The following is a 126198-nucleotide window of genomic DNA, read 5'->3' as shown; positions in this document are numbered from 1 at the left end:
TGCAGGCAGCGCTGGCGGAGGGGCTCCACAGGGCTGGGGGGACACACATTCTTCTGGACTTCCTGTCACACACTTGTCAGCCTCACCTAGCCCAAAATGGCTACTTCTAGGCGCCCGTGGACCAGATGCAAGGTGTCTTCAGGTGTTCTAAGTTGTTTCCAAAAAAGCTGCGTGAGGCCCGTCTACACGTAACCGTTATCACGCAAGAGACGTTCAAACAAACCAATTTGCGCGATAATTGCTCAGTGTGAATGCGGAAAAAAATTTTTTTTAATCACTCACTTGTCGTTTTCAGTCTGTTAAAAAACTCGCTGACCCGCTGGCTTTTCGTCCAGTGTGATGCTCAGCGCTTCCCGTAGGAGGAGGAGCCCGCCAGCCGGTGGCAAGTCTATCTGTGTAAACGCTCTGCACGAGCGCGGACGACCTTAGCAGTGACATTAGCCTTCGTGCAGTCGTTTACCCGAACGTCAGCCCGTGTAAAAGGGCCTTTACCCCAGGAAGCTGAAAGTATTGTCACCTTTTCACATAATCCTCTTGCTTGTACACATTTTCACAACTTTGACGCTATGATTACATGGCCGCTGCGATCACGTGTTTTGGGGTTTGGTTTGCCCCACTGATGCGAGGGCAGCGCGACTAGAAAACGTGACCGTAGAAAGTGGCCTTCATTGTTGAAAAAGGTCACAAGTTACTAGGTGCAAGGTCAGGTGAGGAGCCACTGCAGAGTTGTCATGACGACCCCTGATGAAGGGCCGCCGATGAGCAGCAGCGTTGTCTTCATGGCCTTGCGGCAACCGCCTGGAGGAGACCTTCCACAGCTTCAGATGGAAATACTGACTTTACAGACAACCTCTTCCACAGTCAATTAGTGGTCCTCCGTCCTGACACACAGTTGTCAGCCTCTACCTAGCCAAATGGCTACTAATAAGCGCCCATAGATGAACTACAAGGTGTATTCAAGTTCTAAGGTTTCATAAGTTTTCGCAAAAAAAAAACTGCTTACCCCCAAAAAGCTCAAAGTTTTGCCACTTTTCCACATAGTTCTCTTGTTCGCACACATTTTCACAACTTTGACGCTATGATTACATGCCCGCCGCGAACACGAGTTTTGCGGTCTAGTTTTTCCCACTGATGGGAGAGCAGCATGACTAGAAAACATGTGACCATAGAAAGCGGCCATCATTGTTGGCAAAGGCCAAAAGTTGCCGTATGCAAGGTCAGGTGAGAAGGGAGTGTGAGGAACCACTGCAGAGTTGTCATGGTGACCCTGATGAAGGGCCGCCCAATGAGCACCAGCATTGTTTTCATGGACTTGCGGCAACCACCTGGAGGGAACGTTCCACATCTTCAAATGGAAATGCTGACTTTACAGACAGCCTCTTCCACAGTCAGTCGGTGGTCCTTCACAACCACTTGAGCTGCTTGCGTAGTCATCTTGTTGGCGGAGGCTCCTTTGGTTGGTTCTCACACAATGCTAGGTCTTGTTTGGACAAGGCCATGACACCGTCACCGCACGTCTCACTCCACTGACCATGAATGTCGATGGGTGTCATTCCATGAAACTGAAGAACATGGATGATTACACGCTGTTCTTGGAACGTCTTTTTAGATATTGAAGAGACTTCTAACCCCAGCCGCTGTCATGTGGGCTCTGTGGACGATGCCACCATCTGTCACTCATTCCTAAAATGTGCCCCATGTTTCTATCTGCTCCTATTCCTGATGGAGGAGACCTTAGAACTTGAATGCACCTCATACGTTTGTACAGTTAATCATACTTGTCAGCTTTCTGAGACGGACATCATGAAAGGTCCAAAGATAAGAAGAAAATGCAAGATATTTCTGTATGTCCCACCCATTTACAATATCCTACCAAAAGAATTGTGATGGATGGCTGGTGTGCAGCAGCATAATCCGTATATCCAGTAGCCTACCGTCCCCATCGGACGGCGCGGACACTGACTTGGTTTCCATCCGCTTGCAGATGGTCAATGGGCTCCTAGATAGTGGGAAACCAAGCTGTATGAACAATCCCTCCCAACTGTCCTCTGTCTGTTTCGGTTAATATTGTGGGTTGCCAGGTTTTTGGTTTACGCCTGGTAGTCTCTCGCTCCTCCACCTTGTGGTCACGTAACTCAGTTGATCTGGCGACCTAGGTTTTAGCGGAAATGTCATAAACGGATAGTCCACTAATGTGACAACCAACAATGATACCAGATGTAAACTCTGTAAATTTCCTTGGAACAACACACGTTAAAGGGGTTTCCCCAAGTTCTATAAATGTCATGTAAACAGGCTCTCCATGGGTTATAACAAATCGGTTTATACTCATCTCTCCCAGTTCGGTTCTCCATGCCTAGTGTTTGTTTATAGGCTGCAGTCAGTCTGGATATGGGACATCACAGGCTGCTGTAGCCAATAATAGAGCTTCACAATCGAGCACTGAGCTCTGCCATTGGCTACTGCAGCCTGTGCTGTCCACTAAACACGCCGCTGTAGCCTGTAAACATGACGTCATGGGGGGAGACTCGGAGCAGCAGTACTGGACACAGCAAGGAGCTGATAGAGGTGAGCATAAGCTGAGGTGTTGTTTTAACTCACGGAGAGCCTGGTTATTTTACAATTGTATAACTCTGGACAACCCCTTAAGACGAAACAAAGCAAAACAAACTATGGCTGACACCTCCAAGCGTCTGCATCTTATGTAGCATGGTTTAGGACATGTGACATCCTAATAAGACATGATCCATTTTAATGATAGGGGTGTCCAAATACTTTCGGTAAGATATTCTGGGCAAGAAGTGATTGTTCTCAGTAAAAGAAACAAAGTAATCTTGTAGATGTGATACCTTTTAATGGCCAACGAAAAGAAGCTTTCAAACCTACTTAGGGTTCTTCCTCAGGCATAGTGGAATAGTTCCAAAGAAGTGTATGTGTGTATATATAATATGTAGATATAAAAAATAAATAAAGGCAAGGATGTGGTGTGATTGATTTGCACTTAAAACAATACAAGGGGGTCACCAGGCCTGTGTGTTATCTGTGCTATAGATTTCTCATATTCTCCTGGTTATAACTGATGGCCTGGCTGTAGACAAAGGACTCTTTGATGTGTCTGGGATGGAAACTGTCCCATCTGAGGTATGTGGGCTGTTCAGTTTTTATGGTGATGTCCAAAAAGTTGATTTCTGTATACAAGTAGCTTAGTGTCAGGTTTAGGGTGACTACCCCCTAGCGTTTGCGAATTTGCTGCATTCTTTTTTTCCAGCTGTCTATGGGGCTTTCTAATGTTAAAAACGCATCGTGACAAAATCGCAATTTACAGCGAAATCACAATTATGCCCGATGCGATTTTAACATTAACAAGTCCCATAAACCCCTGGAGAAAAAAAAACGCTGCGAATTTCGCAGTGAAAAAGAACTGTAGTGGGTAGTCACCCTTATGGTGGGGTGAAGTGCATTGAATCCCTCATGAAATTTTATTAGGTCTTGTTCAGAGTTGGTCCAGATGATTATGATGTCATCAATGTAGCAGAAGTAGGCCAATGTTGTGATGGAGCAGGAGGCCAGAAAGTCAGGGCAGGATCATACGGTCCAATGCTGAATGAGGCTAAAACCCTATCTACCCACAGAGGCAGAGGGCCATGTGATTTTTATAGTACAATTATTCAGCCATTGACAACTGTGGGTAGGTTTAGTTTAGACGTGTGCAGCCAACCATATCATATGGCTTCACTCCCAACTTATAGCATTTGAATCACATGTGCTACTCATGACCCCTTCAGCACACACCGAAATAAATAGAAACCATACACCAAAACCACCTTTAAGGGCTCCTGCACACGGGCGGATTTGATTTGTGGAATCCGCTGCCGGCAGCTGTCCCCAGATTCCGCAGCAAATACTGCCCATAGTTCTCTATAGAACCACTGCTTCCTGCACACGAGTGGAAATCAACTGTGATTTCCACTCTCGGCAGAAAAATCGCAGCATGCTTCATATCTGTGCGGTTTCCACTTGGATGGCTTCCATTGATGTCAATGGAAGCCATCCGTCCTGCAGCCCTTCCGCAATCATCATTGCATAAAGTTCGTGGGATCCTCATCATTACCTAGCGACAGCGCAGCATAATCTGAACTGCACATTCGCAACGGCCAGCACTTCTGAAGTACAGATAGAGAAGAACCCAGACAGGTAAGTGAGATTACTGGCCAGGCACAGGGTCGGATCCTGCATGCTGGATTCGACCCTTTCGTGTGCAGGAGGCCTTACAAACCTCAGACCAGATGTTCAGCTCCTCCCTCTCCCTTGTAGTATATAGGTGCTGTTATATACAGCCTCACAAAGAAAATGCCACACCATGAAGAAATGCTCGAAATGAAATGAAACCCAACTCACAGAGTATTAAAGGTGTTCTCCAGGACATTCAAAGAGTTGATCAGCAGGGGTCCGCCGCTCAGGATCCCAGCTGATCCCCAGGTCTGTTGTCAGTGTGGGCAGTGCTGGAAGCAGACAGCACTGTCCATATTGCACTGAATTCAGTGGGAGCTGAGCCTTTAGTACCAAACTAGTGTGATAGACATGATAATTAGTCAGTGTAAAATGTCTATTGATTTGTAATGAACTGGAAGTATTACGCAGCTGTAGTGATTTGACTCTATAGAGGCTAATGACTGCATAATTTCATTATAGTAATTGCTGGACAATGGCATGGTGAAAAGATGTGTGTGTGGTATAATGTTGACTTTGCACACAGTTCCACAGCAGCCTCTTAAAGGGGTTGTCCCGCGGCAGCAAGTGGGTCTATACACTTCTGTATGGCCATAATAATGCACTTTGTAATGTACATTGTGCATTAATTATGAGCCATACAGAAGTTATAAAAAGTTTTATACTTACCTGCTCCGTTGCTAGCGTCCTCGTTCCCATGGAGCCGACTAATTTTCGCCCTCCGATGGCCAAATTAGCCGCGCTTGCGCAGTCCAGGTCTTCTCCTGTTCTCTATGGGGCTCCGTGTAGCTCCGCCCCGTCACGTGCCGATTCCAGCCAATCAGGAGGCTGGAATCGGCAATGGACCGCACAGAAGAGCTGCGGTCCACGGAGGAAGAGGTTCCCGGCGGCCATCTTCACCGGTAAGTATAGAAGTCACCGGAGCGCGGGGATTAAGGTAAGCGCTCCGGTAAGCTTTCTTTAGGTCCCTGCATCGGGGTTGTCTCGCGCCGAACGGGGGGGGGGGGGGTTGAAAAAAAAAAAACCGTTTTGGCGCGGGACAACCCCTTTAAAGAGTTAAGTCACATTCCAATACTGAAGAAGCCCTCTCACCCACTCTCCAGCTTCTCAAACAAAGATGCTTTCAGTTTTGAGCGCATGCATAGAACAAAGGGCTGGCTTACACACAGTGGACTTTGGCGAGGGGTGGGGGATTCTATATGATCCGACAAATGAGAATCCTATATGTTACTGATGTAATCTGTTGCACGCCCATAAAAGGGCAGGTGTCATGTGTTACAATAAAAGCCTGAGGCTCTACACTTTGGAGAGACTCTCCCAGCTTAGACTGGCACTTGTGTCTGATCTGGTCGATGATGTGTGCACACTATACAATTTGCAAGCTACAGAATACCCCGAAACCTGCTGGAGGAAAATATGATCCAGCTCAATTGGCGTCCCTGGGTGGGCCGAGTAGATTTATTTTGATTTCTTTCATTCTGGAACAATACAGAGATCGGCAGATAACACGTAGAACTCAGGGGCCCGAAAATCTACAGAACACGGTAAGATTGCTTTATCTACCTGTGTCAAGCTGATTTCTAACTGTTAATCTGCCTATGTCTAATCCAGAGTGATAAATCAATGGAAGGCAGGTAATATAGTCCTTTCTACTCGGACAAAAAACCCCACCGTTTTATTCTGCCTAGGGGTATTCTGTATGCTGGGTATGCTATGTCTGAGACGGTTAAAGATTGTGTATGCAAGACCAAGAGATAAATTCTGTGAGGGTTAATGTGTCAGAAGGGCGGACTTGGCTGTTTAAGCCTGAGAGCAAGCGCCACAGGGACACTTACTCCTAGGTAACTAGTGTGAGGTCAGGAAAATTTATGATACGCGTATGCACTTGTATGATTGAGCGTGTTATGTGCTCTCATATGTAAAGGGATACGCAGGGTTTAAAAAAGGTGTATTTACCTGTATGATTGAGCGTGTTATGTTCTCATATGTGAAAAGGTATATACGCTGAGAATTATAGCTTCCAGAGCTCTTGGTCATTGAATATAATCATCAGTCTTTGTGTGTTTCAGAGGTCTTGTTTAAACAATGTGCAGTGTTTATTATTTGGGGAGGGTAGAGTGGACTGAAGTTAAGCCACTGAAAACATTTCCCAGATAACCCGTTTGTTCCCTTTGCCTATAGTGTTAATGTGCATTGTGATTTACGAGGGATATAAGAAGAGAAAAGGTGGAATTTGGTAAAGGAGTTTTACTGTGTCCAGAAATTTCAAATAGGATAGAATAAGCAGGCAGAATAGAATACGGGATCAGTGCAGGATGTTTTGGAATATGCAAAACATGTAGAAATGTTTTACAAAGAAAAGGATCAGGAAAAGTTGCAGAAAGAAATGTCGGGTTATGGACAGATAAGCAGAAAGAAAGGTGTATTAGATTGCTAGGAGAAGGTATAATGTAGGAAAGAGATTCAAGATGAGAAAATGTAGTGGGGGATGTGTATTGCCTGTATCGTGCCTTTGTGTTGACTACAGCTCCTCCCTATAATGGCGGCTGCACTTGCAATGTTTAAAACCCCACATAGTGTGCCTCTGCAGCAAGTGTGGTGAGCTCTGCTCCCCACCCTGAAATTACTTCCCCTCCATGTGCTCACTTTCAGGGTGTGTGATGTTACTTCCGGCCATTCCAATCCGGGATAGGACTAAGCCCTGCCCCTTCCTCCTCCAGCAGCCATCTTGCCTCACCTGGGAGATTTATAGCCCTGCCCCTTTCTGCCTCTGGCGGCCATTTTGTTGCACTTGGGAGGCCTACATTCCCCAATGCCACTGTATCCAGTGCTAACATCATGATTGTTTGATGTAAGGTTTTGTTTGACCAGACTTGGATGTGTGATAAGTTCAGGAAAACAAACCTTTGTGAAGATGCAGCTTGGGACATAGTAGATGACTAAGCTGGTTTATAGTGTATGGAAGATTGGAGTTGATGCATGGGGGACAGAGGCCAGGGATCCATGAAAGGGGACGCTCTCTCATGGTGTGTTCCCAGGGGCTCTGTTTTCCACTGCCTGCTTCTCCAATGGATGTTCAGACAGATGATGTTAAGGAAGGCTCCTACAGATGGAATAATTTCCCTATAGTCACCCAGCAAACTTTTTCACGCAATTTGATGAAGTAATTTTAGTTATGTGAGAAAGAGGGACTGAATTGCTCAGAGTAGGATGTCAATTCATCCGTATTCTTTAGTTTTTTCCTTAAGTCTTTTGTATATTCTAGTGTCAGTCTACACTGAAGCTATGATTATATTCCGACAGGAGAGTGAAAGTTAAACATTGACGTTCCTTAAAATACTATTACACTGGGTGATTGTAGATTTTGCTTGTGTTGCGCCCCCTTGTGTTAAAAAATGCTAACTGCGACATGAAGAGGGAAAAAAAAAATCTAAAGGAGATTTTCGCTCAGACTTCGCTGCATACAATGTCACCATGACCTACAAACTGCTTGTTTTTGTGCCTCTTGGTTTCCTTTTTCAACGTTGTACTAGTTTGAATGCGATTACTCTTTTTCCATTGAGTATTCTGGTTCAAAAGGGGGGAGGCATAGGTGATCTGGGTCATAGATGATCTGGGTGTTGTAGATCAGCTATTGGGTTTTTAAAAAATAAATAAATAAATGAAATAAGATAAAAAAGGAAATAAATGATTTTGTGCTACAAGATTCTGAGCCATGTGAAATAGAACATCAACACGATTATTTAGTACTAATACAGTAAGAAACTGCAGGTATGCAAACAGTTACCGGAACCTCTGTTGACGATGCATATGTTGAGCTTTTTGCAGATGGTACCAGGGTGAGGATTGATGACTCCACATCGGATATGCAGTTGTCACACAACAAGATGTCCTAGAAGCAGAAGCTCTGCCTCCGCATGTCTCAGCACAAGAAGCGGAATTGAAGGCCCTCACTGAGGCGAGTAGAGTGGCGAGAGGTAAGACGGCAACCCTTTACACTGACTCCTGGTATGCATTTGGCATAGCTCATGAGTACGGCCCAATATGGAAGGCCAGACGGTTTTTACCTTAGCAGGACAACCAATTGAGAATGGTGCAGCGGTGCAGAGTCTCATGGAGGCCCTACTTCTACCTGACAAAATTGAGAGTTCGCACCAATTCCTACACTGGAGAAGCGAGAGATGACACCCTCGCCAACAGCACAGCAAAGGCAGCGGCCCTCAAGCCGTGGAAGAAAGAAGAAAGATACTGACAGCATGAGTCAGTGGTAAAAACTTTGGACATTGACAAAATTTGGACTTTGATATGCTAAAGACTTTACAGTTACAAGCCAGCAAGGAAGGAAAGAATAAATGGACTAGTATGGGAGCAGCAGAAACAGGACAGCGTATGGTGAACAGTCAACAGCACTTGCCCACCACAGCTCCTGTATCCCATGATGGCCCAGCTGATGGACGGAAAGACCCACCTAGTAAAGCAGCAATGACGACGACGCTTGAAAGAGGACGGGCGACTTCTGGGTTCTCTGTAGCTGCTGCATCATTTGTCCAGTTTAGCATGATCTATGCCATAGGTGAGTCAGGGCAGAAGTAAATTCGCCACATCACACTTGCCGGGACCACTCTACCCATTTCAGGGATTGCAAATTGACTACATTCAGCTCCCACTTGTTGGGAAGTATGAATATGTGCTTGTTGTTGTTGATGTCTTTGCAGGTTGGAGGCCGACCCTGTTACCAAGGCAAACAAATAGGTAACGGCAAAGAAGCTCATGAACGAGGTAAACTGTGAATATGGGGTACCAGAAGTGATTCAGAGTCAGACAGAGGTACAAACTTCGCAGGTGAATGTAACATGTCATGACTGCTCTGGGTGTATCCCAGGCCTTTTACACACTCTACCACCTTTAGAGTAGTGGAAAGGTGGAGAGACTTAGTGGCACGCTAAAATGCAAGATACTCAAAAAAATGACGCCACTTTGGAAAGACTGTCATCCAATAGCCCTATTCAGTGTTAGATATGAGCCCAGGGGGGATCATGCATTATCTCCCTACGAGATTGTTTGGGCTAGCCCCAAGGCTAGGTTGTTACTATCCTCAGTAGTTACAATTACAATCTGATGTGTTGACTAAGTATGTGATTTCCGTTGTTAAAGCACTAACCAAAGCCTATGCATAGGTGTTCTCTTCCAGACTCAGAGGCAGACACTGGGACACATAACTTGCAGCCTGGGAATTAGGTGTGCGTCAAGAAGTTCCTCAGGAAGCACCCTCTTGAGCTCCGATTTGATGGTCCCTACCAGGTGCTTCTGACTACTGCCACAGCTGTGAAACAAGCCGAAAGATTTACATGGATCCACGCTTCATACTGTAAGAAAGCTTCAGATCCGGGAGATCAGTCTTAGTTGTGCCGAGGACATTACTCTGGTTAGGGCTAGTGAGAGAGGAGGGTGGCAACTGGAATCCTTAGTCGGAAGAATATGAGGGTATGGTTACCTTCTGGTATAACTCGTCCAATACTCAAGTAGCCGCATATTCCTTCGACTATTGTACTGTGGTCCCGTGTCTAGGCGCAAGATCCCACCGCGGACAAGATTTAGCCCAGTCCGGCTGGTTATATGACTTATATACCCAGGGAATACAATATGTTTGCGCCACTGATAATGTCTGGGAAGAAGACTGCCGTTATTGGGGATTAGTGGGATGGAACACAGGAACAGACTAGTCCTATAAACCGCGAAGTGCCTTAAAATAAGAAAGATAAGAGCGGGAAATCCCTAATTAGTCGAATAACCCTCCTTGAGAATAATAAGGACAGCAGGTATTGGAAGGCTGAACTTAGTATGTTGCTTGGTTTTAATACGGTTTTACACTAACCATGGGAAATCCAAGCCTGGGGGACCTACAGTCTGGGGACGTACTGGTACGGGAGGACAGATCCCTTAGGGAAGTTTAAAATAAGGGATATGGTAGATGCACCCGAATGGAAGCCTTCACTTAGTCCCGTGCCCATAATTAACCCCTTCCGCCGTAAGGTAAAGACCTTGACGAACATGATGATCATAGCCGACCCTACCTTTGAGGACAACTTGACAGTAGCGACTGGCTACTCTGACCAGAATCTCTGGTTGGAGTTGATGAGGTACAATGCTAACAGGAGCAACAAGTCTAACTGTTGCGTGTGCGGTAGTGCCCGACTACACTCGGGGATGGGCCCCCTAAATCTCCCTGTAGATGCTGAAGAGTGGTTTCTTAGTCTCTTCACGAGCACTTCCACCAATTACACTGTTTGTGAGAAGTGGAAAAAGGAATACTCTATAACTACTGAAGTGTTTTGCACCGGAGAGAGTATTACTGACTACCCTGGAAACTACACCTGCCAGGCAAATAGGCAGGGTGGAGGGAGATTTTTGGGGAACTCACTAACGGGTAATGCTCCTTCTACGGTACGATAGGAGGGGAATGGATGCAGAATCAGGTCCAGTCCTCAGGAGACAGTTACTGGCTTTGTGGAGACATGAGGTAGAGGACCCGCCTTGAGGGTAATTGGACAGGGGAGAGTGCCTTAGTAAAGCCCTTATGCTCCTCCACATCCTGTCAGACAGCATTGAGGATAATGAAATTACCCCCAATAGTTACTTTATCTCGATCCAACTCTGTCTGTGTTCTGTGGTTATCCTGTCATGTTGGTCTATCCTTGTTTTCCGCATAGGTACGGTGGTTCCTTCCAGTCTTGTCACTAGGTAGTGTAGGGTCAGTGTTGGCGGCCTGGACGTGTCCACCTTCAGGGTTATCTCCAGGAGGGACATTGGTGTGGGTAAAGATTAGGGAGTCCCACGCCATGCGTACCTGTGCACACTACTAGTATTGTAACATTATACTAGAGTGAGAAGAGAGACTCCTGGTGGTAGTTTTGATCTACACGTGTACATTGGCATCATAGGACAGCCAAGGGGGGTACCCGACGAGTTTTAAAAATTAGAGACCAAGTTAAAACTAGATTCGAGTCCATTTTCCTGATCATTATGGTAAATAAAACGTTGACTGGATTAATTATGTTTATTATAATTAGCAGCGGTTTATAAATTATACTAGAGACGCCTTATAGGGACTGGTCGACCTACCTCGACTATGACTTTTCAAAATAGAATGGCCTTAGATATGATTTTAGCTAAAAAGGGGAGTGTCTGTAAGATGATAGGGGAGACTTGTTGTACCTACATCCCAGACAACACGTGACCCTCGGGTAAAGACGCAGTTGCCATTAAAGAAGCTGACCGCACTAACTAAAAAGAGCTAGCCTTTGGGACCAGTACTCGCCATGGATGAGCGGGTGGTAAAGGATCCTGGCACAGACGGGCGTCGCTGTTGTATGTGAGCTGATTATCTTTTTCGTTCTAGTCTGCTGTGTTATCCCCTGTGTCAGAGAGAAATGTGAAACGGATGCTGGAAAAGCCGCTCCCACAATGAGTTTGCTGGATGCATCCCCAGAAGGAGTGGACAAGTCCTACACCCCCTTGAAGACCCTAAATCTAACCTTCAACACGCTCCGATTATAGGCTCACGCGCAGAGAACTGTGAAAATTTGACGGGAAGAGTTAGAGGATAGACATTTTAAGGGGGGATTGTGATAGACATGATAATTAGTCAGTGTAAAATGTCTATTGATTTGTAATGAACTGGAAGTATTACGCAGCTGTAGTGATTTGACTCTATAGAGGCTAATGACTGCATAATTTCATTATAGTGATTGCTGGACAATGGCATGGTGAAAAGATGTGTGTGTGGTATAATGTTGACTTTGCACACAGTTGCACAGCAGCCTCTTAAAGAGTTAAGTCACATTCCAATACTGAAGAAGCCCCCTCACCCACTCTCCAGCTTCTCAAACAAAGATGCTTTCAGTTTTGAGCGCATGCATAGAACAAAGGACTGGCTTACACACAGTGGACTTGGGAGAGGGGTGGGGGATTCTATATGATCCGACAAATGAGAATCCTATATGTTACTGATGTAATCTGTTGCATGCCCATAAAAGGGCAGGTGTCATGTGTTACAATAAAAGCCTGAGGCTCTACACTTTGGAGAGACTCTCCCAGCTTAGACCGGCACTTGTGTCAGATCTGGTCGATGATGTGTGCACACTATACAATTTGGAAGCTACAGAATACCCCAAAACCTGCTGGAGGAAAATATGATCCAGCTCACTAGGACATTGTAATGTTGACAGTGGTAGCTTATTCCAGCACTGTCCACACTGACATCAGGTCCAGGAATCAGCTGATTGGCCAGGATCCCAACTGGTAGACTTCCGCCGATCAACTACCGACGACCAAGCTTTAGGATAGATCACTAATAGTAAAAGTCCCCTAGAACCCTTTTAACAGTGTGTTTGAGGCATTGTAACTCTTTATCCAGACACAGAAAACAGTGTCACAAAGCAGCTTCTGTGGGTGTTATAATGTCACCAAAGTTACCTTCACAGAGTAGTATTCATGTTTTATCATGCTTCCAGATTAAATGACTGGCTTGAAACTGCATACATTTGCATAACATTTTTGTTTGAACATACCCTGAAAATTTCATAATGCTGCGGGAAAAATGGCCATGGTGTGGTATTTTCTTTGTTAGGTATTGTATATACACTGAATCGCCACTTTATTAGAGATACCCATTTAGTAGTATGTTAGACCTCCTTTGACCTTCAGAACCACAGCATTTCATCATGGTATCCACTGTTAAAATAATGTAATTTAAACATATATTTTCTTTATTACTCTATCAGTACTTCTATTCTATAACTGTGCATCATTCTGATCAAATACTGTATTCTTAAAAACTATTGTATTGTGTAGAATGATAGTGACCTTCTCATTCTTGACTCCTGGTGGAGTTCCCAGATAATGGAAGCATGTGTTGAATATATGTTATTCAGCCACATATTGACTATATATTTTGTCGTTTTGATTAAAATATAATGTTGGTGAAATTCCCAGATATGGGCAAACTAGGCACCTGCTGATTATTTGCAAAAGCTGTAAAAAATGTTAATATATGGCTACGATAAACAAAGCTCTCAGATATTCCTGTGTATTATTTCTTATTAAAAGACAGGTGTTTCTGTAATTATTCATATACTTCTTGTTTTTTATTTTTATATAAATTATTTTCATTTATTAATTCTGGAAGCAATAAGCTCAGAAAAAAACATATCTGATGTTTTGACAGATTTATGTAAATGATGATGCAAGACCACAAAGCTATTTTGGAAAACACAGGTGTCATGTTTTTGAAAGCTCTAATTAACTACATATTGTTTATTTCTGACCTCTTGGCCACAACGCTAATTAAAAACTTGCAGATGTGAATCACGTGATATGGGAAATTTCAATGTTATGTAAAATCTTATAAATATGTTATGATACCTGTCAATAAACCAGAGCATGCTTAACGTCACTCCCTGTCTGTGTGAGGATATTCACCCCTCAGGGGGAAGCACTGCTTCACAGGCCTCCAGCAGACACGTCATATCACAGGATCAAAAAGTCATCGCTAGAGGTCAACACAGACTGGTGGAGGACCAGGCAAGTCTCTACACAAATACAGGGAAAATACGGAGAAAGAGAGTATACGAGTACATTGTTGTTTTGGTTTTAAATCGATCCACAATTGCAAATTCACAAGCAAAACTGCACCAAAATAGTTGCTGCAGAATTCTCTGCATTTTTAATGGAGAAAATGTGAACAGAATTTCCGCAGCAAATCTGCATTGTGTGGACATACCCTAAAACTTCACTTATCTGGCCATATTAACAGTCTGAGTAGATCAGGAAAATATTTTATTTTCCATAGGGCTTCTGTTATAGTAGATCCTATTAAAAGGAGCGTGTCAGCTTGAACACACTGTCCAAACTGCCGGCATCATGTTCTAGAGCAGGAGGAGCTGAGCAGATTGATATATAGTTTTATGGGGAAAGATTCAGTATAACTTGGATTCATTCATTTGCATCTCTGCACATTCTGAGTTGAACAGTCCCCTTTCCCCATAAAACTATATATCAATCTGCTCAGCTCCTCCTGCTCTATACCAATATGCCGGCAGCTTGGACAGCATGTTCCATCTGACAGATTCCCTTTAAAGGGGTTGTACCATTAAAAGTATTATTTATACTTTTATCCAGTCTATAATGATAAACATTTTTTTGAACATTCAATTTTTATTAAAAGATTTTTCAGATTTTTGGAAAATATGGAAATAAACATTAACATTTTGGTGATGTGATGATCATTGGAGGATTTTGTACATAACACAAAATGCAAAACTTAAACATAGTGAAAAAATAATTAAATAAAGAAGAAAACTTAAGGGTTATGTCATCGAACCAATACAAAAATTTGCATACTTGGAATAGTTAAAGTAGATAAGGATTTTTATGTAACAAAAGTTGCTTTGGATCCAAATTTACCAGTTTTTCATTTATTTCTCCTTCTTATTAGAAGCACAAAATTACACATACTCGAATCAGCTGTTGTTATTCACAGCTTTATTTATATCAGAAATGGAAGGGATAGAATTGCTATTCCAAAATTGTGCAATGGATATCCTGGTAGTTATCAGAATATGTAGCATGGGGTACGTATGTTATATGGAAGTTGGTCAGAATCTATATTTAGAAGAGCCAGTGCTGGATTAGGGTGAATCTGTATGTTTGTGTAAATTGGGCATTAGTCGAATAATCTGAATCCACAAACCTGAGATGTAGGGGCAAGACCATCATAAATGAATCAGTGTTCCGTCTGTTGAGCCACATCACTAGCAACAAATGATAAACATTTTGTGTATTTGCACTTAGTAAGAAAATGTTTCTATGCATAGATGTTCCAGGACTAATAATAGAATAGCGCCACCTACTGTTTCTATTGAAGACTCTTTCTGCGTCCAATCCACCGCCATAAGGATATGTTCAAACAGCAAAATCCGACATGGATTTTTCTGCATGAACTCTAACCACTACACCACAAATTTCTGCTGCATATTTTGCCGCTGATCCACACATGGATTTAGCCCTTGTGAATGGGCAAAATGTGCATGCAGATCTGCATTAAGAACGGACATGTGACTTCTCTTTTTTTCAAATCCTCAATGGAAAAATCTGTATTGTCAAAACAGCAAAGCTGATTCCTATTCAAAAGTAATGTAGATTTGGTTGAGAATTCACTCCAAAATCTGCTGTGTGCACCTAAATGTTCCAAGGTGGACACATCTACTCAGTATCGTTTCTCCGCAGTAACATGTCACACTACTTTACCACTTGCTCAGCATCTCTTCTGACATTAGAGAAAATGTTGCAGCTTCAGAAGCAACTGCTCACCTCACCGGGGATCCCTCCACATACCTAGTGGAGTAGAGAGAAAAGTAAGACTGAGCATGTGTGACCACGTTAGAGTAATTACTTAGGTGGATACAGAATAGAAACAGCAGGTAGCACAACTCTAAATGTTAGTTCTAGAATATCTGGGGATAAAAACTTTTTTAAATAAGTGTAAATACAAACAATGCTTATAACTATGAGCTACATTTCATTAGCAGGGTTGAAATATAAGCCCTACCCTGAAAATAAGCCCTAGCTACACTACATGACAAAAAAAGCAATACACACCTAGCAGGCGCCGTCCAGGTCCTTCCCGCTGGGCTGGAGTGCTCCGGCAGGCTTCCGTGCAGTCCTCAATGCCGACGGAGCATCTCTTGCTGGTGACGTGGCTTGAATACCCCCCCTCCAGCAAGTGATTGCTCTGATTGGTTCATCACAGTTATAGATAATTTAAAAACATTGATTCTTTACTAAACTCTAATTAAAACTAGGGCTAGAAACAACAGACCAACATATAACAAAAACACACGCTCACTCTTAAAATACTCGGTTGTTGGATAGAACCAACCGCAGTATATAGAGTTATCCACTGGCTTGTTTGCTAGACTCTATACGACTCAGTTGAGCCCAGTAGAGAAAACCAACCATCACTGGTCTAAAGCCTGTCACATCAATCAAGATACTTGATATGCCTTAATCAGCAGAATTATAAGAATGTGGACAGGACTTCATTGTGTGAAAGAATAGTGTGGATTAATTCACATCAGTTGGCTGAAAATTATCAAAGAGAAGCAAGCCAGTGGTCAAAAATCACTTTCCGTGATTTGTGGAGGTTAAACTACTGTCTTGGAAGATGCTTACTTCAATAGATAACAAGCGGTATCATTACAATATCAATAGAATAGGAAATTCCCAACTAACCAGACCAAAGTAGTTAAGATAGAATTTCCAACAGATATCATTCCATTAAGGTTCAGATATCATTCCACAAAGGTTCGACGCGTTTCTACGTCTGATGATGACGTTTCATCAGGAACCTAAATACTTTGCATCAGTCTATCAGATTATTGTAAAGTAGGTCTTGCATAGAGTGGCAAAAGGGCTAACTAGTAGAACCCATGACCATCAATAATGGTGGTAATTAATGCTCTAGCATGCCTATCTAAATTAAAATGGTCAGGTTCTTATGTTGAATCAGGGAATGCCCTACAGCGCTAGTGATACTGCATGAACAGCAATAGCGCAGACCCTGGCTTTAGGAAAATTCCCACTAGCCTTATTGATATAGCTAGATGGACTTAGTGTTGTCCCTGCTTTGGCACACAGGCCATCTATAAATCAGTACTGTCCATCAGAGAATACTCCTAGTATACCAATTGTCTCTCAGTAACGGACAGAATTGTCAGCCCTAATGGAGATAAGGTGATGTGCAATATAAAAAAGGTAGCACATCCGGCCTTAACCTACCATCAAGGCCGGAGGCGCTACCTTATCTCTATTAGGGCTGACAATTCTGCCGTTACTGAGAGACTCTTGGTTGGCTGTGGTTGGTTCATCGAGCGCCGGTGCTGATTGGTTCAGGAGAGCGGCTACAGACAATCAGAGCATTGAGGACTGCACGGAAGCCTGCCAGAGTGCCGCAGCATAGCGGAAGGGGCCCGGGCAGCACTTGCTAGGTGAGTATAAGACACCCCCTGAAAATAAGACTCAGTGCCTCTTTTGGGGCAAAAATTAATTTCGAGGAAACACGGTAGGCACAGAGATTAAAGGGTCAAGACTTGCAGTTGCAAGAAAAAGTAAGTGGATGTTTTGGAAATACCTGGATTTCTGCTTTGATTGCTAATAAATTGTTGTTTGATTCTTGTTTAAATTGTGAAAGAAGTTCACTCAGTCTGCCATCTTCTCTTATACTCTATTTTGATCATTAACGCCTTAAGGACCAAGTCTTATTTTTATTTCTCATTAATTTTATTAATTTTCAAAAGAATAATGATACATCCAAAAAATATGTAAATAATGCAGTCAATAATAAATGAGCAGTGGGTTAGCTACAAGTCAAGAAGAACTATGCACGTACAAGACATCCTGCATATGTAATGACCTTGCTAGAAGTAAGATTCTTCTTTTACTCATTAAAAAATATTGTTTATAGAAATACATTTCTAATAATTCGGCTGCAACAACATATAAAGGGGTAGTAGGGTTAAGACACAAAGGGAAAATAGGAAGGGGGGTAAGGTTGAAGTTGGGCATATTCGTCTCCGTATGTCCAAAAGAGTCCCTCTCGTAAGTACACTCAGCCTGCTCCCCTTTAAATAGGGGGAGTCGAGGAGGCGCTGGTCGTCTGACTAAGAGCGACAATTATGATTTTCGGCCATAGGGTTTCATATCCGCATGGTTAGGGAATATTGGCACCAAGTTGCCCAGGTGCAATCGAAAAGTTCCTCCTGGTCTGTTAGAAGGGAAGCCAACTTCTCGTTGATCATGATCCAAGAAAGTTTAACTTTAACAAGGTCAATGCTGACCAATGCCTTCCTCAGGAGCGCGCAATAGCCATGCGAGCAGACAAAAAACACAGGGAGACCCACCGGGATGTATGTTTGGGTATATCAGGTATCTGTCTACCCAGGAGTGCTTCCCATGGGGATTTACGCAAATTTAAATTTGGGATGGAAAATATCAAGTTAAAAACTTGTATCCAGAATCGCTTCTAATCTGGGACAATTCCACCAAATATGTAAGAAAATGCCCTGCCCCCACAGCCTCGGAAACATAAGCCTGATGCCCCTGGGAACATCTTAGAAAGCCTCTGGGGGTTAGGTACCACCTCATAAGGAGCTTATATCCTGTCTCTGTAATACAAGCCTTATTTTTAAAATCTGACATCTGTTACTTTGTGGTAATAACTTTTGAATGCTTTAAAGGGATTGTCCCGCGCCGAAACGTTTTTTTTTTTTTCAACAGCCCCCCCGTTCGGCGCGAGACAACCCCGATGCAGGGTTTAAAAAAGAAAACCGGACAGTGCTTACCTGAATCCCCGCGCTCCGGTGACTTCTTTCTTACCTAGTGAAGATGGCCGCCGGGATCTTCTTCCTCGGTGGACCGCAGGGCTTCTGTGCGGTCCATTGCCGATTCCAGCCTCCTGATTGGCTGGAATCGGCACGTGACGGGGCGGAGCTACCAGGAGCCGCTCTTCGGCACGAGCGGCCCCATTCAGAAGAGAAGACCGGACTGCGCAAGCGCGTCTAATCGGGCGATTAGACGCTGAAAATTAGACGGCACCATGGAGACGAGGACGCTAGCAACGGAACAGGTAAGTGAATAACTTCTGATAACTTCTGTATGGCTCATAATTAATGCACAATGTACATTACAAAGTGCATTAATATGGCCATACAGAAGTGTATACCCCCACTTGCTTTCGCGGGACAACCCCTTTAACTTATCAACGTGATTCTGGGATTGTTTTTTCGTGACATATTGTAGTTTATATTAGTGGTAAATTTTCATTAAAGGGGTTTTGTCACTAGAAAAAAAAAGTCAACACTTACCTATTCCTCCACAGGCAGTCTTCTTACCGCATCTTCTCCTTGGCAATCTTCTTTCTATTTATAATTGACATAAATTATTGATAGTTTAAATATATGAGGTACTTATGAACTTTATATTAATAAAACCTGCTCATTTTCTCCATCAATGACAGTGCCCAATAAATCATACAATTTTCTATAACTTTCCAGCATATTATCCCTCATAGGCAGGAACCGATGTGTGCGCTCTTGTTCCGGGGAGGTCACAATGGAGGGTGCACAGCTCTGCGCTGTGTGAGGTTGTGTCTAAAATGCAGTTGCTGTAGAGAGGACCTATTATAGCAAGTACAGTCTGCACAGAAGTCATGAGCCTCCAATTCAGAACTAGCCAGCTAGAATGGAGTTGCTGTAGGAAGGACCTCCTTATAGCAACTAGAGTTGTAGGTTGAATTAATCACAAGGTAGAATCACACAATTTTATACGCATTTTTAAACATAATTCTCCTCATGGCCCTATTTGGTAATAATGTTTAAACGTGGTCATGAGAGCATTATTACTAAATGGGGCGATGTGGGGCACTAATATTAAATAGAATAATCAGCTTGGTTTGGGTGCTGTGTTCATGTTATGAGCTTGGTTCTGGTGAGGTGTTTATGTTTTAAGCTTGGTTCTGGTGCTGTGTTTATGTCATGAGCTTGGTTCTGGTGAGGTGTTCATGTTATGAGCTTGGTTCTGGTGAGGTGTTCATGTTATGAGCTTGGTTCTGGTGAGGTGTTCATGTTATGAGCTTGGTTCTGGTGAGGTGTTCATGTTATGAGCTTGGTTCTGGTGAGGTGTTCATGTTATGAGCTTGGTTCTGGTGAGGTGTTTATGTTATAAGCTTGGTTCTGGTGCTGTGTTTATGTCATGAGCTTGGTTCTGGTGAGGTGTTCATGTTATGAGCTTGGTTCTGGTGAGGTGTTCATGTTATAAGCTTGGTTCTGGTGAGGTGTTAATGTTATGAGCTTGGTTCTGGTGAGGTGTTCATGTTATGAGCTTGGTTCTGGTGAGGTGTTCATGTTATGAGCTTGGTTCTGGTGAGGTGTTCATGTTATGAGCTTGGTTCTGGTGAAGTGTTCATGTTATGAGCTTGGTTCTGGTGCTGTGTTCATGTTCTGAACTCGGTTCTGGTGCAGTGTTCATGTTCTGAACTTGGTTCTGGTGTTGTGTTCATGTTCTGAACTTGGTTCTGGTGTGGTGTTCATGTCATGAGCTTGGTTCTGGTGCGGTGTTCATGTTATAAGCTTGGTTCTGGTGCAGTTTTCATGTTCTGAACTTGGTTTTGGTGCTGTATTCATTTTATGAATTTGGATCTGGTGCTGTGTTCATGTTCTGAACTTGGTTCTGGTGCGGTGTTCATGTTATGAGCTTGGTTCTGGTGAGGTGTTCATGTTATAAGCTTGGTTCTGGTGAGGTGTTCATGTCATGAGCTTGGTTCTGGTGAGGTGTTCATGTTATGAGCTTGGTTCTGGTAAGGTGTTCATGTTATGAGCTTGGTTCTGGTGAGGTGTTCATGTTATGAGCTTGGTTCTGGTGAGGTGTTCATGTTATGAGCTTAGTTCTGGTGAGTTGTTCATGTTATAAGCTTGGTTCTGGTGAGGTGTTCATGTCATGAGCTTGGTTCTGGTGAGGTGTTCATGTTATGAGCTTGGTTCTGGTGAGGTGTTCATGTTATAAGCTTGGTTCTGGTGAGGTGTTCATGTTATGGGCTTGGTTCTGGTGCTGTGTTCATGTTCTGAACTCGGTTCTGGTGCGGTGTTCATCTTATGAACTTGGTTCTGGTGTTGTGTTCATGTTCTGAACTTTGTTCTGGTGTGGTGTTCATGTTATGAGCTTGGTTCTGGTGAGGTGTTCATGTTATGAGCTTGGTTCTGGTCCGGTGTTCATGTTATAAGCTTGGTTCTGATGCAGTTTTCATGTTCTGAACTTGGTTCTAGTGCTATGTTCATTATATGAATTTGGATCTGGTGCAGTGTTCATGTTCTAAACTTGGTTCTGGTGCTGTGTTCATGTTATGAGCTTGGTTCTGGTGTGGTGTTTGTGTTCTGAACTTGGTTCTGGTGCAGTTTTCATGTTATGAGCTTGGTTCTGGTGTGGTGATCATGTTCTGAACTTGGTTCTGGTGCAGTGTTCATTTTATGAGCTTGATTTTGGTGCTGTGTTCATGTTATGAGCTTGGTTCTGGTGTGGTGTTCATGTTCTCAACATGGTTCTGGTGCTGTGTTCATTTTATGAATTTGGATCTGGTGCTGTTAAGGTTATGAACTTGGTTCTGGTGCAGTGTTCATTTTATGAGCTTGATTTTGGTGCTGTGTTCATGTTATGAGCTTGGTTCTGGTGTGGTGTTCATGTTCTGAACTCGGTTCTGGTGCTGTGTTCATGTTATGAACTTGGTTCTTGTGCTGTATTCATGTTATAAGTTTGGTTCAGCTGCTGTATGGGTTCCCAGGAAGGTTAAGTATATCAAAGCATTATTTCAGTGATACATACATATTGGTATAGCCAAAATTGTAATAATCCATACAATATATTCAACACGTTATTTTAACCTCATAGTAAGTACAGTATAAAAAACAACAGTGGAATACACTGTGGCAGTTTTAGGCCCAATGTCCATGGCAGATTTGATTTGCGGAACCAGGCAGGAGATCCGCAGATCAAGTCGCCCATAGGAATGTGATTAGAATCCGCAAAACAATTTAAAGTATGTGGATGTGATTTTTTTCCCCCTGCGTGCGGACCACACGCGCGGGAGAAAATCGCAGCATGCTCCATTTTCTGCGGATTCACGCACGGACGGCTTCCATTGAAGTCTATGGAAGCCGTCCGATCCGCAGCACACCCACAGCTGACACTGCGGACGTGCCGCGGGTCACCCGGAAAGCAGGAGATTTGGAAAAACAAAAACACGCACTGTGCATGCGTGTCAGCCGGCATTGACGGACGCAGAAGAAAGAAGATCCGGCCGCGACGGAGGAGACCCATGTGGAATTCACCTCTTCTCAATGAGGGGGTGAATTCCACAAAGAATTTTACTATAAAAACCAGCTTCAAAATCCAGGTTTGATGCAGGTTGTCCACTGCTGATCTACAGTGAAATGCCCACTGCGGACATCCTGCTGCAAATCAGCCCCGTGTGGACCCAGACTCAAGGGGGTTTCCAGGACTGAAAAGGAATATACTAGGCAGGCAATGATGTCAAATAAAAAATATGCTGTAGTTACCTCCTTAAATGGCCCCTTGATCCAGCCGAGACCCCTGAGCCCAAACTGTCTGATCCTGTAAAGAGCTGCAGCAGTAATACACTGTTCATTGTGCACATGGAGGCGTGTGTGTCATCAAGGGGCTAAACCAGCATTACCCCGAGCTGGAACCCCAAGGACTGACACCCCAGTTCCACCCGAAACATAACATATTGTACGCCTTCTTTTTCTCAGTTTCATAACAAATTTGTCAAGAACTGAGTAGAATGTGGATTGCATATGCCAATTGTATTCTCCAAGAGTGTTAAAGGCTTCTTCTGACGACCGTGATTTTGCCCCATTTTGCGGCCATGATAATCATGACTGCAAAATGGGACAAAACAGAACCAATAATTTCAATGGTTTTGTTTTGACTAGCAGAATTCGTGCTTGTCGATACTACGCACAAGAAAAGATAGGATTTGCCCTGTCTTTCTTGCACGTAGTTTTTCTACATGTGAGAAAAGATATGGCAGGACCTAGCTCTCCGCTTTTTTTTCTCAAACTTGTATAGAGTTTGAATACTCAAAAAAAAAATTACTGGTTCGTGCGCTAATGCACTCTGTAGCAGCGAGCATATTTACACATGCGCCAGTCCGTTTTAGCCCTTACAGTGTGACTGCATACTGATACTGGCCTGAAACATAACTAAACTAGTAACTTGTATTCTTTGTATTACGAATTGCAGTGAGCTGGGATTTACGCTGAGGACTCATTCACAGACTGTGATTTCGGCACATATAACGGCCTCGATGCACGGCCGTGTGACGAGCGGTGAATGGATTCAATGAAAGGAAATAGACTTTCATTGATCCATTCACAGTAGCGTGTAAGCACTGCGTGTAAATACCCCTGCAGCGTTTTACCGATACAGTCATTTGAATGAGCCCTGGGGTATATGAATCTCAGTTTACACTCCGCTTCTTCTTCAGTGGCTTGTCACAAACTGAGAGAGCTTGGAAACGTGTCTGGAAGAAATAGATACTAAATTAGACTGTGATACAATTCCACAGAGATTGCAACAATTGGGTCCTGAAGGAATACAAGGTATCTTGTCAGCATACTGTTAGAATGCTGGGAGTATGAACTGGTGTTTGGCATGCTTAGCACTGACAATGAGCTGAATATGTTGCAATAGAGTCTCCATGCGCGGGTGCCATACACGGATTCCGTAAATCAAATCTGCCTGTGGACATTGGGCCTACTCACATGCAAAATCTGCTAAGCTCTGGACTGTGTGAGCGCAGACGCATTGCTGGGTACAGGTCACTATCATATACAGAGGAGGTGGTTAGTGCTGAAGTTCAGCAAAAAGACTCGAGTATTAGGGCTTCTTCAGATGAAAGACACGGCCTCAAAATGGTTTCATTTTCACTAGCGGTGTCAGGGTAATATTCTAAGTACAGCACCAATCAGGCCCACCCCACTTGCCCCGCTGCCGGCGATAAGAAGAAAACACCACACGGAGGTCTGGTATAGTTTCTCACACGGGGACATGGCTGCGCTTCGCCGTGCTTTATTACAGATTACATGAGACCTTATACCCTTTGTCTCATCACCAGGAATTGGGTGATGGGCTCATAACCATATATGGGAAGTCTGGATTTCCGGCCTGAGACAGTGAAAACAGTCGTTATCTTGCTACGGCGCCTCTGGCTTATGTACAGAAAATCACGTATTCAATTAACTCCAGTGCAAAGAATCACCCACTCAATTCTAAGAAAACGGCCAAGCATGCATTCTCCATATATGGGAAGTCCGGATTTCCGGCCTGAGACACTGAAAATCATATAACAGTCATTATCTTGATACTGGCGCCTCCGGGAATACAGCCAAGTACACGCGGCCTTCGTGTCTGGTTCGGTATCATCTCTGAATTTCTAGAAACATCTCTCTCAGCCTTGCAAAGCCTTGGAATATCTGATGTTAAGGCGACAGATTAAGTTTTTTCTTATTTGGAATTGAATAGAACTTGCATACAGGTATAAAAGTATAAAGAACATATGGCAATATATATATATATACCCTCACAAACCCCCCTAAAAAACTTAATATGGAGATCAAGCACCAGGCCTTGCACTCTTCCTCGGTCGCCTCTCCCTTGCGTCAGGGTTTCTCCACTTGCCCGTAAGTCCCTACTCCTAAGAGGGGGGAGATCCCTACCTCACCTCAGAAGGAGGCCATGGATTCCCTGGGCTTATTTCCGGGCATCCATACCCTCTATCTGTACGAGTTAACACCCCGCAGGGTGTGCCCTCACCGGAACCTAAGGTCTTCTGCACTATCCCTAGGCAAATGGGAAGTCCACTGACAGTCCATCTTATGAGACCGGGGCAGACACAGTACTAGTACATTTCTCCATTCTTCTGGTAACGTACGTGGTTGGCATTATCGGAACTGGCTCTTCATCTTTTTTCAAACAAGGGAAATGTTGGTGTCACATTGTCCAGTCCCTTACTCATACTCTTTTTGATCAAAGAGATAATACACATACAGGAAATTACATACCCCACCTCTTTCTGCGAAAATCATATCCAGGGCCACTCTAGGGCCATGGATGCAGTGGGCCCTAACTGGTCAGCTAACCCTTGTAAAGCATCTCTAGTGTAGTTTACAAACCTCTGCTGATTGTAATAGATATAATTCATCCAATATACATTATTATTAACAGTGACAATAGCAAATAAGGACTCAAAACCTGCTTTAACCTGATCTCTAGAATTAAATTCATCTGGCTCCCCCCTTGGCACTCCTATTGTATCTATGTATACATGTGGATCAAAGTTACCACCTGGAGCGTCAACTTCTCTCTTAGCACGATGCGGTGTTGGATTCTCACCCTCAGTGTACTCTTATTGATTGCACATTTGATTGTATTAATTTGTTCTGATCTCTGAAACAGGGGGCTAGTGTACAGTAGTCAAAGGTGTGTGTTAGAGAAATTGTACCAAATTATAGCATGTAAAGGATATGCAGGATCATTAGTTTTTTCAGTGCGAAGTGTGGATCCAAGTGGGCTTTCCTTCGAGCTTGACTGCAGTTGGGGTGGTGAACAATATCTGGTAGGGACATTCAAACAGGGTTTTTCGCTCAAACTTTTTCACATAGACCCTGTCACCTGGTTTTAGATTGTGACACTCATCTGTAGGACCTGGGAGAAAAGCAGAGACTACAGAATACATTATTGACAATTCCTTGGAGAGGCCTATGACAAAATTAACAAGAAAATCATTCCCCAAACTTGGCTACTGTGGCATGTACCCTCCGGAGAAAAAGAAAAACTAATAGAAGACACTCAATTCAAGATTTGCCCATTTTCTTCATTGCCTTTTGTATCTACTTTCCCACTACTCCGCGGATGGTAGGGTGTGTGAAAAGCCTGGAATATACCCAAAACAGACATGATGTGTTGCATTATTTCACCTGTAAAGTGTGTACCTTTGTTTGACTCAATCAATTCCGGTACCCCGTATCTGCGGATTACCTCATTCATGAGCTTCTGTGCGGTTACCTGCTTATTTACTTTGGTAACAGAGTAGGTCTCCAACCTGAAAAGAAATCAACAACAACAAGCACATATTCATGCTTCCCAACAAGTAGGAGCTGAGTGTAGCCAATTTGCAATCCCTGAAATGGGTAGAGTGGTCTAGGCAAGTGTTATGTGGCAAATTTACTTCTGCCCTGTTGCTTACGGCAAAGATCATGCAAAATTGGACAAATGATGCAGCAGCTACAGAAAACCCAGGAGCCACCCGTCCTCGTTCAAGCGTCGACATCATTGCTGCTTTGAGAGGTGCGTCTTTCCGTGCATCAGCTGGGCCATCATGGGGCACAGGGACCGTGGTGGGCAAGTGCTGTTGACTGTTCGCCATACGCTGTCCCTTTTTAGTCCATTTTTCCTTTTTCTTCCTTGCTGGCTTGTAACTGTAAAGTCTTTAGCATATCAAAGTCCAAATTTTTATCAAAGTCCAAGTTTTTATCAAAATCCAAATTTTTATCAAAGTCCAAGTTCATATCAAAGTCCAAAGTTATTGTTAAATTCTTCTTTTCTTCCACGGCTTGAGGGCCGCTGCTTTTGCTGTGTGGCCTGTGATGGCATTGCCTCTTGCTTCTTTGGTGTAGGAATTGGTGTGAGCTTTCCACCTTGTCAGGTAGAAGTAGGGTCTCCATGAGACTGCACCGCTGCACCATTCTTAATTGGCTGTCCTGCTGAGGTAAAAAACTGTCTGGCCTTCCATGTTGGGCCGTAATCATGAGCTATGCCAAATGCATACCGGGAGTCAGTGTAAATGTTTGCCGTCTTACCTTCTACCACTCTACACGCCTCAGCGAGGGCTTTTAGTTCCGCTTCTTGTACTGCGACATGCGGAGGCATTCTGCTTTTAGGACATCTTGTTGTGTAACCACTGTATATCCAGTGTGGAGTCGTCAATCACCCTGGTACCATCTATAAAAAACAACTCAAAATATGCATTGTTAGCAAGGGCTTTCAGTAACTTTTTTAAAACTTAAATTTTCTTGTTGCATCAATGCTAGACAATCAGGCTGGTATTATATTTCAAATAGATCAGAATCTTGTTGCAAAAAATTAAAAAAATTTAAAAAATGGCTTTGCAAAAAATTTAAAAAATGGCTGACTTGCAATACCTAGATCACCTATGCCTTCTCCTCCCCCCTTTGAACCAGGGTACTGAATTGGAACAATAGTACCAGGGTTTAAGTTAGTACAACATTGTAAAAAGATTTGATGGATGCAGATAAGGCCTGTAAGATGTTAGCACCAACAACAGACATGAGTTACATCGGGGAAGAATAACCTACAAAACATCTATTAATATTTGAAATGTGATATTCCTTTAAGCAAATTCATTATTAGTCTGTTCCTGCCTGCAATGCCTTATCAAATTTGTGACAGGAGAAAAAACAAAACAAAAACTTTTACTAGCTACTCAAGCTCCTCACCCCCTCCCTTGTCGAGAAGAGGGATGAAACATTACGTACTATTACATCATCTAGCTCCACCCCTTCGATATTGGCTCCGTGCGTCTTTCTTCTCAGCTCATTTCAGCTTAACAGTCTACACGTCCACATCTCAACCAAGCAAAGTCCCATGCATGGGGAGGACTTTTATCCCCAGTCATTACCTGCATCACACATTCCACACAGCCCGAACACGGGTCACTAACTCTCATCCATCCATGCGCTCAAGTCTGCTCCGTCACCCCCTTTGAAGGTGTCCCAGTCCATACAGATGCACAGACAAAAAAGTGTGACAAACATACATACATCAGTTGAAAAACATTGAGGTGAGTGCTTTAATTTTATAGAGTACATGATTCTATTGAGATGAGATTGTGAATGAGCGCTATCTTTGACAAATTATGTGAAAAAGTTTGCTGAGTGACTGAGATATTCTATATTTCTTATTTACTGAAGCTATTATATGCTGTATTAAACGCTGAAGTGTTTTAGTTTCTGTGACCCTGAATTTGGAGTGAATTCTGAAAGCCCCCACCTTTTTAAAACATGTCTTATCTCTCTACAAATATGAAACACAGACTGAATTGTTTTAGCTTAAACTATTGCCTGCATTTGAACTCATAATTAACACATATGCTGGGACCTTGCAACATTCATTTTCAACCCCTGTATAAGTAAGAATATACCTTAGAAATTGCTATATTTCCTGCCTACTAAGACAGTATAATTAATGAAATTCATCTCAAGCCTTCATTCCTTTACAGCAAGCAGAGATATTATCCAGGGTTATTATTGCATTTTCTCTCGCTTTGTTATCTTCTTGACCTTGAAAAGCTTACACAGACTCGCAGCTACATGTAAACAAACCCTTCTCCCCTAAAAGCAAGCTCAGTTAACTATTTGCACATACAGTATATACATATATACACACATATATATCCATATCTATTATCTATCTTGTATTATACACCTTTTCTTCTTTCTCTCTACCAACAAATCACATGCATTGTAACTTTCTTCTCGACTTGATTGTTCCTCATACTTCTCTCCCTACCTAGCTGCCAATATAACCTTTAATAGACACTCTCCTGATGCCCTCTTGATCACTTACTGTACTTTTCAACATTTCACTTACGGATACTTTCTTAAACAAATAATGTGTACATACCTAACTTTCTCTGACTGTCTCTCTGCTTCTAGCAAACCTTGGTCTTTCAAGGCGCCTCTTGGTCCTAAAGACCTCCCTCCCAGACACCATTTTTGTAATCTACCGTTCGGGTCGGTGTCACACATTTTCATAAGTTTTGTTACATTTTACAGATTCATCCACACGGCGGCAGCCCTTGAGGGGCTCTGTCTTCTTTAATAAGATCTTACGCATATTAGAACAACAACAACAATAAAAAATAACACGCTCCATAGAATGCATCCCTCTTAATTTTCAAATTGTCAGCCCCTTATATACCGGCAAAACAACCGAGGGTCCCTTCTCCTATAGAACCAGCCTCATAAAATGCATCTCTCTGAAATCAAATCGTTAGCCCCATATATAAGGCAAAACAACCGAGAGTCCCTTCTCCTATGAAGCCTATCTCACAAAATGCATCCCTCTATATGGGAAGTCCGGATTTCCGGCCTGAGACAGTGAAAACAGTCGTTATCTTGCTACGGCGCCTCTGGCTTATGTACAGAAAATCACGTATTCAATTAACTCCAGTGCAAAGAATCACCCACTCAATTCTAAGAAAACGGCCAAGCATGCATTCTCCATATATGGGAAGTCCGGATTTCCGGCCTGAGACACTGAAAATCATATAACAGTCATTATCTTGATACTGGCGCCTCCGGGAAAACAGCCAAGTACACGCGGCCTTCGTGTCTGGTTCGGTATCGATCTCTGAATTTCTAGAAACATCTCTCTCAGCCTTGCAAAGCCTTGGAATATCTGATGTTAAGGCGACAGATTAAGTTTTTTCTTATTTGGAATTGAATAGAACTTGCATACAGGTATAAAAGTATAAAGAACATATGGCAATATATATATATACCCTCACAGCGGGATTATTGTGCATTAATCCTACAGAAAAACACAGGATTTGCCCTATCTTTCTCAGGTAGTTTTTCTACGTGCAAGAAAGATAGGGCAGAGCCTATTGTCCCGCTTTTTTTTTTTTAACTCGCACGCAATTGTATTGAGTTTGAATAGTGAAAAATCCCAAGCCCTGGTTCATGCGCTAATACGCTCCATAGCAGTGAGAGTGTTCGTGATTGCACCCGTCTGTTTAAGCCCTTATACAGTACTGCGCAAAAGTTTTAGGCAGGTGTGGAAAAAAGCCTGCAAAGTTGAGAGTGATTTCAAAAATAGTAAATTTATTTTTGTCAGTTAATAAAAATTGAAAAATTAATAAAAGAGAATCTAAATCAAGTTAATGTTTGGCGTGACCACCCTTTCTCTTCAAAATGGTATCAGTTTTTCTAGGTACGCTGGCACAGGGTCAGAGATTTGTAGGATTATAGTCAGGCATATGTTCAACCAATTATTCTAAACAAGCTCTTTTGAAGAAGCACAAAGATACGGGCAACGTTAAGGACTGTAGTAGTCGGCCAATGAAACCTAGTGTTGCAGATGAAAGACACATCATGCTTACTTCTCTTCTAAATCAGAAGATGTCCAGCAGTGCCATCAGCCCAAAACTGGCAGAAACCAGTGGGACCCAGGTACACCAACCTACTAAGTCTGGTCAGAAGTGGTCTTCATGGAAGAATTATGGCAAAAAAGCCATACCTTTGATGTAGGAACTCAACTATGCATGAAAATATTGGAACTGGAGTGCTGAAAAGAGGCAGCAGGTTCTCTGGACTGATATACTGTAATTTGAACTATTTGGCTGTAGCAGAAGGCAGCTTATTCCGTGATGTAGCGTATTTTTCGCTGATATGCCACAGCCGCCCGTGTGAATGGCTGATAATACGCTGATTAAGATCGGGACTTGATCGTGGCTATTCTTCATTCATGCAATTTTTTAGCGCGTATGGCCAAACGTAAAAACGTATATGGTCGTGTAAAAGAGGCCTAGGGGTTCTTTCACATGTGCTTACTTTTGACACTCAGATAGCCGCGCTAAAACAGCACGGTTATCTGCGCGTTAAATCGGGTGAACGAAAAACAGTCGCGAACACTTCACAGCTGCTATTAGCGAGTATGCGGCGCCCACTCCTTTTGCCAGCCAGCTCCCATAGGAGTCTATAGTAGCCGCCGACACTGTGCCGTCAAACGATAGGACATGTCCTATCATTTGACGGAGAGAAATCTCGATGTCAAAAAAACATGCTTATTGATGCGCGATTTTTTCGGCGCATCAAAAAATTGTTCACTTGAAAGAACCCATAGGCAACAATAGGTTCTTTTAGATGCAATTTTTTTGACACAACTTCTCAGCGTCAAAACGAAGCTTGTGTGAAAGAGCCCTGAAGAAGAACAAGGAGTCCTGGAAGTAATGATATGGCCCCTCAGAGCCCTGATCCCAGCATCCTTGACTGTCTTCGATTACATGAAGAGACGGAAGGATTTGAGCAAGCTACATACACAGAAGATCTGTGGTTAGTTCTACAAGAGATTCGGAGCAACCTCCCTGCTGATTTCCTTCAAAAACTGTGTGCAAGTGTACTAGAAGAATTGATGCTGTTGTGAAGGCTGCGGGAGGTCACACCAAATACTGCTTTGATTTAGGTCTTCATTTATTCACTTTGCATTTTGTTAATTGGCAGATATAAACTATGAACACTTCTATTTAGGAAAGCATTCTTAGGGCTTATTTAGACGACCGTATATCGGCTCGGTTTTACGCCGAGCCGATATACGGTGTCCTCATCTGCAGGGGGGGGGGGGGGGAGGATGGAAGAGCCAGGAGCAGGAACTGAGCTCTTGCCCTTTTCCCCGCCCCTCGCCACTATTTGCAATGGGAGGGGTGGGACGGGCGGAGCTAAGTGGAGACTAAGCTCCGCCCCTCCTAGTGCAAATAGTGGTAAGGGGCAGAGAGAGGGCGGGAGCTCAGTTCCTGCTCCTGGCTCTTCCAGCCTCCTCCCCCTGCAGATGAGGACACCGTATATCGGCTCGGCGTGAAACCGAGCCGATATACGGTCGTCTGAATCCACCCTGAGGGTGACTACCCACTACAGTTTTTTTTCACTGCGAAATTTGCAGCGTTTTTTTTCTGCAGCGGTCTATGGGACTTGTAGTGTTAAAATCGCGCAAAATCGCAATTTACCGCGAAATCACGATTTTGCGCGATCGCAATTTTAACATTACAAGTCCCATCGACCCCTGCAGAAATAAAAACGCTGCAAATTTCGCAGTGAAAAAAAAACTGTAGTGGGCGGTCACCCTATTACTTTGCAGCATTTTCCACACATGCCTAGAGCCTTTGCACAGTGCTGTACATCATGCTGTCATTTTGAAAAAATGCCACAGACCCCAAAAAACACAACAAAGGTGAGATGAAAAGTAAAAAAAAAAAACGTAATATTTGTAGGGCTTCATATTTTACTTCTGACCTATCGATAACATCTGGACGCATTGTTTTCTGAGAATGGCAGGAGAAGCTGACATGGTTAGTGCGTGGCGACAAATATATTGTGCTACGTGGTCAATTTTAATAAATGTCAGTCAAATTTAAATAAATTTGTATATTGACGCGCACATTTTGAACACGTTCAGGCTTCTTACATACAACTAAATAATACAATCTATTTTCCTCAGTATTTTGCTACACTAAATATATTCAAAGCCCCAATTATCAGCATAACTAAACTGGAGCTCATTCCCACAACAAACATGGCCGCCATGTAGCTGCGCTCTGACGTGCTGCGCATGTGAAGCACTAGAGGTCAAACATACAGGCCGACATGATGTCCCTTCTGTCTGCTCTGCACTCCGCGGCGTCCGCCGTCTGCTGAAGACCAGCTCAGGCTGCTAGTGAGCCTCTGGACTACAGAAACATGTCCGCCGAGCGCGGACCATGCCGTCAGCATTCATGTGAGGACACGAGGCTTCCGGCGGTGTGACCAGTTCCTGTGTGTGAACCGAGCTTAGAGGAGACTGGAGAAGTCTGGAGGCCGGCGGCATGAACGCGATGGCGTGTAATACGTTATTACAGGCGTGCAGACAAGGCAGCCGGAGCTGGTGAGCCGGGTTGACCGCCATGATAATGTGAGGGGACATGAGGCCTGTGTACACTGGCGCCCCCTTGTGTTTTAGGTGGTACTACACATTAGCTCTCCAAGTGTCTTCGTGACAGTTGTGTGTTGGCCAGTAACTGATGCTAGCGGTTGTTATAGCCCAGTACTGGCGCGTTCTTGGAATCCGCAGTGATTGGATAAAGGCCCCATAATAAACTGCCGTATTGTGCGCGTCACGCAGCGCCACAACCGTATCACCAATATTGTGTTGCTTCTAACAGTTTATATATAACGCCCCTCGTACAGGAGTTCGGTGGTCTCACATCAGCGTTGGGGATTGCCCTTTCCTGCGTTGTTCGGGAGTCCCCGTGGCCGAACAGCTCCATCTATAATGGCGTCCGCCCGTTTCCTGCCCAGCTGGGAAGAAAGAAAAAGCACTGATGGATTTTTGTTCTTTAAATCAAACCATTGAAAAGCGGTTTCGTTTTGCGTAGATGAGCGTCACATTCGCGTGCAGCGCACGCCGAGCGATGCTGTGCTGACCTTGTAGAAACTAATGGGTGATGTGTTCCGTGGGAACGCCCCAAAATAGGTCATGCCGCGATTTTTATTTTCCCCACATCGCGGTGGAGGGAAAAAAATAGCTCGTGCGTATGACTATTCAAAAGCATGAGGTTCGTGTTCGTGCGAGACTTGTCCATCTTGTAACGCACAAACCTCACACGAGTTTTTTTTTTTTCAGCTGTGTGAAAGCGGCCTCAGGCGCGATGTGAGAGCGAGTGAAAACGCAGAATTATGAACCCAATGATTTCCAATGATTTCCTTCACATTTGTGATGTGTTCACTCATCAAAGTGTGAGAAAAAATAATGGCGGCACGTCCCATCTTTCTGCGTTTTTGTTTTTATCTCCCATGTTTCCCTATGGAGCCTCCGTTTTATCGCAACGCAACAAATTTGTGATTTTCATGTGATGCATTTCTAACATTAGAAAGTCCTATTGACCTTTGCACTTAAAGGTCGCGGCAAAGTCACGTAAAAATGTGCGAAAAAAAATCACACGTGGCAGCTGTTTTTGCGAGAAAAATAGCACTGACGCTCAAAAATCACGTGAAAAAATATTACAATTTTCTCACGGCGATATCGTGATCCCCAGTGTGAAGGAGCCGTAAGAGTGGTTGTCAGGCGACTTCGGCCGGCCAATCCTCGGCTCGGGGCCGCTGTTTGGATGCCCGACATCAGCGCCACGATATTGTCATCTGTATCCTGCTCTGAAACGGAGCGGGGAATAAAAAAAAAAAAGTCCCACTGCGCATGTCCGGGTCCGTCTGTGAGATACGTGGGCGTGCGCAGTGCCATATAAGGTCGCTGCCAGCAGAGCGTAGGGTTGTAAAATGGATAAAGGACTGTGGGTCTCCCCTTTCGCAGACACCCGCGGGCCGGAGCCCTCAGTTTCCCCTGACCAGACAACCTCCTTTCATGTGTTCGGAGGGTCGGCCACATGCTGTTTGACGAATCCCATTGTGTTTCCGGGTACGTTCACTCCTGGCTGATTTGCGGTGGAGTTTAGGGTGGATCTGCAGCACATTTCACCCTTTCATGCAAATTTCAATTGAAGGGGTGAGATCTACTGCGGACCTGCTCCAAAGTCGGCGCAAATCAGCCACGTGTGAATGTACCCCTCCCTCTTCCATACAGCCGCACTCTATTGGGGGTACGGCCTACAGCGATCCTATGGATGGATATTTCCATCTCCGTTGTGCATCTTTAATGCTCCTTCAGTTATCATTGGTGTCTTTGTTGAGTTTCCGATTCATCCCCCCCCCCCCCCCCCCCCCCCTGCCCGGTCTGTGAGTTTTGGTGTGTGGACCCCTCTTGTCACGCTTGTAGTTGTGCCACATGCTTCCCATTGTGTTATAATGGATGTAATGGAGCTCCGTGGGATGTTCAAAATTTAGGATGTTTTTTATAACCCAACCCTGATCTATATTATCCACAGCCAGAGGCGTAACTTGAAGATTCGAGGCCCCAATGCAAAGTCTGTAACAGGCCCCCAACTATAATGCTCCCTAAATGGAGAGGAGACGCCTTATGGGCCCCCTAAGGCTCCTGGGCCCCAGTGCAACCACATCCCCTGCATCCCCTTTAGTTACGCCCCATCCATAGCTTGGTCTCTCACCTGTTTGTAGAGCTCCTTGGTCTCCATATTACTTGCTAGTGGTGATGCGGCCCCAGGGGCCCTTCAGAACAGGAGTAGTTGTACTGACATCATGTGGCACTTTGCCCACAGGGGACCGTATTCAACTAATTATGTGACTTCTGGAGTTAATTCGTTGGACCAGACATTATTCAGGGGCTTCATCTTAAAGGGGGGTGGATACATATGCACCAATAACTTTTCAGTTTTTATTTCCTTTTTAAACAATTTTTTTTCTCCCCACTGTCAGTTTTGAATATTTTCTTGGGTCCATTATATGAAAACTAAATGAAAATCCATTTTAATCCTAAAATGTAATGCAACAAACAGGAAAGCACTAAGGGGGTGAATACTTTGCAAGCCGCAGTATTTGAATCTTGTTCTGTTTGTTCAAACTTGCTGATTATGGGGAAAATATTGACTGTCGCATCTGTACATGCCCCAAGGGCCGTGCCTGAGCTGCGGAGGGGCTCCCACCTTACCCCATGCTATCTGTTACTAAGCAACAAAGTATCAAATGTGTAAAATCAGTTTATGACTCGGAAAGTGATGCCTTAAACCTATTTTCTTGCAGCCCGCCTTGGATATGGAGGCGTGAAAGTCACTGGCAAACCTCTGTGCTCGGCCTTCGTGCTGCCCTTCCTATGAGGTAAGAGAATGCCCCAGCTCGGGTCACATCGGCATGCTGATGCCTCGGAGGGGATCCCAACAGACCAAGCCATCACACAGAATATGGCTGATTGGTTACTTACCATGGATCTAGTACAAGTGGGACTTGGGGTGAACAGAGGCTTGGATCTTGTGGATTATTAACCCTTAGGTATGGGCGACAAGATCAGACTTACTATTGTAAAAGTGTATTTCCTTACAGCTGTCTTACATGCTTTGTCCACTTTTACCATGTAGAAAGAAAGGGAAAAGTCAGCTCCACGCCGGTAAAATACAGACATCAAAAGGCATGCATTTTCGCATTTTTATTCACACTCGCGGATACCACTTGTGTATTCCGCGAGCAGAAGAAAAATCACAGCACAATGCATTTTGCTGCGGAATCCACGCAGTCTGCCCCCATTGATGTCAATGGATGCCAGCTGACCCGCAGCCCATACCTAATTAACAATGTGTATGAGCTGCGGGTACCCGCGTCATCACTAAGCGATGGCAGGAAATGCAAATTAAAAAAACAAACTGTAGTGCGCATGACTGCCGGTGAGCCGCTGCGGTCATTCGCAATACAGTAATAGCAGGTATGCAGGGTCTCCGGCCAGGCTCACAGACAGAATCTGCTGCGGGCCTCCTGCATGTGGAATCCAGCCCGCCCGTCTGAGCCCGGTCTAAGCTTTATGAAGACATCCAGCACTATGTGCTCTCCAATAAAAGTAATTCTTCAGTTATACTTAAAATCGTACAAGCATTTGTATACAGCATGAGCAGGAAACGTATTTCGGATTACTCCATCATGCCCTGGGTGCGACTTTGGGCATAAACTAAACCAACTATAGGTTGGGATAACTTTAGAGTAGACAGTCTAAAGATTGGACAGATTTATCAACCAACAGAGTCACCGTGATAAACTGGTGCATTTAGAGACTGTCTAGTCTAAAGCCTCTCTTACACGAGACGACAGTCGGGCAAACTATGCCGAACATTTGTCCCTGCATGTACTCACTCCTGTGCTGTTGCACAGGAGCGAGTATCGTTGGTTTGCAGCAGGGCGACTGGAGGAGATTTTTCTCCCTCGACACTCTCCATCCACTTTTACAGCGGTCGTTCAGTACTGAACGGCCGCTGTGTAAAGGGAATGGAGAGGGGCGGGGGAGAGCGAGGAGAGAAATCTCCTCCAGCCGCCTGAGCCCCCTGCTGGCCGCTCTATCAGAGAGACAGCGATACTCGCTCCTGTGCAGCAGCGCAGGAGTGAGAACACACAGGGACGAGTGTTGGGGCATCGTTTGCCTGACATTAGTCCCGTGGAAATAAGACTTAAGTTTGCACTATCTAATTGTTATTAGACAATGTTTGTAAATTTCCCCCAATGTGTGCATGATGTGCTTGTTATTTATGTCGGTGGTGACACTCAGGGCTCCTGCACAGAGGCGGATTTGATTTGCAGAATTCGGCGCCAGCGGCTGCCCCTGGATTCTGCAGCAAATACCGCCTGTAGCTTCATATGGAGACCCGCTGCTTCCTGCGCACAAGCGGAAATTTCCGCTCGTGGAAGAAAAATCTCAGCATGCTCCATTCTTTGTGGTTTTCCGCACCACGACAGCTTCCATTGCAGTCAATGGAAGCTGTCCGTCTCGCGACTCTTCCGCAGTGAGCACTGCAGAAGGGTCGTGGGATCAGCGTCATCGCCATAGTGACGGTTTTATCTGTATTCCTGTACTCCAGATGCGTGTCGACCGGCACTCCCACAATACAGAAATAGAAGAATCGGGACAGGTGAGCGGGGTCACCGTCGGGCACAGGGTCGGATCCTCTGTAGTTGTATGGCTGTGGATCCCCATGCAGATTTAGCTCCTATCAACGGGCAAATCTACAAGCAGATTTTGCAGTGTAGAATCTGTGCCAAGAAGTAACATGTTGCTGGTTTTTTTTTTTTCAGCAATCCGCTTCCAAATTGTATACAGGCTACGGGGCAGATTTCATTAAGGCCACCCAATCCGCATCCACTTCTCTGCTGTGTGAACAGGGCTTAATTGTTACTGCTTTGTATTCCTTTTGCACCTGCTTTAGAGCTGAACCTAGGAAGAAAAAGAAGGTGGATCCCAAGAGGGACCTAATAATAAGGGATCGCTTGAAGAAGAAAATTAAGAGAATGGAGCGTATCGCACCTGAACTTATACCCATTGAGGACTTTACACCATCAGCAAAGTTCTTGGAGGAAAGCAGGTAAACTGACAAATGCTGCTATTATACTGTTTAGCACTTACAGGGAGCCTACATGATCTAAAGAATCAATTCCCAGTGAAGTTCACAGTAAGGCCTCATCTACACATCGGTATTGAATTGGTGGGGGTCTGCTGCTCTGGATCCCTGCTGATCGACTGTTTAAACAGGCAGCGGGGCTCGGGGCTCGGTGCTTTACTGCATACATCTTGTAATGGAGGTGTCTGGTATAGCAGCTCAGTCCTATTCTTTTGAATGGCATAGAGTTGCTGGAAGGCCGCCTCATGAATAAAGTTGATGTCACTGGCCTGTGAAGAGGCAGAAAATTCAAAAAGCTGATCAGCAAGGGATCCTGGGCAGCAGACCCCCAGAAATTTGATATTGATGACAAGCTGAAGATATGTCATCAGCCTCCTACTCCCAGAAAAAAAACCTTTTAACCCCTTTCGGCTCCAGGGCGTAAATTTACATCCTGGCAGGGGGGTGCTTCCCGCAACAGGGCGTAAACTTACGTCCTGGGGATAGCGCAAGATCATAAGTGATCTCGCGCTATCCCGCAGCGGGAGCCGGCCTCCCGCTGCAACAGCAGGGGTTGCATCAGAGATGTGCCCCCCGCTGTTAACCACTTCCCTGCGTGCTCCCTCTGTGATGTCACCGCGCTCTCTCAATATAATCGCAGAGAGCTTGGCTGGTTGCCACGGCAACAGGACGCCAGATACTGGCGTCCTGTATTGCCGTAGCCTGTGATCGCTGTATAAGCGATAAGGCATTGCCCTGCAATGCCTTATCACAGTGATCATCAGTGCTGTACTGTAAGTCCCCCAAAGGGACACAAATAGTGTAAAAAAAAAAATAATAATGAAAATGAACAAAAAAGAAAAATGTAAAAAAAAAGTAGTAAACCCCTTTTTTTAATGCTTTTTCTCATATTGGCATAAAAAAAAGTTTAAAAAAAATTTAAATTCCACATATTTTGTATTGTCGCGTCCGTAACGAAGCGTACAATAAGTTGCACATGCTTTTGACTGTGCACGGAGAAGAGCGTTAAAAAAAAACACACTAAAAAATTTGAGGCAAAATGCTAATTTTTAGCATTCTGCCTCCCTAAAAACGCAATAAAAGTGATCAAAAAAGCCGTATGTAACCCAAAATGGTACCAATCAAAACTACAGCTAGTCTCGCAAAAAATAAGCCCTCATAGAGCTCCGTACATAAAAAAAAATATATAAAAGTTAAAGTACTTTGAATGCAGCCATTTAGAAAAAAAAAATTCCAAAAAAAGGGTTTTGGTATCATTGTAACCGTACCGACCCGCAGAAAAAATGTATTGTCATTTATGCTTAATCATCTATGATTAACGCTGTAAAAAAAAAAAATCTATGGCAGAGTTGATGTGTTTTCTCTCCGTTATTATAAAAAAAAAATAAGTTTTACAATATAGTCTATGTACCCAAAAATAGGACCGATAAAAATTACAGTTTGCCACGCAAAAAACAAGCCCTTATACGGCCGCATCAACGGAAAAGTAAAGAAGTTATGGCTTTTGAAAAATGGAGAAGAAAATCCGCCAAAAATCGTTGTCCTTAAGGCCAAAATAGGCCATGTCCTTAAGGGGTTAAAATGTTTTTAATTGAGGTTCTTGTTGGCACTTAACATCCACGCTGCCAAGGCTGTCGGGACAGTTTTCAAAGTTTTGATGTACATAAATTAAATCTGAATTTTTAAATAAAAAAACAAATCCCATTTTACTGCCATGCCCATTGATGTATTTAGAGTAAACTCTACACATGTGGTGAAAATGTCCCCCATCAGTTTATATTCACAGAGTGCCTGCATGCAATTTTATCAAAAAGTCACATTTTATAACTCAAAGAAAAAAAAATGAGACTAATTCTTGCATATGGTTATAAGTCTGATCTGAGGGGATTAAAGGGAGAAAAAAAGGGCCGGGCGCTGTATAAAAACATTAAAGAAAAAAGTGATCCTCACTTGGTCTCCTGCAGCTCCCGTTCTGACATGCCCGGTGAATTGCAGCACTCCGGCTCATACATCACACTCTTGCCTTTGTCTCTATACACATATCTTCATAAAATCACAACTGAAGGGACCAAAAAAACGTAGCAATTCCGATTCAAGCAAACCTTCCAATCACAATTTTTTGCATGAAAGAAATGCGAATGATGTGAATGATCCCCTTAAAATGAACGGCTTCTATTCACTATGTATTGCATGCGCAAAACACTGCAAATAAATGTGTGTGACACCAGCCTAAAATTAACTATTTCAGCCAAAATAATCATTTACCGGGTGCAGTTATAATGTTGATCATTCGTTTTAGCCAACCAATGGTAGACTGCTATCTTTTGGTCGGCTGCATTTCAAATCAATGGGCTTTTGTAAATATGCAGGAAAGCTGCGCATTTGCTGCATATTTATGCAAGAAACCAATGGTATTTGTTGTGTTTTTTTTAAGCGTATAAATAGAAAAACACCAATAGGCAGAAATATGCAGGGAATTGGCGTATTTCTGTTTGTGAATACGCTTCGTACTCATGGACCGAAATGTACAATACAGCCATGTGAATGAGCCCCTAAACAGAAGGACCTTAGTCAGCACCAGGAGGGAAGGAGGAAGGCTGGGAAGCATGAATATATCAATATTGAGGTTCACCTGACTCCTCTACAGTCCAGCCATTGGAAGTTTCAAAAGTAAGATTTGCAAAACCACTAAACTGATATAAGTGACCGCTGAAGTTGGCATGTCTCACTATATTGTGATGCAGGCCGCCTAGGGTTTTGCATACATAATACGTTGTACCAATCTGCCATAGGCTGCCATGTCACCGCTCAACCTTATTGCGCGAAATACGCATGCAATAAATATCGCAGCATGTTCTATCTTGGTGCCTATTACATGTGCTTACATGCCAAGGTAGTGCGTGGCAATTGTCGGCGGCAAGTATGCAATGTCATTGTTTCTTGCTACACGACTGTCTCTTGCGGGCAGCATGCAGAGAATTGCACTCTTGTGAAGCCACCCTTAGGCTGCTGGAGTTGCTTTACGAAATTGCAAATACGGCCTTTTTCTGTGATTGTCATTCCAGTCGCCTTATGCTGCATTTAGACTGAACAATCATCATTCAAACGAGTGAAACAAGGGTTGATTCTAAGTGCGACCCAACGTCTGAACGAGAATCATTTGCTTCTCATTCGTCGTTCAGCTTCTGCAGCATATAAATCATCGCTGGGTCGTTGACTTATCGTTCGGTTTATTCAGCAGTCGTTCAGTATTCGCTTATACAGGGACTGAACGAGTCTCGTTTAGACAAGCGAATGCATTCTTGGTTTGTTCAAACGAGCTGCATGAGGGCGGACGAGCTGGCGGGCACCTCACTTGTTTGTTCCAATGAGAATCGGCTCGTATCAAATCGCATTAATGTTTGAATACCGCACAACGCATTGCTTACTGAGATAAAGCTACGGATTTGGCAAAGTTTTGAAATTGTGTTTTTTTTGTAGAGTTAGAAAACCCCCACAGCTGTCCGAAGAAGAACGAGAAAGACGGGCTCTACTTTTTAAAAAATGGGCTCGGATTAAACAGCAAGAACACGATGCAGAACAGAGCCGTATTGTGTGCCTCCTGGAATCTCAAAGAAAAGCTCTGGGAGAACTGCGGCTGGAGTCGGAGGAGCTCTACGACTCTGCGATCCGTTGTGATACAAACCTGTTACCTCTAGAAAGTCCTGGACCTTGTAACACCCCCCCTATCTCCCAATACAACGCACCTGAAGGGAAGTACAATGACATAACCAAGGTCTACGTCCAACAGTGAGGGGGGCAGGTGCTGTTTGACTCATTAGGAATGTAGTCACTTTTCTGAGTTGGAAGAACAGAACAATGGACACCAAAATATGTGCTGATTTTAGTGTAAAAGTGTACATGTTAGTTTTACAAATAAAGTCTGCCAAAGTTCCTACGACAACTATGGGTATAATAAAGCTTTATAAGAGACATTCACCTGTATGCAACTACAAGAGTGGATTTTATTTAGGTGGAATGCCCTAACTAGGGGTGCTTTCACATCAGCGCTTGGGGTTCCGCTTGCTCCGTTTGGGAATCCCCATGGCCAAATGGAACCAAACCGTACCGAACAGACCCCATTGGCTTTAATGGGGTTCGCCCGCTTTCCACCCAGCTTGCCTGGTCTTGGGACGGAAGAAAAAGCACTGCATGCAATGCTTTTTCTTCTAGTATTTGCAGCCATATCTGTGATGGAACCTCCGACGCAAATGTGAATCTTTCCTAATGCATTTCCTACTGAAATACGAGATTCCAAGCGATCTGATGTTTTACATTGCTCTATATGTTAATGCGTATGTTATAAATGATGCACTAAATGGCTCAATTGGGACACAGCAGTGCACAAAGAGAAATGTAGCAATCTTCATGGAAGCGCCTCCTGACCGATCGCACAACTGCTTCCCATTTCCAAAAGGCCTTGGAAAAATGAAAGTTGCAATGACTGGATGTTGTGTTCAACTTCTCCACTTTCTTTCTGCACAAACTTCAGTTGGATTTCGTTTTTTCCCAGTGCTTTGTAGAGTTTGCTGGAGCTGATATGTTTTCATGTATTATCTTGGAAAATTACTTACCCTTTTGTAAGTATATATGTTTGGTAAGGGCACAATCACACATGCGCTTGGGCTTTGGTGTCCTTTGTGGTCAGCTTCGTTCTCTGAGCCAAATGAAAGTACCAGAACTGCCTGATCCAGCACATGGCGGATCCGAGCAGCGCCGGAAAGACCCTATTGACTGTAATGGGGTCTGTCCAACTCTTGGCATCCAGGCCAAATTTTGCAGTATGCTGCCAAAGGCTGTAATTGGAGCCTCAGACACAGGTGCCAATGTATCCTTTCTTTAACCAAAAAATGTATTACTCTCAAAAGATGCATAACGGGGATGAAAGAGTGACAAACTACTATCACCAACTGGAAGTACATACAACCGTGTGAGTAGTTAATAGTGATTTTACTATGCTCTGTACAGTCTACAGATCTCACTCTGTTATTTGAGAGTCTTTAGTTTTGCAGTGTTCCCTCATAATGTTACTTCAGGATCCTGGAATGTTAGCCCATTGCTCACAAGTAGTGGATGAGGGGGTCTTGTAACACATTGCACCCAGGTCCTTGGTCATGGCTTCTGCGCCTTGATTGAGTCCTCACATCCAGGTTCTGTGTGGTGGGGCCTCTGGGTCCTGGCTGATGGATGTGTCACAGTGATATCTATGAGTTCTTTCTTACTCTTGGTACCGTCAGCTTCTAGGTGTTGAGTTTAGGTCTTACACTATTTTCGGAGATGGAACAGGAATGGATTCTACCTCAAAGGAGCAAGGTGAAATTCTGAACTTTTTTAAATGTTTCTTTTTTTTTTTTGTATTTGTGATAGCATTGTGTGACAGTATACGGTCTGGTCTTTGGCTTTCTCATAATCCGAGCCAAGGGCATCTGAAACTCTATGTTCTATAGGATAACATGGTGTGGTCTCATATGTTCCCACAATGTTTACTTCCAGGAGAGTCCAACTCCTCAGATGGTGCTGGTTCCCCTACCTGCGGGGGAATTAGTATTGCTGTAATCAGTCTATCCCTGCATTGAGGCTTCATTCAAACATTGTGTACAAACTCTGCACTGACATTCTAAGTACACTTCAGTCTTGGTGATTGGGGTTTTAACCCTTTGCAATCCAATTTTGGATTCCGGGTTTCCTAGGGAGTTTTCTCTTTCTGCCAATATACAATGTCGCCATCTGCTGGCTAGAGGCAGTACTGCAGTATGTGACATGCTGGAGAGGCCCCCGATAACAGAGCGGCCAGTAATATACAGTAAGAATACCCTGCTGGACGTTTTCCGACATCAGAGCTGTACAGCCTTCAATCAGAATGTCTTGAGAAGTCAGACAGTGGATTGGAAAGGGTTAACGGGGGAAGAAAATGCTTTGGATTCAAGGCATTCAAATCTCTATTTCTGGTGGAAATTCATTTCAATGTAATGAAGTCTGTTCTTAAATGATGTACAGATTTCCTTGTGGAGTTTTCCTGTAGATTCATAGCTGGTTTGTTAGGCCGTGTGCAACTAGCCTTCCAATGCTTCGAACAGTAGACAGAAGTTACTGCGGAATGAGGAGTCCCTGGTTTGTTGGGACACCATGTTGGCTCACAGAATCATGCCTGCCGTAAAGTACAAAGCACTTTTACAGGGTTTTCCTGGACTACAAGATTGAAGGCCTTGGCTTGGGAAAAGTCATCAATCTTAGAGCATAGCTCAGTACTGCTGGCAGCGGTTATACCTGGTATGTCAGCTCACTGTAACTCAATCTCCTTCAAGTAAATTGGACCTTACTGCAATACCTGGCATTAATGCAACCCTCTAGTCCTGGATAAAGTTTTTCTGACTATCTGATGCAAGCTGTGCATTAGTATGAATTGGTAGTCTAAGACACTTAAAGCGTTAGTAGGACTCATTAGCCTATCAGGTACTCTGGTTATAGTTTTCCAAATTAAAAGTAGTTTGGTGATGTGAAACATTCAAGTGGGACAAATATGCAAAGACAGATGAAATTGGGAAGGGTGGGAATACTTTTTCACGGCACCGTGTGTTCTCCTTTTACAAGTACAGTCAAACATCTAGTTTCATTGTCTTCTAGTTTAGCTGGCTTCCAGTTTCACTGATTTACCAAGTCAAACTTTTTCCTCTACTTTCACTGGCTGCTTCTAGTTTCATTGGCGGCCAGCGGCCCACGTGGTCTCCTCCTCCTGAGGCTGAAACGCTCCTCACCCTTCTCCAGCACCGCTGTGGGTGCTCGTAAAACAGTACTGTAGTGTAATCTAAGTGGCCATGTTTACCCAGATAACACAGTGATGTCACCCGCAGTCCCATTAACACCACAGATAACACACAGCGATAATGCTGAGGACAGATAATATCACCTGCAGTCCTATGTAGCACCACAGATAACACTGAGGACAGATGATGTATTGTAGTACAGCAGATGTCACCTGCAGTCCTATGTAACAGCACAGAGAACATAGTGATAACGGTTAGGACAAATAATGTAGTAGATGTCACCTGCAGTCCTATGTAACAGCATGGATAACACTGAGGACAGATGATGTACTGTAGTACAGCAGATGTCACCTGCAGTCCTATGTAACAGCACAGAGAACACAGTGATAACACTGAGGACAGATGATGTAGTAGATGTGACCTGCAGTCCTGTTTAACAGCACAGATAAAACACAGTAACATGTTCATTTATTCTTTACAGTGGTCTTTTATATTCATTTGTTTTTGGTATTAAAAACGATATTTATTCTCTATAAAATGTGGTTTGGTGTTTTTTGGAATGTCTAGAACAAATTAATAGGATTTACATTGATTCCTATGGAAATAATTGCCTCGAGTTTCATTGGTTTCAAGTTTGTCCGATTGCTTTCGCACGGATTACCAATGAAACTAGAGGTTTGACTGTATGTCAAAAACAAAAAAAAATGTAATTCTACAGTCAAAGTGCCCTTTTACGACTGGCTTAATACACAGGAGAAACTCCTTTATTGCAAGCAGTTATTGTTTCATGGATTTCCCAACGCATATTTCCAGCCCCAGCCACCTCCCTACTGTGATATACTGTATCCAACCTGTGGGAGGCCGTGAAAGCAGCATAAACCTAGCTTGTCATGGGAACATTTACGTGGGATCACCAAAAGCATATCCCTGCACCAATATATGGTGCAGAATAATTTAAGTATTCTTTGTCCAATTATCTTAATTTCTCTTGGGTCCCTTCGTGCTGGCTCCATTTCTCTATTGAATCTCTAATATTTAATTGCTTGTCTGTGGAGATTTGGAACCTACTAGGATAATTTATAACTGGTTGCTGAGTTTTCCCAAGGCCAATGTGAGGAAAACCCAATAAAACTACACCTTATTAATGTTAAGATACTCATCCAGAGAAAACTCAGTGGGTAGATTTACTATTCAAACTTTTTAGGAGCAAACTGTGCCAGAGATCTTCTATGCTTTGTGCCACATTTACTAAGCCCTACCTGAATTTCGAGGAAGGCTTGAAATATAAGCTCTCCCCAAAAAATAAGCACTAGCTAAACTACATGATAAAAAAACAGCAATACTCATCTAGCTGGCGGCATCTGGGTCCCTCGCGCTTGTCTCCAGCATTGCAGCAGGCTGCAGTGTAATCCTCTGTGCTGACAGCATTCTCTTCCTGGTAATACCCCGCCTCCAACAAGTGAGTGCTGTGACTGAATCACGAACGCCGCTGGCTCAGCCAATCAGAGCAAGCGCTTGATCATTCACAGCCATTCAGTGAATGCCATCACTGAATGGCTTTCATTGGTTCATCGAGCACCAGCTCTGATTGGCTGAGCCAGCGGCGCTCGATCCAATCACAGCACTCGCTTGCTGGAGGCAGGGGAATTTAAAGCCCCGTCACCAGAAAGACTGTGATATGTCAGCGCAGAGGACATGGCAGCCTACCTGAGACCAGCGCGAGGGACTCAGACGCCGAGGGCAGGTGAGTAAGCCCCTCTCCCTTAAAATAGGACACTGTGCTTTTTTGGGGGGGCACAAATTAATATAAGTCTGTCTTATTTTCAGGAAAACATAGTAGTATGTACATGTGCTGTCATGCCACCCTACAGGCTAATGCTGAAGAAAGGATGCACACTACTGGACTGCTATCTATATAAATTACACAGGTCTAATAGCAATAGTTAAATTGCTATTAGACTTGTGCTTTGGGGTGATCTGTCAGTAGTGAAGTTTATTCAAGACATTGGTTTTAAAACTGTTGACTATGCAAAACATATTAAAAGTCGAAGGACATTTCAGAAATTTGTAGCCACCTTGAACTGGAGAAAACTGATGTGGGTCTAAGTCTTGTGCAAATGTTGCATTCACTAGCTGCAGAGACCGCTATAATGGTGCAGTCACATGAACATATATCGGCTCGGTTTTCACGTCAAGCCGATATACGTCATCCTCATCTGCGGGGTGGAGGGGGGATGGATGAGCCAGGAGCAGGAGCAGGAACTGGAACTGAACTCCCGTCCCCTTTCTGCCTCCTCTCCGCACTATTTGCAATGGGGAGAGGTGGGATTGGGGCAGGGCTAATTCTCAAAACTTAGCCCCACCCCCATCCCGCCTTTCATTGCAAATAGTGCAGAGGGGTGGAGAGGAGGCAGAGAGGGGGCGGGAGCTCAGTTCCTGCTCCTGGCTCTTCCATCTCCCCCCCCCCCCCCCCTGCACACGAGGACGACGTATATCGGCTCGGCCTGAAAACCGAGCCGATATACGTTCGTGTGAATGCACCCTTAGTGTGTGTATACATATGGCAGTATATAGTGCCTGCCTTGCCACACCCGCTTTTGATTAACATGTTGATAAATATGTTATATGAACTGTTGGCATGTTTTCTGATGCATTTCCATAACGTATATCGAACGAAGCTCCTGAAAAAGAAACCAGATTCAGAGTGGAGTTTCAATCGCAGTGGAGCAAAGAACGACATTTTTCCCGGTTTTCATGGAAAAAGGTATTTTAGTCTTTCTATACAGAATTTTAAAACAGAATGTAAATAACATAAGCACAAATGGAAATGATGGCGGCGGTCCAAGGTTGTAGGCAGAGGCTCTGAAATAATGTCAGTCCCAGGAGTGTCGCTGCGCAGGTTCATCTGTCCAGAGGGCGATGCCAGTCTGCAGGAGGTTGCTTTCTCATGGTCCACACTGGTCTGCCATTATGTCTCTGGGATTCCCTTACTCTCTCACTCCGTATTAGAGCTTGCTGGAGAGAAGAAAAAGTTTGATCAGAGTATTGTTGGTGGAGCCAAAACTTCTACATCTATCATAGGAGAATTTAGCAATAGCTTTCTAGAGTAAAAGTGTTTCAAATTTTGGCACATGGCGACTGCGCAAAAGATTTGCAACCTTTTTTTGATATTTATGCTCTTCTTACTACTTAAAAAAAAAAAAAAGTGGATGGGGTCAGGCCCTTTGTCAGTCTGACAGATGGACAGTAATTTACCCCAGATAGTGGCTTAAATTATATCAGTTTATAGCTGGTATACATGTTAATTTCTGGCATACAGACAGCCAAAGACGAGCCATATTTATTAAAAGGGGTGCGATGATAGTTCCTACTCTCAAATGTGAGCCTAACCCAAATAAAGATATGAAAAATGCGTTTGCAATCGTGGCGGATGAATTACGACAACGTATGGGTTACAGTAACCATGCGCTACTTATACCTGATCCATACAATGTACTGCAGTGGGCATATATCTATATTACACTCAAGTTCGGCACTAACAACCAATGAGGTTGAATCAGGGAACCCAAACAACCAATCAGGTTGAATCAGACAAGCCAAACAACCAATCAGGTTGCTGGAATTGTGAATTAGAACCAATGAGGTAGCTGGAATTGCTCCATAGTGCCGAACTTGAGTGTAATATAGATATATGCCTACAGTGGTCCCTCAACATACAATGGTCATCCGGGAACTTATTAATATGAAAGTATGTCTCAAACTGGTAAATGGTTCTGAAGTTCCTAAAATGTCGACCAAAGGTAAAACAAAATACAGAAAACTACCACGGAGCAGCTCACCCTGTACAGGTACAGCGCAATATAGGACATGTATGACCGCACTGCACTATAGAGAGGTGCTACTAGATGGCCATTCAGTAATACAGGCCCATACTGATAGACTGGATCTTTCTGCAGAGTCCACATGACACACATCTGAATTGTCTGGGATATTGTATGTTGGATGTGGTTTCAAGTTATATTGGCCGGGGAAAGACCATTGTATGCTGAAAATATTGCGTCGTTGGCCATTGTAGCTTGTAGTTTGTAATTTTACACATTTCAGGAACTATCACCTTGGCAGCTTCACTCTTGCTCTTCTCCCATTGCTTACAGGCCGTGTAGTCTTCCTTCCACTGCTGGCAGACTGGGCTACCACCATGGGTGTAGTAGTAGTGGACGCGGTTCTTAAAGCTCCCGCAGTGCTTCCATTCATCCCAGTAGTCGTTACAATCTCGAGGGGGCTTGGAAAAAGAATAAAATGTATGAAAGTGGAGCATTGCTTCTGTCCAGATGTATTAATATTCCTCTCCTCTTACTCCACTTCTGTACTCCAGCCACACCGTGCTTCAGGTGACGGCCAGCAGGGGGCTTCTGTGCATTCTGCCCCGGGTTTTGTGGCTGATCAGTGGCAGCCGCTTGCTCTTTTTTCTTGCACAGGGATAGAGCACATATTGAACTAATTAAACTAATTGCCCATTTCAATGAATGGGAGCATGACTAAGTGTATTTGGGGGGGATGCGTACAATTTGCACGCTTAAAAAGTACTGTAAAATACACACTTGCGCACACAAATACACAACACCCATTGTGTAAATACGCAGCACAAATGCACACGTAAATGCATTTATACCTGTGTGACACCAGCCTCAGGGCCCTTTTACATGCAACAACTTGTCAGGCGTAGATGTCCGACAGGTCGTCCCAGCGATAATCATTCCTATGCTTTTACATGGGAACAAACATCGTTAGTCAATGGAAGCGGAGCGGAACAGGGACCATTCCAGCCTGCCCGCCTCCATTGATAATAAACAGGGATCATTCCAGCCTGCCCGCCTCCATTGATAATAAACAGGGATCATTCCAGCCTGCCCGCCTCATTGATAATAAACAGGCATCATTCCAGCTTGCCCGCCTCCATTGATAATAAACAGGCATTATTCCAGCCTGCCCGCCTCCATTGATCATAAACAGGCATTATTCCAGCCTGCCCGCCTCCATTGATCATAAACAGGCATTATTCCAGCCTGCCCGCCTCCATTGATAATAAACAGGCATTAATCCAGCCTGCCCGCCTCCATTGATAATAAAGAGGGATCATTCCAGCCTGCCCGCCTCCATGGATAATAAAGAGGGATCATTCCAGCCTGCCCGCCTCCATGGATAATAAAGAGGGATCATTCCAGCCTGCCCGCCTCCATGGATAATAAAGAGGGATCATTCCAGCCTGCCCGCCTCCATGGATAATAAAGAGGGATCATTCCAGCCTGCCCGCCTCCATGGATAATAAAGAGGGATCATTCCAGCCTGCCCGCCTCCATGGATAATAAAGAGGGATCATTCCAGCCTGCCCGCCTCCATGGATAATAAAGAGGGATCATTCCAGCCTGCCCGCCTCCATGGATAATAAAGAGGGATCATTCCAGCCTGCCCGCCTCCATGGATAATAAAGAGGGATCATTCCAGCCTGCCCGCCTCCATGGATAATAAAGAGGGATCATTCCAGCCTGCCCGCCTCCATGGATAATAAAGAGGGATCATTCCAGCCTGCCCGCCTCCATGGATAATAAAGAGGGATCATTCCAGCCTGCCCGCCTCCATGGATAATAAAGAGGGATCATTCCAGCCTGCCCGCCTCCATGGATAATAAAGAGGGATCATTCCAGCCTGCCCGCCTCCATGGATAATAAACAGGGATCATTCCAGCCTGCCCACCTCCATGGATAACAAACAGGGCTCATTCCAGCCTGCCCACCTCCATGGATAATAAACAGGGCTCATTCCAGCCTGCCCGCCTCCATGGATAATAAACAGGGCTCATTCCAGCCTGCCCGCCTCCATTAATAATAAACAGGGATCATTCCAGCCTGCCCGCCTCCATAGATAATAAACAGGGATCATTCCAGACTGCCCACCTCATTGATAATAAACAGGGATCACTCCAGCCTGCCCACCTCATTGATAATAAACAGGGATCATTCCAGCCTGCCCGCCTTAATGGATAATAAACAGGGATCATTCCAGACTGCCCACCTCATTGATAATAAACAGGGATCACTCCAGCCTGCCCACCTCATTGATAATAAACAGGGATCATTCCAGCCTGCCCGCCTTAATGGATAATAAACAGGGATCATTCCAGCCTGCCCGCCTCCATGGATAATAAACAGGGATCATTCCAGCCTGCCCACCTCATTGATAATAAACAAGGATCATTCCAGCCTGCCCGCCTCCAGTGATAATAAACAGGGATCATTCCAGCCTGCCCGCCTCCATTGATAATAAACAGGGATCCTTCCAGCCTGCCCACCTCATTGATAATAAACAGGGATCATTCCAACCTGCCCGCCTCCATGGATAATAAACAGGGATCATTCCAGCCTGCCCGCCTCCATTGATAATAAACAGGGCTCATTCCAGCCTGCCCGCCTCCATAGATAATAAACAGGGATCATTCCAGCCTGCCCGCCTCCATGGATAACAAACAGGGATCATTCCAGCCTGCCCGCCTCCATGGATAATAAACAGGCATCATTCCAGCCTGCCCGCCTCCATGGATAATAAACAGGCATTCATTCGTAAGTGAAAGGCCGACTCGTCGCTCAGTATTCTACATGCAAAAACTGAACGACAACAGTAAGCGAACAAATTCTCATTCTCCATTCAGTCGGTGCATGCATCTACACTGAACGGGATGTGTAAATTGGAATGATTTATCGGCCCGTGCAAAAGTGCCCTTAGAGGCAGGCCACGCACCAGGGATATCAGCCGCCTCATTATCCTGGACCAGGGGTGTCAAACTCATTTTCACCAATGGCCACATCAGCCTTAGGCCTCCTTCCCACGAACGGATTTCCGCCGCGTAATTCGCGGCGGAAATCCGCTGCGTTGCCCGCAGCTTTTAGGTTCTATTGAACCTAATAGCTCAGTGCTTTCCACCGCGGAATTCCGCACCGTGAAATCTCCCGTCCTCACCCGCGGCATACTCTATTTGCCGCGGGGGTACGCGCGGACGGCTTCCATTGCAGTCAATGGAAGCCGCCCGTTCACGCTATCTTCCGTTGTAGCACAGCGGAAGATAGCGTGAAAACGCTTCCCCGCCTACCGCCGCCGCGTCACATGACACGGCCGCCCGCGTCATGTGACGCGACCGGCGTGTCACATGACGCAGCGGCGGTGGGCGAGGAAGCGTCATGCGGGAGTGAGGACGCCGGATCCGCAGGTAAGTATGGGGTCTCCTGGGGGGGCGCCGTGACGGGCTCCGCCGTGGAATTTCGCGGCGGAGCCCGTCACGGCCGTGTGCAGCCGGCCTTATAGTTGCCTTCGAAGGGCCAATTGTGACTGTATAGTAATAGTGTCCCCTATAGTGGTGACCCCCGTAGTAAGAGTGTCCCCTATAACTGCCTCAGCAGTAGGTGACCCCCACAATGACCTGAGTAATAAGAGTGGCCCCAGTAGTAATAGCGAGCTCTGAATTGGCATCGGGCCAGGCAGCATCCTTGCAGGCATTCCACTCACCCAGCCTGCAGCCCGGTCCGGAGGGAGCAGTGCAGTCTGTAACCGCTGAGCTCTCCCCTCAGTATCTGCACTGCATACAGAACGGCGCACACAGATGCTGCGGGGAGAGGTCAGTGGGTACAGACTCTGCACTGCTGCCGCCGGAGTGGAGCTCCAGGCTGGGCCAATGCAGGGCCTGTTAGGCTGTTGCACGGCCAGCAGACCGCAAAAAATGGGGTAGCAGGCTGAATTTGGCCCATAGGCCTTGTGTTTGCTGTGTGTGCCCCAGGCGGTCAGAAATGTATCAGCCTTTCACCATCTTAGGCCAACGTGTCTGTGCTTATTTATCCCATTACTGAGCCAGACCTCCATTAAAATGTACCTGTGTTATTACTATGTCACAAATGATGACTGGTCAGGCTGCCCCCTCGGCTTTTTCTCTGGAGAACTCTGCCTCTTCGTAAATTTCCATATTTAAGCTTATGGTTGTCCCATTCATTTCAATGATTTCAAAGAGCGGGGGTCCTCGTTCTCCATTTCCTATAGCTGATCCAGCATGAGAAGGGAGAACGGGGCTCCTGTGAAGTTGTATGGCGGAATTGCTATGTTTATAACTCTGCATTTTCTTCTTTATCACGCTTGAAAGGTGTATTCTTGTGACATTAACCCCCTAGTGTCTGGCGTATTTTGTAGTCACACTGCAAGTGCCATAACTTGCTGACCTAGCCATATGAGGACTTGTTGTTTTTTTTTGGGGGTGGGGGGTGGGGTGGAGGGGATTAGTTGTATATTTTAATGGCACTTCTCTGTCGTACATATAATGTGTTGTATAACTTTTGAAGATGAGATTGGTAGATCGCTGGGATAGTATACTGCATTACTTATGTAGTGCATTCTACTAAGCCTATAACATCCATCTATTAGACTCTGCAGGAGGCAGAGCCCAGTAGGCTTAGGTAAATGGCAGACATTAGGTCTTTGTCAGCCCTCCAGCTGCCATGAGAAGCCATTGGTACCTTGCAATTGCACTGCAGGGTGCTGATGGGTGACAAGTTGCTATTGACTGTGGCATGTAAGGGGTTAACATACCAGGATTTGAAGTTTCTCCATTCCTGGAAATTACAGCAGGATCCTGGCTGTCAGTAATCAATCTACTGTCTTAAAAATATGTACCGTTTCCCCGAAAATAAGACAGGATCTTATATTAATTTTTGCTCCAAAAGACTTAAAGGGGTTGTCCCGCGCCGAAACGAGTTTTTTTTTTTTTCAATAGACCCCCCGTTCGGCGCGAGACAAACCCGATGCAGGGATAAAAAAAAAAAAACGGATAGTACTTACCCGAATCCCCGCACTCCGGTGACTTCTTACTTACCTTGTGAAGATGGCCGCCGGGATCTTCACCCTCGGTGGACCGCAGGTCTTCTGTGCGGTCCATTGCCGATTCCAGCCTCCTGATTGGCTGGAATCGGCACACGTGACGGGGCGGAGCTACAAGGAGCCGCTCTTTGGCACGAGCGGCCCCATTCAGAAGGGAGAAGACCGGACTGCGCAAGCGCGTCTAATCGGGCGATTAGACGCTGAAGATTAGACGGCACCATGGAGACGGGGACGCTAGCAACGGAACAGGTAAGTGTATAACTTCTGTATGGCTCATAATTAATGCACGATGTATATTACAAAGTGCATTAATATGGCCATACAGAAGTGTATACCCCCACTTGCTTTCGCGGGACAACCCCTTTAAAGGGGTTGTCTCACGCCGAAACGTTTTTTTTTTTTATTCAATAGGCCCCCCGTTCGGCGCGAGACAAACCCAAGGGATGGGTTAAAAAAAAAAAAGTTTATTACTTACCCGAATCCCTGCGCTGCGGCGACTTCTTTCTTCCTTTACCAAGATGGCCGCCGGGATCTTCACCCACGATGCACCGCGGGCTCTGTGCGGTCCATTGCCGATTCCAGCCTCCTGATTGGCTGGAATCGGCACACGTGATGGGGCGGAGCTACGAGGACCAGCTCTCCGGCACGAGCGGCCCCATTTACCAGGGAGAAGACAGGACTGCGTAAGCGCGTCTAAAAACGCCAGAAGACAGCGAATTTAGACGGATCCATGGAGACGGGGACGCCAGCAACGGAGCAGGTAAGTGAATAACTTCTGTATGTACATTACAAAGTGCATTAATATGGCCATACAGAAGTGCTGAACCCAACTTGATTTCACGAGACAACCCCTTTAACCTTTTAGATGTACAGCTGTCTGGACACTATGTAAGTCGACTTTTTTTTAATCAACTGTTACTTGGGCTTATTTTTGGAATAACGCTTATATTTTAAGCATCCTCAAAAATTCTGAAAAATCATGCTAGGTCTTATTTTCATGGTAGGTATGTGCAGGTTTAAAGCCCATTAATGACAGCCGTAAAAAGGCTAGCTGGCTGTTACTAAAGGGTTAACATCCCCCGCATGCAGAATAAGGACTAACTAGCTGATTGTGGGGTCTGACTGTTGGCACCCCCTCTAATAGCGGGCCAGAGAGACTGGCAAAATGAGTGGAGTGACAGCCCGCGTGCTCTGTCACCCCTCCGCAATCTCCGGCACGCTCATTGAAAGGAATGGAGGGGTGGCTGAGCATGCACTTTGCTGCTCCATTCAGTTTGCCAGGCTCTGATGGGACACAGGACCCCCGTCTGTGGGGTCCCAGCAGTCAGAATACCCCTTTAAAAGTTCTCTTCCTCTGGGTGGGGGCAGCAGTAACATACAGTGATTAGTGGCATTCTGCGGTGACTGGCCCCCTCTGCTGGAGAGTACAGTCATCAGTACAACGTGCCCTGTGCTGTTATATACAGAGCAGTCATCACACTCACCCTCCAGGTGTCATCCATGGCAAAGATTAGAATGGAGTGGGTAAAAGGAGGTCTGACGTCAGGTCAGGTGACATCCCCATGTCACATGACTCTCCAGTAGGGGCGGGGCCTGAAGAGACCAGCGCTTGCCAGACGCATATATTGTATTTCAGCCGCACTTCAGTAGCGGGGAGCGATTCCAGCAACCTCATTGGTTGTTGGGTACACCCCCCCCTTTGGAGATGTGCACCAGTGCTACAGACGGCGAGCCAAAGGGCCTCTGGTGACGTCACAGCCATGTGACCAGACTCTTGCATGGGAAGAGCTAGTCTGGAGTTTGCCCGGGTTGCTGTGAACTGCAGCAGCAAAGAGCCACAATGTAGCTTGATGGTTTCCTGGGCTTCTTATCGGCGGCTGCAGATACACTGGTTATTGCAAAAGTATTCAAATGCGAATATAGACCAATACCTCTGCAGCGCCACCTGTTGGAAGGCAGCATTCCTGCTAGTCAAGGTTAGCCTTTTTAAAGGAGTCTTATCACAACGAGTGGGCATTAAAAGCCGAAGCCAGAATAACCATACACAGACAGCTGTTTTGGGGTGATCGCCCCTTGTAATTCCGAGTCATTATTATAATGAGTTGTATAAAGGGTCAGATCTTGACTTACAGGAATGCTGCCATCCAATAGGTGGCGCTGCAGAGGTATTGTTCCATCTTCCTTATTTGTTTATTTCTCAGAGGATCATGGACGGCCTTGTAAGTCTCCTCACTCACCTTCTAGTTGCTCCCCTTAAGGCCTCCTTCAGACGGGCAACATGATATCACCACAAGAACATCGCAGCAATATCACATTGCTATATGGTAAATCTCTATAGCTTATATCGGTGTGCATAGGACATGCTGGTTTTTTTTTTCACGCGTGTAATAAAACCACAGGTGTAAGGGGCGCAATGGAAGCACCTGATCTTCCGCGGGCCACATACGCCCGTCAGTGAGCCCTTACTGTGAAATCCACACTGGATTTTTCCAGAATGTTTACTGGGCATGGGGAGAATACGGGAAACAGCGCCTGTTCTGGCAGTATGATATTCTGCTCTTGCAGGCCGCTATTTCTTGTATTACCCACCAAAGAGGTAAGATTGGCCGATTATTTTGATGACTTGTACAGCTGACCGTTTCCCTTGGAGTACGTGGCCTGAGTGTCTTGTGGCGGAGGGCACTCGGCTGCTCTAAATCATGGGTCCCCAACTCCAGTCCTCAGGGACCACCAACAGGTCATGTTTTCAGGATCTCCTATGGAGAGAACACCTGTGGCAATGTCTGAGGAGAAGGCAATTTGGTTCTTTTGAGGGGAGCTTTCTGATCACACTTTAGCATGCGGTAAAAAACAACTTTATTTTATTGGTTGTTAACACAGCAATTCCGAATTAGTTTTTATTTTATGTTTTAGTACCCAGTTTTGTACACTTGAAATATGTGGGGGTGTTCTTTTTGCCATCCCATTCTGAGAGCCATACCCATATTTAAATCGAGTGAATGTAGCCATATAAAGGCTTGGTTTTTTTTGTGAGAGCTCCATAAACAGCAGGTGTCAGCTATCTTTGACAGCTGACACCCGCCCACCACTTCTAGTGCAGTTATTAGCCCTTTAAATGATCCAATCAGTATTCTGGGGGCCCAAAGCAGCAGCCAATCAGAGGCCACAGTATCACCATCTGAACTCCTGGCATCAGCACTCACATCCTGGGCGCCATAATGCCAGAACTTGAAGAGTGTGATTAACCCCAGCGGTCACCTGACTTCCGCTGGGCCGTACACCAGGAAGTTATAGGATGGGTACACCTGACCATCACACTTCCATAAGCTTGCTGGAGATCCCATTCTAAAACAATGAAAGTTACTAAGCAGTTGGGCCTGCTTTTGCATCTATAATATAGCCCCAACACTTCTGGGAAGGCTTTCCACAAGACGTTGCAGTGTGTCAGTGGTTACTTGAGAGATCAGATACTAACTAAGGATGGGAATGCCTGACTCACAATTGGCTTTTCAGCTCATCCCAAATGTAGTTGATGAAGTTAAAGGGGTTGTCTCGTGAAATCAAGTGGGGTTATACACTTCTGTATGGCCATATTAATGCACTTTGTAATATACATCGTGCATTAAATATGAGCCATACAGAAGTTATTCACTTACCTGCTCCGTTGCTGGCGTCCCCGTCGCCATGGATCCGTCTAAATTCGCTGTCTTCTGGCGTTTTTAGACGCGCTTGCGCAGTCCGGTCTTCTGCCTGGTGAATGGGGCCGCTCGTGCCGGAGAGCTGGTCCCGCATCGTCATCGTAGCTCCGCCCCGTCACGTGTGCCGATTCCAGCCAATCAGGAGGCTGGAATCAGCAATGGACCACACAGAGCCCACGGTGCACCATGGGAGGAAGACCCGCGGTGCATCGTGGGTGAAGATCCCGGCGGCCATCTTGAAGAAGGAAGAAAGAAGTCGTCGCAGAGCGGGGATTCGGGTAAGTAATATATATATATTTTTTTTTAACCCATCCCTTGGGTTTGTCTCGCGCCGAACGGGGGGGGCCTATTGAAAAAAAACAAAAAACCCAGTTTCGGCGCGAGACAACCCCTTTAAGGTCAGGGCTCTGTGCAGACCACTCAAATCCCTCTGCACCACCTAGACCAGTGTTTCCCAACTCCAGTGCTCAGGACGCCCAACAGGTCATGGTTTCAGGATCTCCTATGGTAAGAACACCTGTGGCAATGTCTGAGGCACCGACAATAATTACATCACCTGTGCAACACTGAGGAAATCCTGAAAACATGACCTGTTGGCGATCCCTGAGGACTGGAGTTGGGGAACACTGCCCTAGACAAACCTCTTTTTGGACGTTCCTTTGTGCACAGGGCCACAGTCCTTCTGGAACCGGAAAGGACCTTCATCAAAAAGGTGTCATGAAGACAGAAGCATGCAATTATCTAAAATGTCTTTGTATATTGTGGCACTACCCTTCACTAGAAATAAAGGGCCTAGCCCAAACCCTAAAAAGCCCATAATGATATCCCACCTTCACAGAGTGTCACTGAAGACCCTAATGCTGTCTGGTAGGTAGGGGCCTCTGGGCATCGGTCAGACCCAACTTCAGCCATCAGGATAGTGAAATGTGCCTAACCCCTCCAGAGGATGCGGTTCCACTGCTGCAGAAACTAGTGCTGTTATGCTTTACGCCATTCTAACTGATGCTTAATATTGTCATCTTAGGTTCATGTGCAGCCGCTTAACAATGGAGACCAATTTCTCAACCAGTCCTGCTGCAAGGTTCTTGCGTTGATGTCACTTCCAATGTAAATAAACCATATATTGTGCAATGGCTCCATAACTCTCTGAGGACAGGTGCACAAGTATGATCGCACCCCTCCTGACAATTTTTAAGAACCTGACGTTCAAAGCAATGCGGAAATAAATGAACATTTATTGAAAAAAATCCACAAATGTCAAATTGCGTGACATTGTGGTCCGATTTCAGACCTTCCTCTCCCTATCTGATTGTGTCTATAGGTAAAAATTGGTAGAAAGTAGTAATAGAAGTGCGAGCACTGTTGCTGGAGGGATCTATGCACAGCATGCATTTCAATATGGGCATGTATACTCTTATTTCCCCCAGTCGTCTCCACGACAGCACCAATGAGATTGCCTCCTCCTGGTAGGACAGGAACATACTGAGAGGTTAAAAGCTCCCCCCCTTCCCCACTTTCCTCAGTGTCTTCCTGTCCTGCCAGGAGGCAGGATCTATGAGAGGAGCTGGTGGAGAAGCCAGCGAAAGCATACTTACAGGCGGATCGGAAGGCAGTGGCTCACCCTGTCATCCCTTCGCAGCCAGACGACTCCCGGGACGCCACATCAGGGTGGTAACCCCCGGGCCAGGTTCCTCCCGCGGCGGCCCATAGGGGGTTCAAAGCGGGAGCCTCAGTCCCCCTCGTCCTCCGGCAGAAATTACAGCGCGGCGCTCCAGGAAGCCCTTTGACGGCAGGGGGCGGGGCGCCGCATCTCACGTCCAGCGCGATGACGTCATCGCGTCTGCATTAGGAGCGGAGGGGGCGGGGCTTAGCGCAGGAGCGCGAAAATTCAAATAGGAACCTGAGAGAAGCCAGAACACCAGCATCACAGGTCGCAGGGTGTCTGCAGCACTGGTATAAAGATGAGTGCTCCAGCCCCAGAGACAGCTGAAACCTCAGCCTCAGCGGCCGTAAGTAGCCAGTGCGGCAAAAATACAATGCAAATATCCAGTATGTTGTGTATGGAAAAATTGCATGTTTACCCGCAAAAATGCTTTGTTTGTCAGGGGGATAAAAAAGACATCCCCCCCAGAACAAAACTGCGAAAGTGCGTGGAATGCGGGACGAGACTACCAGCCACGTATCAGAGGCCTCTATGCAAGGCATGCGTGGCTAGGCTAGTCAGAGAGGAATCGGGGGGATTCCTGGATGACGTTAGAAAGCTGGTGAAGGAAGAGGTTCAATCAGCTCTAACGTCACTGCCGGCACCGCCAGCAAAACGCCAAAGAAAGGCATATGTTCCCGAGGAGTCTTCTGATTCCGAGAACTCCATCGGATCAGAGCAAGAGGAGCAGGCGGCCGAAGAGTCCTCAGAGGAGGAGGACTACAGGAAATATTTGTTCCATCAAGATGAATTGACGGAACTAATTAAATCAGTTAGGGCTACGTTAAAAATAGAACAGCCCAGAGAGCCGCGGACCCGACAGGATGAGATATTCAGGGGACTTGGGGAGAGGCGCAAACATACCTTCCCGGTCCACAAAAACATCTCTAAAATAATTCAGAGAGAGTGGAGTAAACCAGACGCAGGTTCCTACTCCGCTCGAGGCGTAAAAAGGAGATACCCCCTGGAGGAGGAAGCTTGCGCAAGCTGGGACGAAATACCTAAGGTAGACGTCCCGGTGGCCAAGGTAGCCAAGAGGACGACTCTGCCCTTTGAGGATGCCGCACAGCTAAAAGACCCCATGGATCGCAAGGCAGAGGGACTCCTAAAGAAATCATGGGAGGCAGCGGCAAACATCCTTAGGCCAGGGATCGCAGCCACTTGCGTGGCGCGGACCCTGGGGGTATGGTTAGAGCAGCTGGAACTACATCTGACCAACAAAACGCCGAGGGATCAGATCCTTAACTCCCTTCCCATACTGCGCATGGCCACTAACTTCCTAGCGGACGCCGCAGCCGAGACCGTCAAACTCTCAGCAAAAGCCACAGCCCGCGCTAACTCAGCCAGGAGGGTGTTATGGCTGAGGTCATGGTCAGGCGACCTGGCCTCGAAAAACAAATTGTGTGCCCTCCCTTTCTACGGCCAATTTCTATTCGGACCGGACCTAGATAAAATTTTAGAGAAGGCGGCCGACAGGAAAAAAGGGTTCCCTGAGGAAAAACCACAGAGAGTGAAGACCTTTCCCCGGGCCCCAATGCAGCAGCCCGAGGCCTACCGAGGCAAGGGCAAGACAGGCCGCTGGAGTTACCCCAAGGGGGGCAGAGGAAGGAATATCCTCTTCAACCCCCATCAGGGGGAGCCGAAGCAAAGACCCTGACGCCATCCCCGTAGGGGCAAGGCTGGGGAGCTTTGTGGATCAATGGGCCGCAATCTGCGGGGGCCCATGGATCCCAAAGATCCTACAGCACGGATACCAGATAGAGCTGGTATCCATCCCCAGAAGGAAATTCATTACCACGCGAGCCCCAAAAAAACAGCTACATTTACTAGGGCAAAGCGTGCGCGACTTGCAGCGGTTAAACGCAATATCTCCCGTACCGCGAAACGAGGAAACCCAGGGCTATTACTCCAGGCTCTTTTTAGTAAAAAAACCCGGCGGGAAACACCGGACGATAATAAACCTGAAAGACCTGAACACCTGCGTCCGATACAGGAGATTCAAAATGGAAACCATCTCCTCGACAATAAAGTTGATCCCCAGAGGAGCCTACATGGCGTCCATCGATCTGAAGGACGCGTATTTTCACATCCCGATCCACAAAGATTCACAGAAATACCTGCGGTTCGCAGTGGACATGGGCGGAAGAACAGAGCACCACCAGTTCAGATGCCTGCCCTTCGGGATATCCTCAGCTCCCAGAATCTTTACCAAGATTATGGCGGAGGTAGCCGCCCACCTGAGAGAAAAATCGATCCTAGTAGTACCGTACCTGGACGATATTCTATTAATAGCAGAGTCCAAAAAACTCCTAACCAAACATCTGGAGACAGTGCTACAACTTCTCCAATCATTGGGATGGATTATAAACTGGGAAAAATCCAGCCTAGATCCCGGCAAGCAGAAGACGTTTCTGGGAATAACTCTCGACTCAGAATCGCAATGCTCCTACCTACCCGAGGAGAGAATACAAAAAATTCGCAGAATAGTCAAAACCTTCCTACGAAGACGATTCTGCACAATTCGGGAGGCAATGTCTCTTCTGGGGAGCTTGACATCATGCATCCCAGGAGTAGCATGGGCCCAGGCCCACACCAGAGCCCTACAGGCCGTAGTCCTATCCTCGTGGGACAAAAGGCAGTCCTCGCTAGGGGCAAGGATGTACATCCCAAACAGGGCAAAAACATCCCTGCGTTGGTGGACATCCCCAGAGAACCTGCGGAGAGGGGTTCACTGGCTACAAAACCCAGCCATCCACATCACAACAGACGCAAGCGCCTGTGGATGGGGAGCGCATGTGGGGAACCAATTCTTTCAGGGTCCCTGGCCTCAGAGGATAAAAGAACAATCCTCAAATTTCAGAGAACTACAGGCAGTTTGGCAGGTTCTACAGCAGTTGGGCAACTCGCTACAGAACCATCACATAAAAATACTGTCAGACAATGTCACCGCGGTCGCTCACATACGACACCAAGGGGGCACAAGATCTCCCCCACTGCAAAGCATCGCACAGAAAATCTTTCACTGGGCGGAGGGCCGGATCCTCTCGATCACGGCAACCCACTTAAAGGGGACACTAAATGGAAAAGCAGACTTCCTCAGCAGGAAGCAGACCCAGGAGAGTGGTCCCTCTCCCCAGAGGCATTCAGAATCTTAACCAACCGGTGGGGGACCCCACAGTTGGACCTCTTCGCAACCAGGGAGAACACGAAAGTAGGCAACTTTTTCTCCCTCCGGCCAGGAGATCGTCCGATAGCGGTAGACGCCCTGGGCCAGGACTGGGGACAAGGACTGGCCTACGCCTTTCCTCCCATACCACTAATCCCCAGGGTTTTACAACACTTCAGAACCCAGGGATGCACGCTAATCCTAGTGACCCCCTTCTGGCCAAAAAGAAGCTGGTTCGGTCTTCTGACAACACTGAGCGTCCAGGACCCAGTCACCTTGCCCACCTGGACGGATCTTCTATCGCAGGGGCCACTGAACCACCCCGGCCTAGACAAACTCCATTTAACGGCATGGCTCTTGAGGAATCCTCGCTAAGACAGAAAGGATTCTCAGAGAAAGTAGTAGAAACCCTAATGTCCAGTAGGAAAAAGACGACCCACCTGATCTACCAGAAGGTCTGGAGAAAGTTTTCCTCATGGAGACAGGGAAGGGATCGCGGGGATTCTATCCCCGACACTCCGCTAATCTTAGAATTCCTGCAGGAGGGCTTAGAGATGGGCCTCTCCCCGAGCACCCTAAAAGTCCAGGTTTCAGCCCTTAGCGCTATCTGCGACACAAAATTCGCAGACGATAGATGGGTCCACAGGTTCCTAACAGCAGCAGCTAGATTACGCCCTAGGCCCATAAACCTGTTCCCAGACTGGAACCTTAATTGGGTTCTAGGGGCCATGACAGCGGTACCATTCGAACCGATCAAAGCGCTACCTATAAGAATGCTGACAATCAAGACCATCTTCCTAGTAGCCATTACATCCGCAAGACGGGTTAGCGAACTACAGGCCTTGTCCATCCGCCACCCGTTTATGAAAATTACAGACACCAAACTAATATTTAAAACAGACCCGGCCTTTATGCCGAAAGTAGTGTCAGATTTTCATAGGTCCCAGGATATAATAATCCCCTCATTCTTCAGCCACCCAAAAAACGAGGAGGAAAGAACCCTAAGCTGCCTGGACGTTAGGAGAGCAGTCCTAACCTACATAGATACAACGAGCCACTGGAGGCGGGATGACAACCTGTTCGTCCAGTTCAGTGGCCCAAATAAGGGTAGCAAAGCAGCGAAAAGTTCCATAGCCAGGTGGATCCGCCTGGCCATCATAGAATCCTATAAAGCCCTCGGGAAGGAGATCCCGTTAGCGCTTAAAGCCCATTCCACAAGGGCAGTAGCGTCCTCATGGGCCGAACACAGTTCAGCCTCGGTCGAGCAAATTTGCAAGGCCGCAGTCTGGAAAAAACCCCACACGTTTACTAAACACTATAGGGTAAAAGTGCAGCAGGACGAGGACATGGCCTTCGGCCGCAAAGTCCTCTCGGCAGCAATCCCACCCTAATAAACTTTAGTTGGTACGTCTCATTGGTGCTGTCGTGGAGACGACTGGGGGAAAAAGTGGATTATACCCACCTGATAATCAGGTTTCCAGTAGTCTCCACGACAGCACCCGTACCTTTCCCGCCCTAGAAAAATAAAATAATAAATTTAAAATTAAAAAACCCCGGTTAGGGGAAAAAATTTAAGTTTAGCTCCTGCCCCGGCAATTCGTTAGAATCCACTGAGGAAAGTGGGGAAGGGGGGGAGCTTTTAACCTCTCAGTATGTTCCTGTCCTACCAGGAGGAGGCAATCTCATTGGTGCTGTCGTGGAGACTACTGGAAACCTGATTATCAGGTGGGTATAATCCACTTTTTTGACGCATCTGGGTTCTTTTCAGGTGGGGGCTGCTTAAAAAGACTGCAGCATGCTCCACTGGATGGCATTTGGACCCCTGTTTCCACTGCGCCACTATTAACCTCAATACAGTCCTGCATTGTGGACTGACATACACTTATGTGAATGACATCAAGGCTAAAAGTGGCTGCCACTAGGGGTCTCCCTTCTAGCGCCCATTGCAATCCACTGCTTGTTAGATATTGAGCTTCTGTACTAACTGGGACATTTTCTTAGCTGTTGGTGAGGGGCTATCTTCAGAGGCTACTCTCCTGCACTCACAGGCTGACAGATTAACAGAAACTGTGTCTGCAAGCTCAACAATCCTTGCCTTTCCTGCTGTTACAGCATGTACGTGTGAGTTATCAGATAGGTGGGCATTCAGATACTGCCTCTCTACTGACTGGACAAGAAACAGAACAATGCACCATGTTGAGGGTAAGGAAGTATAGGACAGTGAACTACTGTCAGAAGGGCAAACTTGCAATATGGTCTTTGCCTGAGAGTAGATTGCAAACAGCAGGTCAGCAGAAAATGGGTGAGACCACAAAATCAGAGATTAAAAACATAAAAGACAGGGTGCAAATAGCAGCAAGTAAGTGGGTAAAGAGAGCCTGTTTTTGAGAAAACAGGCTACAAACTTGGGTACAATTGTGGCCAAAAGTTGAGACTGACACAAATTTTGGTTTTCACAAAGCTTGCTGCTTCCATGTTTTCAGATCTTTTAGTTGGATGTTTCTATGGTTAATGAAGTTCAAATATAAAACATTTCAGCTACCTTGTCCTCGTTAACACTTTCTCCTGCGCTAATGAGATCACTAAAATGATGTTAGCAGGTCATTTTGTCGTCATGCTGAAATTCAGTGAAAATGTTTTTTTTTTCTGTGATTAAGTTAATTTCCATAGCAAGGAAAGGCTTTACAATTTATTGTAATTCGTCTGATCACCCTTCATAACAATCTAGCGTTAATGCAAATTGCCACTATAGAAGGTGAAGCAGCAAACTTTATGAAAACTTTTGTCTATGACTTTACACTTTAACTGCATAATAAACAGAAACCAAAGAAACAGAATGGCAGTACTCAGCAGTTTATTGCACAGAAGATGCATCTATGACTATGTCTGGACTGGATTTATATATTAAAGGGGTCAAGCAAACACTACTTATTCAAGACAATTGATCTACGAATCAGATTCTAGCTTGCATTTCTTTCCACGGCAGGTCTGAAAATTAAAGAATTGATATGACTAGTACCATGGGTAACACTGACGCTTTTTCTTAACTGTTTTTATGCACACGTTCCCTTATGGACTATTTAGTGCCTGATATAGCAAGAAGCAGAGGCATTAAGCACACCTAATAAGGAATTAAAGGGGTATTTCCATCTTATACATACGGTATAGTCACATACGCCATATCCACAGCTTTGTTCTTTCTGTAAGAGCCACAGGCTTCAATAGTTCGAAATGCATGGAAGCATGGACACCTTTCCATTAAAGTGTATGGAGAATGCAGGGTCCCCGTAGGTAATGGTCCCCGTAGTATGACCAACATCCATCAGGCTTCTATGCCATAAATGCCCAAGATGGGATTACCCTTTTAAGTCCCCTGCTCATTTTTACCGAAAACTTCTGCTCTGCTGCTCACCAAAGTTTGCAGGCAGCAATAAATGTAAGAGCCATAGGCCAAAAAGGCTGAACAAGTGAATGGTAATTCTTGGAAGCATTGCCCCAAAATGCCTCTATCTGTAACGTACATATCATAGCTGTACCTTTCATAAACCACTAGCTATAATTGGAACTTGATATGTAGCCTATCTAGGAAACACTGGTGTTAGGTTAATAGCAAGAGTAACGGCTGTACAGATTGTCGGGGTTCTCTGGTCCTTCCTAGCGTCCTGCACTGTGTGAATAATTATCATACACTTCCAATGAAGTGCATCAAGATTGATTTTTTTCACTCCACATGAAAAAATACAACCAAATAGGCAACATAATTTTATTTTCCACTCGCACAGTCACTCTAGGGCTTTCTGCCTTTCTTCCGCAGGGACTGTCCTTCTCCAGAAAATGCAATAAAGCGATTAACAGAATCATCCTAGAAACAAACAAAACAAGGATTATTAGTGCGATTTGGGGTCCTCTTACACGGAGGGATTATTCGTTGGAGCAAGTCAACTAGTCCGCTGCTTTCAAACAACATCCATTCACACGCGCAGATAATAGTTTACTATTTTTAGTCATTTTTAGGTTCAGCTCATTCAGTCCATCGCTGGTTTGGCAAGGGAGTCTGGAAATGTCTGGGAAGGGTTTGCAAACAATTCAAGGCTCATAGGGTTGCATGGGCGTACACACCTTAAATAAAGCATGCGGATTTGTTTGGCGGACCTTCTGGTCCGGAAAACAGATCGCAGCATTCTCCATTTTGCTGCAGTTCCCGCACAGAAGGCTTCCATGGAAGTCAATGAAAGCTGTCCAATCTGTTGCCCGTCCGCAACTGAATCGCAAATTCCGCAGGAAAGCAGGAGATTTGGAAAAAGAATCTCCACTGCGAATGGGTGGCTGCGCGCCCATTCGCAGAGAAGAAAATGAAGACCCAAACGGTTAAGTAGAATCCCGCAGTGTCCTCGGCCACGGGCGGATTTCACTGCGGATTCCTGCATGCGAAATCCGATCCGCCCGTGGACACAAGGCCTATTTTCCTGCGCACCAAAAGTTCTTAAAGAACTCAATTGGGAAGCACAATACACTAAGAGATCCGTGAAACACTGCGTAATTGTGCAGGAAAAATAACACATTTAACTCATTTCAATCGCTGGGAACATGGGTGCTCTTTTTTTGGCGCATGCAAATGCAGATGCTTTGCATGCAGAAAAAGTACAGTAAAATATTCCAATGCATGCGCAAAAAAGTAATGTTCATTCCGCAAACGCTGCGATGATGCACACACAAATTTGCATGTGTAGCACTGCAACAGTGCATTAGTATTGAACTCATCCTGTGACTCGCACTGGGACTCCATCAAGTTCAATAGCAAGACCATGTCACAGTGAATTACAGCCAAAGTCACAATGTAGCCCTAATAAAAGGGCAGTTCTTTTAAAAACATGCTGTGTTTTCTTCACTGTTGCTTGTATTTTGCTGGACTTTCTTATGGCTGATCAGTGCACAATGACTCCAGCTTACTCGGGGTCTATTGGGGTAATGAAGAGTCAACGATCTATCAGATTACAGTATGTCAGAAGCTCAGGATACTGATCTTCCCATCTATGAGCCTCTCCTATGCTTTAGGGATGTAGGATGCCCAGAGTTTGGGTCAGGAGATCCGTGGTCAGGCTGGGACGCACTTTTGTATTACAGATGCAATACGGTGGCCAAAATTCGGTAGTATGTTACCAGCCTTACTCTGTAATCCTGCCTTTTCAGATTGACTTGTGCACAACCTGTGAATGTAAACACGTCTTCTCATTCACTTAGTGAAAGCATAAATCCTCCAAATTGTGACGTACAGAAACAAAGTATAAAAGACATTTGTATAACTTTTCGTCTATACAGTTATTAAACAATAGTTGGATAAAACTGTAAACCCCCTTTTATAAGGGTACTTCATACGTACCTCTTCTACCTTCTTTGCTTGTGGCCGGGAATTTCTAATAAAAGTAATTGTGCCAATCTTGAACTCATAATTGGGAATTCCTCTATAAAAAAGAAATATAATCATGTGATGTGCGAACAAGATAAAGAGATTTACCATTAAAGTTGCATTTACACGGAACGATTATCGTAAAAAAAAAGAAAAAAAAAAAGAATTGTTTAAAACAAACAAAAGTGAATGATAATCGTTCCATCTAAATGTGAGCCAATGACTAACGAGAATCGCTCGCTTTCGTTTGTCGTTCAGCTTCTGCAGGACTAAAAATCATCGTTGGCTCATTCACCTGTCGTTCTGTTTCAGCACTTATCGTTCAGCGTTTTACATAAGAAGGTGAACGATTCATCTGCCTGTCTAAACCGGCTGAACCAGTGCGAACGAGTAGGTCAGTGCGCGGCTCCCACTAGACAACTGAGTGTGTTTGGGCTCTGTGGAAGTTTTTAGCATTAAGTACAGTTGTGCAAAAGTTTTTTGTTTTTTTTTAAATTTTGTTGTGCAACCGTGTTAAATAAGAGTCTGACAAAGTGTCAGTTACACCACATTGATGTTTTTGAAGAAGACATGACTTTTGGCCTCAACAAAGGCAATCCCAAACTGATCCCCCTCGCAGTGTATACTGGATTAGTAATGAGCACATAGTGTCATGTTTGGATGTCTTATTAGTGGCTCTACTGAAGCACAACCGGCGAGATACTGACCTACGTATATCTCCTGGTTTTAATGGAGACGGGCTGGGATCAATTCCTTTTTTCTTCCCGTCCAATCGATTACCAGATCCAGAGAATGCCTACACATGAGTAGAATACAACAGGATGAAAATGTGGCTGCCATATAATAGTCAAAATATTGTAGAATAACCTATATTATTTTCATTATTGGCTGTGTTCAGTGGCTATAGAAGAGAAGAATATAGCAGTCTAAAAGACTAAAAAGAACCAGACTCACCCTGAACCCTATGTCTGCTACATAGTCACTGTGATCCGGCTCAACATCCTAGAAGGAAGGCAAAGATTTAGTTGAATACGGCTTATGGAAAGGGTTTTCCTTCCAGTAATTGGTACAAGCTAGTAATACAAAAGCTAAACACTGTACTAGAAACAGATGGAAGTCCATAATTTATTGTGCATACATTGGGGAAAGTCTCCACGCTGGGCATTTCCTGCACTGGGCTTAGTCATATTTCTCCAGGTGCCTCTTCATGTATTCGGTGCGCACCAGCAGCTCCGTGCGGTTGGACAGAAATTTACGCCAGGTCGGACATAGTGGACATTTTGGTAGAATTTATTGGAGTAAATTATACATGAATCTGTTGGTCTAGGTTGGCCATGCCCCCTTCTCAAAAGTGGTGGGGCCAGCACAGAAAGGAGAAAAGTTCCAAATTTTTGCACAAATACAAATTTGCAACTTTTTTTTACACCAGAAAGTGGAGTTAAAACCTTTATAAATATGCCCCATTGTGTACAGTTAGTACTGAACAAGGGGAAGAATGCAGTTATTTTACCGTTGGTTCTTCATGTTGGGTATGCCTTTCTGGTTCTTTGTAACCAAGAGGAGCATCAAAATCCACCTGAAATTGAATAAAACCAAAAATACATCATTAACTTAGTGTGAAAGTGTACGTCCTGTAAGGCCAGTTGCTTTGCAATGGTGCCATCATTTACATGCATAATGTGAAACTGTCCAGACACCAGCCATTGTTCTTAGAAGGAGCGGGAGCTCCCAAGTCACGGCGGTGCGTACTTGAGCCTCTGTGATAGATTCTCTTTAAAGTAATCCACAGAAAGCAATTCAAAAATGGTCATATATGACCCACTTTAAAAGGCGGATAGAATATTCTGGGTGAACAGTAGGTAAAGTAGCACAGAGGTAAGTACTTGTGACAATGAGACGTACTTGATACTGTATAAGTACACAAAAAAACCTTCTTATTATAAACTTCAATGAGATAATGGTGTTCAAACCTAATGGCATCCCAGTCGGAGTAGATGCTGCAGGGATGTCTTCTTGACCACAGGCACTACTGAGTTATGGTGGCTTTATAGGTGATGACTACCACCTGAATAAATCGCTCAAAAGAGCGAATGCAAACAACAGTTGTTCTGTGTGAACATGGCCACCATCAGGCTGACGAGTGAGATTTCACTCACTGGTAGTTTCAACTCATCTAAAAAGAAACTTCACTGGTTGATCAAAAGTAGCCTGCTGTAAAGTCACGGTTGTTTGCATTTGAACGACTTGTGAACAGACTTGATGGAGATTTCCCCCTACGAACAATAACTCGGCAAACAACTAATGAACATTTATGTGCTCTGCGTGAAAGTTTACAAACTACCATTTTCACGCTTCAGCAATGTTTCTGAGTGACGAGGTGATCCATGTAAAGTATCCCTTATAGCTGTACTTCCTCATCTCAGCGGGCAAGCATAGGGGTAGGTCAACTTCTGCCAACAGGAAGCAATCCTGGGTCAGAGAACCCTCTGCACTGCCCTAATTTGAGAGACCCCCCCCCCCCCCCCCCCGTATGTACACTGCTTGACATATGCAGCTACTAGAGCCCTTCACAACAGACATATAGGCATGTGACACGGACCTGCCAGAGAATTATTCACGAACCATGTTGACTGAATTGCAATGCTACAAACTAACCAGCTGGCAGCCAATATAAGGTGCCTAGTAAGGAGAATGCAGTTTTTCGATGCTGGCTGTAGTCACTCATGCAGGGGAAGAATAGTGCTGCATCAGGTCACAATATCACAGCAAGCATTTCTGCAGACTCTCTTCAGATAAACAGAAGTTACAGAACATTTATAAAGAAAAGAAAACAAATGGCGAATTGAATGATGGATAAATGCACCAATGGCAAATATTTTCTTGAGAGAAGGGAACTATTTTAGGAGCTGTAATGGACCCAACAAGCTTTTACCGTACATTATAGACTTACATTCATGTCACATTCTATAATGGATACGGCTTTGTCTGGCTTTGTCTCCATAACGCGAAGCTCATAAATCTGTAAACAGAATGATTTCAAGTGTAAATCAAGGCTGATAGCAGGGAACAAGAGAATGTATTTACTGTACAACAGAAGTAGATTGCCTTTGGGTACTTCTTCTTTAAAAGTTTGTCCTATAACATTAAATTATTCCCCATCCACAAGTACCTGACTAATGAGGGTCTGAGCACTGCAACCCCCACCGATCAGGATAATGGGGGTCCTGAGTGTCCTGGAATAAATGGAGCAGTGACCACGTGTGCACACTACAGCTCCATTCATTTCAATGCGATGGTCAGAGATAGGCCTATGGACAGGAGAACGAGTTAATGTTGTGGGACAACTCCTATGAAGGGTGCGTTCACATGTTTTTTCTGCAACCAAATGGCAGCACTTCCACAACGGGCGAACGCACCCCAAGGCTGGATTCACATGCAGAAGTTTGAATAGCATTTTTAAGTCAAAAATACGGCCACCACAATTACTTTAAAGGGGTTTTCACAATCAGAGAAAAATTCTATGGGCCACAAAGTGTTGTAAAGCAAAGTCATACTTACCTCCTCAAAAGGCTCAAACAGCTGAAAGCGGTTACATGTCACTAATTACGCACACAACTGCTCAGTCAGTCACATCACAGGTTTCAGTAGTAAAATTCTATGAACGGCTTAGCACTCACATCCACAATAAATGGCACTGACCATATGAGGAGGCAAATAGGACTTATTTCTATATTTTACAACATTCCAGGGACAATAGATTTTTTTCTTTGACTTCCAGAAAACCCCTTCAAAGCCTATGGTCAAGTAAAAGATGCACTACATACAAAGTGTTTTTGTTTGTGCTCTTGTTGTGGTTTTTCTCTTCAAAAACACTCTGGATAGGGGATTCTTTTCTGAGATTTTCCCCATACGCTACTCTATAGGAAATGCATAATTTAAAATGAGACAAAGTAATAAAAAAAAGTTATCTTCTTTTTGCGAGCGTTTAAAAAAAAAAAAAAGCAAAAATAGTGTGTATGAAGGAGACCCAAGAGCAGAATAATAACTTTGTCAATAACTAGAACAGACACCATCCTTATCAAAGCAAACTGTACAGTAACCTACAGTACTACTACTGTCACTCACTTGAAAAACAGGAGTATAATTACACCCCATGTTGACTTGTCAATTAATGTATAAATTACTCTAGATGTAATATCTTTATATTAAACGATTGCTCTGTAGAATGTAATACTTAATAGTTTAGTGTGAAGCAAATGTGTAAGTAATTGCATGGCTGCATCATTAAGTGGTAAGTGTACAATTACTAGCACAAGCAGGAAAATAAGCAATACATATTCAACATAACGTAACAGCCATCAACGATTTAACTCTACCTTCTCATTGTAGTTAATGGCAATTACATCTCCTGTGGTCAAACAGGCAAAGTTCCTCAATGCATTCTCCAATCTTAATATGAAGTCAAGGAAGGTTAGAGAAAAAGTTATGTTGTACTAATATTTGTGTACTAATGTATAAGCTACTGTGTTTTCCCAAAAATAAGACACTGTCTTATATAGATTTTTGCCCCAAAAGAGGCACAGTGTCTTATTTTCAAGGGAAGGGGGCTTATACTCACTGGTCTGTGGTGTCCCGATGCCTCGCAATAGTCTCCAGCGGCGCTGCGGCAAGCTGCAGTGTTCTCTGCTCTAACATCTCAGCTTCTTTCTGGTAACGGAGCTTCGAATACCCCGCCTCCAGCAAAGCTAGCGCTGTGATTGGATCGAGCGCCAGCCAATCACAGCCGATGCTCGATGAGTGAATCACAGCCATTCAGTGATATAATTCACTGAGTGGCTGTGAATGATTGAGCGCTCGCTTTGCTGGAGGCGGGGTATTCAAAGCCCCGTCACCAGAAAGAAGCTGAGATGTCAGAGAGGAGGACACTGCAGCTTGCCGCAGTGCCACCGGAGACCATCGCGAGGCATTGGGACGCCGTGGACCTGGTGAGTATTGTTGTTTTTTTTTTAAATGCAGGTTAGCTAGGGCTTATTTTCACAGAAGGGCTTATTTTTCAAGCCTCCATTGAAAACAAGGGTAGGGCTTATTATCGGGGTAGGTCTTATTATGCGTACATAACCCAGAAGCCACTCAGTTAAGATGTATTCATACTTTACTTCAAAACAGTCCATTAAAATTGTGTTTTCCTTTAAAAAGCTGATGTGACTATACAGTCATACAATCCGCAGTTATACAAGGGAAGGATACACTGCTTTGGGATTGGTGATGTCTAGGAAGTCAGGGCTCTGGGGCTGGAACTTGGAATATGTAGCGACTTGAAGGTTGACACTTTCCACTTGTACCAGACCTCCTTCTTCTAAGAGTAAATTCTGCATCATCTGTTAAGAGTGATAAGAAGAAGAATTACATTCTACAATTAATATGAGTTACAACACATCACTTCCACCCTTCTGTCTAACTGGTTCATGGTGTTCACTTACCCAGTGTGGGAGATAACAAATGCCTTCATCTGCTACAAACTCAAGAACACCACAATGCGTCATCCGGTCGGAATTTTTGTTGGTTAACTTGAAAAGCATGGGGTAAGTGATATTCAGCCGGCCTGGGGACAAAACACATCAGTATCATCTAAGTGTTCCAGAAAGATTGTAGCTTCAAGGACGTCACCTAAAGCTTCTTACTGCATGGTCTGTGATGGGGTATAAGGGAGAAGCTACAGCGTTGTGTACAAGTACCCCATCTAATTATAATGTATTACTATCTCCGTTAGACCATCATACTTCCTCCGAGTCATTACCAGACTGGCAGGACAGTCATGGCAGCCGCACGCCTCCACTCATCCTCAGGATTAGCGCACTCTTACGCTAGCCCTCCCTCTGTCTGTTTTATCGTGATGACTTGACAAATCTGTCACTGTTCTTATATACCCAAAACAGGGACACTGTATGGGAATATATGACTCAGTATTGATGTACAGGATTATTACAAGTGATCTTCCCGATATGAAACACTCAGAACGCAAGGTAATGTTCACAAAATTGCGTAATTCCAAGGAATGCTCAACGCACATTCCCAACCAAAATAATTAAGAACTGGGGAGCGTGCGGGCGGCAGGGAAATTGGATTGGGAAGGGTTAATGCTAAATCCTTTGATTAATGTTAATTTCATGCGTCTCCTCTTTTTGCTTTTATCTTTCCGCATCCTTTTACTCCTGCCTGAAATGTAAGCTTATTTATTCTCTCTCTCAGTATTTTTCTTGAAAAGGGTAAAGCCGGGCTCGCACAAACGTAGTTTTACCACGTAATACGGGCGCAATATGCAGTGAATGGAGTCAATAACAGTACATTGATTTTCATTGATCAATTCATATTTGCGAATATTCACTGCATGTGATATGCGCGCAAAAAGGAATGAAGCATGTTCTATTTTGACACGTATTACATGCAATAGTGCCCATCGTTCTCTATGGGGGCGTAATCAACACTGTACATTGTATATGGGCGGCATTTATATGCGTCGTTGCCGAAGTGATAAGAGCGGGAAATGTAAACAAAAAAGAAACCAGGAAGACTGCGTATGACAGTCATGTGCAGCACAAAATTACTGCCGTACGGTTGTGTAAGCTCAGCCTATGGAGAAGGAGAGTTTATATGTTTTGTATGCCTGATGTTGTACTACCTGTAAGATAACTGAGCCTTTGCTGCTCATGAACCTTTATACTAGAATTCAATAATTCCCATTTCCTGCTTAAAACTGTGAAACTTCAATAAAAACAGGTACAAATATATCTCATATATGCAGTATATGTACGTGGAATCTACAATCTACATTTTTTTATTTTATACTTTAACCCTTTCCAATCCATTTATTTTTTTCTCATCCATTCTCCCCAGCTCCAAATAAATTGGAGCTGGGGAGAATGGATGAGAAAAAATATATTTTCCCTGCACCCTCCTGATCTGACAGAGTTCAGGAGGGTGCAGGTGCTCACTGCACCGTGGGGGGAATGTGGAAGTAATACTTCCGCATTCTCCCTTCTGCCTCGGCGATCATGTGACCGCTGGGGTCAGGTGGCACCCAGCGGTCATATGATCGCTGGGCAAAATGCGGAAGTAATACTTCCGCATTCTCCCTTCAGGCTCCCAGCTCGGCGTTTATGTGACCGCTGGGGGTCAGGTGACACCGGCGGTCACATGATTGCCGGGCGGAATCTCCTGCATTACATAGCGCTAATTGAGCGCTATGTAATGTGTAAAGGAAAAGGCAGAAAGGCTTAAAAACCCTTTCTGCCTTCTCCTCAGGGGTCCTTGATGAGGATCAGTGCAGGAGTGCATCTGCACCCGATGTGTCTGAGGCTCGGGTGCAGATGCACTTCTGCACTGCAGTGTAGGGCCTGTCCAGACATCGGAGCTGTGGAGGAAAATGATGATGTCGGGGCAGGCCCGACATTGGATTGGAAAGGGTTAAAGAAAAGTAATTAATACAGTTCGGCAGCTCTCGCATACACGTTCAGCAAACGCTGCTCGAAATCGCTGTAATTGTCTGAATATTCAGCAACCTAGTATTCAGACAGAATATGACACGGCCAAATGTAATACATAATAACGAACACAAACGTTATAAAGACTGTAACCAAAATATTTTATAACAGTATTCAAAATCTAAAATTGCACTTCCTCTAGTCGATATACTACTGTTCTATGGAAAATACACTTACTTAGTTGATCCAGAGCGGACGGAGGCATGATAACTGGAAAAACAAAGGCAGACATTTAAAAGGACTTTTATGATTTGCACCATACAAGCCAAACTTTATAAGCTACACCGTAGCAGACCTACAGAACATGACTGCAAAGGACAAGTGTTAAAGGGGTCCAGAGCTCATATAACTTTCCAGTCTACTTCCCACCTTCCTCCTCCCCGTCTCTTCCTAGCAGAGGTCCCCAAAACTTTTACAAAAAGCAAAACCAGCCCAGATATAAAATACAATGGGTACAACTAAAGGGACTTCCATCAGCCAATTTCCATTTTTTTACCTAAATCTATTTCTTTTTTTAATTGAAAAAAAAACGTTACATCCCTCTATACAATTTTGTCACCAGTCCTTGATTCTAGGGTCCTACTGCATAGACTCCTACTTTTGAGTTTTAGTGGGTGTTACAATGTCCTTCCTTGCATATATCTATATTACGCTCAAGCTCAGTACTATGGAGCAATTCCAACAACCTCATTGGTTCTGATTCAGAATTCCAGCAACCTGATTGGTTGTTTGGGTTCCCTGAGCTTGAGCATAATATAGACATATGCGTACAGGAAACTACTACATAGCCCTATTCACTTCAAAGACCGCCACGATCATTATGTTACAGCAAACTATTCTGATATGCAATAAAACAGGGACATAACTTGTAACAAGGCTCCCCGCCTACAATATGCCATTCAGCACCCTTAAAGGGGTTTCCCACAAGTTAAAACTGCTCCACAACCCCTCTGTACTTCCTGGTTGCTGCTGACCAGGTCATGTGACTGCTGCAGCCAATCACTGACCACAGCAGTGTCATTTCTTGGGACAGAAGTGAAAAGAACTTGAGCAGATAGTTTGTAAATCTCACTTTGACAATAAATACAGTTGCAAGAAAAAGTAACCGAACTGTTTGGAATGTTTTTTTTCTGATAGTGGACGCAGAGGTTTTAGAAGTTTGTAGAGTCTTCAGTAGGTCTTTTGCAGTTACTCCTTCTGGATTGCTCAATGTGCTATTGGAGTGATCTTAACAGGACATCCCCTCATAGGGAGAGTAACAATAATTCTGAATTGTCTCCATTTGTAGAGAATTTGTCTAGCCGGGGTCTGATGTATACCAAGGTGTTTAACAACGTTTCTGCAGCCTTTTCCTCCTATTTCATGCATCTCTAAAAACTTGCCTTTGGAGGTCTTCTGAAAGTGGTTTGCATTGAGGCACGGTTCACACTAACCAATCTTTTGGAGAAGAATATATTTGTCAGTAACCAGGCTTTGTGTGCTTTTTACAATTTGGCAAAGCCCCGGTGAAACCCACGTTAACTCAATATGCTCAATTAGAGATATGACTGGTACAGCTGTTTGCGTGTTAGAAGTATAGCTGGATTGTTATCTAAGTCCCAATTACAGACAGACACAATCAGACCACATTGTATTAGTAATCAATACAGAAATCCAAGTAATTCCAGGTGGTTAACTTACTTTTTCTTGCAACTGTGTTTATCATTTGAGATGAAAGACAGAAAAATCAGTATACCAGATATTAAAGGGGTGAGAGATAATCTCCAAAATCCAGGGACGGGGGGGCAGCAGGTTCCCTTCCTCAGATCCCATTCCACACTCACTCAACCGTACATATACATGGTCTATGAGATCTACTACTCTACCAGTAAGATTGCTAGTGTAACATACTTTTCCCTCCTTTCTCCACATCAGATCGGTCATTGGGTCCAGCCAGCATGGAAACAGAATAGCAGCGGTACTGTGTGGAAAAGCGGTTCTGAAAAACCCGCGGTATTGGGTGGTCAAACATGTTGAAGGAAAACTGGAAGGCAAACAAAAACACAAAATAGCATAAGAATGCGAGCAATAATACAATTACAGTAATAGAGAAAGTTGTCAATGCTATGCTGCGGTTAGATGGAACCATTCAGTCAAACGAGTGAAACTCGTTCAGTTTAAACGCGAGCCAATGACTGAACGGTAATCGGTCACTTTTCGTTCGGCGTTCATTTTATGCAGGCATAAACATAATTTTTGGCTCATTCAGTAATTGTTCAGTTTAACCCTTTCCAATCCAATTTGTATCCTGGTTTTCCTAGGGGGCTTACTCTTTTTCTGCCGTTATACAACGGCGCTATCTGCTGGCTAAAGCTAGTACTGCATGAGGTGACACGTTGGATAGGCTCCAACAGCAGAGAGGCTGGCAATATACAGTAAGAGAACCCCGACGGACGTCTTCCAACATCGGAGCTGTGCAGCCTTAAATCATAATGTCTTCAGACATCAGACAGTGGATTGGAAAGGGTTAAGAGCGCCCATTCAGTCGTTCCCAGTCACTTATATAGCGAATGTGAAATACTGAACGGTTCTTGTTTGACCGAGCCAACAATGTATTTGCCGGTACAAACAGAATGCATGACAGCCAACGAGCTGCGATGACATCATTTGCTCATTCAAACAATAATATTTTGGCGCAAACAGACGCTAAGGCTGGGAGCCTTCCTCTACGAAAAATATGTCGGCAAACAAGTAATGAACAGTAAGTGCTGTGGGTAACAGGGTTTAAACCACGGTTGTTTGTATGCTTCCGTGGCTTTTCTGGGCAACTATCTGAAGCACAGTTGTTCCGTGTAAAGGTACCTCCTCAGCTTCTGCATCCTTACGGTGTAGTCATAGGGGGCGACACTCATCGGTTACGGCAGTAACATTATTCTAGTTACATTATTCTCTGACTACTGCAGGGAACTGCCACTACGGCACAAGGGTTTCCTATTCTACTACTAGAAGGGCTCATTCACACGGGAGTAAATAGGCAGGGAATAGAATCCATTCATTTCAATGCGTTTATTCTCGTGTATAATTTTTCGATCGCGTGGCAAAATACGTAGCGTGTACCATTTTGGTGCGTATTACATACCGACATAGAAGAGAATGGGCCAGGGCAAATATGCATTGAATACACAGGAAACATGAGCATTCACTGCATATTTGCACATCAAAATGCGCCTTTCTGCATATTTTTTTGCACATGTAAATATGCTGCAGAAGGGCTGAAATACGCAGAGAATATGCGGTTTTTGGTCTGTGAATATGCTGCATATTCACGGATCAAAATACACCTATGTGAATGAGTCCTAACTTACACAGCAATGTGCTCCATACACTTTAAATAATCCATAATGACACCCTACGGCCTCATGTCCACGGGCACGTGCGGATTCCACCTGTGCCTGCAGCCACGGACATTTTCTCACCTGTCCGGATGTGGTGCGGGTCTTCTCCATCCTGGCCGGATCTTCTTTTCTTCTGCACTGCAGAGTGTGCAGGCGCGCCGGCTGGCGTGCCGTGCATATGCGCACATGTGCAGCGCATTTTTAAAAAATCTCCTGCTTACCGCAGATCGGCGGCATGTCCGTCGGCGTGCTGTGGCTTGGACGGCTTCCATTAACTACAATGGAAGCTGTCAGTGCATGAATCCACAGAGAATGGAGCATGCTGCTATTTTTATGCTGCACGTGCCATCTGCATGCCGGGATGAAATGTCATCCGCAGGTATTTAAAGGGGTTGTCCCGTGCCGAAACGGGTTTTTTTTTTTTTTTTTTAAACCCCCCCCCCCCGTTCGGCGCGAGACAACCCCGATGCAGGGGTTAAAAAAACCACCCGCACAGCGCTTACCTGAATCCCGGCGGTCCGGCGTCTTCATACTCACCTGCTGAAGATGGCCGCCGGGATCCTCTGTCTTCATGGACCGCAGGGCTTCTGTGCGGTCCATTGCCGATTCCAGCCTCCTGATTGGCTGGAATCGGCACGTGACGGGGCGGAGCTACACGGAGCTACACGGAGCCCCATTCAGAAAAGAAGAAGACCCGGACTGCGCAAGCGCGGCTAATTTGGCCATCGGAGGGCGAAAATTAGTCGGCACCATGGAGACGAGGACGCCAGCAACGGAGCAGGTAAGTATAAAACTTTTTATAACTTCTGCATGGCTCATAATTAATGCACAATGTACATTACAAAGTGCATTATTATGGCCATACAGAAGTGTATAGACCCACTTGCTGCCTCGGGACAACCCCTTTAACTACCTGCAGATGCCCAATCATTGTCTATGGGCATATTGTAGTGCGGATCATCTGCGCGGGTGACCCACGGGAATACCGCAATTCAATTTTGTCCATGGACATGGGGCCTAAGGGAGGGTTTACACAGGACCACTGTTTGAAGAGTTGGTGAAAATAGTCACTGCAGCGAGTTGTCAGTGTGGAAATGAGGCCGGTTTCACATCTGCGTTGGAACATCCAGCTGGAGGTTGTGCTGCCGATCCGGCTCGAAACAAAAGCCGGGCAGCTGAGCAGAAACAGAACCCATTACAGTAAATAGGGTCCGTCCAGCGCTGTTCAGTTCTGTTACAGATCCGTTCAGCCACGAATGGAACAGGAAAGCGGAATCCCCAACGCAAATGTGAGACCACCTGACTGTGCGCTTCTACAGAGTGACGGGTCAGGTTGGTGGATGCTAAAGCGCACCTCCCTGCAAACTTTACTGCCTACCGTAGTTCTTCAAACATAAATGATTGCCCCTTAACACCGGAACATAAACTAAACAAGCAGCAACTACTTCTTAAGTTACTAGCGAATGAATTATCACTCATCAGCCACATTTACAGGGAACCACTATCGCTTCCATATGCTGGATTCAACGATTATTCAGAGGACAGCCGTGGGGGACAGCCATGGGGTACAGACCCCCCCCCCTCCTCCAGGTTACCCCCACTCACAACTTCTAAACTTTGGACTTCAGAAACTTCATAGTTCATACAGAGGGAAACGTCATTATCTGCCATAGAGGACAAGACCAAAAGAATCCCCAGTGACAATAGGACTGAGTGACAAGTCATCCATGGATGAGCCGAGGCTATATTGAAGGATTAATTGCCATCCTGTATATACCGGCTACACAAGTGGCATGGACTGAGAACATATTCGTCGCGTATCTTACCATGTTGTCGCCTGTCTTCACCTAAGCAATTCAGACCCTTTAAGACAATCTGAGTCACTCCGTCTTCCCGGAAGTGTCCGTATAGCAGTCTAGTCAATACATAGCAGAGCGCAGAAGCAGAATGTAAGCGCACAGAGCCTAAAAACTACAACAACCAGCAGGCATCGCGCCGGGCCGGAAGTGCTGTGTAACTATTGGCTGCTTATTTCGCTGAGCCGCTGACTGGAGTCCGGCCTGTTCCAGGAGGCGGTGGGAGGAGCTAGGAGGAGCGTGCTCTGTGATTGGTCAGAGGGAGAACACGGATTTAGCGCCAGTTTCGAGAGCGCCCGCCAACCGCAGAGATGTTCGTCAGCGACCTCCGCAAGGAGTTCTACGATGTCATAGTGAGCCAGGTGAGCGCCATGCTCATAGTGACGTGTGCCGCCGGCAGCCTGCGCGCCTCGTTTACCAAGACTGGCCAACAGTAAATCTAGCTTTGTTGACAGTGGCAACCAGTCAGAGCTCGGCTTTCATTTCTGAACCTGCTGAGGTAAAATTAAAGCTGTGCGCTAAATGGTTGCCATGGGCAACAGCGGTAGATTAAAGGCCGTCTCACATGAGCGCATGTGTATAATACAGTGTGTATAACGCAGCATCTTACCGCTGTGAGCAGGCATATCGTTGTGTAGGGCAGCGATTCTGCACCGCACATTACAGCGTATCTCACGCACGCCATCATACGCAGTCTGACTTTTTTCATTTTTATTTCCCGCTCTGTTGCTTAACAGCGTTGAGTATAAACGCCGCATGTATAGTGATTATTACGCATCCATAGAGAACCACAGGCTCTATCGCATGTGATACACAGTAAATACAGGGCGGAATCTGGTGGAATGTCCGCAGCGGGACCGCAGGAAGGTAAGCAGGATTACCGCAGCTGAAGTCTCGCATGTTTTGGAAGTGGCTTACTCAACTGCAGCCAGTCTCCCCATAGGCCCCCTGTCCACAGCCGCTGCGGAATATCACCAGCGATATTCTGCCTTGGGGGGGCGCTGTCAGTTCTCTGCGATGAGCCTATCTGAGAATCGGGATGCTGCGACTTGAATCCTGCGAATGGAGAATCGCTATGATTCTCCACTCGTGGACGCTGCGCTTTCTATAGCAATGCTATGGAAAGCGTTCACTGTGTTACCCACTTCTCATGGTTCTCCTATGGAAAGCGTGTCATGCGAGCTCTGCGTGCGATTTAGCCCCACGGCTCTCGCCATGACACCTCGCCCGTGGACAGGCAGCCTAAATCACAAATGATTCTGTTTGTTTTGTTAACCAGCCGAAGAAGTTGTAGTCCTTCAAAACCAATACACTGAAAGGTCACCTGACGTCTATGTATAAGGCCGCCTGCACTCGAACGGGTCAGATTCCGGCTGCGATATCTCACAGCGGAATCAAACCCTGTGCCTGGCGGTGACCATCGTGTACCTGTCTGCTGTCTTCATGTGCAGGTGGCCTCTGTACTGCGGATGTGCTGACCGCTGCAGTACAGTGTGTGAAACGCCGTCGCTAGGTGATGACGCGGATCCGGCGGCCCGTGTGCACTGCTCACTGCGGATGGCCCACGGGACGGACAGCTGGCTTCCATTGACATCAATGGAAGCCGTCCATGCTAGGCCTGCGCCAAAATAGAACATGCTGCAATTCAATTTTATTTTTTTACCCCAGCGAGTGGAAAATCATAGTTGATTTCCGCTCATGGGCAGTGAAAAGCGATTTCACATAGCATGCCTATGAGGAGTATTTGCTGCGCTCCGGGTCCTGCAGGGAAAATACCCCGGTGTGCATTTGGCCTAATTTGTTACCCCTCTTTATTAGTAAACTTGGCACATGCAGTGAGGCCTGTCTCTGGGCACACCTCTTCTCTCTAGTGACTCATTGTCTGAGATGGTTAATTAGTAATCTAGAAGTACTCTTAAGCTTAGTTAAGGCTTATATATGCATAGATGATCAAATAAAGTAAAACAGATAATAAGTTCTATTTACCAATGCATTTCTAAGAAAAGTCCATCTTTTGCAAACTGTCTAGCTATACCTTTGTGTGAGTGAAGGTCAATTGCAGCTTCTTCTTCTTCAGGCCTTTTAGTCTTCTGAAGACAAATCTAAATAGTGTGTCAAGTAAGTTAGAAGATGAAAGGGAAAGAAGACGGTTTTCAGCAGACACTATGGTTTCTCTCGCAAGTGTCCATCCATCTGCAGAGAACATAACAAACCCCTGCATGTTGTTCTGGCGCAGCCTGGAAATACGCCATTAAAAAGATTTTGTCATCCGGCTTGTGCTGCCTGAACCACGGGCAGCATGAACCCGGGACAGGAAAGTCTGTTGGTCCGTGGCTGTTTTTATTCTGAAATGCGTTTCAGAATGAATACACTTTGAAGTTTGACTTGGAGCTAAGCTCTGAGACACGGAGGTGGGTCAGACAGACTTCTCCCTGCCCACTGACTGCTCCTCTCCATGTTTGTGTATAGGAAGAGAGCTGGCACTCGGTATGCAGGGAGTAGGGTGAGGCTGGTGTGGCCCATCGCCATGACACAGAGCTGAGCTCCCAGTCAAACTTTAGAGTGTATTCATTCTAAAGCGCTAGTGTTTCAAAACGAAACGCCCCCTGGGGGCAGCAGGCATACCTGTCCCGGGTTCATGCTGATTATGGTTCCGGCAGCATGAACCTGATGAGAGAATCATTTTCAAGAGGTTCTCCCACTTATAGCTGTTCTGCTGCAGGAATAAGACGGTTCTGTGTGTTGTACAGTGGCCATGATTGGTAATAGAGGCTGAGTCCCATTCACTTCAGTATGGCTCAGCCTGCAGTACTAACCCGGGCCACTGCACAATGTATAGAGCTGTCTGCTTCCTGCAGCAGAACACTTAGAAGTGGATCCAAAATATGGGTACACCGTACATAAAGCATGCCTTAAGTTACATGGGATTATAAATAATATTTTACAATACTATCAGTAAATTGTCAAGATATCAAAATGGCATCTCAATGCTGAATAAAAAAAAATCCCATGTAGATGCCTCCTAATGGTCCGGGATCCATACATGTGTACCACAGTGGAGTTAGTGGGCGGTGCTACAGTTGTGTGATGCGGTGATCTGTATATCAGCGGCAACATGTGGTAAGCGTCCTTTATCTTCGAGACAACATTCTGCGCAGTTGTGAAGGAATCGTGGCCGAAGTGATGGAATTCCAACACGGTCAGCGTGTTGGAGCCTGTATGGTGGGTGCCTCTGTAACAAAGGTAGCGGAAGCTTTTCCTGTATCACAAGACACAGTATCCAAGATTATGACTGCATACAGTAAGACTGGAAAAGCACGCATCCGAAAAACACCAGCGCGGACGGAAATGTATGTTAAGTGACAGACGATCATTGCGTAGGGTTGTGATGAAAAAGAAGCAGACTCCAGCTTTGGTGTTTCCATATTTTTGTCCAGACCCTTGTACGTCTAAGCTGACTTTACAAATGGTTATCTTGCACATCCTATAACTCTCCACATTTCTTCTTCTCTTGCAGCGAGTGCTTCTCCTCGTCGCTCCTGATGTTGATGCTTTGTGTGCATGTAAAATACTCCAGGTAAGTGCATTTTAGTCTTGACGCATGCAAGCCTCTTACTCCTGAGCTCTTTCATTAGCACCAAAAAACTGAGTACACTGGATCACTCAGATGAAGCGAATATTGTATAAAATATTACAAACCAGATTCATGGTTCTGATCATATGCCAAATGTGTTTCTTCATCAGGCATTATTTCAGTGTGACCATGTACAGTATACATTAATTCCAGTTTCTGGATGGCAAGAACTTGAAATTGTTTTCCTCGAACACAAAGAACAGGTGGGTTTGTTTGTATAATTCTCATTTATTGGACACAGTGTAGCATTATTTTCCTTTTACTGTTCAGTATATTTTGGCTGGTGTACAGCAAGTGGCTCCTAAATATGTGTATAAATATCCGTGTGATGAGACACTGTAGTTTTTATGATGCTTGTTTTGAGGTTTACAGCTCTTTCTTTTTTGTACTTGCTATTGTATAATTTAAGGGGTTAAGGGGTTATCCAACCTTTTAAAGTTGATGGCGTAGCTTCAGGATAAGCCATCAGCATTTGATTTTTTTGAGGGTCAACGCCTTCTGATCAGTGCTGATTGAGGGGGCCACAGTGCTTGTGGGACCGTTTACATCTGAGTTAGATTATGTTCGTACTCCGAATACTATGTTATGTATAGTGGCCGTTCTGAGTTCTGTAGGCTTATGTTATTCACTTCAATGGGACAAGCTTATAGTACTCTGAACGGCCAATATAAATAATACGGCGTTCTGAATACAAACAGGCCCGGGCTCTCAGATGTAAACATTGGTCGGGGTTTACTGCTCAGAATCCCCATCAATCAGCCTCTTCAATCAGATATTGATGGCCTATCCTAAGGGTAGGCCATCAATTTTAAAAAGTGAATAACCCCTTTAGTAGTTTATGGAACTGTGAAAGAATTAAAAGTAGCCTGTACATAGATAGCAAATCCATAGATTTAAGCCAACAGCTATTTAATTGTTAATACTACCTAAAGCTGGCTGTGAACAGAACTCTTAATTTAGGCATTTACCAATACTCGATTCTACCCTTACCTGCTCATTAGCTTGGCTAGAGATGTGTCTTAGGCCAGGCTCACATGACCAAATGTTTATGCGGGCTCCGCACACCTGTGTGATACGTAGTAACTGGCAGGCACGCAATTACATTGCCTTATGCAGTTCTCACATCGGCGTGTTAGAATTGTGTGGTACGCGAGCACAAAAAACAGAGCCCATTGTTGTCTATTGTCCTGTATATACACACGACCATACGCAATTATATTGTGTATGGGCAGCGGGTATACGTGTCATCCCTGACCGGCACGGGAAATATAACTTTAAAAAAACCCACAGATGTACTGCGCATGACAGCGTGCGTGAGAATGCTGTCATGCACAGTATCATTTCTCTGCTGTATGTAGGGTCACAGCCGGCTCCACAGCTGTAAAACTCTATGGGAGCCCCCCAGCGTTTTTCGTTTATTGCCCTGTGAGCCCAGTCTTGCAGATTAAGGGCCCCTTCCTCACTTAATTCAAGTATCTTTAGAATTGTGCTGGAAACAGTGCTGTGTGCCACTTCCTAATGTTGCTAGCAATTCGGTTCCAATGTCATCTTCTGTTTTGTGGTGATTCACATTCCCCAATGAAGGTCTCCTACACAAAATAAGCAGTTAGGGAGAAGAAAGTATATAACTAGAGAACTGAGACAACCCATTTAGCAAATGAAAAACTGAGAGAAAAGCACAACATTTAAACCTTTCCAATCCACTGCCTGACATCTGAAGACATTATGATTTAAGGCTGTACAGCTCCGATGTTAGAAGACGTCTGTCGGGGTTCTCTTACTGTATATTGCCAGCCGTTCTGCTGTCGGAGCCTATCGAATGTGTCCCCTCATGCAGTACTGGCTTTAGCCAGCAGATAGTGCTGTTGTATAACAGCAAAAAAAAGAGTAAGACCCCCTAGGAAAACCAGAATACAAATTGGATTGGAAAGGGTTAAATGACGTATCCAGACATTGCACATGGGGTGATGCCTCATTATAAGTCAGAGCAATAGAACTTAGGAGGTCACAGATATGGACATGTATATATGTCATCACCTGTTACTCTTCCAGTCTGATGGGTAGGAAATGTCCATGTAATGAGTCATAAATCCAGGGGTTTAGATTTAGTCCTTGTGTAAATAACCGGAAAGAACTTATCAGTTTGAATTCCCAATTTTTATTTTCTCCATGTCGTTCTTAAAATGACCTTTCAGAATTAAGGCATTTAGATCGATCGCACTGTGGTCGGAGCCTGAGAAATGTTTCTTCATTATTGTATGTGTGTGTAGATTCATCCTGTACTGCATTCTCTTCTGTGTTTCTCAGACATACCTTTTAGGGCGTATTGTGTGATGTACACCACATTGGATGACATATATACAAGGGAATATGTGTCATATTGTGTATTGGGTGCGCAGACTGTAAAATCACTGACGCCTTGTCGTGTATATCTTCCTTTGTGGTGTACATGATCTAGTGTACAAGTTGCCCTCAAGGTATTTATGTCAGAGAAACTAAGCAGAGGAAACGGTTCATGATGAATCTGCGCTGACCTATAATAACGAAGAAGCTGGATACACTTTCTCAGAGTTAGACCACAGGGCTATCGATCTAAAGGCCTTAAGTCTGAAAGGTCACTTTAAGAACAGCAGGGAAAGAAAAATTTGAGAATTCAAACTAAGAACTTTCTAGCCAGTAAGGCCGCCTGCAGACGAGCGGGTCGGATCCGGCGGTGAGAATTCTCGCCGCGGGACCAGACCCAAGAGCCTGCAGTGACGAGCGCGTACTCACCCGCGCCTGGCGGCCCCGGCTCTTTCATGTGCCGGCGCATGCGCAGACCGGAGCCGGCGGCTGGGTGAGTGTGAGCCCCGCACAAAAATAGGACATGCCGCGGTTTGTTTGCCGCGCGAGATTTCGCGCGGCCAAACCGCGGCCGTCTGCATAGGAGTGCGTATTGTAATGCACTCCTATGCAGACTTTCAGTGGCGGAAATCCCGCGGGAAATACCGCCGCAGAATTTCCGCCCGTCTGCAGGCGGCCTTAGGCAAAGACTGAATCAATCCCTGGATTAATGACTCATTACATGGACACTTCACACCATCTGTGACCTCTTCACATACATAAGCAAACCAAAGTTCTATTTATTTATTTTTTTTTATTGCTGCTCTAGCTCATCCTAGTGATGTATCGCCCCTTGTACAGTGTAATGTAACATCTCTTTTTTCTCTGCTTGTTTATTTGCCTGATGAAGGTTGTGTACTCCAGCAGCTTGCAAATATTTTTCTGGTTAGCCAATAAAAATATCTCCTTTTAAGGCCCAATGCACACGGACGGATTTACATTGTGGAATCCGGAGTGGGCGTCCGCCTCCGGATTCCGCAGGAAATGCCAGCCATAGACATGCAATGTAAACATGTGTTTTTATAATCACGAGCGGTAATCAATAGCGACTTTCCGCTCGTGGGGGGAAAGTCGCAGCATGCTCTATTCTGAGCCAGATTCCACGGAGACTGCTTCCATTGAGGTCAATGGAAGCCGTCCCATCCACTGCCCATTCGCAGCTGTCACTGCAGAATCCGTGTCATTGCCTAGCAACGTCATCTGTACTGCGCGTGTGCTAGCTGATTAAGACCCTGCGAACAGGTACCTAGGGTCACCCGCGAGATTCCACCCGGTCGTGTGCATTCGTCCGAATACTTCTGTATGTTAAATACTCTTGTATAAAAAGACAAAATTGCCATATTGGTGTCGTGTCCAATTTTGAGGAAAAGCACAGATATCAGGAACAAAACAAATGGTTGTTTTTTTGTTTTTTTTTTCTTTCAGTTTAATTATTTTGTTCTCATAAATTGTGGTGCAAACGTTGATCTTCTGGAGACTCTGCAACCACAGGAGGAGACTGTGTTCTTCATATGTGACACCCACAGACCAATAGATGTAGTAAACATATACAATGATACGCAGGTATGTCTGCAGAGCTGGAAAGAATTAGAATGGTTAAAGGTCATTTTTAAATGGAGAAGTCGTTAGGAATAATTATTCCTTATGTTTTATGCAGATAAAGTTGCTTATCAAACAGGATGATGATCTGGAAATACCTGCCTATGATGACATTTTCCGGGATGACGATGAGGGAGATGAAGAGGATTCTGGGAATGAAAGTGAAGGCTCTGAGCCTTCTGGGAAGAGAAGGCGCTTTGATGAGGTACAAATTATGCAAAGTGAAGTGCATATTAAGTCAGTTTACTAGTTAAGGATTCTATGTGTCTTCTAAATACACTTTGCACAGAGAGGAGTATAAACCTTAAGCATATTAGAAATTACTGAAGATTTCGGCACATAAGATCCAATAATTAGCCATAGCAATGGAAAACTTCAACTGTTGTGAACTGTAACGCACAGATGTCGAGCGCACTTTTTAAAATGATTCGTTTTTGCTTCCAAAGGCAGCTGTGGAAAGAAGAATTGAGAGAAGACGAGAGCGGAGAGAGTGGGAGGCGCGCAGGTACGATGAGGCTTAATGTGTTTTCAGTTAAGTAAGATCATGAGAATATAAACTAGTGTAGATATGTGAAGAAAGGAGTCTGTTTAATTTCTCTGTCGGCACAAAAGCATTTTAGGTAAATAAAGTGATTTGCAGTTTTGCTGGTTGTATTAACACAAGTTGTCTGTGACTATTTAAGTCTCATTATCCCCTCTAACCTACAGGAGAGAGATCCTTTTTGACTATGAACAGTATGAATACCATGGGACATCTGTGAGTAATATGTAGTTTGTATAACATGTTTCTCCCCCATACACTCACATTACTTAATCTTTTTGCATTCTACTTTGATGTAATTATGTGTATTACCCATTTTTTTTTTTTTTTTTTACTGAGCACTGAAAATGCTCCCAGCCTAAGTTGACCTGGTCACGGTCCTGATATGCCATAAAACTCATGTAGTTTAAAACCTACTGAACTTTCAAGTGACAATTACTAAAGACAGCCATTACATTAACAGTTAATGTATTGAAATATAATTGTGTGTAAGGTAAAGGCTATGTCCACCTTTTATATTGTCTCAATGCATGATTAATGAAGCAACTATGCATATATAATCATGATTGTGTAAGCCGTGTACCGGGGTGGGCTCCACAGGATACAGCGAAGTTACAGACAAGAAAAGCGTCTGACACCAGTTCAGGTGCAAACCGAATTTTACTAAAGCCCTGTGGCCCACGTGACCACAAACAATGGGTAACCCAACAAAACTCACATACACTCAGCCAGATGGCTGAGGCCCTTGTGCTGTACAGCGCTGTACTCCCCAAAGGGCGCTACTATAATAGACTATGCTTTTACCTAACGGGCAGGCCTCAATAAACCGGCCCCTTGTTACCTATTAATACCGCTACTAAGGAACAAAGGAAAGGGAGAGTGATCTGAGTACCGGCGGTGCAGCACAACAGCTTACAGACTTATCCACACTGACTCTATCCCCCCAGACCAATACAATATGGAACATGTATAAAGATCAAAAGACCAGCGACTATATAGCCAGGTGAATGTTCCCTGAAGCTTCTTACTGACGGCTGAAGTGTGGCCTGACACGGTCCATAACCCTACCTAATCTAACTACAGGCCAAAACGCAGTCCCAAGTAACTTGGCGCCAAAATTTGGTGTCTTGCGTGCATGTAGACTGGTCTGCTGTTTGATCAGCCAAAAGGTCTAGACAGATGAGGGGCTCCTCCACAGAAGTGTGCGGTACTGCAGAGAGACGTTACTCACTTCCCCACCGACATCCAGTATTGTCCACACAATATCCAGTCTCGCTCCGGTTGTTCAGGAACATCCCCAGCAGCAAGTCTTCTCCCATCCAGCGGGCATCTGGTCAAAATCTGAATCCGCTGCAGCCCCGGTCCCTTAAAGGCGTTGTCTCACGAAAGCAAGTGGGTCTATACACTTCTGTATGGCCATATTAATGCACTTTGTAATATACATCGTGCATTAAATATGAGCCATACAGAAGTTATTCACTTACCTGCTCCGTTGCTGGTGTCCCCGTCTAATTTCGGTGTCTTCTTGCTTTTTTAGACGCGCTTGCGCAGATGGATCTTCTCCCTTCGGCTGGTCTTGGAAGCATCGGCGTTTTGGCTCTGCCCCCTTGTACGCGTCATCGCGTAGCTCCGCCCCATGACGTGTGCCGGTTCCAGCCTCCTGATTGGCTGGAATCAACACGTGACGGGGCGGAGCTACGCGATGACGCGTACAAGGGGGCAGAGCCAAAACGCCGATGCTTCCAAGACCAGCCGAAGGGAGAAGATCCATCTGCGCAAGCGCGTCTAAAAAAGCAAGAAGACACCGAAATTAGACGGGGACACCAGCAACGGAGCAGGTAAGTGAATAACTTCTGTATGGCTCATATTTAATGCACGATGTATATTACAAAGTGCATTAATATGGCCATACAGAAGTGCATAGACCCACTTGCTTTCGTGAGACAACCCCTTTAAGGATACGATCTCCTCCCCTCTTCCGTAGCTCCACTCAGATGGCTCCTTCGACCAACTGACCCTTCACAGTGTACGCACGCTTTTAATTTTCTCTCCTCCCGTGCGCACGCTGTAACCAGGCAACGGGTGCTCCAATCACAGGCTACCATGGTCCTGTCACCTCACAGCTTGACCAAAATCTTTTCTGCAGAACAGCGACCTCTTGTGGACAAATAATAAAACGCACAGTAGTGGACTGTTTACAGTAACAAGAACAATGTACACATATTGGAGGCTGTCTCACCCTCTCACAATTGATAACAATCCTATTACCTTGTGAATACAGCTATATACACCAATGTGTGTCTGATGCCAGACTGTAAACTAAAGCCCCATTTACACGCAAAGATGATCGCTCAAAATGTGTTCAAAAGATAGGATGTTTGACAGTTTGAGCAATCATTTTGCATAAGCTGCTAATGGGCACGGAATGCCCATTAGTAGCTAATTAGCTTTATTTGCATGTAAATGAGCCTTCCTTCACTTTATGCAGATAACAGCAGGTGATCTGTTATCTGCATACAGTCCCTTTGTTCTACTGTGGGACTACAGCTGAATAAAATGGGGTTAGCGCTCCCGTGGAGAAACAGAGCGTGCGGTCCCTGCTGTCGGCTCTACGGCCAAATGGGTTTTAAGCAGAACTGAAAATCCTCATTCAGACGAAAGGCAAACGATGGTAGCATTTACACACAACGATTTATTGCTCTATAGACATTGAGCAAATTTTGAGCTATAATTGTTGCATGTAAATGGGGCTCTACTCTATATACCTTGATCTCTCCATTCACTCCTCTTCAGCATTCACCAACTGAACTATCTCCCTTCATCCATCGGTATGCCCCACAGTCATGCATTGTAAAGCACTTTATATCTGTACGCACTCGGATACTGGCTGGTGACCGGCTCATACAGCTTAATGCTTACTACCCTATTTAGTATGGATGGCTGAACCATTCTACAGGACAAATCTTGCCTATTGTCACCTCTGTTTCCTCATAGATTGTAAGCTCTTGTGAGCAGGACCCTCCCTTTTATTCAAAACATTTTAGTTTAATACTGTATGTAATGTCTGATTGTGTCCATGTATTCTGATAGGTAAAGTGCTGTGGAATATGTTGGCACTGCATAAAGATTAAGTATAATCTTTATGTAAAATATTTAGATTGTTTGCATCAGACGTTTAGTCAAAGAAAATGTAATGAATGTATGCAAAACTGCATAAAGATGAGTACACCATCTAGAAATTGCATTACCAAAGCTATAAAACTACTACTTTTAATATGTTCCCTACTTCTTGCTAACCTACCAAATGCATGTTAACAAGATGTTGAGAGAGCAAAAGTAGTATGCCTGCAAGACAGCCCCCAAAGTATGGTTTTGCAGATGGTGGCCACAGACAATTGCTTTCTCCTTATCCATCCTGACTAATTCTACCCTAGTTTTGCTAGTGTTTTGTCACCAATGGTAGCATCAAGCGGTACCTGCAGCCCAGTCAAGTTGCACTGGTAGACCTGCTACTCCAGGATGGTACATCCATATGTGCTATTGCAAGAAGGTTTGCTGTGCCTTCTGGAGCATGAAGCAGACATCAGGACATGGCTTGTTACACAAAGAGCTGGACAGAGCCATAGTACGGCATCAATTCAGCATCAGTATGGTTATCTGCTGTGTCGTGTGAGGAATGGGCGCAACGCTGCTAGAGGCCTACCAAATGACCACCAGCAAGCTACTAGTCTGCATGTTTCTCACCAAACTGTCAAACACTCCATTACGGTTTGATGTTCTGCAGTGAGACCTCAAGCCCAGAACTGTGCAGCTTAATGGACATTCTCCAGAGAACGTCAGAATTGGCAGGTCTCACCATTAGTGCCCCATTCTCTTCAGACGAGAGCAGGTTCACTGTGCACATGTGACTGATATCGAAGAGTCTGGAGATCATAAAATGATAGAGTTGGAAGGGACTTCCAGGGTCATCGAGTCCAACCCCCTGCTCGGTGCAGGATTCACTAAATCATCCCAGACAGATATTTGCCCAGCCTTTGTTTGAACACTTCCATTGAAGGAGAACTCGCCACCTCCCATGGTAACCTGTTCCACTCATTCATTACCCTCACTGTCAAAGTGTTTTTGTTGTTTTTTTTGTAATCTATCTCCTCCCTTCAAGTTTCATCCCATTGCTTCTAGTCTTTCCTTGTGCAAATAAGAATAGGGCTGATTCCTCTGCACTGTGACAGCACTTCAGATATTTCTAGACTGCTATTAAGTCTAACTTCACATGGGCGATTTCTCGCTCGCCAATATGTGATTTTATTTAATTATTTGCTGTTGATGCGAGGTGTTTTTGTAACAACTTGGAAGTGGCGATCCTCTACCATGGCTGACAGCCTTCAATAGGGAAACCTCGATCACACCGCATGCACCTAGCATGAGGTGCGATGCTGGCCCCATTGAAAACCACGTGAGATGCGCTGCTAGAGCACACTGAAAGATAAGCCTTGACACACTTTCTTTCTCCCACTGCAATGTGTGAACAAAAATCGCTCATGTATATGACCCCATTCAAAAGAATGGGGTTCATATTTGTGTGTCTAGCGAGATTTTGTCTGCTATGTGATGCCACCCTCAGTCTCCTCTCAGCCTTCCTTTTGTAGGTTAAACATTCCCAGATTCTTTAACAGTTCCTCATAGGACACGATTTGCAAACCGCTCGCCATCCTGTTAGCTCTTCTCTGCACTTGCTCCAGTTTTTCCCGGTATAAAAGTCAGGATCGCAGGCCTGTAGTTTCCTACATCCACCTTCTTCCCTTTTTTTTTTAAGATGGAGACATTTTGCCTTTTTCCCTACTGCTTCCTTTATTATCCTAGGATGTAATTAATCTGAACCTGCCATGGTATTATGCTGCCCGCAACATCATTCAGCATGACTGGTTTGGTTGTGGGTCAGTGATGGCCTGGAGAGGCATATCCTTGGAAGGTTATAAAAACCTCTGTGATAACCAAGACTGTGTGGTACCAAGATGAAATAATCCTAACTACGGTCAGATCTTAGGCTGGTGCAGTGGGCCCTGGGCTCCTGTGGTGCAGGACACTGCCCAGCCTCATATTAAAAGAATGTGTAGTCAGTTCCCGGATGACAGTCATTGATGCCCTCACATTTCCCAGACCTCAATCCAACTGAGAAGCTCTAGAGCATTTTGCATCAGTACATCTGATTCCGCCAAGTAGTGACACAAACTGTTGCTCAGATGCTGTCAAAAGTGCATACAGGCACATGAAGGACATGCACACTACGCAGTCATACTTTAACAATTTGTGTAAATGTAATCACAGCTCAATGTATTGGTATAACACCCCCTCCCTCCTTCATATATTAAACCCTGTTGTACCAAATTGCTGTTGAAGATGTGGGGCTCCTGATTGAACTTTACACCATATATTTTGGCAATGCCCTATTGTATAACCCTTCCTGGAGGAGGATAAATCTCTTATCTATGAAGTGCCAAAATACTGTGTTCCACTTATTATCTTGTCCTATATTCCTAATCTGCCATTTTAAGATGGGTCAGAAATCATCCAAATTGGCCTTGCATATACATTATAAACAGCAGCTAGTCGATATTTGATTGCCAAGAACTGGAAGCAGTCCTCCCCTCCATCTTTTCTGGAGCTCTAATCACGTTAGGGATATTAGAAATATGGAATATCGCACGGGCGGAGAGAGATATGGAATGCCGTGTGGGTCAGCATCTGTAACTATGACATATAACCCGGAAGGGAAGGGGAAGTAAATAAATGGACCATAAATAAATGAAAAAAACACAAAAGATGTGTGGGAGGGGGGGGGGGGGGGGGGAAATGGTTTATTGAAAAAGAGGAAACAGATAAACAGAACAGTGATGATAATAATAATAATAAATCTTTGACATATGGTACGCGGAAATATGTGAGGTGGAATAGAGAGATCCAATAACTGATGGTGGCATTTGTTCACCCCCTCCACGGGCCGAGCAGGAACAATCTGCATTTGTATCTGGATGACGAGAGAAAAGAAAACAATGGAACTATAATGGACATTTATCGTTTAAAACCCTCTTTGTTTATAACATAACCAAAACACGAGATGGAACTTACTGAACCTAAGCTACTCATATATACTGGACCAATGGTTAAAGGGGTTGTCCCGCGCCGAAACGGGTTTTTTTTTTTTTTCAAAATTGCTGTATAAATACAGTCTACTGGTTCAAAAAGCAATCAGTTCTTTTACATGATCTTGTACCTACAGAAAAATGTTTAAGCAAGGGCATGGATGGTCTGTAAATGTAGAATTCTATTTGTGTGAGAAATTCAGTCTGGACATTCTTTACTAGCAGTCATTATTAAAACGTGTTAAGTGTCTAACAAGTATCTATATAGAAGAGGTTATAGGGATGCACACTAAAGATCTGGTATAAAAAAGAACAAAGACCATATAAAATTTATTCAAATTAGTTTGTGTTGTAAGTGCCTGATGCAGCGTCTGTCTAGATGCCTGTAAACATCCAGGTCAGGGAGCAACAAGCAGCTGGTGTGGCGGATCGTGAGCTCAAAACGGGCTAATATTCTCAGTCGTTCCAACTTCCACTGACTTATAAACCATAGTTTGCAGATTACTTCTTTTTTTGGGGGTGGGGGGTGGGGGGGTGGCTTCTTTGTATTACTAATATAACTATTTTAGGAGTGTTCTGACTGTATTATCATGCATTGCTTATAACTCGTGTCATCCTCTTGCTTTGGTAGTCTGCAATGATGATGTTTGAATTGGCCTGGATCATGTCCAAGGATTCTAATGACATGTTGTGGTAAGTGGAGAACTTGTGTTTTATCGGGCGGGAGAAGTACAAATGCTACTGAAATAGATAATTGGAAGCGTTGCTGGCCAGTCCGGTTTAAGCTCTGTTATTTGCGTATTTACTATATAAACTGGCTGATTATTTGGCTTTCAGTAATACTATCCTGTATTTTATAAAGCTGGCTATTCTTGCCTTCTCTTGCAGAATTGGTTTATGATCTGTTTATTAATCTGTAATCAGTTTAAAACCTTGGCGGCAAAACGTTGACTACTTGTGTTTGAAATTTACAAGTCAAGAACTGCTCACACGATTATGTCAAAATGGATATATTGACTTCTGTGCATGTTATGGATTTAGCTTTCTTTTGAGCTTTTCAATTGACACCACCTTTTTTAAACTTTTTTTTTTTTCTTTTTGTGCTTGACTTTTAGATTCATAAACCTACCCCGTCTACGAGAACTGGTTATTAACATGTTTTCCTTATTTCTGTTATAGGTGGGCTGTGGTTGGCATGACTGATCAGTGGGTTCAAGACAGAATTACTCAGTAAGTGTTATCTGTATCTAGAAGACCAGTTTCACATGAGTGCTAATCTTGCGTAAGTTTTGTGCATTGCATGGAATGGAGTCACACATGAGTGAAAAAAATCATGGTATGGCTTTTTTTTTTCCCCCAATGGAATCTTAAACACATTGCTTAGCTCTGGCATGCCGTGTGATGTGAGGTTTCTCATTTAAATCAATGGGAAACTCTTCCAATCATCTATTGCGCATGAAACTCGCGTGAAAAGATCAGAATTTCACAGAAGCGATGTGCAAGGGTTTTTTTGCCTTAAAATAGCCTCGCATCCGCAGGTAAAACACGTTGCTCGCCTGTGTGCAGTTAGCCTAAGGGAGGTTTTACAAATTGTGTGTTAAGGTAAAGGTGTTGGCTGTAGGTCAATAGGAAGGTATAAAAGCATTACAGACGTGGTGGTGGTGGTGATTTTTCTCATTTTGGATATATGTATACCACTAGGAGGTGGACACTAGGCAAGGAAGATTTCACGACTCCTACCAGCTAATAACTATCCTGTAGCCACTCGGCTAAATTGGTTTTAGCTTGGTGTCCATAGGAGGCAGACCTTCCTTCAAGATCCTGGAATCCCTTGGACTGTTTGAGTTCACAGGGTGACAGAAAACCTACTACCATACTGAGGAGGGAAATCAGGGTTGCCACTACCTTCCCTGCTGCCTCCTGAAGGCAAGGTGGTGCAGAGAAGCCTTAAGTTTTCTGTGATCCGCCAGCAAAGCTGCTTATGCTTGGATTCTCTGTACAGTGTAGGGACAGTGGACCAACTTGGAATCTTCCCTCCACACTAACGAATTGTAACTCGGAGTAATCCCCCTGACTCTGACCTATTGGTCTCAGATTCTGGCTGATCATCGAATCCGTGTCCAAAAGGCCAATGTGACGAACAGTGCATTCATTTACCACCAGAAAGGTACAAGGAGGGCAACTGTGGTGGAGGCTGTTGAAATCCTGTGCTGGACAGAGGCACATGTCCCAGCCATTTCAGTCATTCACATTCTGGGAGTGGAAACTTGGATGGTGGATTTCCACAGCAGGGAAATGGTAGACCTTGGTTGAATGAGCACTACACAAGGACATCTTTGCAGACCTATCTGCCAAATTCGGTGTGTTAGCATGGATTTGATAATATCCAAGCTCAACAGCTCTCGCTCTTCATGTCACACGCTTCATGCATTAGCTGTGGATTCCCTGGTGCTCCCATTAAACCTTTCTGGACGCCTGTGATCTTGGGTCCCTACTCGTCCATATACCCTGATCTCTGCCATCTAGACAGGATCTGCCACAGCAGGGCCCAACTTTTCACTTGCATTTGCATACACTACATTTGATGGTGTGACTGCCAAATCTGCAGCCTTGAAAGTGTAAAGGTTCGCCGACCCTGTTTGGACTATGCTTAGGGCCAGAAAATCTTCCTCTCACATCTACCATAAGGTGTGGAAGTCCTTCTTCAACATCAACATCATCTCCAACCCATTCATTTTTCTGTCCCCACAATAGTTTCCTTCCTTAAATCACGCATGGATATGGGCTTGAGCCTTAGCTCCTTGCAGGGTCAAGTCTCTGTGCTATCTGTCCTTTTTCCAACTCCCCTGGCTTCTAAATCCATGGTGCGTACATTTCTTCAGGGAGTAGCACATGCCGTTCCTCCTTACCTTCCGACAGCCCCTTGGGACCTCAGTTTTGCCTCGGAGGCATTGCAATTGTCTCCCTTTGAGTCAATACCTGACATTTTCCTCCATCTGCTATCCTGGAAGGTTGCATTCCTGGTAGCCATTACTTCAATCCACCGCTTTATCATGCAGATCTATCTTTTTGGTGCTTCATCAGGACTGGGCGGTCTTCCTTTCTGTCCATGGTGGTCTTCTCCTTCCACCTCCAACGAGGACTTTGTTTTGCCCGCCTTCTGTTCGGAGCCTCCACACCCTACGGAATGTCACATGCACAAGCTTGATGTCGTCCATGCACTGTGGATCTATCCCGCACAGAACCCTTTTGCCATTTGGATTCTTTGTTCCTCATCCCTGATGGCCCTCGTTAAGGTTTGGTGACCTTCAAGTCCACCATCACCCATTGGATCAGGTTGGCGATTTAGAGGCCTACCGTGCCAAGGGCAGGACTTCCCCTTTTCAGGTCACGGCTCACTCCACACGCCTGGTGGGTGCATCCTGGGTGGTATCCCAGAATGCTTCTGCTCGCCAGGTATACAAGGCTACGACTCTGATCTTCACTTCATATATTCACAAAATTTTGCAGTGTGCATACTTTTGCATCTTATGATGCTGCTCTTGATCGCAGAATTCTGCAGACAGCAGTATCTTGATTGCTTTGCCATTATTTTGGACCCACCCCATGGGACTGCTTTTGAATGTCCCAAGGTCTTTGCTGTGTCCCCCAATACCACAGCCGAGAAAACCAGACTCTTGTTTGTTTTTTTTATTATCCTGTTACGGTAAAATCTTTTTCTCAGATGTTCATAGCCAGGGACAGCACCCACCTGTTGTTCAGGGGAACCAGCTGTTTCATTGTTCTGAGATTTCCCCTTCACTACTTCCTTTAGTTGTATGTTGTTTTCGAGTTATATAGTTTAGCTTTTGGGCCTTTTCCTTACATACTGCTTGTGTACAAACTGACTTATTTAGATGAGTGTCTACACGAGGGGTATAGCTGGTAGGAGTTAATAATTCTTGTGTTCACTTGATGTCCGCCTCCTAGTGGTAGGCTCTACACCCAAAGTCTTCACTGTGTCCTCTAATGAACATTCGAGTAAAGGATTTTACGGTGAGCACCAAAAAAAAGCCTGTTTTTGAAAATGCAGCTTGAGAGAGCCTTGATCACATATTTTTCTACGTATGTGTGTATATTATAGAGTATGTATGTATTTATTATAAATAATGTGTCTCCCAAAAAAAGCCCAGGCGGGATTTATCGGCTAAAATCCATTGCATATTGGCTAACAGAAGTGACTGAGAGTTGCTGTTGGCTGTGTGCGGTATTGAATTGCCATAACTGTACTGACCTGCAGAATTTAGGTTAACGTTTCATTTATGCCGCACCATGAATGCTAAAAAGGGAGAAGGAAAAATTGCAGCTATGCTGTTTGTTCATTCTGTCCACCAAAAAATGGAATAGAAAGCTATCAAAAAGGCATATATCCAAAATGGTACTAATGAAAACTACAAGTTCTCTCATAAGAACTAGCACTTATACAGCTATGTTGAAGATGGGCGGGGGTGGGGAATTATTGTGCAAAATTAGTAGAACCTAAATACTCTATTAGTTTGGTATAGATGTAATTGTGTTGGTTCAGAGAATACATCTAGCTTTACACCACACGGCGTAAACATTAAACAATGGCGAAGCTATTATTTTTATGCATATGGACCAGGTGGTGCCATTAAAAAGCTACATTAAGGGTGTGTTAACATGTAGTGGATTTTCTGCTGTGGAGAATTTGCAACAGTTCTGCTAGGTGTGAAAATACCCTAAAGCGTAGAAATTCACCATAAACATGTCTAAAACACTGTCATTTGAGCCTTTAACTGTTACCGTGTGGAGCCGCTAATTAACGATGTGAGAATATTTACTAAGGACCAGCATGGTTCTTAAAATTTGTCTGTTTCACAGGATGAAATATGTGACTGATGTGGGCACTCTCCAACGCCATGTTTCTAGACACAACCACCGCAATGAGGATGAAGAGAACTCCCTGTCCATTGACTGCATGAGGATAGCCTTTGAGTATGAGTATCCTTTAAAAAATATATCCCTTTTGGAGCCCCTATGTTATATCAGTGTTTTTAATTTGAGATTAAAAAGTATCCAACATCATGTAAAAGATGGCTGCAGCCAACTGCATTAGTTGCTTGACTTGGGTGTCGTGGCTCAGATGCTGCAGTGTACAGTATAAAGGCCAGAGAAGACTTAATGAGAAAATTAGTGACTTATTACTGTAGGAATGAACATAACCCGGATAATCCCTGATGCATGGCAGTTCAGACACTCCCTAAAGGCTCACCTCTTCAAAGAAGCATACCAAATCTCCTGATCTAGTCCCCCGCCCCATTATACGCCTATCATGTACATTTCTCGCCCATGTACTTCCTGCACAACCCACACCCCGTCTGCTTCATTAAAAAAAAAAAAAAAAATATTAAAACACCACTTTTTCGTGGCATTGCTGTGCTCCTCCTCGCTCCATCCCCTGCCCTGTACTTTATGTATCACCCTGTTTCTTGTTCCCAAAATTTTTGAGTACAATTTGTAACCTTTGTACGGTTTGATCTCCTCTGTGCTTCAAAAGTGCTGCGGAATAAGTTGGCGCTATACAAATAAAGATTATTTTAACCTGCTCCTGTTAACTAGCAGCTATGCTTTGGAGACCAGATTTTACCTCCTGCACATTGTACATTTGGATGCTTGAGTCTAATCTTGGTGCCCAGCTTCATGCCATCTAGCCGGAGCAGCCAAACTCTGTTCCTGATGGGGAGGTCGGGGTACACTGCGGCTGTCATGGAATGACTCCGATGCAGGAAGTAGAAGCTAGTCACTTGGTAGGAGTGGTGAGTTTCAGTTAGGTTGCTCTGCTTGTGCTTCTTGGTGAGGGCGCTGCATTGACTACTGTGGAAATCCCTGCTTGGGGTGTGGTGGTCTTGCTGTGATTAGTGGGTGAGTGATCTCTTTCTGACTAGTGTGGCAAGAGTAGCTCTAACATAAGTGGCAGTAGAACCTGCTGTGACTAGTGGGGAGTGGGTTGTGTTCACTGATCAAGTGGGGGTCCTGGTGGTTGGTCTGACTGGGCAAGTGGAACACAATTTGTACTACTTGGAATTTGTTTTCTCCCCACATTTCACAATTTTATTTAGTGTTTTAATGTTCTTATAGAAGTCTGTAGAACAAGGCCATGAAGTTGTTCAGATCTGCCTGCTGTCATTCCATAGGTACTTTTCATGGATTGTATTTGATGAACACGTGGGGCTGGACTGATCAGTTAGGTTACGGGTCCTGTAACCTGCTAGTTACATCACATGACCAGGACAGCTCTCCTTGGCAGTGAATCATGAAGGCTTCTGCTATGACTGAGATGTTGATATGGATAGTATATCGGTCAATTTCTTTTTACTTTTTTTATTATAATACAAAGCATAACATTATATGCTGATGCAGGAACCTTTACACTTTGATGCAAAATTGCATGACTGTATCTGTGTATGAAGTGCTGAGTGGCAGTTTACCAATGTGAGAAAATAGATGAATGAGCAGTAATGTCGTTTTAATCTTTTGTTTTTATAATTGCGTTAAATTTTAAATGTCGAAAGTGTTGACATTGTTCTTACTACTAGAGGTGTAAAATGTTCAAAAGCTTCCGTCAGTAAAAGGGTTAAACCAAGAGTTTCATACATTTTTCTTTTTTGTCTTTCTTTCCAAGCCTTGTATCCTGGAGGTATGTCAGCATTGTAATGTTAAAATGTGTGGGATGTATTTTATACTTATATTTATATCCGTTTTGTTTAACTTCTTATTTTGTCACCCCTTATTAAACCAGTTTTTCTTTAACATTGGGATGTTAGTATGCGTCTGTCTTTATACCAGCACTGGTCATTATATGAAAGCATCTGTAACTCGTGCTATACGTCCGCCAGCCTCAAACTCTGGTCTGTGCAAGGCCAAAAAAAGCTTCAAGAATTTTTGGCTGACATGGGGTAAGTGATGATAGGATAGTTGTTACCGGGACATCCACACTATAGGGACTTGAGGAGACTTTTAAATACGTGGTTACATAATTTTAGAATGGAAAGGGGCCCTGGAGCCAGTGTAAAGGCACAAAGGGCGAGCGTTGTGAATTATTACTTCCCCTTTTCTATTCCCAACATAAATATTGGCCCAGGTTTTAAGAGTCGCTTTAACTGGGTCAAAGACAAGTGTTTTAACAATTCCTTAAGCATTCTAGCTCTCCTTCCAAATTTAAATGGTGTTTTAAAGTTTCCGCCTGGGGAAAAAAGAATAAATAAAAAAAATATATATTTTATTTTAAATTCTACCTTGTTGGCAAAATAACCACACTTATAATAATGTAATGAGCGGTTTGGCAATTTCTCAATAATTGCTACCTGTTTTTTCATTGTTTTTTTTTTTGCCTTACTTCACTCATCTGAGTTTGAAGACTTAGGCCTGTTGTCCACGGATGGATCAGATTCCGCATGCGGGAGCTCGCAGCGGAATCCAACCCTGCCCATGGCACAGGACACTGCGGGAATTCTACTTACCGTCCGAGTCTTCTGCACGTCTTCCCTCTTCTTAACTATGGATGTGTGCGAGGCATCGTCCGGAACGCTGCCGCACATGCGTTGCAGGGTTTATTAAAAAATTATTTCATTTCTGCAAATTGGATCCGCCTGTGGACATTAGGCCTTAGTTAGTTTTTTTTTAGTTTTTTTTTTAAATGAGCTGTACGATCAGTCCTGGTGTTTACAAGGACAAAAAAAGTTTGCTCATGTATTACACTTGCCAACTTTAATCCAAGATTTGCTTCATAGAACTTGCACTTCGCCCACCTGTTCATCATTTGTCCTCACTAAGGTAATATATATATCCTCTTCCCAGGCTTCCATTGAAACAAGTAAAACAGAAGTTTAACTCCATGGACATATCCTTAAAGGAAAATCTGCGGGAAATGATTGAAGAATCTGGCAACAAATTTGGGTAAATGAAATGCTTGTATTGGGGTTTTTGGTATTGTTTTATAAATGCTTGCTTTTTCTCAGACAGCTTTTCATCACATTGATTTCAGTTGCTGAAAATTAAATGCTTGCTGCCAGATTCCCCCCCACTGCAGCTGATTTAACTGGTCCCAGGAAAGGGACTTCCTGTAATCCACTTCAGATAATTCCACATAAGAAAACGTTTAGTTTGCATCTAACCTCTGGAGTGGTATCTATTACCCACTCATGTTTGCATCAGAGTATACTCATAGGTGGGGTTAAATCCATGCTTTTTGCAGAACCATGGCAAATAGTGCAATTTCACTATACTATGCAATATAACCCTAATGTTAACCTTCAGATCAAATTTTAAAATCAAACTCTCCAACCAAATAAAAGGGGGGCGGATGAGTGGGCTGTATTATACCTACAGTCGGCCTGAATATCACGATTTCCCAACACTTGGGACTGATTTTAGATATTACTGGAATTTTTTGCCCCCACCCCCCCATGGGATTTCTATTCCAAAATAAAACAAAACAAAGTTTGACACCTGAAACTATTCAATATAGTCCTGTATAGAATCTCCCCCATTGGAACATTGAGATACGTATGAGTACATTTGTCTTTTTGTCCTTTGTTATTTTTTGTCTAAAGCCCAGAGTTTTTAATATAGATCAATAAAATTTGATTTTAGGGCTCTATTATTAAGTTCCCTCTGCCTCAGTGAAATTTTAACCTTCAGATCCATATCGTGGTCTGAGCTGTATTACTTTCGTTCTGCTTATTGGTGGAGTTCTTGTGGTTCAAGACATGGGCTGATCACATTTTAATGGCCTCTTCTAAAGTTAAACCTTCAATATTGGAGCCTTGCAAACTTCACTGAACTCAAAGTATCTCCCATAGGGTTGTGTGGAGCAGCAGCCCACATGGACAGCAAAAACGCCATACATCCTGATGAGACACCAGTCCACAGTGTCGTTGTGTGTTCTGCAGTATGCACAGACCTTTTAAGTACTTTTCCAGTTGTTAAAAATTAAGAACTGGACCCCCCCCCCCTTAAGCTTTATTGACTGTCAACAGCAGTAGGATGTTCTGAAAGTTATGTAAAAGTCTTGGATTCACTGAAAATTTGGTTGCTGACTGACCAATTCACTTTTTATATAAAATGGTATATAAGAAAATGTATAGATTTTCTAATTCCATAGTGTGTATTTCACCATGTGAGTGTGAAAAGCTCTAGACCATTTCTTGACACTTTAGAAGCTCCCATAGTTTTCCTTGTCTTTGCTTTTCAAAGCAAATCTTGGGGTGACACGTAGCGTCAACTAGTGTATTAGCAATAAGGGGTTTAAACATTGATATAGAATAACCTCATTCCTTGAAATGTATCAACATACCACACTCAGACAGTAAATAAGGAAACTGGTTGTGGTAAAAATTACATTATACAACCATTCCCTCAAATTTTCCGGGTATATACGTGTGGTAACACTTTAATATCAACATTTACCCCACCGAATACCATTTTTGTCCTTTTTTTTTTTGAAGTGACAAACCTACAGTACCTGTGTGTGGGATTACACCCCTCAAGTGCGACACTAGAGGTTGACATATATACCAATAGCAACCCGTACAAGTGTCCTGACATCATAGAACACGGTAGCCCAAATAAGGGCCTTATTACCATAGATAGAACCAAATGGTTTCTGGCTCTCTGTGTGTGTTTGTATTGTTTATTTTAGTGGGTCATTGTTATTATTTTATATCTATACTTAATAAAAGTTACATTTTAAACTTTAAACCTATTGGGTTCCCTACAGTGAATTAGTTTAAAAAATTGGGATCCTCTGTCACAGTGACTAAACTGGTATATAAAGTAACAATCAAACCCTTTTGAATGTAGAAAATAAACTAGTTCATCATAAAGGCTATTATGAACTTTTCAAACTAATAGGGATCCATAAGGCTTCTCCGAGGACACAGTCGCACTACCTTGAAATTGTCAAAATCGTATAAGTGTCAGGGGAGCATGTTTTGGCTTATTCAGCCAAAGAGCTCCTAGATTTTCAAATTTCTGAATAAAGCCCTGTTTATTGAGAACCTCTTTCTCTAGCTGGAGACCTTGGCTACAAATTCTGCTTTCTCTGGGGGTTCAGAGGCCTTCCACTGAATCGCCCACAATCTAATTTATAGCCCATCTTGAAAAAAAGTGGGTTTTGTAGACTGTGAAGGGACATTTTTGGCATATCTTATAGAATATCTAGATTGTGACTAATGACAAGACTTTTTAGTCTGATTACCATCAAAAATATCCCAAAGATTGCTGATTATCCTGTGTATCCTTCTACCATTGTAAATTTTGTGATCTAAATTTAACTAGATTTTGTAAATTGCAGAGTGTGTGGAAGCAGGGTAACAGGCCTCTCTAAATTTACTGGCCTTCCGGCCTCTTCCGCACAGGCGATTTTCCTTGGCCGATTTTCTCGCATTGTGAGATTGCGAGAAATCGCATGTTTGTAGGGCCCATGCTTCCCTATGGGTTTTTCCACACACGTGATGTTTTGTAGCGTGCAAGATATCAAGGCTACAAAATCGCAGCATGTTCTTTACTGCTGCGCTTAGTGATTTTTTTTTTTAATTTTTTTTTTTTTTTCCACCACCAGCAATACGCATGCTATGTGCAAAAACTCTGCCTGGTATGGAGAGCTATACAAATTCTTATAAAATCACACAAACAAATCGGGACTACATGCAATGCGATGTCTTTGCGAGAAAATCACAAGCGTGTAGCAGTGACAGTGATGCGACTTTCTTACATCCAAATCAATACTGCCCGTGTGAAAGCGGCCTCAATGTCGTTAACAGATGATCAGAATGCACAGCGTGTTTAGTTTCGTCAAAGATGATATGTAGGATCCCCATCCTCTGAGATGTTGCAGTTGCGCAGGGAGGTAATACAACCATGGGTCTGAGGCTACTAAATCTCTGCTCTCATGGGTCAGGGGTTTATAGGATGTGATGGCCAGCATATTGTTCCGTGTGCCGGCCATCACATCCTCTAAATTACTGGCCCGCCCTTCCAAGGTAGTGGATCTTTCAGAGAGCTTTTTAAGGTCTTGCCTCATGATGGAGACCCCCCTCTCTAATTCTTCCCACCTGTGGGGTGAGAGATGTATTATTCTTAGTGCATTTTCCTATAGATATCATAATGTCTTTTAAAAGTGGTTTTCTTCAAAGCAGATTCAATAGCAGGATGTGGAGTGTGAGGAGTACAGTCATCCATAGGCACATCAGTTGTAATAGTTGCCCTGTCCTACTAGTCTTTCAGACTGTAAGCCTCAACACTGTCACATATGGGCAGATTACTAGGGATGGCAGACCACTGGTCCTAACCTGCATCTGCTGATGCTATTTTGGCAAAGTGCTGCAGTTTTACAGCTGCCCCTTTACTTGGGTCCCCAGCATGTCTTGCTTTAGCTGCAGATCTCTGGCTGGTGGCATCTTGGCCATTCAGCTCTTCTCTGCCAGTCTTCTGGTCATGACGGGTAATTTGATAGGACCCCGGAGTTTCAGTTCACCACGGGGAGAGTGTGAAGCCCTTATCCAGGTGGAATTCACATTGCTATAATAAGAGAATTTTCATTATACTGTCAGTTTTCACACAAGTGTATTATGGTGCAAAGTCTGTTCTTCACGTCTTAGTGTAGCTTCAGTACTAAGCCTGTAGGTGTCGCCGTTACTGTAGGGACTCAGTCTTAAGTGCGAGAATAACCACTGCATTGAGTACAATAAAACCTTTCAAGAAGAAATTCAGATAAAAAAATATTGTAAGATCTATACTTTAATAAGGTAAATACAAATAATTTGCATATTATAAATTCATAAAACCCACTTCTGCATCTGTTATACAAGGTAAGTGCAGAGCTTTTACATGGTAGTCAGCATGAGGCATGGCTGTTGTAGTGTAAAAAAATAGACCACTTGCAAATTAATTAGAAGAAATCCAGCTAAAAAAATTTTGTATTTAAAAGGTTTCTGTTACCAGGTTCATACTGCTCAAAACACAGGTAGGCACAGTGCGGCAGCTCAGAATAAAAAAAAACTTTTGAAGCTTGAATTGGGCACTGAGCTCCAAGTCATGGAGGCAGCAGCGTCTGCTTATCCCTGCCCACATCATGCAGAGTCACAGATCTCTTCTGATACACAAAAGGGGAGAAAGCGTTTCAGAATAAACCCTACAGGGGGGTGCTGTGCTTGCATGTCCCCGGTTCATGCTGCCCTAACCTGATGACAGATTCCCCTTAACTGGAGTAGCTTTCCTTAAAAAATAAATAAAATGCCTACAGAAGTGGTTTTCCTTTTTCTGTTTCCTAAATGACTCTTGTTCTTTAATTGACAGGATGAAGGACATCAGGGTGCAGACCTTCAGTGTGCAGTTTGGTTTCAAGAATAAGTTTCTGGCCAGTGACGTTGTGTTGGCTGTCATTTCACTCTTGGAAAACCCTGAGAAAGAGGAGCATGGCACTGATAACTTTATCAAGGCTTTAGACAGCTTGTCCAGGTAGACCATGTCTACACTTTACCCCCATTCATATGTAGAAGGAACAGTGCTTTCATTTTCCCTGTCAAAGATTCTGTTCACTTTGCTTTCTGGTTTAGTTTAGCACACAAGCCAGAAAAATGTCCTGACTTACTGAATCTACATGACATGGCTTTATGTTCCTGCATGTCACCCAAAGGGCCAACGTTGTAAATATGTGTACTGTGTAATAGCAAAGGGTAGAGAAAAAGATGAACTGCACATCGACATATTATATGGTGCTCAGCTTTCTCCAGCAAGCCCTTTGAGAATGAATGGAGTGGCACCATACGTACTTGGCCGCTGCTCCATTCAGTCTCTGGGGCACAAAGGAACCCCGTTCTCTGCTTTTGCTAGGGATTTCAACAGTGAGACCCCCACTGATCAGACTTATCACCTATTCTGTGAATAGGTGATAGGTCAATTTTGGGAATACCACTTAAAATGCTATAGGAAAAAAACATATGATGACAAAACTAGAATAACCAGGTAGAGACCTTTTTAATATGGTTGCTTAGTGCTACACCTATGTAGCCAGATGTTGTGCTTGCTTTCTTTTCAACGTTACCATTTCACTTTATACCCATTATATCATATGTGAAACTAGGACTCCTATGTCTGTTTTATTGCTGCTTAAGGCCGCCTGCACACGAGCGTTCCGGATTCCACTAGCGGATTTTCACACGCGTATGGTACCTAAGGCCTCATGTCCACGGGGAAAATCAGATCCGCTGCAGATTCTCCATGGAGAATCTGCAGCGGGTCCCTCCTGCCCCGCGGACATGAGCGCCGAAAATAAGAATTTAAAAGTATTTACCATCCGGCGCGGGCGGAGAAGATCAGCTGTTCCTCACGGCCGGATCTTCATTTTCGGCCGGCGGATGAATTCCTGACGCCGGCGGCACGTCGCCGGCACGTCGCCGACGTGCCGCGCGCATGCGCCGGGCACATCCGCCGAGCCGAAGCAAGGAAGATGCGGCCGTGAGGAACAGCTGACCTTCCCCGCCCGCGCCGGATGGTAAATACTTTAAATTCCTATTTTAGGTCTCCCGCGGATCCGGACGGCTTCCATAGGCTTCAATAGAAGCCCGCGGGAGCCGTCCCCGCGGGAGACCCGCACGAAAATGGAGCATGGTCCGGATTTTTCCATGCTCCATTTTTTTTTAAATCCCTTTTATTGACGATCCGCGGGTATTTATCTACCCGCGGGTGGTCAATGCATCCCTATGGGATGCGGATCCGCATGCGGGATATCCGCTGCGGATCTTAAATCATATTTTGCCCGTGGACATGAGCCCTAAATGTGCTTGCGGATGCGTGAAAAATCACGCGCGGATATACGCGGATGTGTTGCGGAAAAAACGCGCAGAAAAATCCGGAAGACACCCTTATTGTAAACCCAACCCCTAGAGAACTGCCCATTCCCTGGAAAACAGCTTAAAAACCAACACCCAGACTCCGTTTTGTCCCTCTTGCTTGTGCGAGCACCATTAAATTATTCTGGCAACATGCTTTCACCCGGTGAGCAGATGTCTTTGTGGGCATGGTTGATCCATGTAACTTTTTTCGGACGTACTATAAAAATACTATATAAGTTTGGTAACGTAGTAATCGTACTGACCCATAGAATAAAAATATCGGGTCGTTTTTGTTGCACTTTGCGCGCTGCAGAAATAGGACGCACCGAAAGATGGTGGAAAGTCTTTTTTTTTTTTTCTCTCCGATTACAATTTTTAAAGGTTTTTCAGTAAATTATATGGTACAATAAATAGTGCCATTGCAAAATACAACTCGTCCCGCAAAAAAAAACAAGCCCTTATACAGCGACGTCGATGGATAAATAAAGGAACTACGATTTTTTTAGGGAGTAGGGGGGAAAAAAGCAAAAAAGCTCCGTCACTAAGGGGTTAAAAGTGGGGATGGAAAAAAGCACAATAAAAACAAAAGTAAAACTGCTTGGCCACTAAGGGGTTAAAATGAAAAAAAAAGTACATTTGACGCAATAGCGAATAATACTCACGCAAGTTCTTCTGTTCTGCTTCTACTGCGTTCGTCCACGCATCCCCATAAACCTGCGCGGACAGTAGACGCCAGGATTGTTCCTTTCTGTTCTTGTCGAGGTATTCTGGGGAGTTACTGTCCCATAGGCTGGGGAAGTCCTGCATGATTGCCACAAGTTTCCCCATGTCGATCATTATGGCTTGTGGCAGGCTGGTGTCTGCTGGCTGCTCTCTGGTAGATGAGGGGACTGAAAGGACAGATCTGCAGTTGAAATGTGCCTGTGAAGCTCTGTGCTGTGTGTTGGGACGCCTCCTACCATGCCTACTTCCTGTAGTCATAGCAACCAGTGACTCCATCCGCAGCTGCACTGCGGATGTACTGCGTGAAAAAACGCACCCATTCACTTGTATTGGAGGCTTCACGCGCATGATCCGACCAAAATTAGAACAGGTCGCAGATTTTTTCACGCGCGTGAAAAAACGCGATACACATCCGTCCGTCTGGGGACAACTGCGGATCCTCATAGGAGTATATTGGCTGCGGTCTGGGGCGGATTATGTGCCTAAAATCACGCGCTTGAAATTCTGCTCGTGTGCAGGCACCCTAAAGTATATTCCTTCACTCCTTTATTTACCTCACTGGCAGCCAATCTCCCATTCACTGTGAACAGGCAGTCATTCAAAGATGTATGATTGCCTGTTCATTTAGTGCAAGAACTTCCTAGTCGCTTAGCTGCAGTGATTTTAAATCTACTATATTGCTCAATAGCCTGTTGTGTCCTGTGCTTATATGGTGCAACTGGCACTGAAAATCACTCTTTTTGAGTGGTATTTCTGCCAATAATTGTCCTTTTTGTAAAGCCACCCTTAATTACTAGTTCTATGTTTTTGGAACACACAACCATTTTCATTTTGCAACCTTTTGATATGCAAATATTTTTCCCTTTAAATTTTTTTCTCATTAACTTGCAGAAGCAACCTTGATAAACTGCATCATGGCCTGGATCTCTCTAAGAAGTTATTACGTGCCATTCAACAGACTGTAGCCAGCTGCATATGCACTAATCTTATTCTATCCCAGGGCCCTTTCCTGTACTGTTATCTTATGGAGGTTGGTATGAGGCTTCCAGCCTTATTAGTCTTTATCGGAATGCTATCGTATTTCAAAAGAAGGGTTTGTGTAATAAAAAAACCTAATGTGCATTCAGTATATATGCAACAATTGTAAGCAATATACAGGGTGTGGGTGTTTGGAGCTTACAGACACATCAGAGGTAATTACATTTTGGGCAATATTCTGGAGATGTTGAAAAGTTGGATTACTGTAGTTCATTTTTGCTATAGCTAATTTAGTAAAAATTATTCTTCTGTGCTACATATAAGCTTGAGACGATGATACTGGAACTGCACTCTCCTGTAGGAGCAATAGAATAATTTGTTTTAAAGGAAATGTCATCATAAAAAATTATCTATCGTTTAAATTCAAGTTATTCAGTAAAAAAAAAAAATATATATATATCTTAAAAGTTTATTTTTATTTCAATATATTGCAGAGAAAGAAAATTCCTTGCAATCTTGAGGCCCCTTTACACACAATGATTATCGCTCAAAATTCGTTCAAACATGTAAATGCTACCATCGTTAGCTTTTCGGCCGAACAATGATTTTTTGTTCAGCATAAAAACCATCTTTTGACTGGCCAGCTGATAGCCGGGACCCCACTCTGATTCTCCACGGGAGCGCTGATAACATTGGTTTCAGCTGCTGTGCCACTGGAGAACAATAGAGCTGCATGCAGATAACAGACCACCTGCTGTTATCTCCATACACCGAAGAGAGCTTCATTTATATGCAAATGACACTAATAAGCTACTAATGGGCATTAGTGCCCATTAGTAGTTTATGCAAAATGATTGCTCAAACTGTCATTTAAGCCAGTGGTCCCCAACCTTTTTGGCACCAGGGATCAGCTTCCAGCAAGACCATTTTTACAAGGCCCGGCTGGGTTGGGCGGGGCTTTGGTTATACAGGGTGGGGTTATGAAGGGGGTTGGAGTTTAGTCCATTCTTATTTAATTATGACATTTTTAATGTCCTGGCAGTACACACATAGGGCAGTATATAGTCTACCCCCCCCCCCCCAGCACACACATAGGGCAGCATATAATTTATCTCCCCGCCCCTCAGTAATAGACAGCCCCCGCCCCTCAGTAATAGACAGCCCCCGCCCCTCAGTAATAGACAGCCCCCGCCCCTCAGTAATAGACAGCCCCCGCCCCTCAGTAATAGACAGCCCCCGCCCCTCAGTAATAGACAGCCCCCGCCCCTCAGTAATAGACAGCCCCCGCCCCTCAGTAATAGACAGCCCCCGCCCCTCAGTAATAGACAGCCCCCGCCCCTCAGTAATAGACAGCCCCCCTAATAGTAAGCAGTCCTCCCAACCCATATACTTACCTCCTCCCTGCTGTCGCTCTGTCTGCTTGCCCTGACGTCAGTATGCAGCCCGGAGCGCTTCCTCCCCGAGTCCTCTCCTGCGGAACTAATGAGCAGGGGACTCGGGGAGGAGAATCCTGGTTGCACAGATGTCAGTGTGCGTCGGGATCAGCGGGATTACCAGCGGGGTAATCGCTTCAGTGGTGAGCGGCGTCCGCACGCTGCGGGCCACAAAACACAAGGCAGCGGGCCGGATTCGGGCCGCGGGCCTTGTGTTTAGAGCAAAATTTCCCGGCGGTGCTGCGGACCGGCGCTAAACATCCAACGGCCCGGTCCGCGGCCCGGTGGTTGGGGACCCCTGATTTAAGCGATCTCTTGAACGAATTTTGAGCAACCATCTTTGCGTGTAAATGGGGCTTTAGTCTTCACACTGAGCCTTATAATGGTTTGACACTTCCACATCTGTATAGATCACTTTTTTCATAGTCCTCTCATTATCACAGGCAGGATTACAATAGAGGTAACCCTTTTGTAATCTGTTTTATTAGTATGGAAGATTTGGAAACCCTTTTGTGCTGTTGCACTTGTAACCTACCTACCCTTGTTCCTTTCTGTATCCTCCCCACGTTTCATAAATAAAGAATTTAAACTATAGAGGTAACATCTACATATGGATAACAAGGGATCACAACCATTCACAACAGGTAGTAGCAGCTCACCTCCTCCCTGCACAATGACCTCTGCTCAGAATATTCTCCCATAGAAGACGAGTTCTCTCCAGACCACTGGTTCCCATCGTCCATCTGGTTACTGTAAAGCAAATCTCTGAAAGCACTTTGGGCAACATGGGCCATAGTCACGTACACAAAAAAAATTAAATCTACAATCAAAAATAAAATCATTGGAAAAAATGTGGCAGTATCTGGTTTTAATTGGTAAAAAAAAAGCATAACATTTAGTTTATAGTGAGGTTCGGTATAGAATGCATTACTCTGTAACCTAACTTATTTATTTTTATCTCTAGGGAACTCCAGATGTCAAGATGTTTTCTAAACCTGTGTCCTTGAGTCTACTCTGTAAATACTTGCTGAAATCCTTTGTCAGCTCTGTGAGTATGCACCCAATAGTGTGTGTGTGGTTTAAAAAACCCCCACTAATTCGCAGCCAAAAAACCCCAAAAAACAGATATGCCCCTTTATCTTAGGAATCAGTGAGAATCTTGGCCCCTGGACTACCATAGTTAAAAACTCATGTTACAAGTTGTGTTTTAGTTTTTCAATGGTTTTTAACACCTGCCCGCTCCAGGGCGTACATTTATGTCCTGCAGCGTTGATGTATGAAGAGAGATTGCGGCGCGACCACTCTTCATACACCATGGGCGTTGGCTGTTTATTACAACTGAAACCTGCAGACAATAGCTACAATTGCCCCCACCCCAGCGATGAGATCACAGGGAGACATGCAGGTGTCATGGCCAGGGCTGCCTTAGCATACTGCCTATCAAGCTGTCCCCGTGGGGTGTTTTGATAGACTGCCTGTCAGGTTGCGGTATGATGTAATGCTGTGACATTACATCATACTGCAGGAGCGATCAAAGCATCGCTAGTTGTGGTCCCCTGCAAGGGCTAAAAAAAAGTAGAAATAAGATCAATAAAGTTTTACTAATTGTGGGTGGCGGGAAAGTATTAAACGTTTAAATCGCTCCCCTTTTTGCCATATCTATAATTAAAAAAAAAAATCTAACTCCTAAAACAAAAATACATATTTGGTATCGTCGCGTCTGTAAAAGTACGATCTATCAAAGTAGCGCATTATTTATCCCGTATGGTGAACGTCATCCGGAAAAATAAAATAAATCCACAAGTGCACTTTTTCAGTCACCCTGCCTTACAGAAAAAATGCAATAAAATGTGATCAAAAAGTTGTTGTATGTATTCTGAAATGGTACCAATATAAGCTACAGAACATCTCACAAAAAATAAGCCCTCATATAACGACGTCGATGGAAAAATAAGTTATTGCGCGCAGAAGATGGCGGCAGAAAAGAATTGTAAAAAAATGAAATATCTTTGAAAAAAATTAATAGTACAGCAAAAAAGCTATACAAGTTTGGTATCGTGGTAATCGTACCGACTCCTAGAATAAAGTTATCATGTCATTTTGTTGCAGTTTGTGCGCCGTAGAAACAAGACGCACTGAAAGATGGCGGAATGTTTTTTTTTTTCCTTTTTTTCATTTTACTCCACTTAGTATTTTTTAAAAGTTTTTCAGTACATTACATGGTACTTTAAATAGCACCATTGAAAAAAAACCACATCCCGCAAAAAACAAGCCCACATACAGCGACGTCGATAGATAAATAAAGGAGTTATGTTTTTGTTATGTTTTTTATTTTTTAAAGGGGGGGAGAAAATAGAGTCTACGTCATTAAGGGGTTAATTAACGCCTTCTGTTCAAAGCACTATCAAATAAAAGACAATAAATGTTAACATTTTGACAAGTATAGTCTAATAGTTGTATCTAATATTTCTGCTCCGATTTGTCCTTTTTAACAAGTCTCTGTCTTTTATGTGAATTGCCACCTTTTAATTATCTCTGGCTTTTTATAGTCTGCAAGTGCAAAACCTCTCAGCTTTATGATCTACTGCTGTCCTATCTGCTGTGTGGTTTGAGGTGCTGTACTGTGCATGAGTTCTGTAGGGCTCCTTACTACACGAATACCCCTTCATTCCCGCGTGCCAACATATATTTATACCCAATTTAAGCATTAGCTGTTGCTATATAAGACTTTGATTTTAATAGAAGACCTACTCAGAATTATTGTAAAACCATAAGGTCAATCAACAGTAGATGGCCTGCTGGTTGTCAGTTAAATATATAGCAGATAGTTGTTTTTTTTTGTATCTGAACTAAAAGATATATTTTATGTCGCCAATAATGATCTTTCTTGGTGGTAGAAACTGAACAGCGAATGAACGATCATTCAGTCAGGACATGCATTTACCCTGAACAATTGATCGGCCTGTGTAAAAAAGCCCTTGGTCACAGAATCGTACATTGTATAGCGGCTATGCCTGATATCGCACCTCAGCCCATTGACTTGAATGGGACTGAACTGCTCTCAGGCTTCTTCAATCAGCTGATTGACGGAGATCCCAAGCAGCAGAACCCTGCAAATCAACTATTGATGGCTTATCCTAAGGATTGGTCAGTGATATGTTTGTGCCTGAAAACCTCCTTCCAAAGACAGAGCTTTTAACATGAATGCTGGGTTATGGGGCATGATTAAATTACTGTTCAATGGAGTTAAAGGTTTTTCTGGAACTTTGAAAATCATAGTCTAGCCTTGGTGTGCTCATCAATGTCAGGTCAGTGGGAGTCTGACCCCCATGCATCAGCTGACTGAAGGGGCTCTGCCAAGTTCTGGGTCAACTTTATCTTTTACCAGCTAAGGACACCCTATCAGTGTCAAAGTCCTTGAAGACCCTTTTATTAAAGGAATGGGAAAAAATGGCAACCTGCTTGCTCAGTAGAAGTCGTATTCTCATGAGATTTAGGTCAAACTGCAAAGCATCCTTAGATGGACAAGCAGACTTGAAATTGAGATAAACTTAGGAGGACAATCGCCGGCTTTCTGTCAGAAAGGAGATGAGGGTTTTCCTGACTTCATGATTTATTACTGCCTCCAGCTCTACAAATGTGTTTGTGGGTTTTTTTTGTTTTTTTTTCCTGTATTGCTTTAAAGATGTGCAGTTCTCTCTGCTTCAATTGTTAGCCTTTCCTTGGCTGTCCATACAGTAAAAAACCCTTTTCCGTTGGCTGGGAAAATCATATTTCCTCCAGTTTTGAGGGATATCCTCCTGTCATTAGCTCAAGCTAATAGTTCAAAGTTCTGTTTTGAGATATTTATATCAACCTTTTACAGTATTTTTGCTCGAGTCTCCACATCCTGGATCTGGAACTGCAGTTACATTTATTAGTCTTTTTAAAAGGTGAATGATTTCTCAAATATTCTGTGTTTGCTAATGAAGGATACGGACGTTGCATATGACTGTATAGCATGAAATGACGTTGTTTTTAACTAATTTTTTGTTTGTTTTTGAAGACCAAGAACAAGCGATGTAAGCTGCTCCCTCTGGTTCTGGCAGCTCCACTGGATGTTGAGAAGGGGACAGTGATTATGGTGGGAATTCCTCCAGAAGTTGAGAGCTCTGACAAAAAGAAGTAAGACCACCTTCTTTAAGGAACAGATTAGGGCATATTCACATCGGTGCTTTTTGATTCTGTTTCTTCTGTTATGTAACAGCAAAATGGCATCCAGTGCCCAGATGGAATTGTTAGAACGGGACCAAACGGACCCAAATGACTATAATGAGGTCCATTCGGATTCTGGCATTTACAGGACTAAATGACACAGCATTTTGCTCTTTTCTTCCTGTTTTTTTTTTTTTTTTTTTTTTAACAGAATGGGATCTGACACTGATGTGAATGAGTCTATAGTCTGAGTGAACGCAGGATGTGTTTCCTTACACTAAAGAAGAATGGATGTCTGCAGATTTCTTCAGTATAGATCAGTTGGAGCTGTCACACCATGTCTGTTTGTTGCTGCGTTAGAGGGCTCATTCGGATGGGTGTATTATATTCATATTTTGCTAATTTAGTATAAAGGAGTATTCCACTGTAAAAAGTGCTGGCGTATCACTAGGAAATGTCATCAGCTTATGATCACTTGGGGTTTGACCTCTACGGTCTCCTACTGGTTCTGAGAATTTGTGAAGCTCAGTGCAGTTGTATTAATGTATCGCCTTCATGACTTCAGTTGTATCATAGTCACATTCTGTGCAGGTAGCTGATCACATCTTAACAATATGCCTGAATAGAAAAAGGAGGTTCTCAGCAGCACAGCATATATCCTCATATAGAGCCAGGCAAGACGATATGCAAACGCCAGTCGGAAGCCTAAACCAGAAAGGCTCCGGGGGTGCAATCCAGATAGAGAAAATAGTGACTGGCAGCATTCAGCAATGTAGAAAAATACAAAATTTATTTCCCCATTACAAAAATTTCAGCAACGTTTCGGTCGCAATGGGCCTTCCTCAAGCCTTCCTCTTGGCTTGAGGAAGGTCCATTGCGACCGAACCGTTGCTGAAATTTTTGTAATGGGGAAATAAATTTTGTATTTTTCTACATTGCTGAATGCTGCCAGTCACTATTTTCTCTATCTTAACAATAGGCAATCACTCTAAGGATTGAAGCCATTTTTTACTTTGTAAATAATGCCGTAACCTCCACAGTATTGGAATATTTATGTACATATTTGTGTGGTTTTTTTTGTTTTTTTTAAACCTCTAGTTTCTTTGGTCGAGCCTTTGAGAAAGCTGCGGAGAGTACTAGTTCTCGGACTCTTCACAATCAATTTGATATGTCTAGTGAGTAACCATTATTAATGTAGTTATGAATTGCATTGAGATGTTGTGAGTCGGACTTCTCAGATTTATCTTCAGTCTCTCTGGCTGGCTGCACAGTAGCTGCTGTAGTGGCTTTAATGAGGTCAGGCTGGGGGTTCAGTTTGACCCATGCCCCTCTTAACATGTTTTGAGTGGTTGGAATTTTCCCCACCACACTGTAGTGGAAGGGCTGGGGGTTGTTTTCTTCACAAGCGGCACTCCACCCTTCCAATAGCCCCTGAAGAGACAACTGATGGATAATGATTTTGAAACTATTAGTCAATAGAACATGACAAATTACATGTAGTTACGTTTCTTTGTCTATTTTGCATTTAGTAATTGAACTTAGGACAGAAGACCGCAGCAAATTCCTGGATGCTCTCATTTCTCTTCTCTCATGAGGTATAGTGTCAATTTCAAAATTGAGGACTCAGTCACAACTCCTTGTATTATTATTGTACAGTTGCTGACCAATAATTGTACTTAATATTTAGTGTAACATTTCAATTTTAGAAACTGGTATGCGATTAAGTGTTTGGGGTTTTTTTTGTGCTTCCCATGGCTAGGATATACACCTATTGTAAAGAGTGAGTTCACCTTTGAAACCAATTTTCTATTTATTACGGCTTCAGTGCCTCTCAAATTTAAAAGTAACTGCATAAGAGCTATAGAAATAAAGCGGTGAAATATTTCTAAGCAATACTACTTTGGGGAGGTTCTTTTTAATGTGTTTAGAGCAGTTAAAATGGCTGCAATAGGGTACATATCCATAGACACTACGTGAAATAATTGTATGCCCACAGCGAAAAAAATAATGTCTGATTCTCTTTCCAGGGAAAGATGCTTTTTGAAGTGGGCCGTGGTGTTCTGTCTCTGTCTTCTGGAAATGTGCCGTTTTATCCATTTTACATGTCTTTTTATGTGCAAACTTTAAATTATGGCTGTATTTCAGCAGTATTAAATTTTATTGTATTTACTCCTGACTAGTCCCCTAATGTAAATAAAATATTAATGCTATCAAGACTGGTCGTGTTTTAATGTAGATAGAGAAGTTGCTCACCTACACATCCAACTACGGATTAGGCATAGAGTGTTCTGTTTTACTTTTTAGTAGTTTTGATATTTTAAAAAAAATTTAGGTGTGACTTTCGGTTTTTGAACTATTTTGAAAGATTAATAAATTGAAATATAAAGATTTTTATTGTGCTTTTAACCCAACCCCACCTCATCCCTAACCTTACCACCATGTCCATCCCAGCCTTAACCCACCTTTTCAACCTCTAGCTGACTACTGTTGCCTTTCGTTGTCCTTAAGATCTCATGCCCACGGCCGTGTTTGACTCCGCCAGCGGAATATCGCAGCGGAGTCCAACACGGCGCCCCCCAAAAGACCTCTACTCCCCTCTCCGGATCTGCTGTGCGAGTCATGTCTGGCACGCATGACGCGCCGGCGATGACTCGTAATCATGCGATACTTCCGCTGTGCTCACAGCGGAAGTATTGCATGACAGACAGCTTCCATAACTACAATGGAAGCCGGCCTCATGTTTTTCCACGGCAATTACAGCATGCTGCGATTTCTTTCACGCTGCGGATTTTTAACACGGCAGAAATCCGTCTGTGGACGTTAGCCCTTAAACAAGCATCCACCACGTTTGTCCTCAATAAACGATCCCTTGGTTCTTCCTCTGACCATCTACTGCCCTACATCGCTGTACCCTATTGTTTCAAAAACCCTGGAACAGCACAACTACCTTGAACTGTCCTACCTACCCACCAACTCGCTACTCAACCAATGGTAATCTGGTTTCTAACCTCACCACTCTACCGAAACTGCCTTAACCAAAGTAGAGAACACTCTGATAACCACAAAAGGCTCAGTCATTTTTCAAAGACTAATATATTAAATTATACATTTATTACTCCATAAAATCTCGCATAAAACAATGAATACCAAATGTGTGTATGTATATAAAAATATACATACACATGTGTGATAGAGCTATATAGTACTGTGCAGAAGTTTTAGGCAGGTGTGGAAAAATTGTTCCTAAGTAAGAATGCTTAAAAAAAACTGTTGGTGATTGCATTTTATTTAGAGGCAAGAAAAATATAAAGTCAACTAAAGAAAAATCAATTCCTCAGGTACATTTGCACAGTTTTTTTTTTTCCCCAAACTTCTTTTAGAACCAACCACAGCCTGTCGATACAGGCCTCCTCATATTCTTCTAGCTCTTCATATATTCCCAGACAGACTTGACTATGTTGAGATCAGGAATCTGTGGGGGCCATATTATCACTTCCAGAACTCCTTGTTCTTATACGGACGATGGTTCTTAATGACCTTGGCTTGATATTTGAGGTGGTTGTCCTGTTACAGAAAAAAAATTAGTCAGACACCTGTTTTTGATAAATTCCTTCTTTTGCAGCAGTTTTCCCACACGTTCCTAAAACAGTTGCATAATACTGTGTGTAAATTTTTATTTATTTTCATTCAAAAAAGGAGCAATTACAAACAATGCAAAAGACAGGTACATAATAAACACATCACTAAAAAGAGGAAGGTTCAAAACTTTTTTTTTTTTTTTACTTACGATTAAAGGTGCATCTACACTGCAAGGATGATCGCTCAGAAGATGGCCTTTGAACGATCATTTTGCATAAACTACTACTTGACACTAAGACCAAGTAGCAGCGTGTGAGCAGCCGGGAGCTGTAATCAGGGAACAGATACAATGTTATCAGCTGTAATCAGCTCTCCGTGGGCTGAACACAGCGTGCGGTCCTGCTTATCAGCTGTTCTGCTTGACTATGTTTTTCGAGCAGAAAACTATTGCTCGGCAGGAAACTAAAAGTTGAGCACATTTAGACAATGATTATTGCTCAAAAGACTTCTTTTGAGTACATTTTGAGCGATTAATCTTGTCTAAATGGACCTTTGGTTCCATTTTCTGCCACATCGCAGCACTGGGTGTCATTTACAGTTTTTATGGTCCTTGAGATACATGCACCAAGTTCAACAAATTTTCTCTGCCACTTGTAAATTTGCTCTAAATGAACAGGCTGTTTCTGGAATTGATGCCAGAATTCACGTTGCACTTGGAACAATGATGTCGCCATTTTCCTATAAACTAAACTAGAAGAAACCATGCTGCAGTGTGGTAGAAAATGGTACTTGCTGGTATGTCATAAAAAACTTTTAATTTTTCTCTGTTCAGTGACATGCAGATTAGGGTGGCTTTGGGGCTACTTTGTGAATGTCCTTGAGAGGCCCAGCCAGAGCCCTGACTTGAACCAAATCGAACATCTCTGGAGAGACCGGAAAATGGCTTTCCATAGTCAGTCACCATTCAAGCTGACAGCGTGAGAGGATCTGCAGTGAAGAGTGGCAGACAATCCCCAAATGCAGGTGTACAAACCTTGTGGCATCATACCAAAGAAGACTGGAGGCTATAATCCCTGCCAAAGGTGCTTCAACTGAGTACAGGGTGTGAATACTTATGTCAATGCAAAGTGATAGAAATCTTTTATTTGCACAAGGCCACTATATAAAATATGGAAAATAAAATCATGAAGGGGTCAGAAGACTTTCTGGACCCACTGTATGTCTGGGCCGTTTAGCTTGTGAATTTTGCTGTGGGAATCCAATGCAGTGTTGATATATAATTTTTACCTGACTTTAAATGTTTTTTGGTATAGTCTTTGTGTGACTTTATTTATTTTATATATTATATATATATATATATATATATATATATATATATATATATATATATATATAAACAAAAGCCCTCACTGACCGACCGACCTCCAACTTCCAGATGTCGTAGAAACTTGAAATTTGGAACAAGCATAGATTATCTCCAAAATAGGAAAAGTAAAGGGGTCCCAACTCGATTATTCAATTCTAGCGCAAAAGAATTAGCGTCCAAATTGTACGTGCGGAATCTAAATCTCTCACTTCCCGATGTCATAGAAACTTGAAATTTGGCACGAGCATTGATTATGTCATAAATAGGAAAAGTTATTGGGTCCCAACTTGATTATTCAATTTTAAGTGCAAAAGAATTAGAGTCTAAGTTTTACGTACGTAATCTAATTTTCTCACTTCCTGATGTCATTTTATATAAAGGAAACGTTGCATGGTTACCTCCACGTGGTGTTTCCTGGGTAACGCAGAGAACTATGCAAAATGGTGAACATATTTTTTCCTCGGTATCTCTAAAGTAACCACGACTTCATAAGATTTTCCGTGTGAACACCAGATAAACACCAGTACCAAATTAACTCGAGTGAAGCCGGGTATATCAGCTAGTATACTAATAAATATGTTCTATAACACCACTCTTACCTCAGTCCTGGACTCAGCGCCCCTCTTGCATGCAAAAGGACCCAGCAACTCAATAGGCAACCCTAGCACACTGACCTGACAAAAACTGAAGCCAGGCTCCAGGGTTGCTGGGAAGCGTTGGAAGAAAACCGACTCCACGGAAGACTTCGCAGCATACAAACAGGCAGTTCTCAGCTTTAAATATGCGCTCGTCTCTGCCAAACAGCACTACTTAACTACTCTCATCCTCCCTCTCTCCCAATCCTGGACAACTATTTAACACCTTCAACTTCCTTCTCCATCTCTCAATACCACCCCCAACTTCTCTAATCTCTGCTGAGGACTTTGCTATATGCTGCAAAGATGAGATTGACAATATTAGATCTTAAAATTACAGTCACTGCAACCCCTCTGCACAGCTATGCTGTCCCCTACCCCCTTAACATACTTCCCCCATCATTACTAAGGACAAGCTCTCCGCCCTACTCTCCAATCTGCACCTTACTATCTCTACGCTTAATTCCAATCCCATCCCACCTCCCTAACCTTACCACTTTTCATCCCAGCCCTAACTCGCCTTTTTAACCTCCTGACTACTGGCATCTTCTCTTCATACTTTTAAACAAGCATAACTCGCACTCATTCAGCTACATTCCCATTTTGCAGCACCCTTCAAAACTTTTGGATCACCGCATCCTCCTTGAACTGTCCTACCTCTCCTCCAAATCGATATTTGACCAACGGCAATCTGATTTGACCCCCACCACTCTACCAAAACTGTCCTACCAAAGTAGCTAATGATCTGCTAACTGTCCTACCTACCCTCCAATTTGCTACTCAACCAATGGTAATCTGGTTTCCAACGCTACCGAAACGACCCTAACCGAAGTAGAGAACGATCTGATGACCACAAAAGCCTCAATCATTTTTCAAAGATTAATAAATTAAAAGGTACATTTATAACCACAGAATGTATGTTAATGGATAAAGCTAAGTGCAGGAAGTATAACATTTTATAAACCCTGCAGGGTCTTATGACAAGATTCACAAACTAAGGGCTCATGCCCACGACCGTAGTTTCACGGCGTATGGCGCGTGACTTGCACAGACGCGTGATGCGCGGTTAATGAAGTCAATAGACTTTCATTGTTCCATGCACATCGGCCTGCAGACACTGTGTATCGATAGGCAAGAGAAATAAATCAGTGTGCTCTATTTCTCTGCCTACCACACAGTGTGAGCCCTATATGCTTGTATGGGCAGCGTATGCTACGCTGTCCATATGAAATTCATTGTGTATGGGCGGCATTTCTATATGCATCCCTACTCTGCCTTTTTCTCTTAATTGTCTGCTCTGTTTCAGGCGTGTGATATGCAGGCGTACACCATGCCATACGTGATCTCTGCCAGCAGAGCGCATGGCTGTAAAATGTGTAAAACTACCCAATACTGAATAATTTCCATCTTCAGAAAGTGGTCTTGTCTTAATGCCAAGAGGATGTTGTTTTTGTAATGTAGATATCTAAAACGCCCCTCTGTGATCTCCACCACGTGGTAAAGCAGTAACCTGTTCAAAGCCAGAAAACTGACTCAAAATGTAGAGACTAGAGGCTGGCACATTCCATTAGAAGTAGTCCTGTCATTAAGGTTTCCTCCTTTTTAGTTGAATTTGGCAGAATGTACATTCAATAATATAAGCTGGATCAGTCATATTGCAGTGGATATAAGATCTTCTAGTATAAGTAGACTGACTACTGTAGTAGATACATCCAAACGATCGGGAATACATCCTTGTGTGCAAAATTCCTGTTCTATTAAAAATTGTGCATGATCACAAACATGTAGAGAACGCCTTTCGGTTCACTGGAACCTTGTTCACCTGGTTAGTAGTTCATTTCACCTGTGCAGTAAAAGTAGCAAATAGGTTTTCATTTCTTGTGTTTACATTCATCATAACATGCGCAATTCAACCATGTGGGATTTATAAGGCCGCCTGCACATGGGCGCCTTCCCGCATGTGACCCCAGCTTGCCTCTCCGCTGTCTCTTCTGCTGATGATCTGTCGGCCGATGCGTCAGCGCACACGCGCAATACAGAGGACGCCGTCCCTATGGCTAAGATGCAGCGGCCAAGACCATTATGCAATAATTTCAAAATGGCCACGGAACGGACGGCTTCCATTCACTTCAATGGAAGCTGGCTGTGCGTAGCCCGCACAAAATCGCAGCATGCTGTGATTCTCCCTGCGAGGTAGTAAACTTATTTAGCATAAGAAATGTAATATTACAATTATCAAGGTGAAAGGGAAATTGTGCGTGTTAATATAATTATATCCGTCAATAGAGGAATGTTGCATGCAGACCCCCTCCCCCCACCCCAAATCGAGAGGTAGTCTATGCGATGATCATACCATGAGAAATCCTTAATGTTTCACTATATTCCCCATATATAATACTATATATGGCACACGATAAATTCTTCCTCCCACCATGACGTGTAAATACTTGCAGGTGTTTTGAGGCCTGTTTTTTGTGCAGTTTTCAGTGAGGAATTTTTTAAGGAAATTCCTAGTAATGTAAACAAATCTTTAGCAGCATTATATCATGGTGAGATATTAGCTGGGATACTTGGTGTGTTTTGAAGGGGATGACCGAGGCGGTGCTTGGGTTTGCCCCCTCTACCCCGGGGGAGTAGCAGGCAGCTCGGACCCTGTCTGGTATAGGCGGTGTATTTATTGTCACCTGACATCTTGAAAGCACAGAACTTTTTTTTTTCCGAACACTATAACGGTGCAACAAGCAAAGTGGCTGCTACGGCCCTATCGGCAATGTCACAGTTCACTAGAGTCTTTCATTCCTGGAAACCAGGTGTCTTAATGATGAGGCAATTAACCGGCCGTGTGACAGTTCCTAGGACACAAGCTGCTTCCTGCTATCGGGATGTTTGAAGTCCTTAGCTGTCTGTGGGTGGACTTTCACTCCACGGTCTATGCTGAGGTCTTCCCCCTCACCCCCCTAGCTGCTGCGCTAGTCTGTTCTTATTGCTTTCAGACTGAGCAGCAATTACAGAACAAACGGTTTCCAAGTGGAGTGTGGCTGCTCACAGTTGCCTGTAGGCAATAAATCTGACATCTCTCACCTGTACTGCGTTTGGATAGGTCACCCGTTGGGTCCTGTCTGCACTATTCATGTGTGCAGGAGATACCCCAGCAATACTTCTAGCAGTTCAGTGCTGCTTACTCATTAACTAACCAGTGAAGGAAAAAAAAAAAAGAAAATTAAGTGCCAGAGCAGCCACTCTCTGTAATCTCTGTACTCACAGTCCTCCAAACTCCCTGGTATTTAGAGGCGAACAACCCATTTTAATGAAACTACATGGGAACACCCCCTCATGTGTTTTCCCCGCAGAATGCCCACACTTCTAAATGTGGGGTCTCACCGTTTATAAGTTTTTTTGTTAGCCGTTTAGGCTTTCACGACCCTAAAGGCTCCCTCCCTCCATGTTTTTCAGTTTTGCGCTGCTTCTTTCAGTTGTGTGGTATCCATGCCAGTATCAGCTCTGACAGTATTGGCCATCATGTTCTTTGGCGGTCAGGTCTTCTTTTGCCACTAATCTGTCCAAGCATTATAGATTTTTCTAGCGACTCTGCTCACATTACATGGCCACAATCCATGAGTCTGAGTCTGGCCATCTTGCCCTCCAGTGATATATTTGTTTCTGTTTGCTTCAATTCCATTTAATTCTTGCTTTTAAAAACTGAACAAATAACGCAGTCTGCGTTCCTCTGCTTGGCTGCAGTGGTCACATGTTTCTGCCTGGGCTGACTACCCAGAAGTCACTGCTGATGCCAGCGCCGTCTGTCAGCTACATCCTGGTCCCCAGGGGAGGAGAGTTTACCCTCGTTTGTTGCTTTAGGGTCCAGCTGGAGGACGAGGTTTTGTTTTAATGACAAAACCACTTTAAACATACATCCATTAAACCCATCCCTTGATCCTTCCTCTTTGTCTAGCTATTACCCCATATCGCTGTTCTCTTTTGCTTTAAAACTCCTGGAACAGCACATTCACATTGAACTGTCTTCCTTCCTCCCGTCCAACTTGCTAGTTGACCAACAGCAAGCTGGTTTCCCACCCCACAAGTATACCAAAACCACCCCCAAAGAAAAGTGTCATCGGCTAACTGCAAAAGCCTCAAAACATTACTCTGTGGTCCTTCTCGACCTGTCCTCTGCCTTAGACAATTGACCTTTTTCCTTGTTACAAATTCTCTCCTCCCTTGGCATTACAAATTTGGCCCATTCCTGGATCTCGTACCTCACTAACTGAACACTTAGTGTGTCCCACTTCCATACCATGTCCACGCATCGCACTAACTCTGTTGATGTCCTTCAAGACTCTGTGCTAAGAGTCTTACTCTTCCCCCATCTACATCTCTAGTCTAGTACCACTCAAAGAATCCCATGGCTTTCAGTACCACCTTTACACTGACACACAAATCTACTTCTCTGGACTGGATGTTAACTTTCCTCTATCCAGAATCCTAGAGTGTCTATTGACTATCCTCTTCCTCCTCCTCTCACTTTCTAAAACCTAACAGACAAAACTAAACTCATCATCTTTCCCCCACCTGAACACCCCTACCAGACTTATCAAGCACATTCCATACTCTCACCTCATTCCACACTCATTCTACAAATGCACTGTAAATCTCTGTGTAACATTTGGCTCTACCCTTTAGGCAAACCGCACATACAAGCCCTCGACACCTCTAGCTCAAAAACATCTCTTAGATGTGATCCTTCCTCAACCCTGAGTTAACAATGCTAGTGCATGCCCTCATCACCTTTTATCTAGAACCCTGCAACATCCTCTGTGGCCTACCAGCCCATGCTTTTGTGCACCTCCAATCCATCCTCAACTGTGCTGCTCAGGCCATCCACCTCTCTCCCCGTTACTCCCCAAAAAGATAATACAAAAAAGATAAAAGGTACACGAGGTCGCTGGCCA

At 44.1% G+C, this 126198-nt stretch overlaps 4 protein-coding genes across 4 annotated transcripts; 2 read left to right on the top strand and 2 right to left on the bottom strand.

The window, feature by feature from the left end:
• Positions 1–32429: 32429 nt before the first annotated feature.
• Positions 32430–41668, top strand: MRPL40 (mitochondrial ribosomal protein L40). The gene is made up of 4 exons (XM_066603502.1): positions 32430–32574; positions 35340–35414; positions 37499–37654; positions 41171–41668. Exons 1-4 carry the CDS (start codon positions 32516–32518, stop codon positions 41481–41483), a joined length of 603 nt encoding a protein of 200 aa, XP_066459599.1. The 5' UTR covers positions 32430–32515; the 3' UTR covers positions 41484–41668.
• Positions 41669–47242: 5574 nt separating this feature from the next.
• On the bottom strand, positions 47243–54963 carry C5H22orf39 (chromosome 5 C22orf39 homolog). The gene is made up of 3 exons (XM_066603501.1): positions 54891–54963; positions 48608–48775; positions 47243–47508 (listed from the first exon to the last, which is right to left on the bottom strand). The coding sequence occupies exons 1-3, from the start codon at positions 54906–54908 to the stop codon at positions 47395–47397; spliced, it is 300 nt and encodes a 99-aa protein (XP_066459598.1). The 5' UTR covers positions 54909–54963; the 3' UTR covers positions 47243–47394.
• A 10758-nt stretch (positions 54964–65721) lies between these two features.
• On the bottom strand, positions 65722–80277 carry UFD1 (ubiquitin recognition factor in ER associated degradation 1). Its single transcript, XM_066603500.1, has 12 exons — positions 80121–80277; positions 76811–76943; positions 75098–75130; positions 72860–72981; positions 72627–72757; positions 71756–71828; positions 70330–70398; positions 68890–68955; positions 68334–68381; positions 68087–68175; positions 67353–67434; positions 65722–65834 (listed from the first exon to the last, which is right to left on the bottom strand). The coding sequence occupies exons 1-12, from the start codon at positions 80121–80123 to the stop codon at positions 65760–65762; spliced, it is 924 nt and encodes a 307-aa protein (XP_066459597.1). The 5' UTR covers positions 80124–80277; the 3' UTR covers positions 65722–65759.
• Positions 80278–80411: 134 nt separating this feature from the next.
• CDC45 (cell division cycle 45) lies at positions 80412–117885 on the top strand. Its single transcript, XM_066603499.1, has 19 exons — positions 80412–80512; positions 83668–83727; positions 83895–83987; positions 87592–87729; positions 87824–87970; positions 88212–88270; positions 88474–88522; positions 95078–95139; positions 95626–95676; positions 99328–99447; positions 101271–101402; positions 102304–102402; positions 106804–106965; positions 109956–110094; positions 112440–112523; positions 115521–115639; positions 116768–116844; positions 117199–117264; positions 117697–117885. Exons 1-18 carry the CDS (start codon positions 80462–80464, stop codon positions 117261–117263), a joined length of 1707 nt encoding a protein of 568 aa, XP_066459596.1. The 5' UTR covers positions 80412–80461; the 3' UTR covers position 117264; positions 117697–117885.
• The last annotated feature ends 8313 nt before the right edge of the window (positions 117886–126198 follow it).

This window comes from Eleutherodactylus coqui, chromosome 5 (genome assembly GCF_035609145.1).
Source record: "Eleutherodactylus coqui strain aEleCoq1 chromosome 5, aEleCoq1.hap1, whole genome shotgun sequence".
Lineage (NCBI taxonomy): Eukaryota > Metazoa > Chordata > Amphibia > Anura > Eleutherodactylidae > Eleutherodactylus > Eleutherodactylus coqui.
This window is presented reverse-complemented; position numbering and strand designations above follow the sequence as displayed.

Excerpts from the sequence above, each read along its gene's own strand:
- MRPL40 (XM_066603502.1), top strand. The coding sequence starts at position 32,516 with ATGAACGCGATGGCGTGTAATACGTTATTACAGGCGTGCAGACAAGGC. Across the intron at positions 35,415-37,498 it reads CGTGCTGCCCTTCCTATGAG|AGCTGAACCTAGGAAGAAAA; the intron begins GTAAGAGAATGC and ends CACCTGCTTTAG. Across the intron at positions 37,655-41,170 it reads AAGTTCTTGGAGGAAAGCAG|AGTTAGAAAACCCCCACAGC; the intron begins GTAAACTGACAA and ends TTTTTTTTGTAG.
- UFD1 (XM_066603500.1), bottom strand. Across the intron at positions 72,982-75,097 it reads GTCCGCTCTGGATCAACTAA|GCCGGCTGAATATCACTTAC; the intron begins GTAAGTGTATTT and ends TTTTGTCCCCAG. Across the intron at positions 72,758-72,859 it reads TTTGTTATCTCCCACACTGG|ATGATGCAGAATTTACTCTT; the intron begins GTAAGTGAACAC and ends CACTCTTAACAG.
- CDC45 (XM_066603499.1), top strand. The coding sequence starts at position 80,462 with ATGTTCGTCAGCGACCTCCGCAAGGAGTTCTACGATGTCATAGTGAGC. Across the intron at positions 83,728-83,894 it reads GTGCATGTAAAATACTCCAG|GCATTATTTCAGTGTGACCA; the intron begins GTAAGTGCATTT and ends TTTCTTCATCAG. Across the intron at positions 101,403-102,303 it reads GAATTTTTGGCTGACATGGG|GCTTCCATTGAAACAAGTAA; the intron begins GTAAGTGATGAT and ends TCCTCTTCCCAG.
- C5H22orf39 (XM_066603501.1), bottom strand. Across the intron at positions 47,509-48,607 it reads GCAAGAGTGAAGCTGCCAAG|CAAGCTCTAATACGGAGTGA; the intron begins GTGATAGTTCCT and ends TCTTCTCTCCAG.